Source organism: Corvus moneduloides, chromosome 2 (assembly GCF_009650955.1).
Source record: "Corvus moneduloides isolate bCorMon1 chromosome 2, bCorMon1.pri, whole genome shotgun sequence".
In the NCBI taxonomy this organism is placed as follows: domain Eukaryota; kingdom Metazoa; phylum Chordata; class Aves; order Passeriformes; family Corvidae; genus Corvus; species Corvus moneduloides.
In genome coordinates, this window is record NC_045477.1 from 15,706,741 (window position 1) to 15,850,049 (window position 143,309).

Genomic DNA, 143,309 nt, shown 5'->3' on the forward strand with positions numbered 1-143,309 from the left:
ATCTCTCAACCTGTGAGCCTTCCACTATATTTTCTCTTCCCCGTCCAGTTGAGGAGAGGAGTGATAGAAGTGGTTTTGGGGAGCACTTGGTGTCCAGCCAAGGCCAACCCCTCACACCTCCCAACTGTCCTTCCTCCCCAAAAGATTGAACCCAAGCAGAAACTAGCTGCTGCCCATGTAGGAAAACCATGGTTCACATTAAAACTTAATAAATTTGTGAAATAAATCATTTTGATGCTTTACAATTTAGCTGATGATGGTCTTCATTGCAATCCTCACTTGGAAATGGTGTAACAGTGGCCATCATGAGGCCAATGTCAGACAGTTACACTGAATTAGTGCCATTAAGAGCTAAAGCATGTAACTAAACTCAGCATCAAAAAAATAAAAGGCATGGAATTTTCACTGTGGAAACACATCAGTGGAGCAGTGGGACAGCTGGGTCCCCTTGGTTTGGTACCTGGCACTGACTTCCCTGTTCACCTGGGCTCTCATCCAGAAAACTAGGGGTGTGAGTATGGTAGCTCTTGGTGCCTTTCATTACATTATTTGATAAGTTAAGAATTTCAGCAAGTCAATCATCCTGCTTCCTCATTTTTAAAATGAGTTAAATACAAGTTACTTAGAATGATGCTGCTAATATTTGTGTAATTACAGTTCAACTACACCATTTCTCCTATTAACTCAAGGAATCATATGCAGTCACTGATCACATGACATAATTAGTTTGGTTTAAATGCTTGAAAAACATAAGCAAAACAACGTTACTAGTGTAGGGTATAAAACAACACTTTCATTCTATAAGTAAATAAATGCAGAATGTTCAGAGAATGAGAGACAGAAACAAACCCTGTTCTGTCACTCTGAGGGAGTATTGAATGACAGGAGTAAAATCCTATTTAATACACTTTATTATATCTATCTGTTTTAAACTGGCACTTCCTAGTCTCTAAACCTTCTTTTGTACAAGTATTTGCAACTTTTTATTCAGCTGAATCTTCAGAAAAAATGATGGTAGGATATCTGCTCCCTCCTTTTACTTGTTTGGTGTGACTCTGGAAGCACAATGTAGATTAAAAAAAATCTGGGATTTGTAACACACTGAAGACTACTGGAGGAGCAAGGTCATCTGCCCTTTGGTTATCCTCTGCCAACAGAATGACAGTGCAAAGCTGTACCCCTCAAAGAAAATCAAAATACATCCAAAGGTGCTGGAAATTCCACACAGGGTTCATTGAGAGCTGTTGCAATTATTAAAGGATCAGGGGCATGGATCATTGATAGAATTATGGGATCAATAGAAGGACTGTACAAGCAATAGGCCTAGAAGCAAAAGGCCTGTGTGTGAGAAAAAACTCTCCATGGGAAAGTCCCTGTGTGTGAAGAAAACAAGCAGGGCTGGGAATAAAGAGGGAGTTTTGAAACGATGCAGCTGTCCTGGTAAGATGTACTGACCAGGAAGCTTGCCAATGTAAGTCCAATTATGTAGAAGTAGAAATGTGCTTTGATAAGCTTTAAGCCACTTAGGAGTTAACAAGCTGGTATACTATATAAGTGCCTTTGGATTGCTAATAAATGGAGTTTTGTGCTTATCAACCACATTGGTTTTGGACTGCATTCCTCCCCCCTGCTGGGATCCCCGGGCTCTCGTCCTTTTACAATTCCAACAGAGAGCAGCTTTGTAGAGAAGGACTTGGGGGTGATGGTTGATGAAAAACTGAACATGAGCTGGCAGTGAGTGCTCATAGCCCAGAAAGCCAAATGTGTCCTGGGCTGCATCCAAAGGAGTGTGGGCAGCCCAGCTGTTGATCCCTCAATGCCCAAAGAAAAATGCCTTCCAACTGACAAGTACTCTGGGAAGGGTTTTACTGAAGTCCAGTGGCTTTTGACATGTCACAACACTGAGCACAGAGAAGAGATGGGCAGCAGAACTGTCCAAGAATAATTACAACCTACCGGTCTTCATAAAGCCCTTTTAATTTTCAGGAAAAGCATGTCTATTATTTTATAATGGTCAGAAAATACGAGGTTGCCCTCTGAAGCAACAGGAACCCTGTAATTGCTCTTACGCCATGGTATGTGACCCAACAGGAGTGTGTAAGCATCAAACAGTGACCATTTATCACCCTCCTGGTCCCAAAGCCAGCTCTGAGCTCACTTACAGATTGCTTCAAAAGTAAAACTGGCTTAAAAATTCCTGTGCCTCCCTTTGATATTCTTGGCTGTTTCTCACTGCTCATCCTCTAGGTAAACAACTATAGCAGCATTGTACAAGGAACTGAACACAAGGCCGCTGAAGTGATACAAATTACAGGATCAGTGTCGCAGTGACCGCTACTGACCACAGCCCAAGCTAGCTCCAGCGGTGTGTGGCAGGAGTGGTGAGCAGCCGAAGGCGCGCGGCTTTAAAGCTGCTTCTCTGGGGTTCAGCTCTGCCCCGGGGAGCTGAAGCCCCAGGTGCTGTGGCCGTCAGCAGCCCCGACTAGGGAGAAGATACGAAGTTGCGAGGAGGCTTGTCTGTGGACACAGTTTCAAGTTTATTGGCCAAAAGGAGTCCAAGGAGCACAAGCATCGACCAGATCTGTGCAACAACTTAAAAAGGGAGGTGTTACAAGGGGGATGGCCCAACAGGGGACCAATAGGGGTCTTTGGGGGAGGGATATGAACAGGGATAGACATTCACGTGGATCAATAGTCTTAAGGGGTGGAGGGAAAGGGATTACATGCCCCAATGGGACATCGAGGTTTCGGGGATTTCCAGAGGGGAGGTATCAGAAGGGGCAGGATCTCAGGGGATTGACAAGGACCGTATAAGGATAAACAGGGAGGGCTTAGGTGATGGACACCGAACTTTCGGAAATAACAGGAGGAGTCTGGGTGATTGATGGGGAACAAGGGGAGGAGAACAACTATGTAGGGAGCACTGTAGGACCGGCTAGGATTTGGGGTATACCAACTGGGAATAGAGGTCAGGGGAGGGATAGGGATAAACCATGTGGGGTACAGAGAGCATACAAAAACATAATAAAACCTTACACCACTACAGATCAGTACTGCTGAAAGATGTTTTATTCACGATTCATATTATTTCTTATATTAATTTCCATGCACAAGCGAAGTGAGAACAGTAATCCATGGCCAGAAGCAACAATAAGACAATGTGCAGTGTAACAGCATCTTAAGAGGTATATTCTTCATAACACCATAGAATTACAGAATCATGGAATCATTAAAGTTAGAAAAGTCCTCCAAGACCATCAAGTCCAAACTTTAACTGAATCCCACCACATCCACTAAACCATATCACAAAGTACCACATCTACTCATTTTCTGAACACTTCCACCACTTCCCTGTGCAGCCTGTTCCAATGCTTTACAACCCTTTCTGTGAAGAAATTTTTCCTAGTATCCAACTTGAATCTCCCCTGGCACAACTCTGGCTACACCCTCCTGTCAAGTAGTTGTAGAGAATGATAAGATCTCCCCTGAACCTTCTTTTCTCCAGGCCAAACAACTCCAGCTCCCTCAGCCACACCTCATCAGATTTGAGCTCCAGACTCTTTTCCAGCTTCATTGCCCTTCTCTGGACACATTCCAGCACCTCAATGTCTTTCCTGAATTAAGGGGCCCAAAACTGAACACAAGATTCAAGGTGTGGCCTCACCAGTGCTGAGTGCAGGGGACAGTCACTGCCCTGGTCCTGCTGGCTACACCATTTCTGACCCAAGTCATGTGCCATTGGCCTTCTTGGCTACCTGGGCATGTACTGGCTCACGTTCAGCTGCTGTAGCCAGCACTCTCAGGTCGTTTTCCAGCTTTCCAGCCACTCTGTCCCAGCCTGTAGCACTGCAGGGGGTTATTGTGACCTACAGGCAGGACCCAGTAATTTGCCTTGTTGAACCTCAAAACACTGGCCTCAGCCCACTGATCTAGCCTGTCCTGATCCCTTTGCAGAGCCTTCCTACCCTCCAGCAGATTGACATTCCCACCCAACTTGGTGTCATCTGCAACTGACTTGGGATGCACTTGATCCCCTCATCCACATTATTACAAAGATATGAAACAGGATCGTCCCCAATATTGAGCCCTGGGGATGCCACTTGTGACCAGTTGCAAACTGGATTTAACACCACTCGTGAGAACTCTCTGGGCTCTGCCATCCAGGCATATTTTTACCTAGTGAGCAGTAAAGCATTATAAACACTGTGGCAAAATAATTCTGAATTCTCCACCAGCAGTATTGTGGCTAATGCATTGTCCACTGTTGCTTAGGTTGAATTGTGTCCCACAATGCCATCCTATGTGATGGATCTTTTTTAGAAATGTACCTTTGATTGTTACTGAGCTGCCTACTCAGTGGCAGTAATCTTGCAAGTTCAGTTGAAAAAAAAATAAGAAAAAGGCATTGATTCTGTATTTTGCAAGTCAGAGATAAAATCATACAAGACATTCCAGAAAATGAAGGTGGGGTGTAGAGGGTTTTGCTGAAATAAGCTACTGAGAGCAAGTAATTTGTATTGCTCTTTACTTGTTCGGCCTTCATGTTTTGTGGCCTTCCTGGTTCAAGTTTGGCAGACCCATTAGATATGAAATACTTTAACAGTCTAATAGAGATACAGTGTTCTATCACTGCACTCTAGTCCATTGCATTATAGCCAGGCAACTAATCCATGACATGCTATGTCTTTAAATGACATCAGTGACAGCTGGGAGAAAAAAACCCCATATCTGAAAATGGATTTTTGCTTCTTTTTTCAAAACTATTCTTGCTCACAGTTTTTAGTTTCAAAGTACAAAACAAGCAGATAATCTGTCAGATAAATCCGACTTTTTTCCCCAGATGTGAGTTAAAACAATTCACATGAAGCAGCTAGAAAAAATTATAAAATGCCACAGAAGTCAAAAGCAGACAAGGCCTTCTGTCTCCAACCAGGGAGTGGACAGCCATCAAAGCAATACCCCAGGTTATTGTAAAAAACCAGGTGTGGTGATAATTAAAATTGCAAAAGAAAAAAAGTATCCCTTAAATTGGAAATATCAGCCTGTCTACACACTTACAAATGGCTGCTGATTATTCTTTACACTAAAGGCAAGGCTTTCAAGCTGATAGATTCAATGCACTGCAGGCTGGCTGTCAAAGCAGCACAAAAATACAGAGCACATCATCAATGGGTTTTAGAAAAAAGATTCGTGACACGGATTATAAAATATGCATATTGGCAATTAAACTAAATTAAATGGAATCTCTTTTAGCAATTTTATGAAATTGTTTTCCATCAACTTGTCCCATAGCTGTGCCCGGAATCACATCAGAATGGTCACTTTACAGCTGTGTGCCCTTGTATTCAGCACTTATTAGAGCAAATATATGTGACAACAATTTAGTGTGCTTAGAAAAAAGATGTGTACAGAGATTTAATGCATGGGCTATGGCACCAAATCTCAAATGGCATCCCTGACCACCTCAAACATAACATTTCTCTTTTTTTAAATATGAAAAAACCTGTTTCTTCTTTTTTAAATATGGAAAAATATTCAAAGGTGTCTTCTTGATCAAAGCCTGAACCATGTAAATGCCAATAACAGAAGCTCTCAACTGTCCATATAAAGAATTATATATGCATGCTTATGCACAGGAATGCTTTTTTCCTGTGTCTTTTATTTTCTCCCTGTCTTGGCTTGAAAGACAGGTGTCTGCTAAGGAAGGCAGAAGCCTCCCTTGGAATGGCAGATGCAACCCCCTTCCCTCCAAGTTATTATAATTTTGAAATCAAGGGGGCTTTTAGGCAAAGATGTGGGAAATAGGAATAACAGTTCTTTACTATTATATATATAACCAGTCAAACAAACAACAATAACTATGGCAGTAACAGGAAACAATCACAAACCCAGTCCCAGCCTTCTCGGCTGTCAGGCCCTTTCCCCTCGGGTGCAGTTCCGCTCGCAGCCGGCAGGGGCGCTGGCGGCTCCCGGTGAGCAGGGCAGGTGCGATGGTTCCCCCGCGGCTGCAGGGGGCGCTCCGGAGCGAGCTCGGGGAGCACGCGGCACCAGTGCCCTGGGATCCCGGGGAGGGATGGAACAAAGGCCTCACAAACCCCTGGGCAGCTGGCCCCGGTGTCTGGCCGGACCCCTGGGAACGGCAGGCTGGAACGGCAGGCTGGAATGGCAGGCTGGAACGGCAGGGACGAGCACAAATCCCAGATGGCAGATGCGATGTATCCAAACGGGGTATCCCCCGGAGGTCCAGGCAGGCAGGTCGAGCATGGCTACGACGTAGTGAAGGCTCAAAGCAGCGGCGGGGCAGGGCGGCCATGGCCCAGCTCCAAGTGGGGCAGGGAAGGTGGGCCTGGGATCCCGGTGTTGTTTCCAGCAGAAAGAAAAGCAGCCCTAGGAAAAACAGCTTCCTCTCTCTCTGGACTCCAAGACCCAGCTGCCACCACACCCAGGTGAAACAAAAGAGTAGCCAGGCGTACCCCACCTTCAGTGGGTAGCTCTTTGTTTTCCTTAAGTACCCAGTGATTAGCAACAGTATGGGGGAAAATTCCTTTAACAGAAGAAAACCCCTAGAACTCTTAAAACCCCAACACTCTCTTGGTGGGTTCATATTCTACATCTTCCCCTCTGCTACTCTTATCATTATCAGGCACAGTTATCAGCAAACTTGCTGGGTTATCATCTGTTATAGATGAACCAGGAGACACTAAAACATTTAAAGAGCAATCATGGTAGGAAAGTACAGGAAGAAAAAGGAAAAGTAGTGCAGAACTGTAATATTTTATGTTTTCACTAGCATTTCACTCTGCAAACACAAGAACAGCTTCTCCCAGATCGTCACACATCCATACCACCTGCTTCTCAACAGGATAAAAAATATGCGCTTTCTTACATGGAATGAGGGTTGCATTATTTAATCTACTTAAATTCAATGAGTAAACTTGAGATATGTCTGAATGTGACATACTAGGGAAACATTGTCTTTCGTTAAATGTTTTTCTAAAGTTATTTTTAATGGCAGTGCAAGGATGAACATTCATTATCTCTCCCGCAACTATCTTCTAGTTTGGCATGTAAAAGCCATAACAGAGAAGGGATTATATAGAAATTAGCACTCTTCAAGGTGCTAGTTAAACAGCCAGTCCTCTTCATGTACTGCACTGCCACTGCTTTTGCCCCTATTCTATGAAGGTTTTTAAGAAGAGGAATCACAGTCATCTTCCTTGCTAATCTATCTGTTATAGGTGTTTGAGTATCTATGTTGCAACAACTTTGCAACCAAATTTAGCAGTTCTAATTTGTTATACTGATTTTTTGTTGTTGTTGTTGTTATTTTACATCAAAGCTATTCTAGAAATCAGCATGCAAATTGTAGAAGAATAAATCTAGAGAGATTTTGCTCCCCCTGCAAAATAAAACATATTTTGAGTGGAGAAATAACCAAAAGGAGGTTTTTCTTAATATAGGTTAATTTCTCTTTATTCATTTTTAGCGTCCTATAGCTAGGAAAGATAAAATGTTTTCCAGGTGAAGAGTCAGAGGCTTATGGTGTTTCACAAAATTTTTACAAATTATTTTTCAAAACTGTTTTTTCTGTTAGGTAAGAAGAACAGAACTCTTTGACAGTGTGTCAGGGACTGAAATGGTTCATGCCTTTAAACATTGTTATGAAGGAGTTTTGCTCATTATAGCAAAAACTGGAAGCTACAACCACAGAAGCCCACCCCTCCTAGAAAATGCCTGACTGGAACTTTAGACTGTGAGTTAAGCTGCCAAGATAAGATAAAGGCGAAACTATTGTTCAATCATCTCAGGTCTAGGGAGAAACAAACAAGGCTGAGGGAAAGGAATGCATCCAAAAGAAAGCCAAATGCAGCAGACAATCATCCCTGGCTGGGTTTGGGGTGCAGGAGACCACAGACCTCAGAGGCCGGGTTTGCCCAGACTCCCCCTCAACTGAGGTGGGAGGAGGAGGTTTTAAATGTGTGGCTTAACCTCTGGTCAGAGGCAGTGAACACCCATCCTCCCTTATACAAACTGGCCCAGCTGTGGAACCCCCAACCCTGGGGAGGCCACATCCATGGGACATTCATGTGGGAGGCAGCTGAGGGGGAGTCATAATCCAGCAAAGACCCCCCAAAGCACTCCCCAGAGGCCTTGCACCACAGGATTGCATGTGATGCAAAATGATTGAATCATGCCACAACCGGGCCAGGAGACACTTCAGAGACAGAGTCAGAGAAGTGGGTATTTGCTTTATTCGGCGCGCCGGGTGTGTGGGGATCGCTCCTCCAAACACACACACCTGGTGCTCTCTACAACACAGTATTAAGGGTTAAATTATGAATATTCATCACATTCCTTGGGACAGGTGTGGTTATACAAATTATTTATCAGAAGTCATTAGCATATGGGCCACGCATGCGCTGTGTGTCCTGGTGGTCGCGCTGAGGAAGACCTCTCCTCTTCCTCGGGGGTCTTTCTGGTGAAGACCAGTAGTCATCCTCCCAGTGAACTTTTCACCTTTCTCCCTGGGCATGCGTAGTCCTTTGAGGAATGATTCAGCAGTCTCTGAGATGATCCTTGTCCCCTCTATCTTGACAAGATTAGGGTGAATTCGGCTTCTCAGGCTTTGTAATTAACATCTTCTGTCTGAACTAACATTTGCTGTCTCCCAATAGTTAACTTGTGCTTACATGAGTTAGTTATTGACTGCCCCTTCTTCATGATGCAACAGATCCAGAATCTGCTGCGAGAGACTGCCCCCACTTCAGGGAAGGTACCTGGGCATTCCCACCTGGCCTGGCCTGAGCATATATTAATCCATTGGATTCTATGCTTTTCAGGGGGATCCTTCACCACCAAGAAGACCAGCTGGAGAGGATCAACAGAACATCATTGGGATCCACAGAGTGGTGATATTTTCTTTAATCTGTCACTCTCTTTCTGTCCCTCCACCTATTTTCTATTTATTTTTTTCTCTATCTCTAGCTCCTATTTACTAGTAAAGAAACCCATGCTGTTGACTTTAGCATATGGTCTCGTTTGCACCTTAGTTCAGCCAGAGGCATTTCTAGTAACTTTAAAAGTTGGACCGTAACAGAGTGATGGTGCAATAATAAAAGAGGTAAATTCTTATTATTAGAACAGATTATCATCAGCACTTCACATTTGCAATAGAAAGTTTCATTAAAAGGAGGAAGAATTCCATTGCAATGTCAGAATGTAGATTTATCTAAATTATTATCTAATAAAATGAGAGCAGTCTTTTGTTTTATTAATTCCTGAGATTGTTACAAAACATCCAAATCTTGAAATTGTGTTGCAATTCCACTCAATTCTTCAAGGCTTTTCTATACAAAGAACTTGACTAGAACAGCTATCACAAAGTAAGATAGCTATTCTTGACTGGCATTTTGTGTGCAGATGTTAATTATAGACTATTTTTATTATTCTAAAAAGGAGAGTCTATGGAAAGTTCTCCAAGAATAATTGTTAAACTGAGTATCTCCAACAAATTCTTCCATGTTGGCCTCTATGTGTTATTTAATGAAAACATTTCTACTACATTCAACTTTAAACAATTAAAAATATGGATAGCAGTCTTGTGCTCTTCTAACAAAGTACTTAACAGTATTTTTAAGAATACCATTGTTGAGCAAAGTACATAGAGAAGAAGTGTATATATTAAATGAACTATATGCATTACAACCACTTTTCCAATAATTCTGTAAATGCCTTCAAAATACTGACATTAAATTGCTGGTGTTTCCTGCAGTTGTATAAAGCAAACAGAGAAATCATGATCTAGTAATTGCTGAAATAAAAGAAGGGAATGGGAAGAAAATATGAACCATACTAGGAGAAGTCAGAGAAATGTGGGGGAAAACAATCCTGGAATTTGCTTCACTTGCAAGAGAAATGAAACAGTCAACAGAAAAAAGGAACTTTACTCTGACCTCATGCTTGTATAAAACCTTTTCATTTAAATGGATTTACTATAGTATAAGACCTGTGTTAATGAATTGCAGAATCACAGAAAGGTTTAAGTTGGAAGGGACCTCTCATTCCACTCCCTGCCATGAGCAGGGACACCTTTCACTAGACCAGGTCGCTCAGAGCCCCTCCAACCTAGCCTTGAATACTTCCAGGGATGAGGCAGCCACAGCTGCTCTGGGCAACCTGTGCCATCATGCTCCCTACATTTTCCCTCTTTCAGTTTGAACCCATTACTCCTTGTCCTGTTACTACCTTTTCTGATGAAGAGTCCCTCTCCTGCCTCCCTTCCGATACTGGAAAGCTGCTGTGAGGTCTCTGTGCAATCTCTTTTCCAGGCTGAACAACCGCAATTCTCTCAGCCCTGTTCTTCATAGGGGAGGTGCTCCAGCCCTCTGATCACCTTGGTGGTCTCCTCTGGACTCACTCCAACAGGTCCATGTCCTTCCTGTGCTGGGACCACAGATCTGGCTGCAAGCACCGAAGGTGGGGTCTCACCAGAGTGGGGCAGAGGAACAGAATCCCTTCTCTCCCTCCCATGTTGCCCACAGGGCTTTGGATGCAGCCCAGCACACAGGGGGTTTCTGGGCTTCCAGCGCACACGACCAGGGCATGTTAGTTTTTCATCAACCATCAGTATTAAAAACATCCTATCACCTGTCCTTTAATTTAATTCCATACTGCCATTTCTTAAAATTCCCCATGTTTAGACCTTTTCCACCAGGCTCCTGCCATATATTTAAATGTTATATCAAGACAACATTTCTATCATTGTCTGACTTTAAATAGTAGAGCAGTCCTACTGCAATCAATGAACCTTTGTACATGCCTAAAGCTATGATGTACTGTGACACACAAAAAACTTTTCTGTTTTCAGTGGGACAGTTTTGATTTTATTAAATGCATGTCACCATACCAATAATACATACTGGACATATATACATATATATATATGAATGAGATTTTTTAAAGAAATATTACTTGTGTTCTGTATACATTTTTTCCACATGAAAAATAAACTAAGAAGACTTTGCCATGAAGAGCACCATGGCATCCTACTTCCTTGCTCTCCATTAAAATAAGTGTTAGAGAATTTATTTATAAATTATCTTTCTTTATTTTGTTGCCCTCAAACAAAATATAGCCGGCATTGCTGTTCTGATTACCAAAAAAAAAAAACCAACAACCTTGTGATACTTTTCTTGTTATAGGACTACTTTATATCAGTGGTAATGCATTTTTAAGATGTCACTGGAAACTACTCAGATGCACTATTAACTGTCACAATGAGTAATTTTCCTTGACTCATAATTTTAAAGGGCCATTACACCACCTGTATATTTAACCAAAAACTCTCCTAGTCTGGTATAAAATAATCATCTAAAAAGTTTTGAAGGTCGCCGTGTGACTAATCTCCTGATGTAGGTGGGATTCTGTCCAGACCAGCAGTACAGACAGGCAAAAGAAATCACTGCGACTTCTTTTGCCTTAAAGCAGCGCCTCGCCCTAACATCGCTTTTTTGTTAGCCGGAATATCCCAATGTTTTTTCCGTGATTTCACCCCGTTATCCTTACTTCCAGCCTGGGTGGATTTGCCTGAGGGAAACGCACCAACAGGGACAACGCTTTTCTTCGAGAAGTTTCAGCTTTTCCTAACGAAAAGTTAATTCTGTTGCAACAAATGTCCTTGAGCTTATGAAGATATACCAGCTTAAAAATAAACAAATAAATGAACAAAACTGAGAGAAGAGCTGCTGGATACAACACAACACGGCCCCTGGGATGCGCGGGGGCATTGCGAGGGCGGTAGAGGAGAGGGATGCTCCCGGAACCGCTGCCCGCCGCGGCTCCCCGCTCTCGGGCGGGCGGGCGAGCAGCCAGGGCACATCCCCGCTTCCAGCCCTGGCTCCTGCGTTCGGAGCGGGGAGACGCCTCCTCGGACACGTTAAAAGTTTGGGGCGGCTCCGGGCTCGGAGGAGGCAGAGCACGGGCGGTGCGGCTGCTGCGTCCCGGCTATCGCAACAGCTCCGCGGGCGCTGAGCCCCCGGCCCACCGGGCACCGCCCCACGCCGCCGCCGCCGAGGGAAGATGGCGAACCGCAGCCTCCGCCTGCTGCTCTTCGCTTACGTGGGGGTCCTGAGCTGTAAGTGGCCGCGTCCCTGCCCCACGGGGCTATCGCGAACCGCCGCCTCGGGGAGCACCCCGGGCTCCCCGCCCCGCTACGGCGCTGGGTTGTGGGGGGACGGCCCCCGCGAAGTCGCTATGTGTATATTGAGGGGGAAGGCTCCTGGAGGTGTCGCTTTCCCTCCCTCATCCCGGAGAGAGAGGAGCCAAGTCGCGTCTCCAAGAGCGAAACATGAACGAGCGCGTCCCCCGCCACAGCCAGGGCGGTGTGCGCTGATTCTTTCCATGTGACTCTTCTTTTCGGGCAGATGTAACCTGTTTAAGGCCAGCCTGGTTTAAGTGCCAGTCAGCGGCCGTCTGCCACCGTGCAAACTTTAGGATGCGGGCTGCGTAGTTTGCTTTTCTGATGGCCTTTACAAGGTGAATGAGCAAAGGGCGGGACCGCGTTTTCTGCTGCCAGCACTGGGTGCTGCATTTCCAGAACAGACTTGAGTTTCCAGTATTTTTATGGTCCTAACTCCTTAAAAACAAAAGGGTAAGGTTAGAAAAAGTTGGACAAAGATTCCCCAGCCAGAAAGCACGCATAAATAATAGGAAAAAAACAGATCGTCCGGACACATACCTGCACAAAACCAGTGAATTAACAGTGTTAGTAGTGCCAGTCATGATACGGCTGTCACTTTCAGATCACATCTTACAGTGCTTCTGTTGTATGCTTCTTATGTCTTTTTGGTTTTTCGGGGAAAGAGCTGTACATGGAAATAGTGTTTTGAAAAGACTTATGTAGCAGAGTCGTGCAATGAAATGCCCACCTGGGACCAGTCCAGGATGGATTCTCAATCCGTTGTAGATGTGGAACATCCATGGTACTGATGCTGGGTATATTTTGAGGTTTACCTTTCATTCCTCCTAACAGAACATTACCTAACAGAAAGTTGTGTGTGTGTAAACTTTTTTTTGCAGAGTCCTGTAGTGGAGAGACTTGAAGTGATGCATGTCTGATAGGTCTTTTCCTCTCTTTCTGCTCCTACAAGACCTTATAGAATTGTTGGGCTGTTAGCTGAACAGCTAGTGCAGAAATCCTCTTTCACATAGTAAATAATAATAATAAATATGATTTTCTTTTTCTTTTTTTTTACTTCATTTCTTCTTAATTGCATGATATATCTGAGCAGGTGAAGCTGCTGTGGTATTTTTTGGTGACACGTTTCAGTGTGTTCAGGCTGCTCAGCCTTCTGGTTAGTTGTCTGTTGCCAGTGCTGGCTTTGACTGCTAAGGAAATGATAGAGAGTGCAATACAGTGCATCAAAGTCTGGTGCCTACATTGTTATCAGACTTGGAGGTTTCTTCTTGGTGGATGGGGTTTTTTTCCCCTTCCTGCCCCAATTCCAAAGAAATACCAGGTGGAAAGCAAGTTTACAAGCAAGGGGCTGATAAGAAGTCTTTTCATTAAGAAAGTGACTGTAGGTGAGTGGGTGTGCAAATGCTTATTGTTTGTGGGAGCCAGAGGAAAACCAGGCAGAAATCCAGGCAACCAGGAGTCTGCTGCTGCTCCTGTGGCTGGAGTGTGTTCACATTAACAGTAAGGCTGGGTAATTCTGGTGTCCAAGTCAGGCATATGGGCTGAGCAGCCTCTTATGTGGGACCCATATTCTCTGGAGATGGTGGGAAATGGGCAGAAATTACTGAGGAAAAGAAAGTAGTGGTTGATACCTTACAAGCAGCATAGGGGTCGGCCTCTTCTCCCAGGCAACCAGCAACATGGCAAGAGGATACAGCCTCAGGCTGAGTTGGGGAGGTTCAGGTTGGACATCAGGAAGAACATGGAACTTGGTTGTAAAGCACTGGAACGGGCTCTCAGGGAGGTGGTAGGGTCACCATCCCTGAAAGTGTTCAAGAAACAACTGGACATGGCACTCAGTGACCTGGTCTAGTTGTGAAGGTGGTGATTGGTCAAAGGTTGGACTCAATGGTCTTGGAGGTCTTTTCCAACCTGTGGTTATATTGTGGAGCAGGTGTAGAGAACTTTCTTGGTAGTTAAGCTGCAAAAATTAAAAGCTGTATAAATTGATCACAGGGCATCAGCATAGCCAAAGTAGATGAGGTTTGGATTGCTTTTCATTGAGAACCTGCTAAGAAATATTCATGACCTGCAGAAATTGTAGTTTCTGTGAGCTAATCTTCCCTTCCATCTTTAATTTAGGGGAAAGTAAGGGAACTGAGGGTCTTTAATGATGTTCTCTCTTGGCATGAGCTTCTGAAACTGACATCTGAAAGTTGTAAAAGGTGCCACAGCATAAGACTTGTGAGCTCTGTTGACAAGACAGAATATGTACAGAAATTATTGTTATAAACCATCATGGCTTCTTGGGAGGAGATAGTATGCACTGACCAACTGGCCTTTCTGTGAAGCATCTAGGTGTGATTTTTCTGAACATTAGTGCACATTGAAATTAGACTTCAGCTGGTGATGCTAGAAACAAATGCAGTACAATGTGTCTGTGTGAGGACAATGCAGAGGCAATAAATAGTAGTCTTACATAAATATTTGGAGCTCACTGGGGTAGTTCGAGCAATAAATAAGGTGATATTTTGTTTATTTGTTTATTTTGGCTTAAGAAAACCCCACTCCATATTCCTCAGAAATCTTTCACTCAGGTACAGAGATTCTAGACCAAAGAAGCCTTTTGTTTCTTCCCCCTCCCCCCCCCCCCCCAACAAGAAATCATAAAGCATGACTTGCATTGCTTTGAGAATTGACAGTGGAAGTGTTTAAACTATACTTTCTTGACTATGTGATACACAACTGATGTACTCAAATTTGAGACTATTATCAACCCTCAGTCTTTTGTTGAACACTCTTTGTTTGTTTGTTGATTAGCTTGGTAGGAAGTGATTTCTAAATTAGGCCATATTTAGGTGAGATGGGATTTCTTAAATTGTAAGACTGCATCCTTCTCTAGTAATATCTGTTCAACATAATGCTATAAAGCAGACTGCCTGGTTTTGGAGCGGGAGTAGGGGAAGAGGCATCAATTGAATGTTCATTCTCTTGCTGGTTTAGGTGAGAAGCAGTATTTCTTTGCTAAAGGCTGCTCAAGGTTTAGAAACATGCACAGACTCTTAGACACTCCAACATAAGTTGTAAGAGGAGAATAAGCTGCTAATACATAAACAAACAAATGAAAACTAAGTACAAAAAAGCAATGTTTGTTTCTAGTCTTCAGCCTAACATTTTTCATTTATGACTATGGTGATGCTGCACAAGATACCCAGATGCTTCTAAAACTGATACAAATTGACATGGTGGGAAGACTATTTCTGTCTTTAAAAGGGATACAAGGTTCTGTCCAGCTTATTTTATAACCTTTACAATTTTACTTTCTTGTTTAGATCCTCAGGGCCCAGAAGAAACTGGCTGTGAGTTACTGGCATGTCTCTCAGAAATCATGGTTTTGCTGCATTTTAGCAAGTCATGCAGTTTTCCTTAAACCTGGGCATGCTGCTTGGAAGGGCCTCTGTATTCCTGAGAAGGCTCCGCCAGAAGTGTTACTGTTCTGTCTCCCTCCTGTCTATCCCCAGCAGAGAGGAGGCAGAGAGAGCTCTTCCTTGGCTGGCCCCATGGTATCATTCTTCTAGGCTGCTGGCTCCACAGCCTATTATTGGATGTGCAGAAGAGAAAATGAGGGTGTCTGTCTTCCCTCACTGCACACAGGAGACAAGAAACATGCCTGGAAATGTCACATCAAGACAGTTGCAATTCCTTGTCTCTTTTTAAGGTGGATGTAGGCAAGAGGAGGACTTGCCTTTGTTATTGCTTAGCCTCCGAGGTCCTGTTTTCTCAGCTTTAATGTTGCAACATTTCTTTGTTCATGTTGTAGGATACGTATTTCTGGTAATTGTTAATATCACAGGGCATCTGGCATTAATAATCAGAGTTAAAACTACCACTGTCATTAGCAGATCTAATTGAACCTGGATGAAGTCTTCCCTCCCATTAGCTATTTAACTGAATTACACAAAGATATTTTCGTGATTATTTCCTGTATTATACCTATAATTCCTGCTGCATCCTGTTTTGGTAGCTGCCAGGTTCTGCTTCAGAAACTGGCTGATGCCAGTGCAAATGATTTGGTGAGAACACAGAAGTAATTGAATTTTGACACCATCTTTTCTTTTCAGTTGATTGATTTAACAAAACACCTGGTTTCATTTTTCATGACCTAGAGCTACCAAACTTGTCTGTGTTCACTGACTAACTCCAAATGTTATTTGGGGTATGTGCAGACCTGTTTTTAAAGTGAACTAAAAATACTACAGCAGGTACTTACCCCTCCTCCAAGGGTGCCCCAGGTGCTTTTGTTTCTTCTCAGGTGCTGGTGGTCACTAGGGAGAAGTCCTCTTGTGAAGTATGGGAGAATCTTCTTGCACATCTGATATTAAGAAAATTCAGTTTCCTCATAAATTCGCATGAGTAGTAGTAATATTTCTTCACTGAAGATAGACAGTGACATGCATGTGAACCTTCTGCAGTAGCAGTAAGCAAGCTTCCTTTGTTCAAGGGGGAGTAGATTTGTGCTGGTAGTGCTTTTAGAGAGCCATGAACAACTAGTAATTTAGTTCTGCAATTGGGATGTAAAAGTTTACATCGGGTATGATCTACTTAGAATCAATCAACACTCAAAATGTAGTCTTGGTGTTGGAGCACTTCTGAAGACACTGGCTCCCTGCACATGGTGATCCCTTTTAAGAACACTTTTCTTAAATTAAGGCTTAGAAACTCTTCCTTAGAAACACTAGAGATGACTCCAGTGCAAATGCTTATGTAAAGGAAGGGTACCCAAAATGTCCACATTGCAATATAAATATCTTGTATATTAAAGCAATTGAAGCACAAGGTAGACATTTGTATTTGCCCTTGCAGACTGTTTGCCAGGGCCATATGGAATGGCTAAACACCCTTGAAGTTCACTTGAAGTTATATAATGATATCAAACAAAACAAAATTTGCATAAAATAGTGTCCTTGTGGATGAGCTGTCTTGCTGTTTTTTCTTGGTTTGCTGGGTTTTTTTTCTCCACCATGATAACTTTGTGGCAGTATTGCATATATGTGGGGAAAAGAGATGGTTTACAAGTTCTTACTGGCTAGTTCAGTTCTAGTTCAGTACCATGGAGTGAGCACTTTAATAGAAACTGAGGGAAATGTTACGTGGAAGCTGTTTATTTTGTTTCAAGTAATTCCTTCTATTCTGGTTAGCTCACCCCCTCTCCCACCACTCCCACCCCGATTTTGTAAAGCTAACTTTGTTAAAGTTTTTCTTTCTGGCATGTCTTCTCCCATCCCCAGTACTTTTGAAAGAACCATCAGTTTTAGCAAAACATTTCCGCAGAAAAGCCTGTCACGTCTTCCTCAAAGCACTGTGATTGTGTTGTAATTCCACTTCAGGAAGCTTAAAGCAAATATTATGGTGCCCTGTAATCAAGACAAATTATTTGTTTCCTTCATGTAAAGGCTGGTGTTTTTTAGCGAATTGAATATGTATTTCAAAGAATGAGACAGCAGATGAGGCTGGAGAAGCATTTGGATGATTGCCGGTGCTTGCGCTCACCTGTATTTCCAAAATCACTTTTTTTCCTGGAGGACTTCAATGAGTTATGTCACCTCTGTGCTCACAATGAATCATCAAGCACTCAAGTGCTTACATAAAATTGCTTAAACTAGGCAGAAAGTAAGCTTGGCAGCAGAACATCTAGTCCTGTTTGCTTGTTGGTTTCTAACACAGTAGGAGGTGAAGGAGCTTTTGGAGAAAGAAGAAGGGGAAAATAGCAATTTCTGAACTAGAGCAAGTCATGTAACAGTTGTAGTTGTTGAACCACTAGTAAGTCTGTAAGCCTTTCTGGTTAATAGAAATTAAATCAGGCATCCATTTTCTCCCAAAGATTATTTGCAGGGGAAAACATGAAAAAAAATCTGGTAATAAACCTTTTTGAATGATAGCTTTTCAAAAGTGCAAAACTTAGCAGTTTCCAGTAAGAGATGGGAAGATCAAACTTGAATTGAAATAGCTAAAATTTGATTCTGATTGTTTAAAGAGGTATGAAATGGTCAGATTTGAGCTGGAAAGAACAGACCCTAAGAGTATGAAGTTTCAATACATATATTTCATAGCTCTTAGGTGGATTAACATCTTACGGATTCTACATGATTTGACCCCATCCAAAGCACTGGATCAGATTCAAAGGGAAACAAAATATATTATTGTCTGGATGGAAAAATTATAGGGTTGTTTTGATACCAGATAATTTTAACAAAACAGGCTATATTTGTTGTTCACAAACTTCTAACATATTACTTGGAGGTAATAATGGAAAATTCCTGAGAAATTACATTTGCTCAAAGTAATAGAATATAGAAACCAAAATGATTGTATCTCAGCCTGCAGAAAGTGCCCAGTATGAATTGGGAGACAATCTTGGGGGTGGTTATGCTAAGGACTTATGTATGGTAGAGTTGGACAGGTGTTTGTCCTTGACATACTTGTAAAAATATGAGGAAAATACATGCAGAAAACTAGCATTTGAATGCCTATTATCTAGTCAGACAGCAGTTTGCCACTAGAATATATAGACAGTATTTATCTCTGGAGGCCCTGGCTCATAACTGAAGCCTTCTAGCTGCTGTACTGGCAAAAATGAGTAAAAAAAATGTTGGACATTAGGATTTCTCCTTTTTTTTTTTTTTTTCTTTCTCTCAGGGAATTTTCTTCCATTTGTTGCCTAAGAGATTAGAACGACGATACTTATGAGACAAAAGATGTGGCTAGGAGGAGGAGGAGGCGGAAGGGTGCAGTTGGCTACCCTCTTAGCTGGAGGCCTTTCTCTTGGGAAGTGCAGAGATACTGCGAGATTTTGGCTGGGGACAGTCACGGAGACTGGGCTCAGCTCCTTGCTGTCTCTCATTCTCGGGACCAAAGGAGAATGGTCGGGCTGCTGCAGGGAGAATTCGCTGCCTCCGTGGAGTCCAGCCCTTCACTGCTTCTCATACCATAGGTGAGCCTTTGTTTGTAAGAGCGGCTATTGTACTGAGACCTTTTCAACACCCGATCTCACTGGAAAGGACCCTTACTATTGGTGTGACCCAGCCCACTGTGGGGCTGGGGCAGTGTGATGCCAATCAATCCCAGCCCATCCCCTGGATCGAGTTTCCCGAAGGGGCAGACTCAGAGGGTGGGTCGAGGGGAGGCTCAGAAGCCTAAGCTGCACGCCCCCGGGCAGTGCCGGGGTACAAGCCGCCTCCCCTGGTTTGGGAAAATTCTCGGTTACTCGGTTGTTCGTTGGTTCTTTGTTATAACTCCCGCCTCTTGGTTCCCCCCCCGCCCCCCAGTGGTTCTTGTTACATTGTGTCCTCCCCCTGGCTTGTAACTCATTGGTTGTTTTCACCTTTCACCGCGGTTTTCAAATTCCCTATAAAACTGAGGACAAGCCTCAGGGGGGGGGGCCTTCCCGTCTCATTCCATCCCTTCCGAGCTTGTTTGGGTTGCAAAACTTCTGACAATAAGCCTGTTAGAAGCCAGACCAGAACAGCGTCTCTCTTCCTTTGTCTCCGAGCTAACGTGAGCCAATACCATCGACTCCTGCCATGTTCCCTCTGCAATGAAGCCAGCTAGCTAGCTCAGCCAGCAGCCCTTTTCCTGATGCCGAAGTCGCTTCAGCGACGCGCAGAAGTAACGCAGCTGGACTCTCTCTGACCTGGGGCATGCCAGAGCTCGTGCCTCGAGCACCAAGACCACCTGCTTGGGTGCCTCAAGGGAAAACCCGGGACTCCGACCCCATCTGGAGGGAGTGTCTCCCAGCTGCCACTGCCCAGCTCCACTGTCTTCTGCTGCTGCTTCAGGCTTTTTGCTACACTTTAACCTGACAGCCCAGACACCCCGCAGCTCTGGAGTTTTTGCTACACTTTGTTTTGTCACCCCAGGTGTGCTCCCCTCTGCTGTTCCAGCCTGCTGCTCTGAGGTTCCTGCTACAGTCCTTTTTGCCATCCAGAGGGGCACCGGGACCCGCTGCCCTGTGTGAGTTTGCAAAGGGAGCTTCTTTTCTCTCTGTCCCACCAGCTGAGGCGCCATTAACCACGTGGAGAGGCAGCTGAGCCCACGCCACAGCGCCCCCTGCAGGCACGAGGGAACCATCGCACCTGCCCTGCCTGGCCGGGAGCCAATAGCGCCCCTGCCGGCTGTGAGTGGAACTGCACTGAAGGGGAAAGGGCCCAACAGCCGAGAGAGGCTGTGGTTGGGTCTCTGGAGGGTTTTTTCTGTTTGTTGCTGCTGTTGTTGCTTGTTTGCCTTGTATTTTATATATATATATATTCCAGTAAAGAACGGTTATGCCTTTTCCCACATCTTTGCCTGAAACCTCTGTAATTTCAAAGTTATAATAATTAGGAGGGAAGGGTATTTTCCATTCCAAGGGAAGTTCCTGCCTTCTTTGGCAGGCACCTGTCTTTCAAACCAAGACAAAAAACATCTCTAAAACAATACCTGTAGAATGCGTTGGTGTGTTTAGGTGCATGCTCTGGGTCACTTTTGTGCTCTAGTACCCTTACTGTTACGATAAAATGGCCTTAAAAGTAAATATTGATTCTTTGCTGTTCCAGTTTGGCCAAATTTAGAAATATATCCTCTGAGGGAAGACACAACCACCCCTCCCCCACCAGGTTCAGGAAAAATAAATTTTCCTCGAAGGAAAGTGAAGGAGATTAAACTATTTATTTAACAAGCACACGGGAAAAGGAAAACAATGCTAAATAATAAAATCTCTCATTGTGGAGAAAAAAACCTGGGAAAGTGTTAGAGTCCTCCCTTTGGTATCCTTGGAGCTGGGGCTTGGCCCAGGGCCAGGCCCTCTGCGCTCGGTGGAAAGTCCTCCTGATGTGTTCTAATATTGAAGCAGTCCAGCAGAAAAGGGGGAAAATCCGAAATTCCAGGGAAGGGGAAAAAAAAATTCAACTCTCAGTCTCTCTCCGGAGAAAAAGAAGCTGAACCACTGGCCAAAAGCTGACTGGAAAGCCGCAAGCCGAGTGCCTCCTCCCTCCCCTGCCGCAGCTGGAAAAAAAATGCTATCTCTGTGTGACCTTGAACAAGCTGCAAACTGCTTTGAAAAAGTTTTGCTCAGTTTTTTTCCTTCCCCCTCTCAGCTCAGTTTAGAGGCATAGAAAGGCACAAAGTTAATTTCTGGGCATAGGACAGCAACATGGGATATAAATCATAAAGTCACCCCAAGACATTTGCATTTTAGACTATTGGGCCACTTAAAGTGATTTTTCTGCCCCTTCTCCAGTCTTTGAGGAGGTCACCCACAAAGGAGAGAAATTCTCTCTTAAACTCCTGGCTTCTTGTTTGTGTCTCTTGCTTCATGTACCCATGAGCCAGACTGACTGGGATTTTGGGAAGTGTGACAAGACTTTGATTCAGCTTTGACACTGTCCAAAGTAGTGGTGCTGAGCATTTCCAAGACTGGGATTCAAGCACGCTGACCAAGTTATTTAATAACAAAAGACAATACTTACGTATTTGGGCAGTCTGATTTCCTGCCTAAATAGAGAAAAGTCTGGGTGCGGATGAGAAGTGATGGCTTTGGTGTGGCAGGACCTAGGAGCACTGCTGGCCAGGAATCCCTGCAGTTCTTCCCTATGAGGGTGGTGAGGCCCTGGCAAGGGTTGCCCAGAGAAGCTGTGGCTGCCTCATCCCTGGAAGTATCCAAGGCCAGGTTGGATGGGGCTTGGAGCAAGCTGGTCTAGTGGAAGGTGTCCCTGCCCATGGCAGAGGGGGTGAAACAAGATTTGGAAAAAGGTATATTCTTTAGTAACTTCTACCAGACAAATACATATTGTTTAATTGCTTGAAACTTAGAAGTTTCCAGTCAGGAATTTATACTGCACATAAGCAACTCCGTCTTTTTTGCAACACTTGTAGGAATGCTTAAATAGAAGAGGATTATCTCTAAACGCAAAGTATTAGAATATCAAAGGGAGACATCTCTGATATCGTCTTACCACTGTTCAGAAACAAAAATGTGTGATTAATGTTGCTGGGTTGAGTTCTTTTGTTGTGTTATTGGTTTATTGGGGGGGGGTTGTGTCTGTCCGCACCTCCTGTGCTTTTTTTTTTTCCCCTAAGAGCAAACGTGTATCACAGGGTTCCCCTTGAAAGGTAGGGAAGATCTCCCTTTTTCTTTTCCTTTTTTTTTTTTCCTTTATGCGCTAATGTCCACATAAAGCCCAATTAGAAGTCCATTAACAGCAACGTTTAGATGGTGGAAGAGTTTGTGCAAAAAAGGTCTTTATCCTGCAAGAAGCCTCAGCAGCTTTCCATCTAAATGTCAGTAAATATTTTCATGTGAAAGGTAAATGTTTTATTTTTAGTCAGTGTTTGATTATTCTTTGTATCTTGCCATGAATGCTGCTCTGGCCTTCTGTTCACCAGCATAATGGTCCTCCCTGGTGTAATGTGAGTCACTGAATCATGAGACTGTCATAATCATTTGAGAAGCTTCTATAAGGAAAATCAGTATTTCAGTATTGGAACAGAGCAATACAGCACCTGAAAATGTAAAAAAGAGGAAGCATTGGGACAGACAGGTAGTAGCAAGTGCTTGTAAGATTTTGATGATGCTTGTGGAAGGTATCTTTTCAGCTTTATACCGGCTAGCGCTTGTATTTCAATGCCTTAGAAAGCCTCGAGCAGCCTTGAGAGGTAGCAAGGGTGATCTAGCACTTTAGTAGCTCTAAAATCGGTACCTGAATCAGCTGCAGAGCAAATACCATCAGCAGAAGCAAAGAGGGAGAAATATAGCTCCCTGCTCGCTCAATTCCCTGCAGTTAGAAGCTTTCAAATGAGACAGACAACCAGAGATGTTCACAGGAAAGTTGCTGAGCTGAGAGAGAGGGCGTAGCCTCCCCTCGACCATCTTTTATTAGGAGAAGGGGAAAGGGGAGGACTGGGGGCGGACCTGGGGTGACCGGCCAATCAGACACTGCTAAAGAGTCTGAGTTACATTTGGCTTTGCCCGTGCTTGGAACAAAGGAGCTCGGAGCACATGGGCAGGAGCACGTGTCTTTGGGAGGGGGAGGGGAAGCTCAGAGCAGACAGCAACAGATGCTGTTGTACTATTGGAATGACTAGTAAAGCAAAGACATTGAGACACTCCAGATTTTCTGGTAACATCCAACCTGGTGCCTGGGAGAAGAGGTAGAGAAAAGTAGGGAGACGCATCTGTAGTGGAAGTATGCTTAGATATCAAAAAGTGGCCTTTTGGGCTGAAGTAGTTTATGGTTTTGTTACCTGCCAGTCTGTGTAAGAAGCCTTCACATAATTCCACTTGTAAGTCGATTGCGTTTTTTTTTCTCCTTTCCTAAATAAGACCTACATTCCGGACATCAGCTAGTGCTGTTTGAATCACATGATACAGAGCTTTTCTGAAATGTGTTAGGCATAAAGAGTAAATGGAATTATTCTCTATGTGTTTGATGCCATGAAGATTTTTGCCTTTTCTTTTATACCCCTGTTATACCTTTTTACAGCTTCTGTATTCCTAGTGCTTCTTGCCTACATTCTTAGACTTGTTTGTTAAGCTAAGAGACTAAACATTTTAGAAGCTTCGTAGCTAGGGATCAGTGTGCCCCAGACCCCAAGGTCCTCTCCAGAACATATTCTCTAAACCAAGATAGAACCATCCAGGGGAAGGTTCCTTGGGGAGGGGGGGCTCACTTGAACCTCTCATTGGGGAATCTTTGATAGATATGCTAATTAGTAAAGCCTATAATGTTATACCCAATGTTGGGGGGGACACACGAGAGGAGAGACACAGAGACACAGGGAAAGACTCGGTGGGGTACATCTTGATGTATATGACCTGGACGTGTACACCTAAGGATCCTTAAAAATAAATACCAAGGTAAAATCCCTTTTCCCCTTCTAACCATGTATGCCTCTTGATTTTAAGACCAGGAAAAGGCATCAGTTCAGTGAAGTGTTGTTGAAATGATGGCTCAGGGGTATTTGCAGAAGTTAATGTACTTATAGCACTTGTCTTCAGACCCTTTCAATAAATAATGTTCTGGGGGATAGAAAGTCATCTGGGGAAGCTTTGTCAGCAGGGAATCAGCAATATTTGTAGAGAGACTGACTAAAAATTTTTTTAGCTCTGCCTTTTCCCTGCCACTGAACACTGTTTTTATTTAATTTATGTTCCAGTTGTATCTTTACAACTCAAAACACGAACAATCCATGTGCAGTTACTACTTGCTTTCCAGTTGTGTTTAAATTCTTAGCCACCTTGCTGAGGGGTAAGAAAGGAAGGAAAACAGTGCTACAGAGGCTTTGCCCAGTTGCTGAAAGACAGTGGCTTTCTGACATAAGTAGCTGTTGGGAGGACTGATTTTTGTGAGACAAGAATTAAATGATGCCTCTATAAGCATTTACACATATCTAAAGTTTATTAAAAGCTTTTGAAAGCTATGTGAACAGAGAAAGAGGAGGGGGACAGCAAGTTCTTCTTGTATGTACAGACTTTCAGGTGCAGAACATATTTCCTAAGCTAACCCTGTCTCAAGGCACACTAAATACTATGTCCAGTTGTTGGGGTTTTAGGAGTTCTCCTGTTTACTTTTTCTCTTAAAGAATTTTCCCCATACATGCTGCCAGGGGGACAAATTACTGGGTGCTTAAGAAAAACAAAAGACCTGGCCACAGGGGGAGGGGTCCATCTGGCTACTTTCTTTCACCTGGGCTTGTGGGCTGTTAGTTCCTGGTGTTTGGATGGAGAGAGAGGCTGGAAGGAATTCGTCAGCACTGCAGGCTTCTGCTTTTTCGGCTGCCTTCCTTCTACTGGAGAGACCCTGGGATTCCCAAGCCTGCCTTTCCCTACCCCACTGGGAGCCGGGCTGCGGCCGCCCTGCCCCCGCCGTTGCTTCAAGCCTTCGCTACTCTGTAGCCCCGCACGCGCTGCCTGCCCAGACCTCCAGGGGTTCCCACTGCAGCTCCGGAGTTCTATACATCTCATCTGCCACCCAGGATTTGTGCTCATCCCTGCTGTTCCAGCCTGCCGTTCCCGAGGGTCCTGCCGGACACCGGGATCAGCTGCCCAGGGGGTTTGTGAAGCCTTTCTTCCATCTCTTCCCGGGATCCCCGGAGCACCGGTGCCGCGTGCTCCCTGAGCTTGCTCCGGAGCGCCCCCTGCAGCCACGGGGGAGCCATCGCACCTGCCCTGCTCACCGGGAGCCGCCAGCGCCCCTGCTGGCTGTGAGAGGAACTGCACCCAAGGGGAAAGGGCCTGACAGCTGAGAGAGGCTGGCACGGGTTTGTGGTTCTGTTTGCTGTTACTGCCATAGTTATTATTATTTGTTTGCCTTGTTGTCCACACATACATATATAATAGTAAAGAACTGTTATTTCTATTCCTCATATCTTTGCCTGAAAGCCCCTTAATTTCAAAATTGTAATAATTCGGAGGGAAGGGGGTTGCATTTTTTTTTCATTTCAAGGGAGACTCCTGCCTTCCTTGGCAGACACCTGTCTTTCAAACCAAGACACCAGTGTAGATATGTTAGTAACTTAAACACCCTCAGTTTTGGAATGGGACTAATCAGTTTTGAAAGGGGAAAAATTTTCTACTACATTGTGTTGCTCTTAAAGCTGCAATCCTGCATCTGTATGCTGTGTTTGAATCCCCCATACCTTTATGGAGCCCTGCTGAAACCTTGCATGTAAAAAACAATCTGATTATTTTAGATTGCCAGTTGTGGTGATTGAAGGGTAGACAGTTCATTCTTAAGCTGCCTCTGCCGTGGGATGGGATACATGTGCTGGGTGGACAGATAGTATCCAAGGAAGTTTTATGGCTAAATGGGACAAAAGGTTTTGCTATAAAATTAGACTGTTTAAGTAGAAGGAATGTGTAGACTTGGCTATGAAGAGTTTCATACGAAGAGTTGCATTACACATCTGTAAATTCTGAAGTGGATAATCTTTCCCATATAAGAGTAATTAATTTTTTCCTGTAAGGAACCTATTCCGTTTCTGCCCTAAAACAACACCTGGCACTCATAAGCATAAACAATAAAAACTTATGGGCTTATTTTTCAAAGGTTCTTTCAGCAAAACTATTGAACTTTGACTGAGCTGGTGATGAATTTCTCTTTGAGAAATGTTGGTAGCAATATATTATTCAACAAACCATCTTGTTCCCTTTCTTGATTTCTTGTCCCCTTTCTTGATTTCTTGTCCACTCATAGCTCTGCTGATGCTCTGTACCATCCAGGCTCATTACAACAAATTCAGCCCTGCAACAACAGTAGGAATAAATATGTAAATTTACCTAGATCCTCTTACATAAAATTGTTCTGTGAATTTAGAGCTGAACTCTGAAGACCTTATTTTGTGTTTGGGTTCCTTGTGATTACAGTGTTTATGCTGATATGCATATGCCTGAGTAAGCTGTTCGCCAGTATAGTCGTTGGACTGTTCTTCAGCCAAAGTGGTATTATTTAGTCTTAATATAATCAGGGCCAGGGCTGTCCCCCTGTGCTGGGCACTGGTGAGGTCATACCTCGAATCCTGTGTCCAGTTCTGGACCCCTCACTGCAGGAATGACATGGAGGTGCTGGAGCATGTCCAGAGAAGGGAACTGAGCTGGGGAAGGGTCTGGAGCACAAGTGATGAGGAGTGACTGAAGGAGCTGGGAATTTTCAGCTTGGAGAAAGGGAGCCTCAGGGGGCAACTTCTCACTCTCTACAACTCCCTGACAGGAGGGTGTAGCCAGGTGAGGTCGGGCTCTTCTCCCAGGGAACAAGTGACAGAACAACAGGAAATGTGTCAGGGAATGTTCAGGTTGGACATCAGGAAGAAATTCTTCTTGAGAAGGATTGTCAAGTATTGGAATGGAATGCCCAGGGAGGTGGTGGAATCCCCATCCCTGGAGGTGTAGAAGGAATTACTGGACATGGCACTCAGTACTCTGATCTGAGAGGCAAGGTGGGGATTGGTCACAGGTTGGACTTGATGGTCTTGGAGGTCTTTTCCAACCTTAATGATTCTGTGACTTCTAAAGGAAACTTTAAGCACTAATAGTGTCACACAAGTTTCTAGAGCATCAATATGTCATGAGCAGTTGGTTTTAAAGGGCATACAGGCAGAAGTAGGCAAAGTAGATGACAAAACACTAGTTTAAAGCAGCATATATGTTTATATGGCAGGCATGGCTTCATAAAATGTGTTGATCTATTGAGTCTAATAAGTATTCTAGAAATGTAACATATGGGTTTTGATATGTGTGCTGTAAAGGTATTGTAGACAGCCATTTTAACCACCAGACTTTTAAGCACTAAAGTTGTGCTGGAGATAGTAGTGACCCAGGAGGCAGAATCCTTAATTACATATGGTTTACTCTAAAATAAAAAAAACAAAACATGGCTTAAAAATTTTTTTTATTGTATTTTTACAGAATTGCAGGATTGCTGACATCTTTTTTTAATTTCATTTTTGTCTCAGTTGGAGACCATTTAAAGGAGGACATTCTGGAATGAGTTGTCTCCTCTAAAGAGTTCTAACAATCCCTTTCCAGCAATAAGAAATGAATACTAATAGAGGAAAATGAAAAAAATACACAACAGTTTATTAACAAACAGAATGCCCACAAGGCAGGAAAAAAAGTAAATAACTGCTAGATATCAAACGGTTAGACTTCACCCCCCCACCCCCCCCACACACACACTGGAACAAAGACCCAAAATGCCAGAGATTTCCTGTTCTCAATACGCAATACAAGACGGCGTCGGCTTCCCTCTCGGGAAGGCAGGAGCTTTCACAGAGCAGTTCCAGCAGCAGACGAAGATCCGGCGGCTCATCTGGCATCAACCTTCTCCCCACCGCAAGTGCAGCAGATCACGGCAGGTAAAGCAGCTGGGCTGGAGCCTCTCAGTGTGTTTTCTTCCCAGCTTGGCGTGATTTACTGCGGCTTGGGTCGGAGCGGGGCAGCTCTGCTCCTGCTGGCACAATGTCCCTGGTCTCTGACAAGCAGCTGCTCAGTTCGCCTTAAGGCAGCCCAAAGATTGCTACTGCAGCTTCTCCAAGCCAAGGAAAGGAAAAGTTTTTTGCCTGGGCCAAAAACCAAGCCAGCCCAGCAAAACCCATGCCACAGAGAACTGCAAAAAACCTGGGTGGGGAGTTTTTAAAAATGCTCGAACAAAAGCAAAACTCTTCATCCCCCTGGTCCCCCACACACCAGGTCTTGGGCTACAGGGTCTTAAAGATACAATACCCATTTTTGTGCACAGAGCAGAGGATCATGGAATACGCTATCATAATAAATCACTCCAAGACAATTTTTGTGACAGTGAAACAGCTTAGTGTAAGCACCTGCAGACAAGATCACCTAATCCCATTACATGAAGGAGCAAACCACTGAATTGTGAATATTGGCTCATGTACTGAGCTTTGCCTTCTTCTGATGCAAAGCTGCAAAGTGTTTCATCAGGGAAATACTCTCGAGGATGTGCCTTCTAAAATGTCTCTCCTGTGGAAAGCTATGATGATCACCACGTTAAAATTTATGCTTGATTTAAAAATAGATAAGGAAGGCATAGAATTTGTTTGTTCCTGTTTCCTGTGTAACTTTCCAGTGTTCTAATGTTTTCTAATCTGAATATCCATATGTTGCTTTGCTTGTGTAGCTTTTACTGTGATGAAGACTGTAGTGTTTTGTAGTTGTGTTTTTTAATTTTCTTCGTCCCCTTTAAGGAAAACTTAGCACCTCTGATTCTGTGACCTATTGTTCCTAGCTCTACCTTCCGGAGGATTTCTTCTAATCAACCTTCTCCTTTGAGTGTGAAAAACATCTTCTCTTTGTTCTAGCTTCTCTTGGCATGTGTTAGCCTTAATGGAATTAGAGTGGCTTCAGTCTTGTTCAAATGTGCCTGAAGATGTTTCTATAAAAACTGGTATTAAACAACTAAATTATCTATTAAAGATAGATTGAAGAATTAAGGTTAAAAACATATATTCATACTGTAAACTACAATGTTGATTGAAAGTACTAGTCACCAAACATCACTGTTAGTTGCTTCTGCCAGGAAGGGACTATTGAGCAACCTTGGTAATATAAAAAATCATGTGTGAATGAAAATGGGATGAGCTAATTTGGCCATTGCATTTGGATTGTTTTAACCATGAGAAGTGGTCATCATGTTTCCTGCTCATGAAGAACCTGGTCTTTAGTCTGGAAGACAAAAAGCTTAAAAACTAAGTTCAGTGCTGTTCTATCTCTCAATAAGATGCAGTCCTAAAATTCAGGGTTCAAGTGACATTTACACAAGTGAAACTACCATCCCCACCCCCAGTTACTGGAAACATCTCCTCAGAAATCCTAAATTCACAAAGCATTGCACAAGACTCTTGCTGAATATTTAAAGAGCATCCTACCAGTGTTGGAAGGACAATTTTTTTTTTTTTTTTAATGGGCATGCTAAATAAAATGAAGCCATGGTAGTGTGTCCCAAAGTCATCAAAATTTGTATGAGAAAAACCATATGTGAAGCCCTTTTTAAAGACTCACCACAAGGAGTTACACACATTGCATACAGAAGTATATTCTAGGTCAATGTTTGCTTCAGAAAGAATGGGTTTTTAAAAAAAAATTAAAGAATTTCAGATGTTCTATCTCCTTCGGGGGGGGGGGGGAGGGAAGTAGTGGAATATAAGGTGGCAATGCTGACTTGGTTTTGGTCACTATACTTTGCTCCAAATGAGACATTTTTCTGTAGTTGGCCAAATTAGCTATCCTGCCTGCCATCTGAGATCTGTTTGCTGTGCACAATTCTGGTTAGTCAGCAACTCCTATACCTTTAGAAGCCAGAACTTAATACAGTGTTGTATGTACTCATCGTCAGCAGTGGAAGTGTTTTGTAGAATTATTGAGATTAATCAAAAAAGTGTTGAGAAGATCCACTAGAGCAAAACTGCTATGAACTTGAAAGGGACTGAGGATGGCAGATGGGTTGAAACTGGATGATCTTTACGTTTTTTTCAATCCAAATAATTACATGATTCTGTGATGCACAGGAAAATTGGTTCCAGCTTAAATTAATAGGACTAACTATAGGATGAGACACCTCTTCACTATACCAACATATTTACTTGCAACAGTTTTAAATTATAGTGTCAAGGTGTTCTTCCTAAACATCTGGAAACATGCTCCAACAGTAAGGGAATTTGTTTGACTTCACTGGTTCTGAATGAGTAAGGACTCCTGTTCCATATGGTGTTTACTGGAATTGGAACTAATTAGTTAGTACCATTTGAAAGTAAACTAAATCTGTTTTCAGGATTTTTAAGATAAATAATGGGTGTATTTATAGGTTTATAAATGAGGTGACTTCATGAAAGTGTTTATTCTTTCCAAATTGTTTGGCAATTCCAGCAAAAGTCACTTAAAGGTTGTAGGAAACTTCAGAGATCTTTATCTCAAATTGTGGGCCAGAATGGTTGTGTTCATTTGGGGAGTAGTGAGGGTGTTGTTTGTTTCTTCTGGTTTCCCAACCCTCTTGTGTTTCAGAGCTGATTTTACAGTGTAAATCAGTCTTGGTACTGTTGAATTCAGAGGAACATGCCAGTTTGAACTGGGTACTGAGCTTTGTTTTGCAGATTTAGTAACGTGCAGTTTCCCTAGGTGTTTGCACAGGCAAGCATTTCTATTGGATTGTTATCCCTAGTAGCACAAAGGGAAATCTATTTGTTCGGCTCTGAACTGTGTGATACGAGGCGAGTGGGACAGCAGTGGCAAGGGGCTTCTTCACCAATGGACTATTTACATGGTCTTTTGAAACATGATGGCACTAAACACATGTCCTCAGCATCTTGATGCATATTAAAATAAGCAACAGCTGAAACAGCTGTAGGCTCTCACTGCATTTGCAGGCTGTCTTTGAGCCGCTGATGAGTTGCTGTGGAAACCACTGCTGAGAAGGGCCAGGAGATGTCTGGAAAATAGGCTTTTTTTGAGAGCCTGACTAGTTTAAACCCCCATCCCCCATTTGCAGAAGCTCCCTCTGAATTGCCACGGAGACAAGAGGAGTACTGAAATTTTGAGACTTGTAAAAGTGCGAGCTATAAATATTTATTTGGCTAACAGCATATGCTTTCTGTGATGTCTCTCTGTTGGAATAAACTCCATGGTACATTGAACCTTTGCAGGTTGTGCATTCTGTGCATTCAAATCCTTCCTCTCTTCTGTGTGAGTAGAAAAAAAGGAGGCAATATAAACTTTGAAGGTAATTAAATGTTACATTTTGATTATTAATTATAAAACATTAAATTGTATTTTTTCTTCAGTATTTCCCCGTCTCATGCAGTAATCTTTCAGTGTTGGGGACTACTGAAAGCACTTAGGAGGCTGTTGAGTTTATCTAAAATTGTTGTACTTTTGTGTTCAGTTTCTTCAGAAAGGCTGACGTAAAGAATCTCTTGCTTTCTTGACCTGTGCCACTTGTCCACTTTCTCCTCTACAAGCACTTCAAGTTTTGTGTATCCAGAGCCAGCTTAGGGCTCTGAAATGAAATGAATCATTAACATGACCTTAAATTCCTAGGAGTCCTACTGATAACTTTAGATAATTGGCTCTGAAAACTTCAGTCTTTTGCTACTTTTACTTTCAAGTTGGTTTTTGGGGTGGTTTTTTTTTTTTTTTTTGCTTCACTTGAAAGTTCAGAATAAAAGCACCATGACTGCTGTGCTGGCTTTCCAGATTTCACTAAACAGTGCCCACAAAGCTGTGGATTAAGTCATTCTTAGGTTGACATTATAAATAAAAATCTCTTGCTTGGTCTGATCCGATCTGAAGCATTTAACTTCTTTTTCCTGTGAGACTGTGTTCCTCAAATCATCCAACATCAGCTTTTACTACAGGTAGAAATCTTTTTCTTAGTCTCTTTCTGGAAATGCTTCTCTTCCCTGTTTAAATAACTCCTGGCTGAATGAAAATGCTGTTCTGCATTCTGTTTCTCATGTGATTTCCACTAAAAAGACAGTTATTGAAGCTGCTTTAAACCTGCTTTCTGTAAAGATGAGTGGGAAGGATTGGGTTTGGGTTTATGCTACATCTAAGTAAAAGAATACTTTTTGTATTAGGCTCTGGAACTCTGGATATGTAATTAGTAAATCCACATGTAGTTCCTATTCATTTTCCAGTTGCGTCCAGATTCTTAGCAGCTTTTTGTAGCGGGGAGAAGTGAGGGAAAACAGTTCAACAAAAGCTTTACCCAGTTGTCAAAGAGTGCAGTGGCTTTCTAACATAAATAACTGTTGTGAGAATGCACTGATTTTGTGAGAAAATAATAAAGTGATGTCTCTAGAAGCATTTAAATATATTTAAAGTTTGTTCAAAGCTTTTGAAAGCTATGTGAACAGAGAAAGAGGAGGGGGCAGACAGTTCTTGCATATACAGACTTTCAGGTGCAGAATATTTTTCCTAAGTTAACCCTATTTCCAGGCATGCTATTTAAAATAGTATGTCCAGTATAGATATATTAGTAACTTAAACACCTTCAGTTTTGGAATGGGACTAATAATCTGAAAACGGGAAAAATTATCTACTGCATCATGCTGCAATAGAGAAAATCTATTTGAAACTGGGCAGCCATTTAAAATCTGTAACTTTAGGTTAAGTTTTGATTGGTTGTGGCTGGGGGTTTTGGTTGTTAGTTGGTTTGCTTTGGGGTTTTGATTTCTTTTTCCTTTGAAACAACTTAGTACTTGTCAGGGAAGGAACCTCCCAAAAGTGCATTTTAGGGTGGCACCTTGCTCTCTTGCAGTAGAAGACCTGCAGGCAGGAGACCTTGAAACTTGACAGGTTTGTCTTACTTGAGTATCTGTAGATATATTTTTTAATAATTTGACTGCTTTTGTTCTTGAGGTCTTTTATTAAAGAAAGGTGAGGAGTGTCTGCTGGCTTCCCAGCAAAACATTTAATGTCTGTGTCATATACCTAACTGACCTACCATCTAGATGCTGGCCTTGTTGTCAGCCTCAAATGTGTATCTCTGCTCAGGAGAGCAGCTGGAGTGGAGGATTAGACAGGGCAGAAAGTTGGGCAGAGAGGAACCTAATGAGGTTCAAAAAAGGCAAGTGTAGAGTCCCACATACCAGTAGAGGTTGATCTGCTGGGAAGCAGCTGTGTGGAAAGGCGCTGGGGGTCCTGGTGGACAACAAGCTGTTCCTGACCCAGCAGTGCCCTTGTGGCCAACAAGGTGTTACGTTCCAGAGGACAGGAACTGCAGAGGGATTCTTTTTAACATTCTTTTTCGGATGAAATATTTCTCTGATTGTAATAAAGCGCAATCGCAGCAAATATCATATCTGAGAACTGTTTATTGAAGGATAAGTGTTCCTACCGAACAGGGATAGAAAAGAGAGCAGAGAGAAGAAATGAGAGAGGGAGAGAGAAACAGAAGGCAGTTACTAGAACCCCGGGGCGCCCTGTCGGCGGCTGCTCGACAGATGGAGCGTGTGCTGCAAGCCTCGGCGAGCCTGTGCGGCTCTTGTGACCGGCTGGGCGCGACTTCCAGCCGGCGAAGGGCGGCATGTCTCCCGCGTCGGCGAACGACGGCTGCGGGCTGGCTGCTGCTGGGTGCTGGGCAACGCGAGAAAGGCGGCGGGCAGGCTGTGAGGGGCGGGAAAACGGCGGAGCAGGCTGTCGCAGCGATGGGCTGTCTCGGGGAAGCAGCAAAGCAGGGCACACGGAGAGGTGTGGACAGGAAAAACAGGCAGGGAAGAAGCAGGACCGCAGGGAGAAAAGGCGAGCGGGGGGGGGGGGGGGGGCGCCGAATGAGCTGAACCTCCAGGTGAGCCCCCGCTCCCTTCAACAAGCCAAAACGACAAGAACGCGGTTATGGCGCAGTTAACGGCTTCTATGGGGATTTTTTCCCGGGCAGCAGGGTTCTTGCAGCCCAGTGGTGAAAGTTTTCTCTGCCGTGATTGGCTGTCAGGCGAAGTCCCCCCAGAGACAGAACTCCCCTCCATTCTCTAAAGGGGTTGTCCCTTAGAGACTGTTATGTCAGCGGTCTCCGCCCCCCCCAGGTGTCCGAGCTGCCCCCTGCACGTGGCACGTGTTGAGGCTCCCCGCACATGTACAGCCCCGACAGTAATTTTCCATCCCGTGTCAGAAAATGGATTTATAGCATACAACCTGGACAATGTTGAGGCATAAATAAAAATTAAATTGGTTCCTCACAGAAGGTCAATGGGTTCCTGGGGTGTATTAGGAAGAGCATTGCCAGCAGGTGAAGGGAGGTAATCCTGCCCCACTATTCAGCCCTGGTAAGGCACATCTGGACTGCTGTGTCCAGTTTTGGGCGTCTCAGGGCAAGAGAGACATGGAGCTCCTGGAGCGGCTTCAGTAGAAGTTACAGAGATGATGAAGGGATGGAGCAGCTCTTACGAGGAAAGGCTGAGGGAGCTGAGGCTCCCTCAAGAAGAGATGACTGAGAGGGGCCCTCATCCATGTCTGTTGCTGCTTGCAGGGAGGGGTCAGAGAATGGACCAAGCTCTTCTCAGTGGTGCCCAGCAGTAGGACAAGAAGCAAGGGGCAGAAATGGATGCACAGGAAGTTTCTCCTGAACATGAGGAAGAACTTTCCTGTGCAGTGACTACACACTGGAACAGATTGCCCAGAGAGGGTGTGTAGTCTCCCTCTCTGGAGACGTTCCAGAACTATCTGGATGCAATCCTGTGCCATGTGCTCTGAGATGACCCTGCCTGAGCAGGGAGGTGGGACCAGGTGATCCACCGTGGTCTTTTCCATCCTGACCCATTCTGGGATTCTGTGAATGCATGCAAATATACAAATATCTTTAAAGGGTATGTGTCAAGCGCATGGGACTCTTTTCAGTGGTGTTCAGAAACAAGACAAAGGACAGTGGGCACAAACTGAAAAACAGGGCGCTCCATCTGAATGAGGAAAAACTTGTTTACTGTGAAGGTGATAGAACACTAGAACAGATTGCCCAGAGAGAATGTGGTGTCTCCTTCTCTGGAGATATTCCAGACTCCGCAATCTGCTCTAGGTGACTGAGATAGCAGGGGGGTTGGACTAGATGATCTCCAGATGTCCCCAGTTGTCAGGAAAATTCCACAAATGCCAGAGATTTACATACAGAAAGGAGACAGAGGAGTCCTTCAACACTATTCTAATAAAGGGAGAGAGTCCACCAGGGCACACGCCTGCGGGATTTTCTCTCTCAAGGTTTCAGAGGGCACAGCCTCCTTTTGTCCTTTTTGTACCTCTTTTTGGTAGAGGAACTGGGAAGGCACAGCCTTCCCAAACCACTTATCCCCCCTTGAACCTGTTATTTTACCCCCAAGTTCAGAAGTTCATGCTTGTGCAGACCCACATGTCTTTCAAGAGCCAAGCTGTCTGGTCTCTGCAACCAACCTGCTGCCCAAAGTTAGTAGAGACATTAAGACCCATTGCAAAGATGTAACACCCATACCTTCACCCATCAAATTGTTTGCGAAGATATTTGCTTTCCTCTCACTTCCAATCCCAACCATTCTATGATTTACTCCATTCTGTACGGTTCTGAGCCTGGGCTAGAAGTAGGGAAAATGCTTTTGGGGAATTTCGTTTGGTTTTGCTGGGGATGGAGGAAGGTCAGTTTTGTGTGTGTCAGATACTCAGCTGTAAAGATGGAATTTTAATTTTGTAATAGCTGCTCTTCCAAAAGAGAAGCCAAAGCAAATACTGGATTTAACTGTTTGCATCATTCTGCTCCTACTCTTTCCTTCCTTCAAAAACTTAGTCCATTTCACCATGAATAAAGGAATCTGACAGGAATTAGGTGAGTGTTTGTATAAACAAAAGGGGAGGGAAAGCTAGCAAAACTTGCTGTGTTTAAGTCATACAGTTTCCAAAACATGACTGCTGACAGCTATCACATAAGTGATGGTGTGGCTGAGAAGCTCTTCAAGCTCCTTTTGTGGTTTAGACCCCTTTATCTGTCCAGCCAGAAAATGTGCCTTCTTTCTTAGGCTATCATCCTTTATGCAGTACACCATGGTTGTTAAACTCGCTCCTCACATCTGGCTTTAGATGGGCTTATTGTTCCCACCCTGCAGACCCTCCATTCAGACTCCTCCTTTATTTGTTTTCTGTGGCTGAAGATATGCAAGGGTTTTATTCGTGAATCAGGTAACCTCTAACCAAAGTAAATCTTGTTCTATTACTATTCTTTAAGATTCAAGAAATTTTGTAACTTAAGGTAACTGAGTGACTGAAATTGAGTTTCTTTTGCCTATTTTTCCCCCCAACGATGTGGGATAACTTCCTCTAGCTCTTGTTCAAAATTTGAGGTCTTCACACCGTGTTTCTGTTGTTTACTTAATCACAGAATGGGTCACAGAATGGTTTGGATTGATGCGACCTTGTTGGAGACTGAAATGTTATGTTTCATGGCTTAAACGTCTTCATGAAGGACTTTTGCCTATTATAGCAAAGGTGTATAATGACGCTGCACCACCGAAGCCCACCCTGGATGGGCCTTCTCATTGAAACCCTGAGCTGAGTTAAACCACCCAAGGAATAGAGATAAGAAAAGTGACACTATTGTTCAAAGCATCTGGAAGAGCATCCACAGCAGGGCCCAGCCCAGCACCATTGGGGTGGAAGCCACAGCCCCAGGTTTTTCTGTTGCCAGGCTCACACAGATCCCTACACCAAAGCGGGGAGGAGGAGAGGTTTTGGGTGTGTGGCATAGCCTCTGGCCAGATGCAGTGAATGCCATCATCTGCTGGGCAGACTGGCCCAGCTGTGGGGCCTCCCACCCCGGGAAGGCCACATCTATGGGACAGCAGAGGGGGTGTCATGGCCCATCAAAGGCCCCCCCCAAAGGGGTCCTCAGACTCTGCACCAGAGCACTGCACGTGATACTACATGATACAACAGATACAGAGTCTTGCGAGGGACAGTGCCAAACTTGCCCCTCCCCCTCAGGGAGGTACCTGTGTGTTCCCACCTGCCCAAATGGGTATTAATCCATTGGATTCTATACTTTTCAGCGGGAGACTCCCACCACCAAGAAGACCAGATGGAGGGAAGCAATGAGACATTGTTGGGTCCCAAGAAGTGGTTATATGTTCCTACTTAATCTCTGTCATTCTCCCTGTCCCTCCCCTCCCTACCTTCCTCCCTTATTCCCTGCCTCCCTCCCTCCCTCTCTCTCTTCCTCCCTCTTGACTATTAAATAAAATATATCACTTTTTTGGTATCATTATCTAACTTCATTTTGTTTTAATCACACTCTTTGGGTATATTCAAACCTTTCAGTGTTTGATCAGTTTTATTCACAGAGAGTTAGTTCCCTTTGCTCTTCTCTGCTTAGAGTGGATTGCAACAGACCTTAAAGCTCATCTAGTTCAAATCCCTTTGCCATGGGCAGAGACATCTTCCACTAGACTAGGTTGCTCAGAGCTTCATCCAGCCTTAAACACTTCCAGGGATGGGGCATCCAAAACTTATTTGGACAACCTGTTCCAGTGCCTCACCACCCTCACAGGGAAGAATTTCTTCCCAATATCTAATTTAAACCTGCCCTCTTTCAGTTTAGAGGCACTCCTCCTTGTCCTGTCACTCCATACCCTTGTAAAATATCCCTCTCCAGGGGTCTTGTAGCCCCTTTAGGTACTGAAAGGCTGCAATAAGGCTCTTTTCCAGGCTGAATAATCCTAATTCTCTCAGACATTCCTCATAGCAGAGGTGTTCCATCCCTCTGATCAACTTGGTGGCCTCCTCAGGACTGGCTCCAACAGAAGGTCCATCTCCTTCCCATGCTGGGGACCCCAGAGCTTAAAGCAGCTCTGCAGGTGCAGTCTCACCAGAGTACGGCAGAGGACCAGAATTCCCTCCCTCCCCTGCTGCCCACAGGACATGGTTGGCCATACTGACATGTGGCTGACTTCACACAATGAAGCTGAGTTTATTCCAGTTATTTCAGGTTATGTTTTGATGCCTAAATCGCCAGGTTTTTTGGGTAGCTCAGGAGACTCCAGCAGAGGCTGTGAATACTCCCAGTGTCTCTCCAGCATGCCTGCTGGAGGTTGGTGTTCACCAAGCAGAACTAAAGGAAGGGGAAGGCTACTTAACACGGACCCTGACAGGAGTGTGGGTGGGAAGAGTGATGAGTCTGAGCCCTGGGTGCCTGTCAACAGCTGTCAGAGTTAACATGGTCCAGCCTGCTGATGCCACTTTAAGCAGGGTTGGTAGCCTTTGGGTTGTAGCAGCCACATACATCTTGGACTACTAAGAAGAATGGGAGGTACTAGTTTTGGGTGGATTTTGGTAATTCATAACAAATCCTGTCCAAAGGTAGGCAGCTTTTCCTTCCCCTTCCCCATTTATGGACTATTAAAAAAAAAAAAATGCCCTAGGGTATATTACCGTGTCCCGCAGCCGTAGGAAGGAGGAAAGAAGATCCAGCAGGCAGAAATTGTGCAGCAAGATTTATTTAATTATTTTACAAACTCTTTGATAGACTTTTTTCTTCATAGTCTAATTGGACAAGGATCAGCCACCCCTTGGGGGTGATTGGCTAGAATCCTAAAATATCCATTATCAAAATATTTTTCTACTATACTATAAACAAGACTTTTCAAGGTTGCAGGTGTTTGGTTGTTTACATACTCTACTCCCTCTTCTGTGAGAGAGAAAAGTCTCTCACAGACTGAGAAAATAGCAAGAAAATCCTTGCTAGCAGCATTTTTATATCTACAATGGGCAATGTAGTCTGTGGACTACTTCTGCTAGGAAGTATGGCAAAAAGGGAGCCAAAACAGATGTGTTTAAATGATGTGACAGCGGCAAAACTCCAAGTATCGAGTGCCTCGTGGTAGGTAGTTCCATGGTTGAGAAGTTTGCATCAGCACCTAATCGTATCACTGAGGCTTTACCCTGAAGTGGTCACGTCTGAAGGATGCTAACACCAAACAGATGCCTAGTTTCCTATTCTCTTTAAGGGATTTCAGTAAGAGAATTGGCTTTATTCCTGAGATGTTTTACTTCCTAAACTTACAGTATCCTCAGAAACCCTTTGTTAAGCTTTGCTTTAGACCACCTGTTGTTTAGAACGTGACAAAACAAATGCAAGACTGCTTTTTCTCTTGTACTTATAACTTTGTTTTGATTCTGTTCTCATGTAATTTCCTCCAGGCACACTGTTTCCTTTGTTTTGATTTGACTAATATGTTTTTCCTTAATGATTCCTCCAGCTAGTGGTTTCAGTTTACAGCTATGAGTGTTTATCCACTGGAAAGTGTAGGGTTTTGGAGTTTAGTTCTAAACAAGTATAGTTACTGACATGTAAAAGCAGCTTTTTTTTTTTTTCCCCCTGGTCTTTAAAAAGCAGCCTGAATAAAAGGTTTACTGGTACAGTAATATGTTATCTTTTCACTATTGCTCTTTATATGGTGAATTAAAATCCAAAACTGAAGACTTGGATTCTGGATATTTGGCAGAGATCCTTCTTGAAGGACATCGAAAGGAAGATATGCTCTAGCTTTAAGGACCTTTCCTATCTTTCTGCTTGATCAGAGTATATAATGGTTTTAATTTTGTCAGCTGTCCCTGCACCACCTTATGTTACTGTTTGGACTCTACAGCTTCTTGACAAGGGTCATGTATATGTGTGGTTTGTGTGTGTGAGGAAGAGGGCTGTGTGTATGTTGAACTTCTTTCCCTTTCTCCCCCTCTTTCTCATATTTTCTACTTAATTGTATTGCATAATAGAATCTTCATGTATTCTATTAATCCCTTGATGTAAGGGTAAATATAGAGACTTCATGCAATTGCAAGCTCCCAATACAAAGCTTGCAAAGTAATTCTGTAGTGACTTTCGTAGTGAAAAGTACATACCATAGTCCTGCTCCAGAAGTCATAAAATGTGTTTTTCCTTTTGTGGTTTCATATTCTGTGAATATTTGATCATGACAGTGAGCTGCATGACATCTGTATTAATGAGAAGGAGAGAAATTTCCAGGCTCATGAAACAGTGAATGTAATACATTGGTGAATTGCATGTACTTGAGCTGTTTTGTGTCCAGGCAGAAGACGTTGATGTGCCAATAATTTATAAATGGTTTTATCTACATATTGGAGACCTAGAAAGGCTTTCTTTTGAAATGTTAACAGGTGTTAGCTGCTGTCAGTCTCAGAATAAAATGCTCCTCCCCATCATGGAGGAAGATGTTATTTCAATAGATAAATGTGATTTGATAACTATTGGCATCTAGAATATGGGGGAAGAGGGGGGAAGAGGAGTATTGTTCTAGAAACAGGGTTTGGGTAAAAGTTAGGGGTAATTTTTTTCCCATAAATCTAAATAGGACCTAATAGGTTAAAAAGAAAATTACTGACTTAAGGCTATTCTAGACCAAGCCTGAACAAAACCAAGGAGCTGGAGTCTATATGGACTTGCAGGAATTGCTTTGGGAAGGGCTGGAGAAATGGTTCCCTCCTCTCATTTCAACAGGGTATGAGGGGGGCTTATAAACAGGATTTTTTTTCTTTTTTTCTTTAAAGTTCAGTAGGAAAGTTTTCTTTCTTGGAGGGGTGGAAAAAATTTCCAAGTGCTATTTGTAGTGCAAATATTTTTTTGCTGCTTCAGTATGCTAGGAGTACCTAAATGTCATTGCTAGAATTCTTCATGTCTTATTTATTTTCATATTATAAAGTTCTGATGTATAACTCTTTTTGGGGTAACAAAGTTGATGATAAAATATATTACGGACAGGATAGTTACACATGATTTGGATCGTTTGGTAATGTGCACACATGAAAATTCACTTTATGCTGTCAGGTGTGAGGCTGTGTTCTTTTAGACACAAGAATTGTTGGACATGTATTTGGAAGGGGACGTGAGACAGCTGGAAAGCAGCATGGAGAATCCATGTTGGAACAGGCTCCTGTCAGTAACTGTGACCTATAGAGAGCAGCCCATGCTGGAGCAGGGGAGAGCATGCAGAGGAAGGAGCAGCAGAGATGAGCTCATTCCCACAACTACTGCATGTATTCTATTTTAAACCACAGTAAACTTAATTATTTTTTCCTAAATTGAGTCTGTTTTGCCTGTGATGGTAACTGCTAACTAAACTCTCTCTCTTTCTCTTGACCCATGAGCTTTTTACTTGTTTTCTCCCTGGTCATGTTGAGGAGGATGAGTGAAAGAGCAGCTGTGTGGGTGTCCAGCAGCCACCCAAGGTCAACCCACCACAGTATACAGTGAATGAATAACTGAACTCTTGCTACAGTGCCAGGGTCTCAGATAGCAATTCTGAGTGTTGCTCCATGACTCAGAGGCAGTGGTTATAGATACCAGTACAACTGCAATTCGTATTTTTAAAGGATACTGAAAAAAACCCTAGAAAATTAAGGAGGAAAAAAGCCATAGGAGCAGAATGAATAAAGAATTCCCTCTGTTGTGCCAGACTTAAACCATAAGGAATTATCTTTAATTGAGAAGAAAACTGTGATAGGGTACTATGGTGTATGGGATCAGTGTTATTTAATGTCTTCATTAATGACATTGACAAAGGGATTGAACGCACCCTCAGCAGATTTGCAGATGACACCAAGCTGAGTGGTGCTGTTGCCACCCTTGAAGGATGGGATGTCATTTAGAAGGGCCTGGACTAGCTCAAGAAGTGTCCCAGGGGAATGTCATGAGGTTTAAAAAGACTGAGTTCAAGGTGCTGCGCCTGGGTCAGGCCAGCCCCTCATACCAATCCAAGCTGGGGGATGAACAGATCCAGAGGAGCCCTGCAAGAAGGACTTGGGGATGCTGGTTGATGAGAGGCTGGACATGCCACAGCCGTGTGCTCTGGAAGCCCAGAAACCCCCTGTGTGCTGGGCTGCATCCAAAGCCCCATGGGCAGCAGGGCAGGGAGGGGATTCCGCCCCTCTGCTCCGCTCTGCTGAGGCCCCACCTGCAGTGCTGCATCCAGCTGTGGTGTCCCAGCACAGGAAGGAGAGGGACCTGTTGAAGCAAGTCCAGAGGGCCACCAAAACGATCATGGGGATGTGACACCTCTCCTATGAAAACAGTCTGAGAGAGTTGGGGTTGTTCACCCTGTGAAGAGAAGGCTCTGAGAAGACCTTATTGCAGCCTTTCAGTACTTAAAAGGGACTTACAAAAAAGATGGGGACAAACTTTTTAGGGCCTGTTGTGTATTAGGACAAGGGGTAATGGCTTAAACTAAAAGAGGATTGATTCAGAATAGATACGAAAAAGAAAGTTTTTACCGTGAGGGTGGTGAAACATGGCACACATTACCCAAAGAGATAGTGGATGTCCCATCCCTGGAAACATTCAGGGTCAGGCTGGATGGGGCTCTGAACAACCTACTCATGTTGAAGATGTTCCTGCTCATTGCAGGGAGCTTGAACTAGATGACCTTTAAAGATCCCTTCCAACACAAACCTTTCTAAGATTCTATGATGGTACCTTCAAACAAAGAAAACAGCATGTTAACTTTGATCACTGAGAACCCATAGCTGAAAGCCCAAATGGGTTAAATCAAGGCAGAAGTGAGGCACTAACTTCAACAGAAGTAATCAACTGTTAAAAGAAAGCCATATGAAGCAAGATATTGTTAATTTGTTTGTGTTTTCAGGTCAAGACTAGATATCCATCTGCTAGAGTGTGTGCAACTCTTCCCCCATTAAGCAGGGGAAAGGGAAATTATTTCTTTAGAGATGGATGAAGGAGGTTTTGTGTGGTTAAGAAAGTCTAATCTTGCTATTTACCTAGTTTCTATCAGTGAAAAGAAGATTGTTTTTAACCAAGTCAAGTTTTTAAACATTGATGCAAAGAGATTCTCAGTTCTTGTCAGTACCCCCTATAACAATTGTTCAGTTGGCTGATGCAGACGGAGGAAATGGACTGCATTAGAAGTGTCTGTACTGTCTTCAAAACTAGTCCTAAACCAAGGGAACTTGAGATGCTTTTGGGGAAAAAAAATAGTGTGTAAAGAACTGTGTAAAAAAACTGTGTAAAGAACTGTGTTCAGCTGTTGTTAAGCACTTGCTAGCCTGACGTGTAGTAATCGTAATACCTGTGACCAACTTCTGATAGCTGGGTGGGGGGTTGATGTAGATCTAGTGGTTATTTCACTTGTTCTTTCTGGAATTTCAGTGTTCCCAGTACATGAGTGTGAGGAGCCGAGGAGCCAATTTAATTTTGAGTTCTGTCTCAACATTGTTTGAAATTACCAGAGGTATGTGGGGGAGGGGCTGCACAAGTGCTACTTGCAGAAGGCAGCTAGGAGAAGATGGAAAGCCCTGTCTCTCGGGAGATTTCACCTAGCCATCTCACATCTCAGGTGTAACAGGCAGTCAGTAGGAGACCACCAATGACACTGACCTCCAGAGAGGTTCTCCAATCAGATGGCAAATGGTCTTCACCGATGGGCTGCAGCGGAATGTTGGACTGGGCCAATGGTCTATTGTCAGCATTGCAGACCTTGGGAGGAGCCAGGGGGTGTAAAAGTAACTGTGTCACAAGCTTCAGAGCTTTTTGTCATTTTGCTATGAGTAGCTGGTTCTTCTGCCCCCGTTTTTGCCTTCGCTGGCCCTTGCTAGCCCTCGCTTGCTCGCTCTCCCTCTCACTGGCTGGACACCTGCTGACCACCTCCTGTGTCATGCCCTACCACTTCATGTCCCTCACCTGCTCCAGCTGTTGCCTGTTCTGCCTCCCTGCGTTCCTGCCTGATGCCCTACCTGCTTCAGCCCTGCCTGCCTTGTTCCTGCCTGAGCCACCTGTTTCCAACCCTGCATCACTGATCTAGCCTGTCACCACGAAACCCACCATGACCCTGTCCAGGGTTCTGTACATCCTGCCCAAGTGCCCACTCACCTCGTGTCTGGCCTCCCATCGATGCAGGAACTGCACTTTTGCTCTGAGAGATGCACAGGTTCCCCCCACCAGGAAACATGCATGCACAAGCTGCCAGTTGGACGTTGACAGCACACTCTGAAATTCTGGTGGTAACTCCCATTTTTTCTTTCCGTTGCCCCCCTTTCTCTTTCTCTCCCCATTCTTTTTCCTTCTCCTTCTTCCTTTTCTGTCTTTTCCATTCTTCTTTAGTAGGGCAGCATCCTTTTCACTACCAGTTAATGGTTCTCAGATACAATACTTGCCTCGTTTTGCTTAATTCCATCCTAGATCATCTGTTTTAAAAGAACTCCCTGAAGTTCCCCCTCAGTGGAATGCGACAATGAGATATCCAAGAATGTGTGGGGATTTTTTCTCTCTTTAAGTTAAAACTAGATGAATCTTGATTAATGTTTTCTTTCCCATTTCAACAAGAATTTGAGGTAATTGCCAACTACTGTATATATCTGTTACCCTGTAGAAGCTGTAAGTGGTATTTTTCAGCAAACATGCATGCCTTGTAGTAAGAATATAATGGAAAATACACTTAGGGATTAATAGACGTCTCCCAGTTAAAAACAGACTGAAACATTATCGCAGTATAAAACATTTACTGTTTATATAGAACTTCTTACATGTAAATATCATTATGCGATTGTAAAAAAAAATTGCTTATTTTTTACAGATGCCAGAGCCTGGAGAAAAAAGATTAATTGTTCAAGGCCAGTCCTGGTCTAGCTCTTAGTTTGTACTCTTTCTAGTAGGCAATTTCTAACTTGTACAGTGTGGGAAAATCTCAAAAATACTGCTTGTAGCTGCTAAACCATGACACTGCTGAAGGACATATGAAATCACAATGTTTATTGCTGATTTTTTTTTTTTTTTTTTGCTGTCCCCTTGCAGATCCTGATGTGTCTGGAATCTCCATTGAAACAGATAACAAAAACGTAAAAGCAGAGGAGTTTAAGGGTACAGTATGGGCATTGGTGTGATAATTTTTAACATATACTCAATACATGTAAACTATGTATACAGAGGCTGTGCCAGTATTGAGGTTGTCTTCCTCTTTCCTGAGGGGTCTTGTGCCTGCTCTCTCCACTGACTCTGTGTTATCTTTGTCTTGTCCCCATTTTCTCTTACTCAAGGTGGGGTTGAACTAGGTGCTTCCCAGAGATCCTTTTCAACCTCACCTGTTCTATGGTTCTATGACTTGTTTGTCAGTTCTGTAACTTCTGCCTAGTTTCCTTCCGCACAAAATTATGGGAGCTGATGGAAAGGAGAAATACCATTATATTAAATATCTTACAAGAGAGAAAAGTGAGGGACTAGGAGAATAGTTAAAAGTTAGCTAATTACAAGTAACAATAATTTAATGTCTGTTTTTACTTGTCAGTAGCTATAATGGCTATTTACATAATTATATATGTATGTATCATATATAAAATAGCAAATTACTTCAAATAATGGGGTAGAGAACTTACAGAGGCAAAGAAAAAAACCTGTTTGACAGGTAGATGAGAAAGGGGTGTAGTGTAGTGTGAGGTTTGTGGGTTATGTGGGTTTGTTTTTTGAATTTGGTTGGAGTGGAGAGAGGTGGGAATTTGGGATTGAAAAAACTGTTCTCTGAGCTTTAAACCTTACTCAGCTTCTTGAGGTAATAATCAAATATTTTAACGGTCTCTAAAGCTGTCATCTGGACTTCTGTTAAGTATTCTTCTCTTGACAGAATACATTTAGAGCTCAAGGCAGGCAAAAGCAGAGAGAAACGCTTCAGGTAATATTAAAGCTTGATTAGGTTCTGTCTTTTTATATGGTATATGGCTTGCATTTTGTTCTTTTGTTATTTGTACATTGAATGAAATCAGTTTAGCACAGCCCAGATGCCAAGCCAAGTTCTCCATGTGTAGCAGCACTAAGGGATGGTAGGGCTGATAGACATAGTTATTCCACTGAGTGCAGCATTTTCCTTTTCCCCTCTAATTCCTGTTACTGTAGAGGAGGATGGTCAGGCACTGGGACAGGCTGCCCAGGGAAGTGGTCATGGCACCAAACCTGACAGAGCTCAAGGAGCATCTAGGTGACACTCCCAGTCATGGTTTAGTTTTAGGTAGTTCTGCAAGGAGCAGGAAGTCAGGCTCACTGATCCTTAGGGTTCCTTCCAACTTGAGATATTCTATAATTTTATCACCAATGATAGCCTCCAGATCAGATATAAATCCAAATTAAACATTGTGCAGATCTCTCCAAAATTCCAGAGGTCTTTTGCAGGCCTAGCAGTACCAGTGCTGATGCACAGCATCCTGTGGGCCTACCTTAATGCAAGTCAAGTACACCTGCTCTGGAAAATACCTCTCCCTGACTCCATTACTATAGGAAAAAGTGGGAGAGGGGAGCTATAACTAAGGAGGATTTTATTATGTTGTCTGTTCTGTGCACGCTCCCTTTCTTCCATCTATTCCTTTTCTCCGAATAAGATTAGTGGGTGGGCATCAGTGCTTGGGTTTTTTCTGAAACAAAAACACATGGCATGCAAGAAAGGGGCAGCTCATTCGAGACTTGTTCAGCTGAGAACACTTCAGCTGAGCTGTCTCTGTGTCAGCTAATAGACACCAGCTCATTAGACCAGCCAACTGTCACAAGGCCAGTAGCAAAAGCAAGCTGAGCTTGAATGATGTTCTTTCTTTGTTAGAAGGATACAAAAACAAAATGGAAAGGAAACTAGCAAATCTTAAGACTCAGGAAGCCTCCACCCATCCACTCAACCTGAAGTCAGGAACCTCAGACTTCCTGAGTGCACAGCATGTTTTTTGAAGTGGCCAGCGCATGTGTAACATGTTTCTGGCAAGGAATGCCCTCCTGCCTCTTTTTCTTCCAAGTCTGGACATTTTTTCCCCCTGTGAGATATCACCAAGGCTACCAGCCTGGCTTTTTGTTTCTTTTCAGAGCAGACCTAGGAAATCAGACTCTGAAGGGCAAGTGAGTAGATCTGTCAGTAGCTCTTAATTGCCTTCCAGCCTCATTTGCTGAGACCGTAAAGGGGGATGATGGTTGATTATGTTTTAGCAGTGCATGTTTGTGTCATGAAAGCTAGACAGGCCTTGCCAAAACTATAAAGGCTTTTGCTCTTTGATACTGTGGCCTGTATTGGAAAATTAGTAGCTTACAGGTAGCAAGGTCTATATTGTGCTTGTTTCTTTAGCCATCTTACTAGAATGTTTTCCATTCCAGTCCAATTAAGTTATACATTAAAACATAAAAACTAGTGATACTGAATTCAGAATGGTAATTCACAAAATATTGTTAATAACAGGGTCGGGGTCCCTTTTTAAGGGGTGCTCAAAAATGTTTAAACTAAAATGAGGGTAGTAATAAAGAAGGTAATTGATGAACTAGATATTCCCATGTTGGATGGGGAAAGTAATAAACCCTATCCAGAATGGGGATATCTAGTCCCCAGCATCTGAAGTTTGATCCAAAGGCCACTTAAGTATAGGAAAATTACTGGTTTCTTTTTCCCCACTGTGTTTGTGTAAATCTGGAGAAGCATCACTTTGAGAAGTAGATCTGGCCATTGCTGACTGCACAAGTTCTTTTGAAGGGGGAACATGAATTTCATGGAGCCTGAATGTGTACCAACACAATACTAAAATCTCTAATTTTGTCTTTTGTCTTTATTTTTTTTCCTCCCTCTAGAGGCTATTCTTAGTTGCAAACACAAATTTTCAAAAGGGATGAGTTTAAGAATAGAGTGGAAGAAAATCCAGTCTCAAGGAGTCTCATTTGTCTACTACAATAGTGAATTTACAGGTACAGTACTACAAGCAGATGGATGGCTTAACATGTCATTCTCTAGCGTAGCTATTGACTTTTTCTTGGGGAACAACACCAGGAAAATGACTGAAGAAGGCTCTTGACTGTTCATATAGAAGACCTATCTTTTTGAGAAGAAGAATTCTTCTCTGGGGAAAAAAAGGCATTTCTTTAGAAAATCGTCGATTATGAGTTACCTTTTTAATGAAGTTAAATATAATAAAACTCAAGACTAAGAAAAATCGCACTGCAGATTCCTTGGGATTTTTCAACAATGAAATTGCATGCAGATGTAAACTCCCCTAAACTACTGCAGGCTCTGCACTCCTACCCTAAAAAGAGGTTTCTGAAGCCTCCTGTAAAGCAGGAGGCTTAGATATGAATAATGCAGCATTTTTTATATACATAAAATATAAACTCAGCTGTATATTTTAAATTATTTGTATTCTTTTCAGAAGTAGAATTTCTCTTTGTTCTGAAAAGGACTTAGCTTTGTGTGTTAAAGAAAATATGGGTCTCTGTTACACTGTACACAATAAATGAAGGTTGAGAAGTGAAATAAAAGCACAGAAATTTTGTTAGTTTGTAGAACTTGCAGATGTGCTGACCTTGTTGATGAACTTGGTTTTTTTCTGCATACATTTAATATAGAGAAACACTGGAACTCATGGTTCTGTGTGTGCATGTAACTTGAATTTCATAATAAGCTGTAGAATAAAAAAACCCCCAAATTTATTGTAAGAAGTCTGATGGCACCTTGCTAAATCCATTAAGTTTTTCTTGCCAAGTTAAAGTGTCAAATACTCTGCTGTGGTCTCACTCACAACTTTTTCTTTAAGGTAATTAAGTTAGTGATTGCCATGTCTCCAGTGGAAAGTGATGTCTTTCAGTCACCTCACTATTGCTACACATATTTTCTTGAAATACCTGCAGAAAAGTGCATTCCATCTTCCAACTGGATAATGTATGGCAGATGGAGGTTTTTTAATTGAGGGTGATTATTTGGAGTAAATTGAAGGTTCATACTGTCTTGGGAAAGGGATTACATATTGCTATTTGCTGATAGGTAACTAACACTGAACAAATGAGCAATAGTTTAATGTACAATATGACCTAAGTAAATTAAATTTATAATAATTTAATTATTATATTAAATTATTGTATTAAATATAACATAAATAAATTGTATGTGATTTCAGAATAAGCCAACGAGCCATAGATACTTGCTTTCAGACTGAAAGGGGAAATCTAGGTTAGATTTACAGAGGAAATATACACAGGAAATTCTTCCCTGTGAGGGTGGTGAGGCACTTGCACAGGTTGCCCAGAGGAACTGTGGCTGCCCCATCCCTGGAAGTGTTCCACACTAGGTTGGATGGGGCTTGGAACAACCTGGTCTAGTGGAAAGTATCCTTGCCCATGGCAGTGGGGGTGGAATGAGATGATCTTAAGGTCCCTTCCACTCCAAACCATTCTGTCATTCTATGATTCTATAAACAAAGAGCAAAAACCTCTCTGACTGTTCTCCCTAAAGGTGATCTTCGAGGCCGAGCAGAGATGCTGAATACAGGAATCCGAATTAGGAATGTGACTAGAAGGGATTCTGGGACCTACCGCTGTGAAATCAGTGCCAAGAGTGAAGAAGGACAACGCCTGGGAGAGGCTACTATTACTCTCACAGTATTGGGTACAAGCTTTATTACTTAGGCTTCTTCAAAGAAACTGGATGATGGGGTGTTGGGGTGTTGAAGGTAGGGTTGTCCACACAGTGTGTGGCTGCTAGGCTTTTGGGTCTTCTTCGGGATGGGTTTATAAACACACTTGCACATGAACATTCTACAACGTCACAAAATAGCTTGGCAAAAGTCACGCTTGCATTAGAAAGGGACATAACTAGGGTTTTGTTACATAAAAGTAAGTTTCAGTTCTCAAAAGTGAAATTGCTCAGTGACTGAGAATCTGGATAAGACGATCACAGTGTTTGGCACTGGAAAGTCAGCATCTGTCAACACTTATCAAATATTTATAAGCAGAAGTTCATTCCAGTATGCTACAGTTTCCTCCTGGTTTTGGAAGGAGAGAGTCTTTGTGCAATGACAGCCAGACAGCTGGCAATCTGTGGACTTTATTTACAGGAGAGATGGTGGTGCCTGCTGGAGGGCAGTTGTTCTTTGTTGGTCTTTGTCTTCTTAGCCAGTTAGGGAACAGATGGAAAAGTGAATACTGAGCACATTGTTCTCACATTGGGTTAGGTATTTGTCCCACTGGATGAGTGGTAGAGGCCAATAGTTTTCCTTTTTCACTACAAGGGGCAAAAGAAAATACTTGCTTTTGTAGATTCTATATTTGTCCTATTAAAAATAATAGATCTTTTAAAATTGTGTATAAAGTCTCTTAAGTTCTTCATAAAGGATGATAAATGCATGAACTTCTGATTAACACCAACGAGGTAACCCCACTTAATCCTTTTTTCTTCTACTTTCTCAACAGCTTTCCTGTTTTAAATGTGGCTTCTCAATTTAAAGTTGAAATCTTCAGGGCCAAAGGAGAAAGGGAAATGTGTTGTTTACAAACCTTTTTGAAAGTTAATGTGAATTAGTGTTGCACGGTTTTCTTTATTTCTGCTTTTTGTCTTAAAATCAACCAAGAAAAAACTATCAATACTTGTTAAGGTGTCAGTTGTTCTTTTAATGTTCCATGGATGCCTTCACACCATTATTTGTCTTCTACATAATGTTAAGTACCAAAAAATAAAAAATTAAGTTTCTTTTCTGTTCACATATTAAAAATCAAAAAAGAGACGTTCATCTTGATAGGAGAAGGAACAAACAGTTCTCCTGCATCTCTGTGGGGGAATGTTTGTTTTTAATTTAAACTGGAATGTAGTAACCCATTGGTTTTGGTCATCAGACTGGGGTTTACAAAGTGCTTATGATGACTGCCAGTCAGTTAATCTGACAATCACTTCTCAAAAGTCGACTCCTTTTAATACAAAAACTCTTTTTCCTCTTCCTCCCTTCAGTTTTTAAATACTAGGGCAGGGAAGGAGGCAATTGCTGGACTACAGATTCCCTGAGTTATCCCATCTCTCTCTGTGAACAAGAGGTTCCATACAAGAAACAAAGTGAAACGAACTCTCTGGGGTTGGATGAAAGTGCACAGATTGGAGACAGGATGACACAGCATATGGTGGGGGGAGGCTGGCAGTAAGCACCTCTTCCATTTTTAGCAACTCATACATTTTACTGTGCTCTCAGGAGCACGATTCTGCCTTCTAACCCTTCTCCTGCACCTCATTTCTATGATGTGGTAGTTATCAAATGTGCACAAGTGCTCACCTCCTCACTATGACTGTCAGCCTGTTGTCATGTGGACAGTACATGTATATATGTAAAAGTGCATGTGTAACAAGTGCAATTTCACTGTCCAGTTGCTCCGACTACTCCAATGTGTGACGTACCCAGCTCCGCAATGACGGGAACAGTCGTGCAGCTGAGCTGTAAGGAAACGGAGGGCTCCCCTCCGTCTGAGTACCAGTGGTACAAGAATGGTGTTGCCTTGCTGGAGAAGACAGGAACAGGCAGTGCTAGAGCAGCAAACATAACTTACACCATGAATAAAAAGTCTGGCACTCTGGTAAGTATAATAACCAACTCTGTCTTAGATAGCTATCAAGGAGACCAAATTTACTGTTCAGTGCAATGATGCACAGGGGTCTTAATCCAAAAACTCACAAGGTCTTTGTTGGAGGTCAGTGTCATGCCGAAATATGTGCTGAGAAATGTAGAAGGTAGTTTCTGCCTCAAACCAGTGACAAGCCACTGACACTGAGTGATCCACACAAATTGGGTGAGGTGCAAGGCTGCAGTAGTGGTAACTGAGAATCTAGAAATACATGACAAATTTTACCTTGTCAGTTGGTAAACTAGTGCCAGGTAAGCATGAGGTCTTGGCATGGAAACGGAGCTATATGTAACAGAACCTTAAAATTTGGAATAGTACCTTCACACACTTCAGGGGGAGTGCACCACTCAGGGCAGTACAGAATCTCTGCAATCCAATGCAATTTATAAGTTCCCATCCAGGACCTGTGAAGTCAGTGGGAATGAGTTGGGACTATAAGTAAGCTTAGTAGGTTCTTTGTTTTAGTTGTAGTTTGCTTAGTGGGCTGTGGTGTTGGGTTTTTTTACTTCAGAATTGGCTGTCTCTCTCTCATTCTTCCCCCACTAGCTGATCCTTTGAAAAAACTTGATGCTACTTACAGTGCTGAGATTTTTCAGAAGCAAAGAGTTGTTCTAAGACTACCCTACTCTTGTGCAAAATCGGATGTGGAAACTGAAGTATGACTAAGCATTCAGATGTTCTGAGGATCCTTCAGCACACCATGGAAATCAGGTGGACTACTCAAACTTACTAATCATTTCTGAAAATATTGATTAATGGCATACATTAAAAAGAACAGGTAACAAGTCTAATGATTTAAAAAATAGAGACAAACACTGGAATTTACATGAGGTCAGCCTCTGTCATCTCTTTGTTATGGATCAAGTGAGAGCTTTAGACAAGCCCTGCCTTAGGCTTAGATTTTTGGCAGTAGCTCTACTTAGGTGACCTGCACTTAAATCGCTCTGGCTCACAGGTTCTTAAGAATGGACAATTAGGTCTATTATAAAATTAGTTACTTATTGAATAGACAGAAGGTAACAGACAAGAGGCCTTAGACAGTTACTTATTACACAGTATAAAACAAAAGAACTACTAGTAGATTACATAAAACAGTGCATGACATTAAGGTATCTATATTATAGCTAGAAAAGAAAGAGTACAGATTAGGAGTCAATGTAACTTAACACCAAGTTGCCAGTAGTGTACACAGAGTCCTTCCACTCAACCCCTGAGAGAGTAACCACAAAGCAGCATCCTGACTTTGGGGAGAAGACCCCATACATTTCCAGGGAATGTGCAGAGGATTTCTGCTTTGTGAAAATACAGTGTAGCTTTTATAATTTGTAAAGTGAGGTGTCTGTCAGTCAGAAATTCCAGCTTGTCTTTCCACATCTGCTTCCACAGCAAGATGTTTACTGTCAGCTGAAAGCATCAATGCCGTGGCGATGAAATAATTCACTACAAGGCAAACTGTCCTGACTGAGTTACTTCACCAAGGCTCATGTGAGGCTCATGTGAGAGCAAGATGCCTTGAGTTATTGCACCAGCTAACAAGCAACAGATAAGCTCTTCTGTGGCAGGAGGAGATGTCCTGCTACAGTCTCACTTCCTCATTTTCATTTTTACAGTAGTAGTAGTATTTGATAGTGTGGTTTAGCATTCCTCTGCTGGAAGAAGACATAAAGTGCGTTTTTGAAGGGTTGAGAACCACTCAAACAACTCTTTACTTCTGAAAAATTTCAGCCGACAATGCGTCATAAGTAGTATGTGTCAAGTTTTTTGAAGGATCAATTAATGGGGTTGTTGTTTTGATAAAATGAACTAACTGTTTGATTTCAGGTATTCTGAAATTAGAGCATATCTAAAAAAGTGGATATTATTGGAAAGTTCTGATTCACTGAAAAAGAATTTCCTTGTAGATACACTCCACTTAATTAAATGTCCATCTAAAGGAACCTCTTAGGCAACAAGCAGAAGTTGAAGGACCAGGGAATGTGACTAGAGAGCTGTTACAAGGTTGAGATGGACCAGAATTTCTTACTTGCCTTCAGGGTTTTTTTGGGTTTTATTTGTTTAAAACTACAAATTCACACACTGACATGTCAAAATTTCTATCCTACAGGATTTTTTTTCCTGTTCTGATAATGGTTTTGGACTCTTTCTTAACAGCTGTTTAATACAGTTACAAAGAATGACACTGGAGAGTATTTCTGTGAAGCCTCCAATGGGATTGGATTATCTCAGAAATGCTCAGTGAAGCGAATGCAAGTTGGTATGTGTTAAAGAAAATAAGGGTGGAAAATAGTCTTGCAGTAGGATTTATGTAATTGCATGGTGCAACTGAGAAGCTAAGACCAGATTGAATTAAATCTTTTTATTTGGCTATGGCATTTAGGGGGAGGAGAAATAATAAGTTCCTTATCACAGTAATTAGCTTTTAGATTGCCAAACACTAACTTCACAGAAAAGCATCAGCCATATGAGAACATTAATATTTCCAAATGCTTTTTTTGTGGAAGGCTTACAGGAAGAGTGTGCCAGTCCACTGGGGTGTTTCCTTTATATAAAGCCTCCCTTTTGGGATTCTTTCATGGGAGAACTTAATTGGAACAGTCTGTAATATCCCAAAATGCATGAAGGTTTTTGCAAAATACACAGCTGGTTCTTGGAGATATTATAGAAAAGCAAATGGTAACAAATCCTAATAATTACTGCAGAGAAGATCCTGTCCAAGTGTTCTGTAAAGCGGTACATGGAACTGCAAAGTTTCATATGGTGCTTTCTTGGAACTTTGCTGAAAATCAGTGTCATGGCTTTTAATGCATTCCTGGTGGATTATGAGCAATTGTTCCTCAAGCTACTGAGATAGAAGCGCTCTGTGAAAATACACACTGAGTCCTAAATTACTATCAGCCTAAATTGTACAAAAATTGATATGTTTTGGGGTAAAAATCTCAACCATATCTTAACATATGCCTAAAGTTGGAATCCAAATAAGTAATTGGAAACATAACAAAAACCTATGAAAATGTTTCTGCTTGTTGATGTTTTTGGTTTTCCTAAAATGGATGATTGTCTGAAGCTCTTAGTGATTATATGAGGATATGGGCATGGTCTTTGTCATGGTTGAACTCAAGCCATCACCTTCAAAATAAAAATGGATGTTTCAGTAGCCTGGTGTAGAGTTTAACTTCAGGGAACTCTGCTTTATTGTGTTGTATTTTAAAAGCCTTGTTATTTAAAAACTAAAAGTAATTCTGTTTTAAACAACTCATTTGAAGAGTTCTTTAGAAGCGGAACCCAACCGTCATCAGCTGTTTCAGTTGTGTTAAGCAAATTAACTATATGAAAAAACTTGCTTTAAGACTTACAAAGATTTCAAGGTATTTTCCCTCAGAGAGATATGACTTGGGTAATACTTACCTGGGGTAGATATGATGAGGAGTATGTATCCCTTGATCCTTCTTACTCTTTCCTTACTTTTGACCCAAACTAAGCAGTTGATATGTACCAAGCACTTCTGTTAAAGTGGCTGTGACGCAGTAGTGCTTTTTTACTGATTAAATACATCTAAGTATTACTAATTAACTTATGCATCTTGGGCCAAAGACCACCTATAGATACAAAAGATGTCTGTGGTAATTAGGGAAAAGTCCAGCCAGTGGAAATTTTTACAATTTAGAACATTTGACTTCTGTTTTATAATTACAGATGACCTTAACGTAAGTGGTATCATTGCGGCTGTAGTATTTGTGGCTCTGGTGATGGTACTGTGTGGCCTTGGAGTATTCTATGCCCAAAAAAAGGGCTACTTTGCAAGTAAGTAGAATAAAATCACTCCTTCCTTGTGTCAAAAACTGTCTGTGTTTAGCAGAGTTTCCATGACACACACTCTTGCCTAGAGAAGCTGTAGATGCCCCGTCCCTGGAAGTGTTCAAGGACAGGTTGGAGGGAGTCCTGAACAACCTGATCTAGTGGAAGGTGTCCCTGCTTACGCAGGGAGTTGGAACTAGATGATCTTTAAGGTCCCTTCCAACCCAAACCACTCCATAATTTTATGATTCTGATGACATGTCCTCTTTTCCATGAAGGTTCTAACTCTGTGGTACTAAAGCTGGAGAGCATTAAAATAGCAGCGTTTTGTGCAGACATTTTTATTCTGCTAACATCTACTGCAAAAGGTACTTTGAAAATGACATGGAGATGTTTGTGCAGTTGCTTAAGGCTACCAAACAACCACCTCGAGAAAGCAACGAGCCAGACCCTGGTTCCTGGAACCTTTCCACCCTAGTTTTGATAAGGAATGCCTAAGAAAGGCAACATAAAAATACGCCAGTTTTAGTCTACAACACCTGACCAGCTGAGATCTGATGAATGGGAAACTAAATTAACTGTCTTCTCCTCTGGGTCATGGAAAATGTTTGCTTTTAGGGATTACTGCAAAAAGCTTGACACCCAGCAACCCTCTCTGTAGCCTTTACATCGGTACCTGTAGGGTTGAGCACAGCAACAATGAATGCCAAACATCAGGGTCTGAAAAGGTCAGCTGCCTGAAAGTATCAGAGGCTACAGAGCTGCACGTTAGAGTTGGAGCTTCATTTACCCTTGAAAGCAACCTAATCTTTCTTCTTCTTAAACTCACTAGACCAAAAAGAGACAATTGGTTCAGAAACTCCTTCTAGAAACTGAAGAGCTGAATACTCTAGGAATAACTATTTCAAAGAACTTTAAATCAGCTAAGGAAACTGTTCTTGTACTAATTCTTTTTTCTTTCTTTTTCAGAGGAAAGCTCTTCCCAGTAAGTATCTTGATGCAAGTAGTACATAAATCACTGCAAACTTCATTTACATTTCAGATGATTTAGTAACCGTAATGATTTTTACAGCCTTTCTAACATGATTCTTGTGCAATAGCTTTCTTGACACTGAGATAAACCTGATCCTACACAACAGCTGTTTTCCTTATTAGAAACCAGTGTCCTGGTCAGAAAGTGAATCATTACATTACTGTGGTAAATATGCAGAGATGTGTCTTTTTACATAGTTACAGCTTACACTTCTAACTCAGCTATAGGTATTCATGTGTCTCCTCTTCAAACTAGACAAAAGACAATCCGAACCAAATTGAACTGCTCTCATATCCATATCTACAGGTTATTTCAGGAAGTGTTTTGTAAAAATATGACTGGTGCAAACTTTCTGACAATGCCTGGTCTACTCCTTTGATATGGATTTATTTCGCTCAAATTTCTTAGTAGCAAGTCAGAGTTCCTCAAGCTGTTTTAGTTCTGGCCATGAGCTAGACAAAAAGTGTAACTGGACGACTTGAAAAGACAAGCTAAAGAAGGTGATTGGCAGTGGTTTATAAGATAATGACTGATACCTAAAAGCATTCAATGGATTTATTATTGTAACTTTTTTCTAAGAGGTGGGGGGAAAAACACTGGAGGATTGCTGGAAATCTGGAAAAATGCATTCATATATAAGGTTCCCAAAGTGATAAACCCAACACCAGAAAAGTCACTATTTAACCTGTATTCCTTTCCTGCTTTGTTAACAGAAAGAAGACGAACTATCAATCTACAAGTGAAAAGGCAAGTCTTTTGTGTTCAGTAGTATGTTTTAAAAGCTTTAGATATCTTCAGATATCCTTAAATATCCTTAGATGTGTAATGTCTTTGCACACATACACAATTCCTCACTCCTGCCATGCTGTACCTGTCACCAGTACCTGGAGATACTTTATCTCTGTCTGCATTTACAGCTTCCTGTTGCACAGTCTCAAGTGCCACACAACTACAGCACTTTGCTCCATACTTTGCATCTTCTTGTACATATTGATTAACTAACTGAGACACAGTCCAAGACAGCAGTGAGAGAAAGATTGGCCCTAACTCTTCTAAGAATAATGTGTGTCAAAAGACTTGACTAAATATGGAAGCTGAATTTACTGCTTCCACCCCCACTTCCTTGAGTGGGCCCAAGGGCTTTAACTACACATACATTGTTCCAGCTTTTCAGATTGGTGCAAAAGGAATGGAGCTCTAAGTAAAACTTCAACTAGGACTGACTTAATATTACTCTCTACAGTTAAAGGACATTAGGAGTTTAAGTAGCGTTAGTAATACTAATGTAACCTTAAAAGATCCCTGAACACCACCCATTTCCTTAATTGAAACAAAACATACTAAATTGCATGAGCTTATTCCTTGACCTAGTATGTATATAAGAAACTTACTGAGACCAACTATCTGTTTGCTCTGAGTGAGAAGGATAAAGCTTTGAAGAGCTATGGTATCTATTTATTGGTGTTAATGAACTTAAAAATCAGATTCTGAACAGAGATGTTTGATACTTGTCTTTATGAATAGGTTACTACTTCTGTGTAGAGTGCATTTTGTAGACCTCCCATCCCAGAAAAGAATAAACATTAACTAATAGTGCATCGGACACATTTCTTGTCAATCTCGATGCCTTTGTTTCTTCTGAAATGTACACTAAATATTAACCTGATTAAAATCTTTGAATTATTATTTATGTAACCTTGTTTGTTTCATTTAGGATTTCAAGCATACCAAGTCCTTTGTTATTTAGAAGATTTCAGCCTCTGTGAGGGATATCAAATGACTACTTGTTATACAAAAGTATCAAAGTGTCCTGGTTTCAGCTGGGATAATTTTCTTCATAGTAGCTGTGTTTTGGATTTAACATGAGAATAAAGTTGATAACACACTGATGTTTTAGTTGCTGCTGAGTAGTGCTTATTCCAAGTCAAGGAATCCTCAGATTCCCATGGTCTTCTAGTGAGGAGGTGCAAAAGAAGCAGGGACGGAGCACAGCTGGGACATCTGATCTGAGCTGTTCAAACAGATATTCATAGAATCATAGAATAAGCTGAGTTGGAAGGGACCCATCAGGATCATGAAGTCCAACTCCTGGCCCTGCATAGGACACCCCAAGAATCCCACCATGTGCCTGAGAATGTTGTCTAAACCCTTCTTGAACCCAAACAGGCTTGGTGCTTGGTGACCACCTCCACACCAGAACATCATGCCCAGTATTTAAACTGGGGAAATTGGCCAGGGGAAGCCGACTGCTGCTGGGGGACAGGCTGAGCAGTGGTCAGTGGGTGGTGAGAAGCTGTTGTGCTGTTGACTTTCTTGGGCTTTACTCCTCTCTCTCCTTTTCATTACAATTAATATTAATTGTTGTTGTTATTATTATCATTAGTATTATTAGTATTCTATTTTACTTTGTTTCAATTGTTAAACTATTGTTCTCTCAACCCACCAGTTTTACTTTATTTTCCCAGTTCTCCCACTGGGGCTGAGACAGGGGCAGTGAGCAAGCAGCCACGTGGGCCTGAGCTGCTGGCTGAGGTTAAACCCCAACAGTCCTCTTTGGCACCCAACATGGGACTCAAAAGGTTGCGATAAAACCAGATCTGACTAGAGTATATTAAAAAAAATTTGTTATAAGCCTTCGTTGTATTGGTTTAATGGTTGCTGGTCACCATATTGATTCATTTGCTCTAGGCCTGTGTTGTTCTCTGTTGTACTGGCTTGTGATATGATAGAATGGCTGGTCATAAGCCTGCATGGGGTGTCCCTGCCGTCCTTTGGGAGCCACCTGGTGGAAACAATCCACAGTTACATCTACTGCCTTTTACCCTCAGAGAGCCAACCCACGGGAAAAACACCTTCCTTCCCCTCCAGGATGACTACAGCAGCATTTGAGAATTTTAAGGACTTTGCATATCTTGTCACTACCCTTGAAACCAACCTGGTCCTTTCAGTAGCAACCAGTATGTTGTTGCGTATGGTTCAGGCCTTCTTTAGATTGAAGAAATGATCTGTGGCTGCCAAAACCCCATCAACATGTACTGTGCCTACACAAACTTCAGGGACAGGCCAACAAGAGGCAACCACTCACTCCTGAGTGAGCTGAGGGATATACATAAATATTTCAGCTGCTGTCCTGATGAGCACATTACCACCTAGTTGCTCTGATGCTGGGATTAACAGGGCTAGTGGATTGGAATTAGAAGGTAGGAATCACTTTCTAGGAAAGCAGGCATTGACAAGGTGATTGCATAAGGGATGCAAGTCCTCAGCCTCTGGAAGTGACTCCTGTCAAGCATGAAGGAAAGGTATCCTTACAAGAAAGATGTTACATGTCACCATGCAAGTGGAAAGATATCCAAAGCCTGAGAGAATTAGCTGTGCTAGAGATTATTTATTTTGACCTGGACAATACACCGTTTCCCACAGATCAGACCAATTCCTCTGCACACGACCCATGTGGTGGAAGTTTGTAAAGTGTACCAAGAGCACACACCAACCCACTGGCAACATTAATCTGGAAAGACACCACACCACCATCTGTGGATGCAGTGGATTGCCATCTCCAGGTATATGAAGACAACCTCTTTTCCTCTCTCATCTCATCTGTGGAGAAACTATCAGATAAACTGTCCCAGGAGTTTCAGTGGTTCAAAGAGGGTATGTCCATCTGTATGGACCCACCTCTATGGACTCATGCTAATGACAGTAAGCATTGGCTCAAGAAAGAGGATATGGAAGGTACACACTATGGGATACCCTGGGGATTTAGCTGGGAGACCACAGAGGGGCCATGAAGAATTGGGATGGCAGACCTACCTTGACCCTAGAGACATGGGTACATGGATTGTGAGGAAAACAGTCCCAAGTGGGGGTTCTTCCAGGAGAGCTGCTACTCCCATCTCCAGTGGATGGTTTCCCAGGCAGAGTGGAAGGGCTGAATTTACTCCTGATCCTATAGAAAGAAATTCTAATCCATTTCTTCAAAAAGTAAGCTCTCTTAGATGCAGTGGGTTTTTAGAGAATGCATATTCCAAACTACAGTCTGATTGTAAGCCCTCTTTATCAAGTCACTCAGAAGAATGATTTCACATGGGGCCCTGAGCAACACCAAGCCTTTGAACAAATTAAGCTAGAAATACTTGGAAAACACTCACAGATGCTTGGGCAAAAGAACGTGGCATTAAGTGGGTATATTGTATCATGCACCAGCTGAGAAAACCAAATGATCCAATGGACTGTTAGACTACACTGAGAGCAATGGGCAGGGGGACCTTCAAACATTGGGATGCACATTGGCAAAGGCCACCTGGTGAGTCAGCACTGGAAGATCTGCCAAGTGGGCTGGCCCTGCCCAATCAAAACTTTTACTGTAGAAGGGAATAAAGTTCCTGTAGTGCACATGAAAAATGTGCTGCAGAAAACAGTTGGGATTATTCCTGCCTTGGGCAAAGGCAAACTCATCTGTAGTACTGTTTTTGCTCAAGGACCTGGGCACACTTGGTAAGGCGGGAGGATGGGCAAGTCTGCTTTGTGCGTTGAGTGGATTTGATTGAATAGCCAGTGAATTGTGTGATGTTAATTGCTGTATAATGCTGTATATTAGCACTTCTATGTCAGCTGCATCACCACCACCGTACTGGGCACCTCATGCCTGTCTCCACCCCTCCAGCTTTGGGGATCTGAACCCAACTTCCCTTAAACTGCCACGCTGAGAATGAACTTTGATGTAACCAGGCAAACAGAACAGTGATGGAATTAGAACTGGCTTCAACATGCAACAGTCCAACACCAAACACCCTCTTTCCTGCCCTGAAAGACTGTTTATGACATTCTTAAGTCATGGACTAAATGAACTCAGTAGACTTCTATAGGGATTGTCTATAGATTAAGGAACTCTGTGTGCGTCCATAAAAAGACGGGAAAAGTGGTGGTGTATTGGAAAGCGTGGGACCTGGCATGACATAAATGGTATGGAATAAGCAGCTGATCGATACTTTTCTGGTTTCAGCTGGGAGTTAATTTTCTTCCTAGTAGCTGGTACAGAGCTGTTTTTCTGAATTAGTATGAAAATAATGTAACACACTGATGTTTCAGTTGTTGTTCAGCAGTCCTTACTCTGAGTCAAAGATTTTTCAGTGTGCAATGCTCTACCAGTGAGGTGCTCAAGCCATGAGGGAACAGGGCCAGGACCCTGACCTGAACTGGCCAGAGAGATATAGAACATCATGCCCAGTATATAAACTGGGGGGAAGTTGGCTGGGGGACGGGCTGGGCATCAGTCAGCAAGTGGTGATGAGCACTTGTGCCATGCATCACTTATGCTTCTCAGGTTTTCTCTCTCTCTTTTTCCCTTATTACTACTTTTGGTTCAATTATTTAACTGCTTTATCTCAACCAGTGAGTTTTGTTTCCAATTCCTTTCCCTACAGTAGGGGGAGGAGACAGGGAGTGAGCCAGTGGCTGGCTTAGTTGCCAGCTGGGATTAAACCACAACACCAAGGGATCTTTTGACCTCTGCTCTGTAAATATTGTTTCCATGTATTACATGCTGAAACTGCCAATGTTTAGTCAACCTAGCTGTGATGGAATTTCAAAAAAAACATAAACCCCAAAAAAATTAACTTGCATATTCAATTTAGTTCTGTGTGAAGGCTTCTCATTTTGTTCATATGTACATGCAGCAATACAAAATTCACTCTTGCAGCTTGGAACAATCTATTCAAATAACTTTCATAGATGACCTCACTACTTGTGTCTCAACCATTGTCAAGAGCTCAATTTCTCCTGCAATTCTGATTTACTAGGACTTTGAAATTGTGTTAGATTTGCCAAAATCGCCTCTAAGTGTGTAGCTGTGCAGAAGTAAACTCACTATGCTGACAAAATAAATCTTCCTGTAACTAAAACTCAAGCAGTGTTTTAGTGTCTAATGTGGAAGTCCCTCTCTCTGTAGGCTGCATATGTAATTTCATTCTGAAGAAAAATCATGCCAGTACAATTCAAACGGTAGTATGTAGGCTCTTAACTGTTGATGTGTTTATGTAATTTTTCAGGTAATAATTATTACAAATAAATAGGTCCTCAGAAGCTGAAGTGTTCGTGTCAATAGTTCAGTCACAGAGATTCACACCTTACAACCTCATTAGCAGATTTCAGTTTCTTCTGGAAGATTAACACTTCATCACCTTTGTGTTCATTGATGCAGTGTAGAATTAAGGCATTTGTGCCTATGCTTTTGGCTGTGCAGCTCCATCACTACTGTAGGGCTTTGCTACAGACTTAAGGTTCATGGTGGTTTTTTTCTGCAGAAGCTTTTTGGATAAACTCAACAGAACAAGTAGTTGCTTCCTGGTGTATCATTATGAGTGTTAGAATATCTCAGCATTAAAACATAGCTCACAAAGGAGTTTTGCAGTTAACATTGAGCAGAACTACTCAGCTCCCGCTGTCATGTAAGAGTTGATGATCACAGCTAGGTATGCTCACCATGCAGTTAAGAGCTTCTTCACACCACTGAAATCAAACTGAAGCACTACATTTATTAAATTACAACTGATGCCATATTCAGCAACTCCATGGCTGTACACTGCTGTTCGGTGTACAAGCTGCAGAGATCACTTTGGAGTCTCCTCAAACTTGGGCTCTACAGGAAAAATGGGAAAAAGAGAAAATTCCTATTAGTCTCTTTTTATTCCATCCTCAAACACCACAATTAATTTGTAATTTGAAGAAAGCTAACCATTATGTTGGCAAGCTAAAGCAGTACGTTGCAGTCTACATCCCCACTTACTGATTAAATGTGGGCAGCAGTAAAGAGTAGCTATGCTGGAGGCAGGTCTTTTCCACCTTGCAAGAGTTATGTATGAAGGCTAAGCCTCAGTAACATTCTGCCACAACAGCTTTTAACAACATCTGGGATAGGGGAGAAGACAGCAGGGAAACTGAAGAAGTCAACCAGAATGCTACTGGACGAGTATTTCCAACATAGCTCTGATACAAGAACAAGTAACCAAGCTCTTCTCTCCCTTTGATTAGTGTATTCTCCATGTACATTAACAGAGAGGAGCACACAATTTCAACTCCAGTCAGCAAGATACTCTCTCAAGATACATGCAAACACTGACCAAGGAGTTCTTGATGTCAAAGGTACAGGATCACAAAGGTTAGGGTTTTGGGCACCTGGGCTACTAATGCCTGCTCTCTTTAATACAAAGTCTAAGGGGCAAGGGTCAGCTTATAGTAAGCATCACTAAGGTAAAAAAATTTAACTTCCTACCATATAATTACTCAGATTTGAAACCTTATTTAAATTAGATCAAGGACAGACAACAATGGTAAAAGAACATAGTTGTGCCTGTCTTTGTTCTGTTCCCATGGTCACACAAATCCTTTTTCCTTACAAAAACAAGTGGAATTTTAATATGCATAGTTTCACATATGACACAGAAATAAAACTGAATATAGAGAAACTACATCCCTAAAATTGTGGAAAAATAAAAAAGAAAAACCATGGATTCATAGATTCTACTTTACAGGTACTCTGTTTTATCTGCACCAGTAAAAACTTGACACCAGCTTTACCCAACTGAAATACTACCAAAACCCAAAACGTTTTCGGGTGTGTTCCTAGTCTAAATTAGAAGTCCCAGACAGTCTGGTCAGAATCACAAGTCACTGACTATGGTGGCTTGGCCTTGGATGGCTGCCAGATACCCACCAAGCCTTATGCTGTCTGCCTTTTCCCTTCCATGCAAAAACAAACTTAGACCACTTAAACAGAAGTCATACCTAAATAGCTGAAGAAAAAGGTTTAATATAATTTAGCCACAAAATATTTTTAAGTAAGAAAGTTAAGTCCTATGTTCATTTTCTGAAATCAGTGGCTTTCTGGAGGAGCCTACAAAATCAAAGAAGTCACAGTTTGGATGATGTAAGACTAACTGATATTCACATTATAGTCTGCTGATCTTTATGACAAGATGAGAAAAATACAGGCCCTAGGCTATTTCTATTTGAGCTCTTTCTTTAGGGTCTCTGAAGGACAATTAACATAGCCTGACCTGACTGCAAGTTTTGTTAATCATCAGTGTAAGGAAAACCACGTCTCTGCTAGAAAAGGCAAATAATCAAAATAGGAGGCACAGGGAATCAGATGTGAACTGTGCAAAAGCGTAAGATTCCCAGAGGGCATTTTACATTAAATTAATGGTACAAATAGAAACTAAAGGGGAATTAAGAAAACCTGTGAGTGAACATGTATCTACTTGCAATTAGAATTCAGTAAGATTGTTAACTCACCCTCAAATTTGAATTCTGGAAACTTGGTGAGATCTCCCTCACCATACGCCCGTTGGAGTCTTGCAAGGGATTCATTCATGTCTTTTTGAAAGTCGGGTCCTGCATCAACAGGCCCTCCAGCTTGCCTAGAAAACATTAAAAATTGTGATTAACAACTCACTTCTAACATTTCACATGGAAAATTCGACATTTTCAAGCCCACTTACGCATTAAAACCTTTTCAACAACGAACCAAAGGAAATAATTTAAAATATTTCCAAACTCAAGCTATGATACCTTAGGGCCTCCTTACCTTACAAATAAACAAGATTCTCAGAGTAAAGTAAAGGTTTTCTGCTATCAGCAATGAAGATCCAACTATCAGGGATGAAAATCCAAGCCTTTTGTGACAAAAGGTGGTCTTATGAAGCAATAAAACTACAGTGATGAACATGCAGGCTCTCAGGGCTTTTAGTTTTGTTTGCTCCAGGTGTGAATTCCTAACAAAATTGTGATTTGCACCTCTTCTATCTTTGAAATAGTTATCTCAGTTAGTAAAGCTTAACTGTTCTTACCAATAGAACATGTTTTGAAAGCTAAAGAAGCAAAAAACCCCCACCACAACCAGAACTTCTTGGGATACAAATATCAGATAACTAAAGTAGTAACTCTTTAGATTGCCAGCACTTAGTTGTACCAGCACATGATCCATGCTTGTAACTGGTAAAACCAGCAAATATCTGCCTCCCTACACAGATGGGTTCCTAAGTAAGGATACACATATCTTCCACCAGTAGAGCTAAGAAGTGTCTTAATTCCTTCCCAGGAATAGTTCCCAAGAATAAATTACACAGAATTAACTATAGTTCTATGTAGTTACTATATAGAACTATAGTTTTAGTTTCCTGGTCAGTAGTTCATTCAAACATTACAAGAATCTAAGATTCCAATTGAAGGAACTGTGTATTAACTGCAGATGAACCATCCTGATAATTCCATTAATTCTCGATTACTTTTGAAGGCTATTTCCATTCAGCTTCTGGAAACAAGACTACAGAGTAACTGTTTTCCCCAACAAAAAAGCCAACAAAAAAGAAAAATAGGGTTTGTTTAGCTTTTTCCCCCCATTTATGGAGCGTGTAGGTGGGTAAAAATTAACATACCAATACATTCATGCAGTGTGCAAGAGACCTTAACTGAGTGCCTTAATTGCCCAAGAAGAATGACATCATATTTTTTCTTTTTTAAGGGAAAAAAATTGGTATTTTCTATTAGATATGCTAGAACAAGCCTTCACACTAGTGAAACCATCACTAAGTGTTGCAGGAAAACGCACCTTAAATATTTAGAGACCAACCTACAAAACTATCAAATTGTCAAAAATCAAACACTCATGTTTGATACTTTTATGTCAAAATCAACAGGTTTTCCCCCTTTTGCCATCAGCTCCCTCCTTAAGACAATTTCCTTTACTTACTTGCTCTTTGTGTTATACTCTCTGATCTTGTCCAAGAAGAGCTTCTGAACCGGGTCGAGCTCTTTTGTCTTGTTGAAGACAATCGCAGAGAGCCCAATGTTCCTGCGCAGGTGAACAGACACAGCGGAGTGGAAAAGGGAGGAAAGCCGCAAGATCTGCCGCAGGATCATGATGGCACTGCTGCTTTAACCATTAAAAAAACCACCAAAACAGGAATAAAGAATTAGTCATAGGGATATAAATGCATTTTAAAAGCACGAAAAAATAGCTTGGAGCAGAAACCAGAAAAGTATTCAAAGGATATTTTCTATATTAAGACATTATTAAAATAAATGCATGAAGAAGAAAGAAAAATGTACTTTGGACTTGAACTTTAAAGCAGAAAGGTATTCAAAGGTTATTTAAAACAGCATGGGGCGATGGGGAGGAATTCCAGCAGCCACTGAACCCGAGGACACCCTGACCCCACGGGCACAGCTCCGCAACCCGTTCGGTACGGAACCGCGACCGAACAACCCAGACAAACCTGGAATTCCGCTCTCCGCGTTGTTTAAGTAGAAAAAACGTGACACTTTCAAACCAGCAAAGCTCCCCAGTCACCTTGGCCGAACCACCGCCTCCGCTCGACCCCACCCACCGTCCTCGCGGTGCACACCGGGAACCAACCCCCACCCCCGCTCACACCCGGGGTTCTCCCATCCCCATCCCCATCCCCATCCCCGCACACCGCCTGGCCCCGCTCGGCGCCCACCGGGACCTGGGGTAGCGCGGGGAGAGCACCGGGAGAGCCCAGAACGCACTGTGCCCGCACAGAGCCACTTCAAAGTAACGGGAAGGGGCTCGGGGCCTTCCGGAGCCGCGTGAGCCGCTGGGAGCTGTAGTTCCCACGCGGGGGCCGCCGGGAACTGTAGTTCCCGCGCGGGGCTCGCCGGGAGCCGTAGTTCGCGCGGGGGTGCGGCGGTGTCGCGCGTTTTCCCTGCGGTGGGCCCGCGCGCCGCCCCGATTCTGGCGCAGCTCGCTCCCGGACCCGCTCCCGAAGCCGGTCCTGGACCCGGAGCCGCGGGACTTCCCGGACGCGGACGGACGGCGGGACGTGCCGGTGCGGTGGGCGGACGAACGGACGGACGGACAGTGGCGGCGGGTGAGCGCGGCCCGGCCCGGCCCGGCCCGGCCCGGCCCGTGTTTTGTTTCCGTTTCTTCCCCGGCGGCTCCGCGATCCCATTTCCGTTTCGGGTTCAAACAACGACACGGAGGCGCCGCGGGAAGCGGGGCCCATGGGGAGGTGGCGCCTCGGCGGTCGCGGGGAAGGGCCCTCGGGCTCAAGGACCGAGTGCTCCCACCGCGGGGCTCGCGAGGCCTCCCCGGTGCCTGAAAACTTATTCCCGCTCGTAAAAACCTTGTTTTGGATGAAAATGTAACAGGATGTGGCGTCTTGTGGTTCTCCCCTTGCACTGGTGAGAAGCCCGTCGAGTGATGTGTCCAGTTCTGGGCCCCTCTCTCCGAGAAGGACATAGAGGGGCTGGAGCGAGTCGACAGAAAGGCAGCGGAGCTGCTGGGAAAGGGTCTGGAGCACAAGTCTGATGAGGAGGAGCTGGGGGACTCATCCTGGGGAAGAGGAGGCCCGGGGGGCGGGGGAGAATCCTATTGCTGTTTACAATTCCCTGATAGAAGGTTGCAGCCAGGTGAGGGTCGGCTCTGCTCCTCGACAAACCAGTAGAAAGAGTCTTAACCTGTGCCGGGGAGGTTTAGGTTGGACACTAAGAGGAATTTATGCACTGGAGGGTGATTAGACATTGGAACAAGCAGAACAGGCCGCCCAGGGAGGTGGTGGGATCACCATCCCTAGAGATGTTAAAGGAAATAGTGGATGTGGCACTTAGTACCATGGTCTAGTTGACATGGTGGTGTTCAGTCATGATGATCTCAAAAGTCTTTTCCAACCTAATTCATTCCATGATCTTGCATTGTTTCTTTCTAATGTTCAGCCAGGCACATGCTGCACAGCCACAGCTCCCAGTTTGCCTTTATTTTCTCCCTTCTGGCTGTTGATAAGGAAGTTAAACATATCAAATCTGGTGTGATTTTCCCCCACCCTGTTCAGTGCTCCACTATCTCCGTCGTAAAACTGAACTGGCTGATGAGTTGTAAAAGCTGATCTGTAAAGGACAGGCTGTTTGCTTTGTTACCTGCTTTGTAATTTGGATAATTTGGATTTGCTTTATAATTTGGATAATACGGATGGATGAGAACCATGTGCTGCACACAGCAGAGCTTCTCTGGGGCACAGATAACTCCAGTGACTGGACTTCAGCATCAGCTGATAAGGTGTATGGGTTCCAGAACTGGACCCCATTTCACAATTACCTGGTGGGATAGCAAACATAATTCTATTCAGAGAGTTTGTGCCCGTATCACGGTGGGCTCATTCCTCACTTAACTCCTTGTGTTCTAGGAAAATGATAGATCTTAAACAGAACAAAGGGACTTTTACAGTCTCCTGACTGTAAAAGATGCTGGAGTAGCACTGGGCTGTCATACAAGGGAGAAAGGCTCTGCTGACAGATGCCTTCTCATATGTTAGTGGAGGTCAGATTTCTTCTTGGCTAACAGGTAAATCTTAGGGCTTGTTAGGTTGAAGGAAAAAGTGGAAACAAGCAGAAATCAGTAGGCTGAACCTTCCAGGAATCAACCACAGTTTTATATGCTCCTTTGAACAAATGCTGCTGTTGTAGTGTTCCTGCCACATGAGCCCTCCAGGCAAGCCAGGCTATTAGAGCCTTCTTGTCTCTCAGTAGCCTTCAGGGAAGGGTCAGGCAGCTCAGTCCCATCTGAACCTATGTTCACTTTCAAACTCTGCATCATCCTGTAGCAACAAGCTGCCAGACTTCATGTGAAATGTTTAAATCGAGAGGAATCTCTTTATGCTAGCATAGGAAAGACTGAATAATTTTCCCCTTTAGGCTTCTATGAACTTTAACGAGTTTATGTGTTTCCATCATGTTGTTATTCTTTATACTCATCTCCCTTCCTTGTATCTGTGCGTAGTGGAACCATCTTTCTTCCTCTTTTTGTACCTGCTCTTTATGCCTGGGTATTACCGCAGGCCTGGTTGCTACAGTATATCACCGTGTCCCGCAGCCATAGGGAGGAGGAGGAGAGAAGATCCAGCAGGCAGGAATTGTGCAGCAAGATTGATTTATTTAATTATTTTACGAACTCTTTTATAGACTTTTTTCTTCATAGTCTAGTTGGACAAAGGACCAGCCACCCCTTGGGGGTGATTGGCTAAAATCCTAAAACATCCATTGTCAAAATATTTTTCTACTATACCATAAACAAGACTTTTCAAGGTTGCAGGTGGCTTGGTTGTTTACATTCCCTGCTACCCCTTCTATGAGAGAGAAAAGTCTCTCATGGACTTAGAAAATAGCAAGAAAATCCTCGCTAACAGCATTTTTGTACCCACACCTGGGTTCCTCTTTCCTGCCCCTCCAGGGATCCGAAAATATAGCAGAGCCTGTGAGATTCAACCATGAATTGCCTTTGAAGAGGGAGTGAACAGTTACTACTCCAGCTGCCAGTTTGGAGTCAAATCCATAGGGACTTCTAAATGCCTTACCTAATTCTGTACTGTTACTGTGGGCAGTAATATTTTCTCACTGCATCACTCTGCATTTAGCTGTATTGAATATTTTCTGCCAGAAATCTATCAAGATGGTGAGTTCTTTCTGTAAGTTTGCACTGTTTTCTCGGTAAATAACATACAGATATGTCAAGGAACAGAAATCCCGGCCTAACCCCTTTGTGACCTTACTGGTAATCTCCCTTCATCACCAAAAAAAAAGATAATTTACCTTTGTTTTGTGTTTTTAATTTGATCGCTAATACAGAAAAGACATTTGCCCCTCTTTTATCATACCAGTTTACTTCTTTGGGAGTTTTCAGTAAGAGACATTGCTCAAACCTTGGTTTTGAAATATTTTTTAATAGTCTGACAGATCACCTGTAACCATGCAGGTGTCGGTGCATTCAAATATTTAAGCCTGTCTGCGTTCTTCAGAAGTTGAGTTTCTGTCTTTCCCACTTATCTTGAGAATGATACACAAGATTAAGATAAAGGAATTGGACTCCTGGGGCCCTGTTCAGTGGACATTATGCTGGCCCTTTGGAGACTTTCACACAGCCAGATCTGTGAACGGGTTCTGGATTTGCTTCTAGAGTTGAGATATTGGTAAGTGATCTTTCACTTCCTAACCTTGGTAGCTTCTTACAGAATGAACCACATGCAGCACTTGATTTCTTCACAACTGATCTTACAAAATAGTTTTTGAAGGAGATGATGAGTCGTTTGAATTTCTTTAGACAGTTTACATAGAAGCTGTAAACCACAGTTGGTTACTATTACTTTTGAGAAGTTTTAAAGATTAATATATATCCTTATTATCTTGTCTTCAGTAGATACTCTTGCTAATAGTTGGGTTTGGGATAGAGTAGTCCTGGGGAAAGGATGATTCCAGGATGGAACTTGGTGATCTCTTCTGGTTTGGATATTTAAATAGTAGTCATGTTTTGCTTTTTCTCCAATGGTTTTTTCTTCTTCTGTACTTCTACTTCCTGCTCCTTTTGCTATGAGTTCATGGTGTTATTTATTGTAAACTGTTAATATAATTTGGCCTGGTTTTTTATTGTGTGTATTTCGTAGTTATGGTATATGTGCAGGTTAGTGAAAGATAAAAATACTAGACAAACTATGTCTTTACAGACCAAATGCTGTAGTTCTTTGTTTCCCACTTATGTTCCCAACAGACTCCAGTGTTCTACAGGGCATGAAAATCTGCAGTGTTAGTGAGAATGTCATCACAGAATAGCTTTCCCTTTCATTACTAACATCCTGCTTTAGTTTGGGACTTCACAAGATAGGTTCATTGTGCTCATGTCATCAACTGTTCACCTGTGGGAGGCATGGGTGGAAAGATGAGATAGTCAACAAACACTTTGTTGTTGACTTTACTTGCCTATGAAGAAATCACAGATCTTCTCCCTAACTTCCTCCTGCAGCATTTAATGTAAAATGCTGCTTAAATTTATAAGCATCTTTCAGCCATGCTGGGAAGGTAGTTTGAATTTTCAGATGTGCTTTGCTGTAGGTGGCCCGTAGCAACAACAAAAAAATCCATAAATTTGGGTGCCTCCAAGAGAATCAGGCTTTGGGCTCTGTGCAAATGTCTTAACAGTCCCATGTTTGCTTCTAGAACATTTGTTTGAGGACAGGCATAACAATATATTTTATGAAATCTATATTAGCTTTTGGATTTATTTTTTAGATGAATTCTTGGCTTTAAAAGGCTATTCTGGTATTTGGATTAAAAAATGTGTGATAGGACACAAAACATTGTCTAGTCTTGTTGGTCTGTGACTTACACAAAAAATTCTTTTCTGTTCATAGCTCTGTTCTTAAGTCATTGCAGCCATGACTAAGAGAGAAGCAGAAGAGCTGATAGAAATTGAAATTGATGGAACTGAGAAACAGGAATGCACTGAAGAAAGGTATGCACTTTCTTTGTTTTTTGGGATCCTTAGGCAGCAATTAACTAATTAGTTTTTCTGTTTCTTACCTAATTAAATGGTGGTCTTCTAGAAGTTGAAATGTAGCCAGTATAGGAAATCAGTATAGTGCTGTCATGTTCCTCGATCTTATTTAATTCCCAAACTGTTTTGGTTGTCCTTTCTATGTTATTAGGACTTTACTTTTCCTATTTTCATGTCTGTAGTAGTATGTCTGTGTGTGTGTCCTGCAAACCTTTCAGCGTCAGTGTATCCTTCTGTAATTGAGATGAGCCTTTCTATTTCTCCAGTCCTTTGCTTTACTGTTATACAGGATTGATACAGGACGATTTGTTTTTAACAGAGCAGAAATGATGCTCAGTATCAACTATACTGTTGTTAGGGCCATTGAAACTGTACATACTGAAGTAGAATACCCTCTGACCTAATTACCTCAACCTGGATTTTTAGTTTCCAATGCTTCCCTCCTAATTTTCACTTCTGTGTTTGGAAGCTCAGAGCGTCAGTTGATGTGCAGGGTAGTGTTGCAATCTGGTCTAAGCACAGAAGAGTAAAGAAAACTAAGTCGCTGTGAGTAAAACAGATTGAACCCAGAAAGGTACAAAATATACCCCAAAATTTGATTAAAACCAGTCGAGGTTAGATGTTGGTGCCAAAAAAAAAAATGCTATATTTTAATTAATACTAAAAGAGCTAGAAAGACAGACAGAAAGAAAAGAAATAGAAAAAGAGGTGTGGGGAGGGGGTCAGGGAGAGTGACAGAGATTAAGTAGAAGCTTATCATCCCTTCCTGGGTCCCAGCAATGTCCCATTGCTTCCCTCCATCTAGTCTTCTTGGTGGTGAGAGTCCCCCACCGAAAAGTCTACAATCCAATGGATTAATATATGTTTGGGCAGGTGGGAACCTCTCTGGGTGGGGGGCAAGTTTGGCACTGTCCCTCGCAAGACTCTGTATCTGTTGTATCATGTAGTATCACGTGCAGTGCTCTGGTGCAGAGTCTGAGGACCCCTTTGGGGGGGGCCTTTGATGGGCCATGACACCCCCTCTGCTGTCCCATAGATGTGGCCTTCCCGGGGTGGGAGGCCCCACAGCTGGGCCAGTCTGCCCAGCAGATGATGGCATTCACTGCATCTGGCCAGAGGCTATGCCACACACCCAAAACCTCTCCTCCTCCCCGCTTTGGTGTCGGGATCTGTGTGAGCCTGGCAACAGAAAAACCTGGGGCTGTGGCTTCCACCCCAATGGTGCTGGGCTGGGCCCTGCTGTGGATGCTCTTCCAGATGCTTTGAACAATAGTGTCACTTTTCTTATCTCTATTCCTTGGGTGGTTTAACTCAGCTCAGGGTTTCAATGAGAAGGCCCATCCAGGGTGGGCTTCGGTGGTGCAGCGTCATTATACACCTTTGCTATAATAGGCAAAAGTCCTTCATGAAGACGTTTAAGCCATGAAACATAACATTTCAGTCTCCGACAGGTAGAAAGAACTGAGGCTGGTTAGGTTAACTACTCTTTAAGAACCTGTTCTGGAGAACTGATTCAAAGCCACTTACTAGTTTCGTATTATTCTGAGCTCCTTGTGTATTTTTACTACTTACAGACTATATCTGTGTACATTCTGGTTTCCTTCTGTGTAAATGAAGAGAGCCCAACTCATGTTGGAGTCCTATAACAATGACATTTCCAAATGCCTGTGCCAATACTGTCATTGTTGTAGTGCAGGACAACCATGACACGCGACTCATAGTTCCTTCAAGGCTCCATGCTGCTGTAATTCCTTCTGGTTGTTCCTTGTATGTGTTAAACTTATTATTCTTGTGCTGGTGAAAAGACATGGCAAGTTGCTATGTATGAGTGTGAGCATTTTTTTGTCCTATTTTCCATGTCTGTTAAGTTTCTGTGTTTGCTTTTAACTTGAGTCTCTTGTAAATACAGTCCAGGCAAAGCAAATAAAATTAGTTTACTCTACATGCAAATTAACAATATATAATATGCTAACCATGGCTTACTCTCTCTCAAAAAGGTGATCTGAATCTTGGTATTTAACCAAGCTTTTTAGTGGTGACAGGGTGAAAGAAGAGTTACACAACCGTAAAATTAATGAGACCAAATTTAGTAATTCACTCTCTACTCAAATGAAGAGTACTCAGACTAATACTGCATGATATTAAGATTTCAGAGTCAGTATTACCTTTTATCTAGTTTACTTCTAACTTTTATTAAGCTTTCCTATACCTGCTCTGTTAACATGTAGGTTATGATTTATTATATTAATTTGCTATTTAAGCATTGTCGAGCAAACCTACACCACCGCAGAATTTGTGAGTCAGGCTATTGACATCAGTGAACCCATTGGAAATCTTAAGAAGTTGCTGGAACCCAGATTGCAGTGTTCCTTGGATGCACATGAAATTTGTCTGCAAGATATCCAGGTAAATTGAAAGGTTGTGAAAGATTTAAACCTCTTAATGGAGAAGTGTTTTACATACTTTTTCCCTTTTTTCCATTGTCTGTGGAATTCATGCTTCATGTGGAATATTAATTACAATTATGAATTTAATTTCATGGCAGGTTCATTATCATCAGACCATTTAATATATACACACTGGTTCAGTGTGAATACAATCAAAATATTTTTGGAGTTCCTGGTGCAAGGTTAAGAAACCAGCATGAAAGTGAAAGAAGAATGAGGGCAATGACCATACTATTTTTTCTTGAGGTAGCCCACATCATTTGTTGCTGCCTGAACTTCCATGAGTCCAATCTTGTTTTGAATCTAAACAAGAAGGTTTCTATATTATTCAGGTATAGAGGTAGCAAAGCATTACTCAAGAAATCCCCGCCTGTTTTTACCATTGCCACATGTTAGACAGTGTAACTGTTTTGCAGTTTGTTTAGCTACATGTTTTATTTGAAGTTACAATCAGACATCTGTGGCTTTTCCAGAAACCATGGGAGAATACTGTTATAAAGACAAGAATTTTTATGAAGGTGGTAAAAACTCAGAAAAGGAACTGCAGATAGTTTTCAGGTAGTGAAGGTACCTCCCCATATTGCATTGCTTCTTTTAGGTCAAAAAATGTTCCTATTAGCAAGAATACCTTAAACAGAACAGTGGCAAATTTCAAATACGATCAAATTTTTTCTGTTATGTACTATGTCTACACAGTACTAAAAATATTTGCACACTTCTTCAGAAAATCTGCTGCAGGCACCAAGTGTTTCTAAAATTTAAAGGAGAATAAATGTATTGTAACTGTGAAACTAATACATATTTTAATTTTTTTAATTTTTAATGATTTTATCAAGCTGGACCCAGATCGAAGCCTTTTTGATCAAGGAGTGAAAACAGATGGAACAGTGCAACTCAGTGTGCAAGTAATATCTAGGCAAGGTAAGCAGTGACATTTATCCATTGTACAAACTAATATTGCAGGATTACTAAGCTCCTCCTATTCCTAGCTTTGAAATTGAGAAAATCAATGAATGGCCACAGTGCTTCAGAATGTATTTTTCACTGTGTACTGTAGTTCTAAGTAGTAAAATTAAAATAAATGTCATGGACTAATGCTATTTGAAATGTTTTTTAAAGGAATTTTGTATCTTTTTCATAAGTAACAAAATCAAACACAAATCCAGAACCCAGACAACTCTCTGTCAAGTAGTGAGTTCCAGTATGAGGTTTTCCTCAAGGTTGAGTAGTTACTCGTACCAGACTAAATATTGAAGCAGGCAAAAGATTTTTGTGTAGGTGACAGTTTCATCCCTGTGAGATGAGTGAGCTTGTGTGCTTTAGGAACAATTACATTATGAAAGTAAATGTAGCTAACTGAAAATCCTCATCAAGGTCCAGGATCACTATTGTCTGTTTTCTCTGGATGAGAGGTCAGAATAAACCATTGTGTCAGAGGAACATTAACCAGGTGGGTACAGATTTGTTGAGGCATAGTTTTTATTTGTATTACCTGATATGATAGGATTTCCCCTTGTAAAATCCTCAGGAACTAGCAGCTTCATTGTTTTGCTTTTTGTCCTACTTTTCTGCTTTGCCCCTTCCATATGTCTTGAGTGGAAGGACAGCCACCACTCCTTAAAGGCAATGTTCATATTGGGCTGTGGGAACAGCTACAGGTGTTTATTTCCGTATTTTTAAACAGGAACAAGTTCTTCAGGAGTAGATTAGTTATCTATTTTGAATTACATCAGCAAAGCAAGTGAGCAAAATTTGGGGAGCACTTTTTGTTTACTTGTGGTTTTGTTGTAGATTAAACAGAAGAAAACTTTCTTGCCTTGTATTAACTGTTCAGCAAGACACAATTTGCATTTAATGCTGAGTGTCAGGTGACTAGTGCTAGGGTGAGTCCTCAGTTCCCCATATGTAATGGGAAGTGTACTACCTTTCTGCTTTTAAAATAGGATAGAAATATCCTTCAGGGAACTAGAATAACTGCTCTTAATTCATGCCCAGTAACTTCTAGTATTCAATGCTCAGACTTCCATTTTCAAAAGGATGTGAGTGATAAATATTTTTGCTATCATCTTCCACCTTCTTCCTGTGTTTCGTTATTTTCCCTTTAATGTAAAACTGGAGTTCATGATCGTGGAGTACAAGGAGCTTCTTGCTCCCTGCCCCCATCACGCCTTCCCTCTCTCCCTGTCCCTCCCCTTCCCATCTTAAAAGAAACACTTGAATATTAAGTACTTCTGTGTCACTTTGGAACACTCCTCAGTGTTGTTTTTCAGCCCTTGACACTTAAGTAACTCCTAAGAAATCTGTCTGTTGAAAGCATGTAAAATACGGCAGGGCAGAAATCAGAAGACAAATAGCATGCGTATAAACAAAAGGAAGATATTTGGATCACTAACAGAAAAATGGACTTGTTACTCTTGACTACAGTACCCCTTTGAGACAGAAGGGAAAAAACAGCTTCTTTAAGCCATCCTCATTTTTCACTTCCATGAATGAGGTTTTGAGAGATTCTCAGTTCACTTATGCTTATTTTTCCCTAACTTGTGTAATGTATAGAATTCAACTAGGAGTAATTGGTGATGCTAATCCTTGTGGTGGATTGGACTCTCTTATTTCTTGAAAGAAAAGCTGCTATGTCAGTTCAAATGTTCGATCAAATTTTGATCGGCTGGCTTTAAATTCAAAGACAACAGGTGAAATATAGTTCTTCTCTAGTTGAACTTGAGTGTAGTTTTTTTATAGCATTTCATTCTACGGCAGGTAAAATACCATTCCTATTTTTTCATTTTACTAGAAAGACTCTTCTGGCACTCTGCCTTGCCCTAACTCATTTCCTCTGGTTGGAGGAATGGCAGTGTGTGTGGTTTTCCTGCCATTCAGAGACCAGCAACTTTGAGTGCAGCCCTGTTCTCTACTGCTCTGAACTGGGGCCTCTTGCATGTCTGTGGAACTCTGAGTAACTGTGTTCCATTGTATGTCAAAGAATTTGAAAAAAGCTTTCATTTTGAAGGCCTACACAGGAAAATACTATGGGTTTTTTTTCTATAATAATTTCTGAAACAAGTAGGCTTTTGTTATTTTAGTATGTAAAGGAACAAATCATAAGTGTAATGACACTTATTTAGATTAAAGATGCTGTTTGAGTAATGTCCTGTCTCTGGGTGTGGTTAATACTAGACATTTCAGGGTGGGTAAAACCAAGCAGGCTGCCTGTAGGCCAGTCATCACCCCAGTATATTCTCTACCTTCAGGCAGTTGGCAGTACTGTCAACATCTGCATGTGTCTTGGTAGCTCCTGTCCTGAAGCCTTGCACTGCTTGTACCAGTTTATACTTGTGGGGTGTGTGGCATTGTGTTCCACAATTTGGGTGCTGTCCAAGGAAGACTGGTCATCTCTTAATGTGGTACGTAAAGGGAGAAGAGATGTGAGGAGAGATGCAGACAAACCCAGGGAATTAATGTTGATCTAGTGTTGCAGTAAGTTAGATGGCAGACTGTTAATTCACATTTTTACTTACAAGCTGTTTCCTCTACAGAGACTCATTGCTTTGATCTCCATGTTTGTATTGTGGATAAAGCATGAAGTTCTTTTGACATGTAATTTTATGACGCAGTGAATTATTTTGTTGAGGAATAATGAACTGTACCTCTCTAGATGCTTTTTTCTTTACTTTCTTTTTTGAAGATCAAAAATAGAATCTTAAGCCTTAGTGGCTTCCCTTAGCCATTTTCGTATGATTTTTAAAGAAGCCAGTGTTGTGCATGTTAATTTTAGATGGCCTAGATAAAACACTCTCCTAAATAAGATATTGTTTGCTTTTTCTTCATGTTTGCTCCTTCATCTAATCAACCACTTACTGGTTGTCTACATCTATTTTCATGTCCTTGATTTCACATTGCTGAGGTTTTTACTCTGTGGTCTTTGTACTGTTTGTCCCCTTTTTAATATCTTTTTCAAGCTCAATGCCTTTTAAAATCCAGATAAATACTTGTCTTAAAAATACTTTTTTTCTTACTTGTAATACAGGTACATACTCCATTTGTTTTCCCTTATAAACTATGACTGGACTGTGGATTTAGCTTTTAAGGGTGTTACCTGCAAAACCGTCTCATGTTGAGCTTTAATACAGATGAGACAGGAAGGACAAAAAGCAATATCTTTATGGTACAAGATACTGAAGTTACTCTGTCCATGTAATGTTCTGTGAATCCTACTTCATCAGCCTAACCATAGTCAAGGTTTTCCAACTCAAGATAAAATGGAATTGTAAAGATTTTTTTTTTAATGTGAAAATATGTTTGATAAAAATCTCTTAAAGTAAGTGTGGTTGTTGGTATTATAATGAAAACTGTGAGTCACAAAAATTAAAACAATCTTGAAAAATCTTCTGTACAATGTCAGAAATTTGGTGAGGCACCAGCTGGATAAAACACCTCAGAAGACAACAGAGAAAGTGTTGATACAAAGCATTAGTGAATGTGTTCTGACTTGCTGCAGAATTGATGCAGACATATCTTGTAGCTCCATGATCTAATATCTGAAATGACAGACATAAAGCCAAAACATGAATAGCTGATTAAGCTGAAAATGTGAAGAATTTTCTGATTTTCTTTTAACTTGCTGTTTAACACACTGCCTACTGCAGAGTATTGAAAGAAAATGTTAACTGCTTTATGTAGACCCCAGAGATATCGGGGAAGTATTGTAAAGCCTGAAAGAAATGCCTCATGGTTGGAGTAAAGCTGGATACTTGTCCTCTTGGAGGTTGCTTTTTCTGATTGTTTTGAGGCACTTTTTTTGGTATATTTCTTACAGACTAAAATACTTGTACTTTATGCTCACATGCTGAACATTCTGTTCAAGATCTGTGAAACAGATCACTTAAATAGAACAGGAAGCTATAATACTGGGGGATGAAAGAGGGATAGCTTTGTTATTCACCTTAATAAAGTATATGCTGTATAATAGAGTGTCATTCTAATTTCGGACACTCGCAGGACACTCTTGTGTCCTGCTTCTTTCCTGAGTTTGCTAACCCTACTAATCAGAAGCCTTTAAAACAATGTTTTTGTCATATTTGCATTACCGTCTTTAAGTTTTGTGTTGTTTCCATACTTAGGGATAGAGCCCAAGTTGAACATCCTGGAAATCGTGAAGCCTGTGGAGACCGTGGAGGTTGTGATTGATCCAGATGCTCATCATGCAGAGGCTGAAGCTCACCTTGTTGAGGAAGCTCAAGTGATAACCTTGGATGGGACAAAACATATTGCAACAATTTCAGATGAAACGTCTGAGCAAGTGACGCGATGGGCTGCAGCACTGGAAGGCTATCGGAAGGAGCAGGAGCGCCTTGGAATACCTTATGGTAATAGTGCACGGCTATGAGTGAATTCATCTGGGGGCTGGGCTCTTCTGTTCTGTGTGGGGTTGGTGCTCAAGGACCTCAGAGAAGGAAACCTGTGGTATGGGTTAGTATAATGCAAATAATCTGCATAAGGGAATTGTAGAATCATGGAATGGGTTTGGCTGGAAGGGACCTTAAACACCATCTTGTTCCAATCCCCTGCCATTGGCAGGGACACCTTCCACTAGTTCATTAGGTTGCTCCAAGCACCATCTAGCTTGGCCTTGAACACATCCAGGGATAGGGCAGCCAGAGTTCCTCTGGGCACTGTGCCTGTGCCTCACCACCCTCACAGGGAAGAATTTTTTCCTAGTACCTAATCTAAGAACCAAGGAGAAGTAAAATGAATGCTCATAATAGTTTCATTAAGTGAGTGCTTTCATGCCATAACTACCTTGTCAATGCAGTTTTTAGAAAGCACTTTTCTTCCTGCCCTCCTTAAAAATGTCTGTGTTAGTGATAAAGCTCTTCAGGTGTGTGTAGAATTGAACAGACTCAGTACTTGGTATTGGGACATTGCCTATAAAATTGCTGAAACAAATCGTTCATGGACTGGAGGATGCTGAATATTCTGTTAAATCAGATTTTGTATGAAAAGCTGTGCTGGACTTCATCATACTGGAGGAAGATGATTCAGAACTGAAAATAAATATTCTTCTAGATGATCATCTTTTTTGAGTTAATGTTGTTACTTAGCAGGTTGCTCTTTTAATGTTAGCTTAAAAAAAATCTCTGTCTGTTTAAGATTGAACTGGAACTGTGGGATTTAGACCTATATCATGTTTTGGAGTCACAAGAAGCTGAATTGCTTCTTGCGACTGGCAGAAGTGTACTGTCAAGGCATATTCAGGAAGCTGTTATATATGAGCAGACCTGTAAAACTGGAATATATTTGGCAAGGGTGATACTTGGAAGAGTTTAAGAATTTCAGTCAAGTCACAGGTCTTTGCAGTACATGTAGCTTGCCAATATTTTGAGCGTATTTTTGATAACTAAAGCAATGGCTTTTTCATGGCTTTTTAGTTTTCTCATTGGTAAGCACTTCAAAAATATTTTCATCATGTTATGTCTGTTGATAATCAGGGATTTGATGCAGAATGTTTGAAAAAAAAAAAGAGGGATTATCAGAAGCAGACTAATACTTTTCATCATACTCTCACATTAATATCAGAAGAAAATTACTTAAACCAGTGTTGTTATGTTGAATAATATTTTTAATAAACTTTAATAATGTTGACGCTTTAAGAAAACCCTATAACACACAACTGTGGCTTTAAATGTTTAATGACTTCTGGGGCATAGAAGTGCAGATTTTTCAGGAAAATCATACTAGTTCATTATGACAGAGATCTGTGGATTACGAATAATAGTGTTCTCTTGATACCAGAAAAATGTGCTAAATTACACTCCTAGAAAGAATAACATCTTAAATATTTTCTGAGTAGACATTGCAGAGACTTGGGCTGAAATAAGGTGCCCCTAGGTTCTACAGTATAATCCAAAATTATTTCCTGGATCTTTTCAGAAGACAGGGTGTGTTGATGTTAAGAGTCAAGTCCAGTCAATAAATAATCATCCAGAAAAGTAGTGGTTCGATGTCTTCATCCTTACAGGCTTCTCTGCTTTGCTGCAAAGGGAAAACCAGCTTTTAGCAGGTCTTTAAAATGTTGTGGCTTTTTCTTTAATGTTATGTTTTGGGTTGGTTTTATTAGAGATTATAAATCTTTTTCTGTTAAAAGTATTTCTGCTATTAGAATCCAAATATTTGGTACCTAGAAGGAAGGAAAATATTAATTGTTATGAGAAATAAATGCAGAAAACAGAGCAGCAGAAAGCTTGGAAAACACAGAAGTGGTTAGAGAAAGTAATAATTTATGTTTCCTTGCAGACTGTGTTCTGTCAATGAGAACGGATTAGCAGCTTTCTGATAAAAGTTGACTGCTGCTGATGTTTGGTAGATCAACTCCCTTGAGGTGTGTCTTTTGCCACAGGATTATATTGCATTGTTTTAGGTAGCATTAGTGAAAAATGATGCCATGTAACTGTCCTTTGTTAAGCAAAATGAAATTTGTAGCTCCTAGATAAATGTGTACAGACTTAGAAAACTTTAATTTTTCTTAATGCCTATTTTACATCTTAAAATAAAAACTTTTCAAGGTGACATCTGCTTGGGATATCGGAATTTAAAAATACATAATCACTCTCCTCCAGTGAAAAGTAGATATCCCTACTTTAGTTTCTAGTTCTTACCTGTTGACATATTTTAATATATTATATACAATATTAGCATCCCAAAACTTGATGCTCTGGCTGAAAAAGTCATGCAGAAGCAATCACCCACCTCCAGCAGGCCAGTGCTCAGCCAAGCCCTATGCAAGGGGCTACTTCAAAAAAACTAGTCCTTAGTTTTATTGCTCAGTATTCCCTTGTAGTGTGAAATATCCCTTTGGTCAGTTGGGGTCAGCTGTCCCTCATCAGTTTGATGTGCACCCCCAGGCTACTCAGTGGGGTGGCTGAATGAGAAACAGAGAAGGCCTTGCATTGGAGTCCAATAGTCTGACCAGGTTCTTTTAGATATTCCATGTGTGGAGGGTGTAATATTGAATATCAAATTTACTTGAAAATCATTGATATACATGGGATTTCTGGTTTAGCAGAGTGATACAAGTTACATTAAAAACACAGCACAAAGGTAAGATACACTTAGATGAATACAGCAATTGCAGAACATCGCACAATCCCAATCCCAACAGGGTTCCTGGTACAGGTGTCTATAACATACTCACCATCACAAGATTGGATGTCCCTAATAGCCAAGAAGGAGAACATGGGTTGCAGCCAGCTCAACCCCATTGTTCTCTTCGAAATTCTCTTGCTAGTTGTGTGGTTTATGTTCTCTGTGTTGGGCTGAGCCACATCTTCGTGGCCTCTGCAAGCACTGCTCAGCAGTAGCCAAAACATCTCAATGTGTTATTAACACTGGTTTGGTCACCAGCCTAAAGTACAACACAATAGGTGTTTCTGGGAAGAAAATTAATCCATCCCAGATATACCCAGTGGTGTTTTTTGTCAGCAGAAACTGAGGTTACGTGAATGAGTTTAGAATATAATATTTTGTCATAAATCACAACTTGATCAACATTTCTGAAGAAGAGTATCCTTCTGTGAGAGAGAGTACTCTTTTTTTGAAGCTAAAGACCTGTGGAAGAAGAAAAATTCTTTATTTGCGTTTGAGATATGTCAGGCATAGTTCTGATGTAAAAACTTTCTCTAAAGAAAATCCCTCTTTCGCCCTTTCATCACTCCACCAACCCATATAATTCCATCACCATTTTAAGAGCAGTCACCAACTTACGTGGCAGATTTGGTCTCAGTAACTCTGCTTCTTGATGTTATTCATTTACTCTTATGGAAGTTATTACATAATCGAGGAGGAATCTTGCAGTATATGATTTACAGTGTCATCCATCTTTTCCAGACCCAGTTCAGTGGTCGACAGACCAGGTGCTCCATTGGGTGGTATGGGTGATGAAGGAGTTCAGCATGACTGACATCGACCTCAACGCACTCAGCATTCCTGGGCGGGAGCTCTGCAACCTCAGCCAAGAAGATTTCTTCCAGCGTGTCCCACGGGGAGAAATTCTCTGGAGCCACCTGGAGCTTCTTCGAAAGTGTATGGCAGATTTTTCTGTAACTGATTTTACTTATTCCACTTCCCTGCTTCTCTCTCTCTCTTTTTTTTTTTTAAACTTTTTTTTGGAATATGAAACCAGTTATGAGCAGTCATTTTTCCTTTACTTAATATTGGGGCTAAAAATGAGGGTATCAATACAGGATAACAGGAGGTATTAGAATGTCTGCTGCCATGAAGCATGTCTGCATACTAAAGACTGCCTGTCTTTCAACCTTATAACTAGTAGAAGGTAGTGAATTATTATTCCTCCTTTGTTTTTTATAAAGCTTCATAGTTTATGCGTCTACTGAATTTGTTAGTTCTATAATTATATTGCTCAAGAGTTATTAAATGTACGTTTCTGTGTCATATAGAAGTGGAGATTATTAAGCATAGACAGTGAAATCCTTAGATGGTACACAACATATATGGCTGCTAAGCAATGCATTGTATGTGCATAAGACAGTAACATATATGTGCATTTCAGATTTACTATGCTTGGATGTAACTTGCCAGACAAATAACTATTTCCATTTTCATTTACATAACATAGCTGAAGGTTTTTGGGGATGGAGAATGCAGAAGATAGTGGAGATTTGCCATGTACACCCCTCTAAAAATTGAATGACAGATGTTAAATGTCTCCACTTCTAAGACCATGAACTGTACATGTCTCTTGCAGACTGATACCAAATTTTTATTTATTTTCCTCTATGAAATATGAAAGTTTTTGCTCTTCAGGTGACTTGAAATTTGTGGGTTAAATATAAACCTGCTGGGTTTTTTTTCCAATTTGTAGATGTGTTGGCTAGCCAAGAACACTCTGGAGAAATAGCAACTGTTACTATTGATCAGCGTAAGTACTTCTGTCAGCATTAATTCACACAATTCATTGTTTGTAGGTTTAGCACTGTACTGTGGTTCAGCACTATGATAGTACAACATTTAGAAAATCACTTGCGAGAGTATTTTTCCTTGGGGAAGGGAGGAGGACATACTTTAAACTTCAAAACATAACGTTGAGTTTCTGTATATTTTGTTATTGGGTGAAAAGTAGTGTTTGACCTGAACTACAGAAGTTTATAACTTTTGTTTTGGATGGTAGATTTTCCACTTTCTTGAAATAAGCTGTCTAGGATACATATTTGAGGTTCTTAGTTGTTTCAGGGCTTTAGGTTATATATTGCATAAATGAATGGATCTATTAAAGTACTAATTTCAAATAAAAAAGTGTTTTCAAAAACTTGAAGGGGTCTGTGGAAGAGATGACTTGCTTAGAAACTAATATTAGAAATAATACATTAAAGTAACTTTCCAGTTATTAGAAGCTCATTCTTTCAGCTAAGCAGTGTCATCAATTATTAAAATGAATCCATTTTTAGAAGACTTATAAGCATCTTATATGCTAAATAAACAGACTGTTTATTACATCCTGTGGTTGTGTCTAGTTAAAGCCAGCTTGAATGGGGCATCTGCATCCTCCTACACCATTGCAATAGAAGGTGTTTGCTGTTTGAGTATCAGGTATGGAGGTTGTGCAGTGACTGTAGAGAAAAGGGCATTAGAGTACATCGTGTGGGAACAGCATGAAGATGAAAACAAAGGCATGAGAGAGTTTGGGTTCTTTTTGTGGAAGCATGTAATACACATGATAATAAACTAAAGCTGGTGTTTTATCTGTAATGTGATACTTCTGCAATGAGTCTAAAACTAGAATTTTCATATAAGAGGTAAAAAGGTCTTTAAATTTTACTGAGTATTGTGACTTAATGCAGTGTGCCTTTTTAGCAAAAGAAAAACCAGGTTCTAGATGTTATAATACAGGTAATAAATAAAATATGTGTATTTCTGTGCCAGCAATTTATAATTGATGTTCTGCAACATTCTCTGCTCTACAGCTGTGCAGATTATACCAGCATCTGTACAGCCTGCTACCCCAACTACCATCAAAGTGATAAACAGCAGTGCAAAGGCAGCTAAAGTACAGAGAGCTCCAAGGATCTCCGGGGAAGATAGGAGTTCCCCTGGGAACAGAACAGGTATTGTCTCCATTATTTTTACATGGCAATGCACTGAACACTGACCCATTAATATGAATTACACTTTGGTGAAACACATCTTTGTAGCTCCAAATGTGAGGTTTGTAGGAGTCCATGTGGTGTGAAGGGAGCCATAGGTACAAAAATCCATGGCAAGCACAGGCAGCCCTGGCAGGTTGGTCAGCTCACACAAGCACCATGTCAACATGATGCTGCAGTTTTTCCATCCTGCAGCAAAATAAAATGGATAAATTTCCCCATCACTTAACAATCTGTCCTCTCAAACCACTGCATAGCGTTTATTCAAGCTTTTAACTTCTTTTCTATTTGCAGAAAGGGAAGAAAATAAAATCCATGTTGTAAAATGTAGCTTAGCTTCTACTTGCACTGTCTGTTGCCCTCCTCCTCTGTTCCCCCCAATCTAGTGATTTATAAAGTTTCATATTTCTTTTTTAGTTAAATGAATGCATGTGTGGAAAACTGCACACTAAATTTGCAGTTTAATTTTGGAATTACTGTTATTTGTACATACTCTTTTGATTAATTTATTTTTTCTTGCTGTCATTTTTGTTTTGCTTCTCTTTACTATTGTGAATTTTTCTGTTAAATCCTTTCTTCTCTTCCTCCTTGAGTTTTTATTTGTTTCAGACTCTGCAAAGGCCTCTAATGATGTCATTCAGAATTTTAAGGGCAAGGTTTTATTGGCTGACATTAGTGAGGAATACTCTGTGTTTCTCTCTTTAGTAATCAGGTCTGCTGTCTGGATCTCATTGAGAATTTAGGAGTTTAACTGCAGGTACTTGAGTTAGAAAGAAATCGTAATGATTGGACATGAAAGACGCTGCATTGATGTAAGCTGAAGTGTTGGGGTTTCTTTTGTGTTTCTTGTATTTCATGTTGAAAATTGGAGACCAAATTTTTTTTAAAAAAACCAGCTTCTCTTATACGTGTCTGTGTGTGAAGAGGAATAAGCAGCTCTTGCTACATCTGTTTTATTTTAAAGATAGATATGCATCTAAATGATTATGTTGGGGGAGTGGGGTTTTTTAAGTTCTAGGGAAAAATTTATGCTAAATCTTGATAATTTTTTTCCTGCATTCATCTTTTTTTAATAAATATGGGTACTGATGACTTTGAAGGGAAATGTTTGCAAAAGAATAATTAGAAGGGATTAATTAAGTGCAAGTTTTCCTTCCATCGTATATACTATGTTGGTCTGCTTTAATATGGTGGTTGAAAATTTTTAGCCACGAGGGGAACATAAAAAGGACAAGTTGAAGTGGAACTTACTGTTTCTATTTTAACAGGGAACAATGGTCAGATCCAGCTGTGGCAGTTTTTATTAGAACTTCTTACTGACAAAGATGCTCGGGACTGTATTTCTTGGGTTGGTGATGAAGGAGAGTTTAAATTGAATCAGCCTGAACTGGTTGCACAGAAATGGGGACAGCGCAAGAACAAGCCCACAATGAACTATGAGAAGCTTAGTCGGGCTTTGAGGTAAGAAACTTCAGGAATTCATCGGGTATGATTTGCTTTCATTTGGCTACCTCATTTTTAATTATCATAATGAAAAACTTGCAGCTTTTTTAGTAAAGGTATAACCAAATCTTCTGAAGCTGGTCCTTACAATGAGATATGCTAGTCTTAGGGGTGAGGTATTTGCTGGGTGTTTTGCCTTTTGTCATTTTGAAAGAAGCTAGTAGAATAACTTCGTGAAAATAGATCTTCTTTTTTCAAGATTGTTAATTTGGGTCGCTCACTTCCAGAAACATACCTCTTTTTTATTTATCTTCAATATTTATGCTTTTAGAAACATGCCAAACAATATTGATTGTTGGTGAAAGATACAGAAATATGTGAATTATTAACTTATTTTTATGTTTTACTGTCCATGTTCTTCTTGCTCTTGTTATGGAATAAAGCAGATACTTGTCTGTAATTGTTAGTGCTTTTCTGTATGTAAGAACCATTTCTAACTTCAAATATTCATTGATCCATTTAATTGTTCTTATTGTGTGGATCTTAAATTGAAAAATACAGTTTACAGCTAAGTTTCAACAGTTGCAATTCCAGCATCACAGTGATCTGAAGAAATGGAAGTGTTTCAGTGTCTTTATTTGACTCTGATTTTGTCGTTTGACATTAGTAAAAGGGACTTGTATTACCGAATCGCTGTGGGTGAGGTACTTGAGGAGGGGGGAAGAATGCCAGTGCCTGAATTTTAGACTACTTTTCCCTGATTATTTTAGTCTCTGGAATAATTTGAAAATTCACCCATGTTCTTTGAAATCATTGAGAGTGAACTTCTGGTTTTTAATTCTGATATTGTTAAATATATTTCTCTTGATTTGTTTTCAAGAAAGATGTTTTTTGCCTACTCCTGCAAATTATTTGAGCAGGTTTAGAAATTCTTTTTGTATGAGCGAAGTTGCATTTTGATTGAGGTCTGTGTTTTACTTACTAGCATTTTCACTTTTGGCTACATGTTGTTTGGTTGGGTTTTTTTTAAAGTAAACTCCTCTAGCATTGTTTAAAAATATCAACTTCTATTTGAAAATACCTCTGTAAGAAATGGTGGTAAAATATCATATTCTGGCTTTCTTTGCCCTTTTAGGAAGGATTTAATTAGCATTTGACAGGCACAAGATACACAGCTTAACTATATCCTTTTGTTTGTCTTGTAAATTCTTTAGGCACAGTATTGTGCCAGAATTATTTTATCCTTGACAGACAAGTGGAAAAATAAATATTTTGAATGATATTAGGTATTGAAAGATGCAACTTCTAAGAGGTCCTGAGCCTCAGGTCATTAAAAGCAAGGAAGAGCATTGGTAGATGCTTACTCTCATGCTTTTCCTTAGGTATTATGTTTCAGTCTGTTCCTGTTCTAGATGCATCTTTAGTCTGGTCTGGTATGGTTTTTCTTGCATTATTTATATATTAAATTAGAATGTTAATTTTTTTCATAGAATCACAGACACTCTTGAGTTGGAGGGGCTGCAGGAGATTTCTGGTCGAACATCCTGCCCAAAGCAGGACCTTTCCAGTACAGCTCTTCCCTAGCCTGTATTGTTCCAGTACTATTCCCATGTTTCCAACCTGTGTATCTGTGAGTCTGTGTACTAAAGGCATATGTGAAAACCTTCTGAAACACAAAAATTATGTAAGCCATGCTAATGTTTCCATGTTTTGTCAACAAATTTCACAGAAGATATCAAAGGCACCTGAAGAACTTTGGAATAGTGTTATCAGTGGGATATTAAAGAGCATGAATCACTATTAGAAAAGTTTTGCATTTATATTTTAGTCACAGAATTACAGAAATCACATTCCTCAAAGTGGTGTCATTTTGGCAGCTGCATCAGCAACATTGACATGTTTTCTAACAATTTAATGTCTGAAGGGGTATTTAATGCCTCTTGCTACTCCTGTGATAAGCACTGTTGCCAAGCGAAAGTTTAATAAATGATGACGTGTCTTGTTTACTAATGTGTTGGAATCACTGTGTCAATTATTCATTAATACAGGAAATTATGTTGGTATTATGGAGAAATATACTGGCTCTTCTGCCCAGCTATAAGAAAAGCAGGCAGAGGGGCAGAAAGGGAATAAGAGCTTTTTTTTGTTATGCATATCTTGGTAAATGTTCTAAAAATCCAGATCTGTTTAGTTATCCAGTAGGGAGGTGAGACTTAAAGAAAAATAATTCATCTCCTGTATTCTTTTGAAAAAAAGTTTCCATGTGTCTTGGAATGTTCTGGTTACTTTTTGAACTTGCATGGATATTAATTATATTTATTTTTAGCTTTCTATATTTTTGAATAGGCAAATACTGTAATCAGAAATGCATTCAATGTAATATTGAAAATATCCTCTTGCCACATTGACTGATTTTAACTTGAGTGTTTTGAGCATGAGATGTGGGAATCTAGCATGTTTTGGGCCTTCGCATAAACATGATCTAGTTTCTTGTGGTCCTTTTCCTTTCTGATCGTGTCAGTAATGTGCACTAAATAATTCAAAGTATATTCAGTTTTTTAAAGCATTTTTCTACAGCATTTTTTGAGACAGGAATGATTATATGGGATTGTACAATAAATTAAAGGCTTGTACAGAGTTAAGTAACTTAAAAAAATGATGACCACTGCCACTTGACATTTTCCATGGCCACATTTACAAATGTTGTTTTTCTGCGGGTGCTTCATATTGCCCCAAGTGAGCAGAGCTCAGTTTTTCTATGTCCTCTACCCTATTTAACGTGAGAGTCTGCCCAGTGTTCCCACACACTATTTCACATACAAGGGACACACCAGATTATTGCTCATCCTCCCCTAATTCTGCCCAGTACTGTAAGACTCTACTTCAAAGCTGAATATAAATTATCATCCCACCCTCATGGTTCATCCAACCCACCGCAACTAAATCTCAGTAAGAGACTGAAAGTGCTGGACACAATTCCACAACAGTTCCTTAGCTGGTGCTGAGATGTTTTGGAGGACAGGGCTGGCATGGAGAATTGCTGGGTGGAAGCTGTTGTGGCAGCCAACAAGTGTAGAGATGCAGAGAAGGAAACAGAGGAGTTGAGGGAGGCAGGTGGTAGTTTGAGAGGTAGAGTGAGGAGAAGGACTGAAAAGGAAGCTTTTTTATAACTGTATGTCATTTAGGAGGAAGCTGAAGGAGAACTTTAGCAAACAAACCACACTGTCTTTACCCACAGAGCAGTAATAAGCTACTCTGACGCTTCCTGTACTCCATGACAGACCTCTGTGGCTTCTCACGTGATCTCAGTAACCAACAGGTTTACCAACATTGTTTTCTGCATAGCTTGTCTCTCATCTGTCTTTGGTCCTGCTGCTTAGGCCCTTGCCCTCAAAAGTAAGAAATTAAAAGGCTTTTTTTTCCTAGAACTTGAGACGTCTGAAGAATTTGCTTGGATTCTTAGTAACTTACCTCTTTTCCACTAGAGCTGCAAGTCAGAAGTTCATCTTTTAATTGACTTAATTTTGCTAGTGAACAAGAATCATCTTTGCTTTATGAACATGTCACTCAGGATAGAGTTTTAGACAGTCAAGAAATCTGTGTTCATTTGTGCTACATTTGGGTGATGGTTTTGAGGAAATTTTGTGTGATTTGTGTTGGTTGAGTTTTTACTATTTTCCAAATTTATCACAAACTCGTTAAGCTCATCAAATCCAAGTTACATCCCAGTCACTTAAGTTTGCTTAATGAGAAATGTGACGCACATTCTATTAAAGCTTGCAGTGAGAGAAGAACAGCAACAAAACTGCAAAATTCTAACTTTTGTTTTATTGGTGTGACCTAAGGTTTTGTAACTGTCTCTGGAGTGGCAGGGTCATGTAGACCTTGTTGTCTCACTACATTTCTGCCCAATCTGATAATTCTTTCGTCACACAATATAAAAGGTATTTATATTTCGAGAACTCACTTTTAGTTGTAAATAAAGGCAAAGACGTAGTTTTGACAGCATATGAACTATAACAAGAAAAAAAAAGCCCAACAAAAACAAACAAACCAAACCAAACCAAACTGACAAAACCCCACAAATCTAACCCATGCCTTTATAGTTTTATTTCCATCTTTGAAGACAGTGTGGAGAGAATAGCCGTTTTCATATCACAGAAACTGCTTGGTAATTTTCAACCTGTTCCCAGCATTAATTTTTTTCTTCAGAAAGGCAAAGCAAGGGACAATAGTAAGGGGAAAGACAATATTTTCTTATTAAGGCAAATCACTATATATAAGACATCTTCCCTGCCAAGCTGATTTTAAACTGCTCTAAAACTTATTCCTGAACTGGTGCTTCCAATGGCCTGTAAAATAATTACTGTGTTTTCTTTCTCCTTGATATACCAAGGTACAGAGATAATTTTCAACATTTCCCTTTTCTTGTATAACAAAATGCCTAAACAGTATCTTGGTATACGAAATTATGAGAAGCTCAATGAGAAAAAGAGTAATATTTTACCATCTGGTGACCTTAAGTAAGTAATGGATGCATATGAAAATTACAGATGCTACAATTGTCCATTGCTGATTTCTTTTCCATTTTGCAGGTATTACTATGATGGAGACATGATCTGCAAAGTGCAAGGCAAGAGGTTTGTGTACAAATTTGTGTGTGACCTGAAGACTCTGATTGGGTACAGCGCAGCGGAGCTGAACCGCTTGGTCACAGAGTGCGAGCAGAAGAAACTGGCCAAGATGCAGCTCCATGGCATTGCACAGCCAGTTACAGCAGTGGCACTGGCTACAGCATCCCTGCAAGCAGAGAAAGATAATTAAGCACTAGGACCTGTAAGTGGGAACCTGAGGCCTTTCCTCTATTACCACAGCAGTTGGTGCTCTTTCTTTTATCAGAATTGGAAAATTCTTTTGTTTCTTGACCGTACAATATAGAGCATGAATTTCTATAAAGAACTCAGACTTGCATAAATTTGGATCTTTTAACAGCATATATGTTAATGTAAGTTAAGGGATCACCCCAACTTCTGCAGCTAGTGAGAGGTGGAACCACTCCGTGCTGTGACCATGGCTGTGCAAAGTCATTTCTGCAACAAAATTTTAACAAAAATGAAGTCCCTATAGTCCACAGGCAGTTGTGTGAATGCAGCCTTCTCCAGTCTCTTGTTCTCTGCTGAACTACCAAATGGCGTTTGATGCTTTCAAAGTTTAAAATATGTTCATTATTCTGTTAATCAAGTGGAGCTGAAAGACATGTTAAATGTTACAAAGCATCAAGTTCTTAAAATAACTTCTCTGTTTAAAAGCAAAGGAAACTAAGACTAGACTTAACTGGAGATCAGTGCTGAAAGAGATCCAGGTTTAGATTATGGCTTAGGTGAAAAGCCAATTATGAGTGTTTCATTGTAATATACACATAATATGCATATATGAGGGCAAATAACCTGTTTTTAAATACGTACTTGACGTTAACCATTTCACAGAAAGCAAGGATGAACTTCTTCCCCCACTGCCATCCCCTATCAGGTAATTAAAAAACTTGAACAAACAGCCCTCACCCAAAGAGTAGATTGTATTGGTGGGGAGTATTAATGCTGTGTTTTGCAAGATGCTTATACCTGCATGGTAGTCAGCCTTAGTACCCGAAGACTTAAGTTAATCACAGTCAGTAGTCCCTGGTTAGGAACAAAAAGCAAACTGAAAATAGTTTTACAGAGAACTGAAGTTTAATTTCCCAATCATTGTACAGTCTAATGTATATTAACCAGAAAGAGGTATTTTTAATTTAAAATTAAATTCTCTTTGAACTTCAAGTGATATTTTTGAAGCTTCTTAAGCCAAATGCATGGTCCAGAGTTGGGTGCAATTTGAAGTCTGATGAGTCAGAAATAGTTGGGATGTATCCTGAATTCTGAGCTACTCAAGAGTGCTTCTTGCAAATTTACATATGCAGTAAAAAGTAGGCTTCAGCTTTTGAGTTTCCATACTTTTGCTTGTTAGACTGCTTCTTTTGATATCTGAGAACGGTGTGATTTGGGGGTGGCTTTTGCCCTTTATGTTAATAAACAGCATAATTATTATGTGACCATTGATGTTCACCAACTTTTTATAAATTAAACCCCCTCTGATAACACTTAAAGAAAAGGGAAGACCTTTAATTCTGTAAGGGATCGAGTTACTCTTAAACCTTAAACCAAAAGTCCTTGAACAGTGAGGTTCCGAACATAACGTGTTTGTGCTCAGCAGTGAGAGCACTGGGTTGCTGCTCTTGAGCAGAGCAGGAATGGTTACACTTGCAAGCAGAAGGCAGAGAATGTAGACTTGTGTGTATCCTAAAGATGTGTTGAGGACAAGGCTTTTTGTAGGTGGATGCTCATCTGCAGATAGTTTTTGCTTGACTAGAAGTCTTGCATATAGTTCTGACTTCGTGTTTTTTCATCATTGACATGATTAAAAATCAAAGGTTTTTTGCTGGATTCTTTTGGTAATTCTTACTGTTGTTTTCATCCTTGAGCTCTTACAGCACTCCATCGGCTGAGCATGCTGGTGCCATTTTGCTTTTAAAAAAAATTTTAAGCCCTGAGGAAAAAATGTAAATGTTACCTGTCACGAAAGGTCAGCATCACTCCTTTTCTTGCTGTTAGAGTTGATGTCACTGATTGGCAAGTTTTGGAGATAACTTGTGCAGGAGATGCAAGTTAGCTTACCAAGAATTATGTGAAGTTGGTATTTGAGGGCAGCAGCTCTGCATGTAACAACACTCCATGACTAAACACAAGTCCAGTACGAGTCACTAGTTCTAGTTAGCAGAGTTCTTGAGAGGCCTTTTTAGTTAAAATACAGTATAAAAAGAAAAGAAGCTTAAAATACCAGCCTTCTAGATCAAACCAGACTGTGGGAGGATAAACACACAGCAAAATTGAAAAGTAGCATCAATACTTCATTCCCCTGCCTCTTCTTGTTACATGATAAGCCCTATGGTGGAAACTTCTGCTCCCGCTCTTTGTTTGTAATTACATCCTGTTGTTGCTTTCAGCCTTTCAGTAGAAGTACTGGTCCTTGGGGTTCTTTGTTGTGGCTCCATCTGCTTTTCCACCATGTTCTAATTAGTAAGGAAAGAACCTTTCAAGTGGTATAAAATTATTATCAGACTCTCTGTAGCTGAGGAAGAAATCTGTGACTAACTTGATGTCTTCAGTAAAACAAAAGATGTAGAATATATTGTCAAAGGATTTTCTTTCCTTCTTTCCAGAAGGAAAACATAGAATATTCCCAATTTTTGTAAAACAGAAGGGTTTTTGCATACTTTTTACTCTTTAAATAAAGACACTTATACTCTGCTAATAATTACGTATTTCTTTTGTGTTTTGCTTTTTTTTTTTGTAATTTTACATAAACCAATTATTTTCTATTTTTACTCTGATAAAGTATTTGTGCATAAAATGTCAATATATAGTAAAATAGGTATTATATGGCTAATTTGCCTTCTTAATTTTTCAGACATTTGTAATGTCTTTCAGGGACAAGCAGTCCAAAGATTAATACCTGCCCTTTATTCTGTTTTCTCTTAAAGTCTGAAGTTCAGTACAGAAAGAAGGCAATCTCTGCTTATACTCTGAAGATGCATCTTCTTTGACTCAGTATTTGGCTACGTGTTTCTACTTTTAAACTGTAACTCAGTGTCCTTTATTTCTGTAGCAGCTTTCTTTAATATCTTAATTGTAAATCTCAGAATGGTGCTTTGATTAAACAAATGATGAAAACTCAATAGTAGGACAGAATGGAGCCCTGTGAAATGATTCAGTTTATGCTTTTAGCAGTGTTTAAATCAGAAAGATTCATGTTGACCTGTAAACTTGGGGGTTTTTTATTCCTGCAGATGGCCCTATTTACTTCATGTGTCCCTGCTAACAAAACTGTTAGTACTGTCCATGTTAGAAACAAGATAAAATTCTGATTATACTGCTCTTACCTTGTTTCTACTGAGACACAATTTAAAAATACTCTCATTATACCTCTGAACTCCTCCATCTGGACTGCCAAATTCAAGACTGAAGTATTTTGTCATCTTTAAACCTACCACATCACTTGATTTCAAAATGTTTATATTTAGCTTAGCAGCAACAACATGAAATGGACTGAAAATACTGGTTTTCACACCTTTCAGTAACATGTTGGACTTGATGATCTTAGAAGTCTTTTCCAACCTAAATTAAGGTACAATTTTAAAGTTCACTTACAAGTGTTCCGATATCATATTAATGGAGGACCTTTTATCTGGGTTTATAGCTAATAGTATATTTATCCAGTGTAAATTTCTTTTGGGATTCCTATAATACAAAAATTGTTATTGAAACAGTGTAGGGAATTAAAACTAACAGCCTGCAATTTCCTTCTTAATCAAAACAAGCTGCTGTGGGACTCTACTGCCTGATCAAGAAACTGTTATAAGGTCCATTAACACAAGTTTGTGGGGAATATTTTTACTGACTGGACTGGGGTGTTTTGTTCTTCAAGATCATACATATTCTTAAAGGTTGTGGGTTTAATATTGCTATATCAGGGCTGCTAAAATACATTTGGGTTGATACTGTTCAATTTTTTTCCTTTGGAAAAGTAATTCTTAATATGAATGATGCCAAACAAGAAATTAATTAAAGGAAAGGAATTAATGATTGATTCTTGCTGACTTCGGCGAGGGAAGACATGCAGACAATCAGTGTGATTGATAAAGCAAGCTTCGTTTATTGGCAATACAGAGGCACTTATCTAGTATGAGTATACATGCTTGTCAGTTCTTGATTGGTTTAAACTTATGAAAGCGCATTCTTGTTTCTATATAATTGGGTTAGATAAAAGACTACATTGGCAAGCTTCTACTATTTATGTTTTAACTTGGGAAATCAAAGTTCTTCCTCCCCTCTCATGGTCAGTACATCTTATCAGCACGGCACTGTACCTCCTTAAAACTCCCTTTTGGTTCTCAGGCTTGTGTCTCACGCAGGCATTTTCTCATGCAGGCATTTGCTTGTACAGCTCTTTTATTGATCTGTACCCTACAGCTCTATCAATGATCCATGTCCCTGATCCTCTAACCATTCTTCAACAATTGACTGGTTTTGAGGGTTGTAATGTGGAACCCCATGTGTTAGATACATTATTACTCCATTACATTTTGCATCATTATTTCAGGATTGGAGCCCACAAAATCTAATCACGCACCAAACTGCAATTTTACCATCTTGTAATTTTAGAGTATTGACATCTTACCCATTAGTAACTTGAAGGTTAAAAAATGATGAGGAGGGAGAAACAAATATTGAGGGTCTGATATTAATTAAAATTGTCTTTTACTTGTAAAACTGGGCTTCTGAAAACCAAAATGAAATGGTGCTAGTGGCAGTTGTATCAGAAGATGGGTCTGGAAGCCACAGAACAGTTTGCATGTACTTTGAAAAGACAGAGGAACCAGTTGTTGTGTTTGTGGTTTGTGGCACACAATGTCCATGTGGCTTCTTTTTGTAGGTGGTGTCACTGTAACCTGTAGCTGTGATGGGAAAGAAAGAATCCAAAGAAGTAATTGATCATAGTTTTAAGCTACTTACTTGTGCAGCTACTTAATAAAAATGAAGTCAGTTTAAAAGAGAAGACAACTATCAAGAAACAGTTGGAATCCTCATGTAAATAGTACTTACCAGAAAAAGCTTAAAACTCCCTGCAGAGCATTAGTTTTTCGTAGTCCAGCAGTTCTTGACTTATAAAATGTAATGCTAGACAGCAGCAAGGAGTCCCCAGGCAGGTGCAAAGGAGGACTTTTATTTACAAAAACCCGGCCTTTTAATGCCCTTAGTCGGTTGTTAGCTTACATAGTTTTAAGGCACAACAAACCAAATTTAACAAACCACCATACACCACGGTGCGGGCACGAGGCATTCACACAGCAAGCCTCACTTTGTCTATTCTCCCACAGTCCTCTTCTACTTAGGCTAAGTAACAGGCTGGAGCTGTGATTTTACCAGGCCTTCCCTTTACAAAGCTTTACCTATCGGTCACAATAAAACAACTACTGGACATCAGATAGAAAAAGAAATCAGTTTGTAGTAATTTTCATGTTGCAGGAGTTGAAGTAGTTGTTCAGAAAGAGCAGAGAAAATGCTTGTTTAGTTTAGCACAGCTCTGAGGAGTGTGAAAACTTGTAGCAGTGTTTCATTTTGTATATTGAATTGCTTTAAGTACTTGTTACTAATGATCTAAATGAGCTGGTAGTAAAAAGCCCACACTGTCCATCCATAATAGATCTGAAATCTTAAGACACTTTTTTTTTCTTACCTCTTCAAACTGCCTTTTAACCTAAATGTGTGAAATTAGCATTTAGGAGCCATCTTTCTAGTCCTATGGGACCTACCTCTTAGAATTCACTAATCAAGGTAGGATACCCCCATCTCAGTAGACAAAATGAAAATTATATTAATTATATATGAGTATAATCAATTTCTGATTATAATGGAAGCAAACATGGATGGCACTAAAAACCTGTTTCTTAGAAGGTTTGTTGTTTATTTGAAATTCCTCCCAGTTAGGGAAAAGTAATTTAGGATGAAATAATGTGAGTTAGCCGCTTCCCCCTTCATCCTGGTGAGCTTTGGTTTTTCAATATTCTCATTTTCAAGGACTCTGCAGGAGCTGCTTCATAGGAACTGGTTTGCATAAACCTTCAGCTACATAAGGCAATGAGAAACCAGTGTGTTTTATACAAATCTTTTCAGGGTGAAAGCTGGAAACTGCATGGAAAAAATGAGTCTGGACGAATGAGAATGCAAGAGCTGAGACTTAATGAGATTAACCACACATTAATTAGACACCTGCAGGGTGCAGTTCTTTAAACTTCAGGGTTAGGATAGAAAATATACTAATTTTTTTCCTCCATGAAAGCAGTGTTTTAGTCCGGAATCTCAAAGCTGTGTTATTCCCACATCCTACATGCGGCATGCCAGCCTGTTGGGCTTCACAGAAAGTGCCCCATGTCAAAATCTGTAATACCCACTTTGATGTCCCCACTGGGAGCAGTGAGGGGAGGTTAGGGACAGTCAGGATGCAAAACTCACTGTGAAACTCGAGTCGTTCCTGGCCCTTGTCCTGTGAAAAGAGCTGAGGAAGGCAGAACCAATGGAAAGCAGTTTGGCTAACAACCATAAATTAGTAAGATGACCTGAACTGTACCCAAAAAGGAACTAGAAGCTGTAACAGGAGCTTGAACTTGTCCTCAGGCATAATTCACCAAGCCTAAAGTGAGATTTGTACAAATGAAAAGAAAAAAATTACCTGGGGGATAGCTACAGAGTAGATGAGTTTTTATGGAGAAATTTGTGTCTTTCTTGCTCAGCCAATGGGTCAGTTACCTCTAAAGAGTTATGAGCACTTAACACAAGTTTTGTGAAACTGAAGAGCTGGGCCAGTGCAACCATGCCCAAATTAGTGTGGCCAGCTAGGAAAACGAAGCATAATTCAACGTTTTTGCAGTGCACAGCATGACTGTGCTCAGATGCAGAAGCAAGAAAAAAACAAGGAGCTGTTATTCCTGGGCCTGCTTGGGTCAGGATGGAAAAGCCTCAATTATTTTAGAAAACAGGTTTCAACAATTAGTTTAATGGTTACTCCTCTAATATTTTCTCAAAAGGAGGGTAGTTCTTCAAGGAGAGGCAGTAACCAGCCAGAGCACAGTACTGTACCCATAGCTGGTTTAGGATACTAAACCGGCATTAAACCAGAAACAGCGATATGAATTCATTTTATAAAAACCAGACAGGTGGCAATAGAGTTTTGCCTCAGACCAGAAGGCAAACTAGACCATATTGGTAGGTACAAAGAGGATAGATGACCTTTGCCTGAGCGTTCTGCCAAGGTAATCAAGGGACTTTGTCCAAGACTGGTTTGTGTTGAAGGACTGAACATGTCCCAACAGAAAAATGCTGTTGTAAGTTTATAAGTATACATAAATACATATATATACAGGGCAAGGGGTGTCCCTCCAAGTTTTCTTGGTCAGATAGTATTGTGTGCTTTGGACTTCACCATGCAGTAGAGAAAGCTGAAATGGGTGAATGCTTTAATTTTTTATTTATTCTTAAGACAGACCTGGCTGAAGAGAGCAAATGGAGGGAAAAAATAAAAACTGCAAGATGCAAAGCTACTCAGAAATGTCACCTGTCAGGGCTGGAGGAGTTATTAAATAGACCGCATATAAATGCAGGTAGAGCACTGACATTGGCTGAACGTGCAGGCAAGCCAGAGGGAATGGAAACAGAGCCATCACTGAGAACAAAAATGCAGGGAAGCAAAGAATCTCCTGACTCAGCCAAAGTAGCTCTGAGAAAAGCTCAGTGAGAGCTGGAGCTGCAGGTTGGGAGCAGCCTGGTGTGCCAAGGGACTGTGTCCTCTTGGCTCCCTCTCTCCCAGAGCCTCTCTAAACTAAACCAGATGGTGTCAGGGTAGTTCTTGGTTTTATCCTCACCAGCTGCTGACTGAAGCAACTGGCATTGATTATCCCCTTGGGCCGGGAAGTAAATAGATAAGTTTTTCCTCTTATAATTTTCAACAGTGCACACCTAGAAACACGTTATCTCTTATTTTCTGGGTTTCAGTGAAGGGTTCTGAAAAACCTACCCTGTTTAAACTTTGGGCATCCTATGCAGAATTGTTTCAGCTATCAGCTGAATATCAGCTAACAGGTACGTCTTGTGAGCAGTGATCCTGGGGACCAGCTTCCAATAGGCTGTTGTATTACAGTGTTATTCAGTGAAGCATTTTAAATGACCCATTTAAGGATTTTGATCTTGAAACCTCTGCCTGTGGGGGAATCTTGTATTTCATTCTTTTAACTGTATTTGGCCTCGTGATGACATAGGAGCTCTCACTAGAAATGTATACTGTAATGCTCTACAATTTTCCGTTGCTTGAGCTACTGATGACAATTTTATTTCAAACAGAAACAAAATAAAAGTTTGTTCACTGCAGAGAAACTCACATACCAGCTCAATATGACTTTCACTAATAATTTGGGAATTACTGGAGCTATTTACTCCAGTAAGCACTTTGTTCCTTCCCTTTACTTATATCACCTTTGAAAGTCTTCAATGAAGTGGAAGTACTGCAGGCAAAAGTGTTCCTTTTTCCTGACAGTGGTCCCAGGGAGTGTGCTAGCTCAGCACCTGCCTTTTTGCCAAAGGGCACTGGTGCCAAAGTAAGTCCAGGAGTCACTTTCTCCTGGGAAGCTTGGCTTTTTCCTTTCTTCCAAAAGACATGCTGTGTGTGCAGACTGGTTTTCAGGGGATATTTTAATCATCTTTTAAATTAGCTTGTGTCTTGAAAATGCATTTTTTCCCTATGACCTTCAGGACAATCAGTTTTCTGTATGGAAAAGAGGCAACTTCCCTTTGCAAGGCTTAACTTAGACAATGAAAAAATGCCTGTCACTTGCTGTAACTGCAAATCTTTAGTCATTAAACAAAATCTTAATTGAAACCCTGCTTGTAGTGGTTCAGCAAACCAGTAATAGGTGTAAGGGAAGCAAACATAGGTATTACCAAGTAAGATCTCATACAGCTTCTTTCCCAAAGCTGTACCTATAGAGATCTTTGGCTAAAAAAACTTAACAAATAGTCTCCTGCCCCAAGAAACCTTTTTTCACTGCTGCTATGAGTCTCTGACAATTTATTTTCCTATCTTCCTCTTTGAGAAGGATTTCTCCACCCACACCTATCACACATTCAGAAATACAATATGCATTCTTTCTTATAAAAAAAGAAATCTTGATATATTTCCTGCTCATCTGTGTATTCTAGAATTGTCCATGGTGCTCTACAGCAATTCTTGATATATTTCAGAAAGAAATACAATTGTGCTTTATGCCTTGATCATATGAAACACATTAGGTTTTTGCGTAGTAATACATGTTGGCAGCCTGTGACAACAATTATTATAAACATGTATTGACTCAGTGTTGTGTTGCAACTGCTTTGCCTTTTAATGAGGAGCCTCAATAGTAGTAATAGTAAATTAAAATACAGTTACTATCACCAGAAGGACTAGGAAAAAAACATTCCCAGCAGCCAGCCCTTCAATATGACAGTTTTCACCTCCAGCCCCCACAAGAGCTAATGCTGAAGCTTCATTTCTGTATGACTAAAAGAGAAAACTCCACTGTGCTGAGCTCTGTCCCTCAGCTGCACTGCTGTGGTCCACTTCACTGTTGCTCATTTCATCTATGAAGAATTTACAGTGACAAGAAATAACTAAAATACAACTTCATTGGGTATTAATCTCAGTCATGCTCTTGAAGAGGGAGGTTTGTTGGGGAGGATGAAAGTTTGGTAAGGAAGTTTCACAGATATGTAGGCTTGGCACAAAGATCTCTGAATGTAGAAACTGAGGATGAGATAGAAATGAAAGCAAGTTTTGATATAGAGTAAAAGATGTTTTGCTGAAACACTGATCACTGAATAACTGAAAAGGCAAAGGTTGGAGATGAGTTGGAAGGAGATTTTTATGATTAGGACAAGGGTATGTGACTACAAATGAAGACATGTTTTTCACCAAGTAAATAAGTCTCAAGAAGAGCAGACGTAAATAGAAAACATGTTTTTACCAAAAAGAGAGATATGGCAGGCAAACAAGAAATGTCGATGTAGGAAGAAGAAGAGAGATCTGAGAATTTTCCATTGTAAGCTTAAATTGTAACTTACTTACTTTTGTGATTGGATAATAATGACTATAATATGGTAATGGTAGTTATGATAGGCTATAGGCAAATGTAAAGGTATTGTGTATGATGCTTATTGGTTGTTATGTATTAAGATACTCTGCAAAGAAAAGTATATAATGCTTTGTAACTTGAACAGAAAGGGGCTTCGGGTACGCCTACAAGCTGTAGCTGACAGCTGTAGGGCTGGCTCTGGATACCCACTCCCTGAAATGCTGTAACTTTGCCTATGCAATAAACAGCTTTCAAAAGAGCCGCCTGAAGTCCAGACATCCCTCGTGAAACTTTCTCCTAGAGAGGTCATTGCTTGCTTTCAGATTATGGAAAGTTTTAATTTTCTTAGGATTTTTAGATTTCAGAAGAACTGAGGTGATTTTCTATGCACCGTAGGGGGCACTTACTTTTGGGTGGAAAGAAGCTTCTTAAAAATAAGTCCTGTTCCACTACTAGCATTTCCCAGCAGATGTCACTTTGACAATAGATTCAAGCACACCAGAGATCACCAGCACTCTATAAAATCCAGTGATGCTCCTGAACAGAGACAAGGTCTCAGGGTTGCAGGAGGGAGATGCATTAACATACACAGCAGAGCTGAAGGCTGAGCATAGGCACCACTGGGCAGATGAGCCCCCCCTGGGAGGGGGCAGAACTGGTGTGGGGAGGGGGCTGGTGCAAGGACATATGCCAACAGCCTGACAGCCCAGCCTTTCTGCAAGAAACAGGAGGCCTGGGGTTGCCGTGGGGATTTGGCACCTCTGTAGGGGAAGCTTCTTGTTGTCCAGTTCTCAGTAGAACCACCAGGCATTTGCATCCCAAGTATATTACTGCCAGCCAAGAAACACATGAATATAATGCTGTAAAGGGTGTGGAGGAAATTAAGTCCAGAATAGAGGTAATTGTGAATATGCTCCAAGGTTTTGCATGTAACTTGGTTGTTTTCCACACCAGAACAAGGCCCAGAAAAATCTAAGATAACATGCAAATGCACAAAGAACCATTAAAAAAAACTGACAAGGAAGTGAAAAGTATTTATAAAGTCAAAAGAAAAGAAGCAATTAAGAATGGGTAGGCTTAGCATGTGAGGGATGCGTAACAGAAGACTGCCAAGTAATGACTAGTCTCAAGATACTAAAAAACGGGAAAATCCTCTTCATAGTCTGTAACTCTTGTCAAAACTCCCTCTTATGTTACCAAAATGAGACCATGCCACATGGCAAAGTTCCCTGTTGAAGAAAGGCCCCTTGGGTTTTTTTCCTGTGAGAAAGATATGTGTTGGTTAACTGCTTAACTGGGTGCCTACAAAGTGACAAGGAGCTGGGGACCACAGTGACAAAGCGCTCTCAGGACCCCCAGTCTGAATTTGCAGGGAGTCTGGCACAACTGTGCTGAGAAATATCAATAGCTCATTTGTTTTTACTGGATTTTTTTTAGTACCACTTCACACTGTTTTGTCCCAAAGCCCAGCACAGAACTTCCCATTTGCTACTGCTACACCTTCACTCCTCCAAAGCTGCCTGGTTGGGTTACACCTTTCTGGGCAGATGAACATCTCTCCTCCTCCTTTCCATCGCCTCCAGCTGCTGGCTTTGAGCACAGAGCTTTTGTCTTCCTTGCTGCAGGCAAGATGTGTCTCATTACCTGTGCAGCAGGTAGTGAATTCAATTCACCAGTTGAAAATGGTTATTTTCAACCCAAGATTTTTCCAAGTATATGAAAATTACTCCTGTCCTTCCCAAACAAGCCACTTTGGTTGCCTGCTATGACACACTCTGGAAATGGTTTGTCATGGTTTCTGAGCTTTGAGCTGAATTAGAGTAAGATGGTCATCTGAAGTAAGACTAAAATTATCACTCTCCTCTTTTCCTTTGGGGAAAAGTGTCAGGCTGTAGCATTCTGTCATGGTTTGACATTGGTTGAAAGGCACCCACAAAAATAGTTCACTCACTCTCCTTTGCTCTAGTTGGGCAGAGGAGGGGACAAAAAACGAAGGGCTCATGAGTTGAGATAAGGACTGGGAGAAAACACTTGAAGAGCAAAACAGGTTCAAATTTAAAGGTATAAAGTAAATTTATTAATAACAGAGTCAGACTAGGATAATGAGGAGTAAAATAAACCTTTAAAACACCTTTTTACCCTCAGCCCTTCCCTCCTTCCCACTGACAGTGCAGGGAGACAGGGCGTGGGTATTTTGGTCAGTTTGTTACCCAAGATCTTCTTCAGTTCATTCAGGGAGAGGTGTCTTTTCTCTGCTATGCCGTGAGTCCCTCCCACGGGCAAAACAATTTTCCTAGAACTGCTGTGGCATGGGTCCTTCATTCACGAGGTACAGTTTTTTAAGAATAGGCTGCTCTAGTTTGGAAGCAAGGGTTCTCCATCTCTGGAAGCAGGGGCCTTCTCTCTCTTTTCAGATCTCTCACTCGATTACAGCTTTTTCTGGCCTCCACTCATTCTGGCGTGGGCACTTTTCCCACCAGCTGCAAGTGGATTTCTGCACTCCCCGTGGACTTCATGGATTACAGGGAGATAGTTTGTTTCACCATAGTCCTCATCAAGGCTTGCAGAGGAATTTCGATTCCGATGTTTGGAGCACCTCCTCCTCCTCTTTCTTTTCACTGACCTTGGTGGGGCCATATTGCCTTTCTCCACATGTTCTCACTTCCTCTTCTTTCTCCAACTAGAAGAAAAATTGCTGTTCGTAGGTATTGTCAACAAGTTTCACTAATTCAAAGATTCTTGTAGCATCTTGCAGCGCTGAGAGGTTGATCTTGTCTAGGTTCCATGTCAGGGAATTGCTCACCATGTTTCTGCTGCTGGCCACGTGGCCCCCGCCTCCATTGCACCGGTGGTCCTGGCTGCCGCGCCGGCGCCATTCAATGCCTGTCTTCATGCGGGGCGCTGAGAAGGGGAAGCTGCCACTGCTGCTCCTGCCTTTCCGTCTGCAGCATGGCTGTCTAGGGGTGGCCAGACAGGCAAAGCTCACCATGAGCCACGCTGCAATGGCAGCAGCCATGGCGGCCACATCGCCACGCATGGTGCCAGGATGCCTCCCGGCGGTGGCGCCTCACCACCCCTGGGAAAAAACTTCCCTCATGCTGTTTTGATTTCCTTCTTAAATGTGTCATCATAGAGGCGTTACCAACCTCTTTAATTGGGCCAGCAGCGTGTCCATCTTCAGAGCTGCCAGAGATTGGCTCTGCCAGACATGGTGGAAGCTTCCAGCAGCTTCTCTCCCCCCTACTAAAATCTGCCCGAATCGGCTACATTCGTAGCAGCAAAACCTCAGCAGACAGGACTGCTCTCCCTGGCTTCCCATATGATACAGCAGTGCATCAACAGCACCCTCCTCTCCATGATACTGATTTGTTCTCTGGCATTTTCAGTGGTGTGACTGAAGCACTTCCACTGAATTAATGTGGGGGGAAAGGGGAGGCGGGGGGGGGGAAGCTATGAAGCTATAGGGGCTGTGTGCCTCCTGTGTCACAGAACTCTGTTCCCATGTATTTGCTGGAGAAGTACTCAGAATTCCCTGTCACTGTGGGTGTTTCTGCAGCTTTCTCTCTACCAACTTTGGGCTCTGTCAGTCTCTTGCTGGTAAAACCCTGGGTGCATGTGCCTGACAAGATAGATGAAGGGTATATGTTCCCTTAAGTGCATATACAAGTAAGAGGGAAATTAATGGAAGATTGCAGTATCAATAATTTGAATGAAAAATTGGAACATCATCTTTAAAATTCCTACTCGTGCATAATTCCAGCTAATGAGCTATGTCTAAAGATTTATGATCTTTTTACCTCCTCAAAAGTGGGACATTTTTATTAAAAAACCCATTCCCGTTATGTTATAGGACAACTTGATGTTTTAGTGAATGGGGGGAGCGGGGGAACCCCTTGGGCTGCAGCTCCCACAGCAGCAGAGATGTCCTGGCCTGGCTGGGCTGCAGCTCCACTGGGGCTGCAGCTTCTCCTGAGCGAGGCCAGATACCTGCCAAGGGAACAACCCTGCTACCTTCAGTGGTTCTGTTTTGGGGAGGCTGAGAAGGAACCACTTCCTGCTTTGCCCCTCTGCCTGCAGCCACGGAGCTGAGCAGGAGCACAAGCACCACCGGGTTTCACAGGGAGTATCCCCACACCCTGTGCATCCCCATCACCAGGTCCCACACCAGCCAGCAGCACTGACTCAAATGCTGACACCATTCTCAACACCGGGGTTTTGTGCTTGCCTAGGAAGAGAAATTATGTATCCTGGCTAGTGGGCTGTGCACTTGTGAGGCAGCAGGACCCAGCCTGGAGTCCCAGGAGGAAAACAGTGCCAGAGGACAATCAGAACTAGCAACAGTACATCACAGAGTCTTTGGAAAATATGAGTGTGTTAAATATGCTGTGTTTCACAGGAATGTTAGCCATGGCAATAAACTCATCTGGGTTATAAATGACAAGTTTTGATGTTGGGGCAGATATAGCAAAAAAATAAAGATTTCCATTTAGGAAAACATGCATAGCAATTATATATATAAACATAATATATGATTACATTTTTTTAATATTTGCCTAGAATAGATTAATTGTTTAAAACAATCCTCACAGTATGTTTTGATATGTTTATTTTCAGGATCAATTCAGTGTTGTGTCCCCATGAACTGCTTTACAAACTCAGCAGAGAAGATTGCATGGGGACAGAAATATGCATCTGCATGTGACAAACCCTTCTCAGCTTGGGTTTGCCACCAGCAGCAATGTCCCTGGGATCAGTGCCTGAGAGGTGGCTCAGGGCTGCAGCCTTGTGGCACTCTTAGCTCTGATCCCTAAAACTTTCTCAGTTTACTGGAAGTGCAATTTATAAGGAAAAATGAAGGATCAGCCAACACCACTGAGTGTCATTAGTATGTCACCACTGCCCACATCTCTGGAATGCCAGCAGCTTCTACAATTATACTTGAACTCCAGCAACTGGACCAGTGGTGCTGCTTGACAGCTGGAGGAAAGCCTTCTCACCTCCAGTTTCATGAGAAGTGGTAGGTGGCTTGTCCCAGTGTGCTGGCACCAAGTCCTGCTCTCACACTGCATTGGAGTGTGCCATGCTGTCACATGTACAGTAATTGGAAGGAAAAAACATCCTTCTCTCCTCAGATGCTTTCTCCAGTGTGAGCAGTAGCCCACATAGCCGAGGAGAAAGTGTCAATAGACACATACACATATTTCAGCCAACCAAATTCTGGGATGTGAGTTACATCCGTTTGCCAAATCTGCAAGGCTTTTAGCCCTCTGGGGTTTACCCCCGCTGGCAAAGGCGCAGCGAGTCCATGACAGTCAGCACAAGCGCTGACAATGTCGCGCGCCTCGGTTGGTGTTAAATGAAACTGCTTCTGCAGGGTATGTGCACTTTGATGGAAGAAACCGTGCAATGCCTTGCCTTGTGCAATTTTGTGAGGCTGAGGCCCTACCCACGCAGGGTTGGCCAGCATGTCAGCCCTGGCACTGCCTTCTGTTAGAAACCCTGGTAAATTGGTGTGGCTTCGAATGTGCAGAATGTAATATGGATGCACTCGAGCCAGAATTGCAGACCACGAGGTTTGCAACAGCGAAAACAGAGCCACATTGTTCACCTCCTTCAGAAGTGAACAATGTAAGCGTTGGGTGATATCTTCTACATAGCAGAGTCAGTAACCAAATTCAAAGGTTCCTGTGAGAATCGCTGAAAAGCCATGGTAACAGCCCTTAATTCAACTAACTGAGCAGAGTCTGACTCGGATTGGTGTGTTAATCAGCCACTGCAAAGGCAGTGTAGGATACTGTGCGCCCTTACACACAGTGACCCCTGCTAAAAATTTGTCCCAATCTGTACGCCCCAAGCTGCCAACACATCCCGTCCCCAAAGGTTACGGGAAGTGGTAGCAACATAAGGCCTAATCGTAGCTGAGTGCCCCTCTGAATCCTTCACCACCACAAGCTGTTCGCTCAAATAGCTCTGTGTGGTTCCTCCTAATCCTGCGATGGCCGATCCCACCGGGGCTAAAGGCCATGCGGGAGGCCATGCAAAGAAGGAGATGATGGTTACATCCGCACCCATATCAATCAAACCTCAAAGCTGAATCCGGGGTGGTTGGGTGTTCGGCAGGACCAGAGTACATATCATCTGTGGCCAGAGATGTCTGCAGTCCAGAAGACCTGCGGAAGTCCCGTAGATCCACTGCCGTTATCTTTGTGAGTTTGTCGTTCTATCCTGGGAACACAAGACTTAAAAGGCACTATTTTAGCAAGGCAGGTCTTTTCAGGAATAGTTACAGGGGGTTTTTGCGTGGAGACCATAGCGCAAATCTGACCTTTAAAGTCAGCATCAATAACTCCTGAGTGCACTAAGATTCCCTGATGGGCAACATCAGGTTTTCCCACCAGCATTGCACTGGATCCCTGGGCTAAGGGTCCATATGCATCCAAGGGAACCTTATAAATACCGCTAGAGTCTAAGACGACTGCGGCTGCAGTGTGGAAGGCAAAACTGTCTGATCCCTGGGTGCCGTCTGATCCCTGGGTGCCGTCTCTAGGGTGGCTGGGTAGGCCTGTGCCTGTACCTGTGCCACTCTCTGGGGGAGCGGCTGCATCGGAGAGCAATTCCCCCTCCTTGCACCCCGGCAGAAGTTTCCCAGCAACGGCCGACCATTGGCATGAGTCTGGGATCTACAGTAGTCCGAGCAATGCCCTGGCCTGCCACACCTCTTGCACTGGGGGATCGGTGTGTTCTCTTTTTGGTTTGGCTTAGGCCGCTTCCGTTTCTTCACCTGTTTTGCTTGCTTTGGTTCACGACCAGAGGATGCGTGAACAGGCTGCAGGAACGCAGCCAAAGCAGACCTTTTCTGGTTCCCAGATCCCACCTTAGCACAGGCTTCGACCATGTCTGTTACCTCAGGATCCCCTGGTAAGGCATCTATGATTTTTCTGCACTCCTCGTTTACGTTATCTCTCACTAACTGCCGTAACAACAACTGTCTTAACCCGTCATCCTCAACCTGCTTCTCGAGAGAAGCAGAGACTTTCTCTACAAAAGAGAGGAATGACTCTGATTTCCCTTGAACTATTTCAGTATATCGCTTTCTGGGTGCTGACAACTCTATGGTTTTCAACAGTGCAGCCATGCCGACATGTTGTGCTTGCTGCAGGACGCTAGAGGACAAAGCACCCTGTAGACTGGGATCAGAGAAGGGACCAGTCCCCATCAAAGCATCCATTCCTGCTGTCTGTCTAGGATCAGCAGCAGGGAGCTGCATATTACATAATGCAGCCTTGTTGGCCAGCTTTCTCCAGGTTTTCTCAGAAACTGTAAATTGTACAGGTTGAAATAGAATTTGACCTAAGTGTCTGATATCAAATGGAGAAAGCAAATCTGTATTTATCACCTGTATTATCTGCATAACCTCAGCAGAACCCAGCCCATATTGTGCAACCTTGGATTGGAGGACCTGGGCAACTTTCCAAGCAATTACCTCATGCTTATCATGCTTGCCTGAATTTGGGAGAGCCTTATACACTGGGAAAGCTTGGATCTCTCCTTTTGGGGAATCATTACTCATCCTGAACTACTGGCACAGCCTGTGGATGAAGTGTAACAGCTCCCCAGTTACCTCCAGAATCCTCAGATCTATTTGGCATTCCAAGTGTTTCCAATAACCCCCAGTCACCCTCCTCCAATGCTCGCATCTTAACTGACTCTAAGAAGCGACTGTAGTGGGTTGGACGCAGTGTTACCATGCAGTCCTGAAAGGTCCAGGGGTGAGACCGGCGCAGCCATTTTCTTCGCCGCGCAGCTACAGCCGCCTGACGACCTGGGGCCAGAACCTCATCTGCCTCACTGCCTGACGATGAGTCATCAGGCAAAGGCAACTCAGAGATGCTGGGAGTGAACAGAAATGGACGGGGAGGAGGGGCAGTTTGGCTAAGTTCGCCAGAGCCAGAACAGACAGGACAGACTGCAGCTGGCTGCGCTGCAGTTTGAACAGCAGCTTCTTTACGAGATGCCGTCTCGGCCAGTCCCGATCGAACCGGTACTGGAGCTGCTGCCGCAATCTCTGGGGCTACAGTCACGCTCGGTGCCGTGCCCATCTCTTGCTCCGCGGCCGCGTTCGGCGCGGTCGCTGGCCCTTGCTCCACGGCCGCGTTCAGCGTGGTTGCTGCTGAAACCGCTGCTGTTTCTTGCTCCCCGGCTGCCGCCCTTGGCCGCCGCTCCGCAGCCGCTGCCGCTTCCAGGTTTTCCCGCAGCAGCGCTACTTCCGGGTTCGCTGCCAGCTGCGCTGCTTCCTGGTTCAGAGCCGCAGCTCCTGCGGGCGGCACGGGCGGTGCTGGCGGCGTGGGCTCGGTGCGCCCTGCATGGCAGGGTGGCTCTGGCATCAGTAGCAGCCACTCTAGCAAGCTGAAGAGGTCCTCCAACCTTCGGGATAGGTTCAGTAACTCTGTCAGCAAAGGCAGATGCTGTATTAAAAGATCGATGGCTCGGTTCTGCGACTGCGCAGAAGAGTCCAGCGCCAAGGAGGGCAGCAGACCACACCCAGGCAGTCTCGGTGCACTCACGCCCGGCACTACGCCGGCTAAGAAGTTAGATCCAGGTGCATACGCAACCGGGCTAGGAGCCACTCTGGAGGTCCAATTCGCTAAGCCGCTGATTTGCAGCCCTGGATAAGCCGTGGCCGCCGCTGAGCTGAGTGGTAAGGCAGGCTGTGCGCCCTCCCGCTGCCCCGACCCCTCTACCTCTGCCGGCGCGGAGTCCCTGGGGGCCGTGGAGTCCTGTGATTGCACAGGGTGAGGCGGCGCAGGCTCTGCCTGTGGAGCCAGGGGGGTTTTTCCGAATCCACCATCATTTGTCCCGGAAGCCCAGTCAGCGGGGTCCCCCCCGGACATTCCTCCATCACTCATCAGTGAAATAGGCGATCCAGCACTGCTGCTACAGTCAAGGTCTGTCAGCAGAAAAAATAACGCCAGGTTTTGTATAATTCTAACGCTGCTGGGTCCCCAGACGGGAGCTCGTGTCGGACAGCACAGCCGAGTTCCTGCCATAAGGCAAAGTCCAGGGCAGTATCTCAGTCCATGGAAATCTCTTTTAAGGTAGCCCAGTCTAATAATTCCCGAACTGAGTTTTCAGGAATGGAGGTGTGCATTATACTAAACACACCTTTCCAGACCAGTACCACAGTGTCGGTTTGTGAGCCACTGTTTGCCATTTCTCAGTCCTGTCGAACTTCCCGATCCCGGGGGGAACGGGGGACAGCGTACCTCTAGAGAAATTCGGCTTGGCTCGCAACAGCAGGACACGTCAGAGAGTCCAGATCACGTCGGGCAGCACCAAATATTACCGCAGGCCTGGGCCCTAGGGTATATCACCGTGTCCCGCAGCCATAGGGAGGAGGAGGAGAGAAGATCCAGCAGGCAGGAATTGTGCAGCAAGATTGATTTATTTAATTATTTTACGAACTCTTTTATAGACTTTTTTCTTCACAGTCTAATTGGACAAAGGATCAGCCACCCCTTGGGGGTGATTGGCTAAAATCCTAAAACATCCATTGTCAAAATATTTTTCTACTATACCATAAACAAGACTTTTCAAGGTTGCAGGTGGCTTGGTTGTTTATATTCCCTGCTACCTCTTCTGTGAGAGAGGAAAATCTCTCACGGACTTAGAAAATAACAAGAAAATTCTTGCTAGCAGCATTTTTGTATCTACACTTTGTGTGGTATTAGACTGGGCTGTCCTACATGGCGTCTCCCTGAATGCAGACACCGCCCTGGATTTTGGGCTGTGGCAGGACATAGGCTGTCCTATACGACGCGAGCTCCCATATGGGGATCCGGCAGTGCTAGAATTATTACGCACTTGGCGGTCTATGTTCATTCTGCTGATAGACCTTGACTGTAGCAGTAAAGCTGGCTAACCTGCCTCAGTGGAATGTGAAGGAGAGAGATCCGAAAAACCCCCCCGGCTCCACAGGCGGGGGATGCCATGGAGCCTGCATCAGGTCATCCTGCGCAGTCACAGGACTCCGCGCCCCCCAAGGACCCCATGCTGGCAGAGAAACTGGCGGGGGTGTCGGAGCAGCGGGAGGGCACGCAGCCTGCCTTGTCGTTTGGCTCAGCAGTGGCCACTGCTTTTTCAGGGCCAAGGTTCGGGGGTCTCGTGTCCTGGACCCCCATGGCGGCTCCTAGCCTGTTCGCGCAGGCACCTGCCACGCCAAGAATGCCCAGATGGACCTTTTTGGCCAGCATAGCTCAGGACAGTGCTGCGCATGGGCCTGCCGCACTGAGAATGCCTGGGTGCGGCTTGCCCCCCTCTGCAGCACCGGACGGTGCTGTGGAAAAGCAGATTCAAGGAATCGACCTTCTAATACAGCATCTGCCTTTGCTGACAGAGCTGGCGAACATATCGCAGCAGCTATCGGAACTGCTCAGCTTGCAAAAGCAGCTGTTGCAGTGGCCAGAGGTGCCCCTCCACACAGGGTGCGCAGCACCTGTGCCTTCCGCACCGCCCGCGCCCCCCACGACAGAAGCGGCGAACCAGGAAATGGCGCGGCCAGCAGCTCCAAACCCGGAACCCACGGCAGTGGTGGCAGCACTCTTGGCATTATCCGCTGGCACAGCGCCAGTGCTCCAACTGTCAGCGAAGCCGAGACCAGTGACAGAAGCGGCGGATGTGGTGGCTGCACCTTGGCTGGTGGCAGCACCGGGCGCTGCCGCAGCACAGAAGACGGCCGCAGCTCTGGGCACGGCTGCAGCACCAGAGATGGCCACAACAGCTTCAGTGCCAGATCGGTTGAAACCGGCCAAGGTCGCGTCCCGGAAAGAGGCTGCAGTTCAAACCACAGCACAGCCAACTGCAGCTTGTGCTGTCAGTTTCTCTTCTGGTCAGTCCAATCCTCCTCGCTCACCTTTGTTGGTTCATGGCACCTCAAAGTTGCTCATAACCGATGATTCATCACCGGGCAGTGAGGCAGAGGAGGCTTTGGCCCCAGGTCATAAAGTGGCTGTAGCCAGGAGGCAAAAGAAAAGGCTGCTCCAGTCTCGCCCCTGGACCTTCCCAGACTGCACTGTGACACTGCATCTGAGACACTACAACCGTTTCTGGGAGTCACTTAAGATGCGGGCTCTGGAGGACGGTGATTGGGATTTATTGGAAACACTGAGGATGCCAAGCAGAGTTGAGGATCCTGAGAGTACTCGGGAAGCTGTTACACTTCATCCACAGGCTGTGCCAGTAGTTCAGGATGGTAATGACTCCCTCAAAGGGGAGATCCAAGCTTTCCCAGTGTATAAGGCTCTCCCAAATTCAGGCAAGCATGATAAGCATGAGGTAATTGCTTGGAAGGTTGCACAGGATTTACAATCCAAGGTTGCACAATATGGGCTAGGTTCTGCTGAGTTTATGCAAATAATAAGGGTGATAACTACAGATTTGCTTTCTCCATTTGATATCAAACACTTAGGTCAAATCATATTTCAACCCGTACAGTGTGCACTTTTCAAGAATACCTGGAGAAAGCTGGCTGACAAGGCTGCATTAGGGAATATGCAGCTCCCTGCTGACGATCCTAGACTTGCAGTGGGAACGGATGCTCTTACGGGGACTGGTCCCTTCTCTGATCCCAGTATCTAGGGTACCTTTCCCTCTAGCATCCTGCAGCAAGCTCAACAGGTCGGCATGGCTGCCCTGTTGAAAACCATAGAGCTGTCTGCTCCTAGAAAGCAATATACTGAAATAATTCAAGGGAGATCAGAGTCATTCCTTTCTTTTGTAGAGAAAGTCACTGCTTCTCTCAAGAAGCAGGTTGACAATAACGGATTAAGGCTCTTGTTGTTAAGGCAGTTAGTGAGAGATAACGCGAACGAGGAGTGCAGAAAAATCATAGATGCTTTGCCAGGAGAACCTGAGGCAACAGACATGGTCGAGGCCTGCTCTAAGGTGGGATCTGGGAACCAGAAAAGGTCTGCTTTGGCTGCATTTCTGCAGCCTGTTCGTGCATCTTCTGGCTGTGAACCAAAGCAACCAAAACAGGTGAAGAAACAGAAACAGCCTAAGCCGAGACAAAAAGAGAACACACCAATCCCCCAGTGCAAGAGGTGTGGCAGACCAGGGCACTGCTCGGACTATTGTAGATGTCTGACTCATGCCGATGGTTGGCCTTTGTCAGGAAATTTCCACCGGGGTGCAAGGAGGGGGAATTGCTCTCTGAGCAGTCGCTCCCCCAGAGAGTGGCACAGGTACAGGCACAGGTCTACTCAGCCACCCTAGAGAAGGCAATGCCAGGGCTGACAGGCTGGCCAACCCTGCAAGGGTAGGGCCTCAGCCTGACAAAATTGCACAAGTCAAGGCATCACACGGTTTCTTCCATCAAAGTGCACATACCCTGCAGAAGCAGTTTCATTTAACGCCAACCGAAGCACATGACATTGTCAGCGCTTGTGCTGACTGTCATGGACTCGCTGCGCCTTTGCCACCAGGGGTAAACCCCAGAGGGCTAAAAGCCTTGCAGATTTGGCAAAGAGATATAACACACATCCCTGAATTTGGTCAGCTTAAATATGTGCGTGTGTCTATTGACACTTTCTCCTCAGCTGTGTGGGCTTCTGCTCACACTGGAGAGAAGGGCCATGATGTCATTGCCCATTGGAAATTGGCTTTCTCGGTCCTGGGCATGCCAGCTATTGTGAAGACCGTTAATGGTCCTGCCTACGCCTCGGAGAAGATACGGCAGTTCTTGCACCTCTGGGGTGTAGACCATACCTTTGGTATCCCACATTATCCTACTGGCCAAGCCATTGTGGAACATGTTCATGGTACTTTGAAGCGTGTTTTGGAAAAACAAAAAGGGGGAATGCACGGAGCTTCATATACAATCAATCACCTTACAGTACCACAAAATTCAAATAATCTTGCTATTCTGAATCATTTTCTCTCATTGCAGTCCTCAGGTGAGACACAACTGCCCCAGGCAAAAGTCTGGGTATGGAATTTACTTACTAACCAGTGGGAAGGCTCGCATGAGCTTATCGTTTGGGGTCGTGGGTATGCTTGCATTTCCACACCCACTGGGGTAGGATGGCTACCTGCAAAATGTATTCGCCCTGACCTGCACCAGAGGTAGAACAGGCAACCTCCAAATGATGACCAGAACGCCAACCACCCAAATGGCGACCAGAATGTAGATCATCAGCCTAATGATTCTTCTGATGATGACCAGGATGTCAACCATCAGGCAGATGGTCCTTCCACAAGCAGAGACTGAACTGTAAATTTCTTGTTATGGAGTCAGATAGTTAAAGCCTTAAGGACATATTTAGAATGAATAACTGATGTAAATTTCTATTTAGGATTAATAGTAGAATTGTTATCTTATAAAACAAAAAGGGGGAATTGTGAATACAATATTGCTGCTAGCAAGAATTTTTCTTGCTTCTTTCTAAGCCCGTGAGATGCTTTTCTCTCTCACAAAGAGATTAGCAGAGTTCTATGAACTATGAACACCTGCAAACTTGCAGAGCTTTGTTTATGGTACAGTAGAAAAATATTTTGACAATGGATGTTTTAGGATTCTAGACAATCACCCCACGGGGGTGGCTGATCCTTTGTCCAATTAGACTATGAAGAAAAAAGTCTATAAAAGAGTTTGTAAAATAATGAAATCAATCAATCTTGCTGCACAATTCCTGCCTGCTGGATCTTCTCTCCTCTCCTCCCTACGGCTGTGGGATATAGTAATAAATGAGAGGCTTGAATGACACGCCGCCCCCCCCCCCCCCCTCCCCCCCCCCCCCCCCGGAACCTTCCCCTGGATGGTTCTATCTTAGTTTACAGAACGTGTTCTGGAGAGGACCTTGTGGTCTGGGGCACACTAACCCCTACCTACAAAGCTTCTAAAATGTTTAGTTTCTTAGCTGGACAAACAAGTCTAAGAATGTAGGCAAGAAGCACTAAGAATACAGAAGTTGTAAAAAGGTATAACAGGGGTGTAAAAGAAAAGGCAAAAAATCATTATGGCATCAGTACAAGGCAAAATTGTGGATCATCAGTTAGCTGGGACGTCTTGGGAACTGCAAATCAGCCTCAGTGTTTTCTTCTACACTTCTGTCATTCTCTACAAAGCTGCAGTCAGGGCTCCCTGGGAGGGAGAACGACCTTTCCTGGCATTTCCAGCAGCACACTGATAGTCAGCTTGAAACCTCAGATTTTGGTTTAATTGCCTTAATTGCCTCCTGCCTTAACATTTGATACTTTTACACCATCTTGCAGCTATTCTGCCAGTACTTCTTTTTCTGCATTTCTAAAATACAGCTGCTACTTAGTAACAAAGGAGTTAGTTCAGAGTGACCCAGAGCCTGTGGTGCACTGTACTTTCAGAGACTTTTTCTGCTTGGGAAAGGTTTGCATCCAATATCCTCTGTGGCACAGAACCCTGACTGGGACACACACACATTGGAGCCTGTCTTCCCTGACTCAGCCTGGAAAAGCTGTCTCCTTGCCCATGGAGCAAGCATAAGACAGCCAGCCTGCTGACTCACACCCCAAACCTTGTGTATACCAGCTCCCCTCCCATGTGATGAGTACCATCCACACACCAGCTGTCTAATTAATTGCTTGTAGGCATAGAGGTGAAGGTGGTGTCTTACAGCCAGAATGGGAAAGAGGCAAACCCTGCAGCTTTGCACCAATAAATGTCTATTGCTGAGTGAAGAAGCTTTCTGAGGTAGCCATTGAAAGCTTTAAAAATGTCCTCACTGTCCAACTATTTTGAGCAAAAGGTTTAAACTGGTGCCTGTAGGAATTCTTGATGTTTTTTACCCGTGAACTGGGCTTCTCTGATTTACAAAGCCTCTAAATTTTTGTTAGCTACATGCTCTGATTTGGCGCTCTTGCTCCCAGTTTTCAACCAGAGTCCTTGTTGTAGAGCTAGCAGCCTCTTCAGCTGGATCCTTTGTTGCTCCACTGTGTCTTGCCTCACTGTAATTCTCTATCATGTAGCATGCAATTCCTGTGAAAAAATGAATAAATTTTGGGTTGGATGACTCATTTTAGATGACTGTAATGCACAGTCTAAAAGCATAGAAGCATTCACAAACTGCATGGCCTGGACTCACATGACCAGGATAGTAACAAAACCTAATGCAGCTTTTGCTTTCTTGTAGTGTATCTGGTGAATTAAGAGGTTGGTCCTGTACCCTCATTAGATGGAGAAAGTAGATGGAGAAAGTTATCATGAGCAAACTCAGGGCAGTCCAAAGGGTAAAAAAAAAAAAAATCTCTAATTATTTGTCAGGCAAAAGCAAGTCTATGTTCCTGATGAGTCAGCTTAGGTTCAATTACTTTTAGCTTGTAGATTCAAGATGGGAACTACTGGAAAATCACTTGGCATTTTTAGGGTAGTGCTAACATTTCTTACTGAATGGGGAGGAGGGATGGAACAAGAGGAAAGAAGGACAGGAAAGACTGATTGTGTTTCACACCTGAAAAAGAGACACTGTTGACTCTTAATGGTTTGGTTAGTATCTGTGGGGCGGGGGGGGGGGGGGGAGGGGGAGGTGGAGCCTCCATGTCCTCTATTGACATATTTGTTTCTCAGAGGGATTTTGGTGTATGTAAGATAGATCCCTTTCGGAGGACAAGAACCTGCAAGGTCTATTTCAAAGGTGCATAGGTGCCTGATGGAGATGTAAGAGCCCAAACCACCAAGCGCCAGGGGAGCAGTAACCCAAGTAACTGCTTGCTCCAAGCTTGTAGATTGAGTATTACTCAGGAGTAAGAGAGGAGAGTAGGCAAATCTTAGAGGAGGGTGTAGGAAGTCCTCTGAGGAAAGGGAGAAGAGAAAGATGACAGAAAGAAGCATTTGCATTTTTTTGTATTGACAGTACATTTACTACAATTACAAAAGCATCAGTCGCTAACCGATGCAGTCCACTCCTGGTGACCAGTGTGTTTGTGGCCCTCATCAATGACAGCCATGCGCTCCATATGCCAGATGCCAGCGGAAGACTGGCTCCACTTCCAGCTAGAAACATCCATTTGACTTCCACCATGAACGTGGTGAGGACTTGAAAAGAAATATAACTGACAAAGATATGGAATCCAAGGCTGGGACCAGATGCCCTGAGTGACAAAAGTTCCTCTGCAGAGATGTTCATAACTATAATACGAGGGTCCACGAAAGCCCATAAATGGCTGGGCAGCTTTGGCAGTCAGTGCAGTCAGAGACTTCCTGAACTAAGCTTGGGATGGGAAGGTGAGCACAGCCAGCAGCTCCAATAAAGGAAGAGAGCCTGGAGGACTATCTGACAAACTCTGGGCACCACCTTACTCTGTCAGTCTTGCCCACCCCGAACTGGGTAATGGTTGGCTGGCAGGACTGGCATGGTGAGTTGCCCCAGGCAATAGCCTCAGGGCACCAGATCTTCTTATCCCAGAGATAAGCTCCCAAAAATTGACATGGAGCACCAGAGCCTACTCACAGCTGATGGCCTTGACTGTGGCCACTCACACTGAGAAGCTGTATGATTGCCAGGCACACCGGGGGGACGAGGCTGCACATGTCCCTGAGGCCCTGGTCACTCTCACACAAGGCATGGTGACCACTCAGGAAGAAATCCTGCCATCCTCATCTGTAGATGCTAAAAAGCAGGAGCAGAGGAACTTTCCAGCTGCTGAAGCATTTGTGAAGTTTTCCTTTCTCATGCTTTAGCTGTGAAACAGTGAAAGACGGTTTTGTAAACTAAGTCTCTATCTTGCACCTACACAGTCTTGTTTTGGTTTACTGAAGAAAATATTTTGAAATAAGCATCTTAGCATTCAGCCAATCACTCTGGGAGGTGTATGTTCAAGCAGCCAATAATGCCATTTCTCTATTGCGAACCAAGTTATATAAATGAGGTGATAATTAATTAAATAATCCCATTTTATCCTGGGCTTGAATTCCGTGTGGTGATTATCGCCGTCCCTCGGGACAACAGCGACATCTGGTGACCACACGATGTGTATTGCAACCTCTAAGAAGGTACGTGCCAGACCGCGACCGGCCCCCTCTGGGGCCACGCAGAACTATAGACTGGGACATGGAGCATAAATCCTCCAAAGAAAGCAAGGTATTTTCTGCCTTCAAGTCTGTGATACAGACCGCAGGAACTAATATAAGTGATGGAGATTTTTTGGCTCAGGGGAGGAGGCAGCAGTGGCCATGCTTCCTGATATCAGACTCTCAGGGAACAGATCTTGGCAGTTTTGCATAAGATACTGCAACGGCTCGATGTGCAGCAGGAAGTGTTGCAACAGTTTGTAGCGGCTGGATCCCAGCCAGAGCCGAGACCAGTCGAGTCGCTGGTGCCGGGCTCGTCTGTGGAGCTACGGGCAGCACCGGCCATTCTGGCCGCACATCAGACTGCAGAGCCAGGCACAGGGCTGGCGGCTTCGGAGCCCATGCGAAATTCTGCGCCCACCTGAAATCCGGCGCCAATGCGACCCGCCACATTTCAGGTGCCGGGTGCGGCAGCAGCCGCCGCCTCAGCCCCCACAGTTTCACCCACTGCTGCCCGGGCCGCCGCTTCAGCTCCAGCGACCCTGCCCCCGAGGCCCTGGTTGCCACTGTTCCAGCTTCCACTGCTCCACCCTCCGCGGCCTTAGCTGCCGTTCCAGCCTCCGCTGCTCCACCCTCTGCAGCCCCAGCCGCCAATGTCACTGCTCCACCCGCTGGCTCAGAGTCGGTACACCAGTCTCCTGGGAGATCATCCAGCGCACCCTTGGATGATGATGGAAGTAGCGTGACCATGGAAACGCCTGCTCCGCGGCGGGAATCCGGGGCGGCGCTCAGGCACAAGCGGTGTTTAACATGCTGAGTTTGCAATTGTCCTTGGACCCTCCCAGACTGTAAAGTAACTGTCCATCCTAGAGATCTGAAATGGTTCTGGGAACAGGTTAAAAAGTGTGCATTGCAGGAGGGACACTGGGAGTTGCTAGAAAGAACTGGGATGCCTGGTGGGCAAAAGGCATCTGAGCAACCTGCTACCTTGTCCCAGAGTAGTGTGCAGGCAGATCAAAGTGATGTAACAATGCAGCAAAGTAGTGATGATACAGATGGAATTTTCCAGGCTTTTCCGGTGCAGAAAGCTCTGCCTAACTCTGGTCAGACTGACAAACACGAGTGTTTCGCTTGGAAGGTGATTCAGGATTTGCAAACTAAGGTTGCTCAGTATGGATTAAGTTCTCCTGAGGTCATTAGAGTGCTGAATACTGATCTGCTCTCTCCATATGATATTAAGCATTTAGGTCAGTCGTTATTTCAACCTGTACAATATTCAGTTTTTGAAGCTAATTGGAGAAGGATGGCTGAGAAGGCTGTAGCTGGGAATATGGAATTGCCTCAAACTGGCATCTAGTTCCTGTGGATGCTTTTATGGGACTCAATAATTATTGAGGCCCTGATGTTCAGGCTACCTGGCATCCTCAAATCCTGGAACAGATTGAAAAGGTTGGCATGGCAGCTCTTATAAAGAGCTTAGACACAGCTGCTCCTAAAACAAGATATGTAAAAGTATCTCAGGGGCAGAAAGATAACTTTTTATCTTTTGTGGAAAAGATTGCTGTAGCCTTGGAAAAGCAGGTTGAAGATGAGACCGTGAGGCAGCTGTTATGCAGACAGCTAGCAAGAGATAATGCTAATGATGAGTGCAGAAGGATCATAGATGCTTTGCCTGAAGAACCCACAATAACACAAATGGTTGATGCCTGTGCTAAGGTGGGATCTGGAGAGCATAAATCTGCTTTAGCAGCAGTTCTAAGAACTCTTCAATTAAATTCTGGTAGATCAAAAAAGAGACCTAAGCTTGAGAGCATGCAGAAATAGCTTAAACGAAGGAAGAGAAACAAGGAGAATAGGCGAGTTGTTCAATGCAAAAGATGTGGTAGGCCAGGTCATTCTTCAGACTACTGCCAGTCTATCTATCGTGCCGATGGTCGACCTCTGATACATTTAGGGAACTTGACCAGGAATGCAAAGGGGAGTCAAATATTTCCTCAGGGCATAGCTCCTCTGAGACAAGCCTACTCAGCCAGCTTAGAGCCGGCACCCAGGGATCGGCCAGTGTGGATGTGCATGCTGTAGCAACAGTCAACTTAGAACATTGAAAAAGAAAAAGGAGGGAAGAATCTGAATGGCAGGTGCTGGAAGGCCATGAGGCAAGCTCAGCCCAGCTGGTTGAACTAAGGGCTGTTGCCATGGCTTTTCAGCAGTTTTCTCAGGTTCCTTTGGTCACTAATTCTGCCTACGTAGCAGACATAACTCAGTGCTTAGATTGTTCACTTTGAAGGAAGTGAATAATGCGGCTTTGTTTTCACTATTGAAAGCCTTGTGGTGTGCAATTCAAGCTCGAGTGCATCCATATTACATTTTGGATATTCAAAGCCACACTAATTTGCCAGATTTCATGATAGAAGGCAATGCTAGGGCCAACAGGCTAGCTAACCCTGTGTGGGTAGCGCCTCAGCCTGACAAAATTGCACAAGCTAAAGCATCACACAATTTCTTTCATCAAAGTGCGCATACCCTGCAGAAGCAGTTTCATTTGACGCCAGCTGGGGCTCAGGACATTGTCAGTGCTTGTGCTGACTGTCACGGATTCGCTGCACCTTTGCCATCAGGGGTAAACCCTAAAGGCCTACAGGCCTTGCAGCTTTGGCAGATGGATATAACACACATTCCTGAATCTGGCAGATATGAGTATGTGCATGTGTCTATTGACACGTTCTCCTCAGCTATGTGGGCGTTTGCTCATACTGGGGAGAAAGGCTGTGATGTCATCGCCCATTGGAAATTGGCTTTCACCATTTTGGGCGTACCTTCTGTGAAAACTGATAATGGTCCTGCCTATGTCTCTCAGAAGATGCGGCAGTTTCTGCACCTATGGGGTGTAGCTCATACTGCATTCTCCTACTGGCCAAGCCATTGTTGAACGCACTCATGGTACTTTGAAGTGTGTTCTGGAGAAACAAAAAGGGGGAATGCATGGAGAAACCCCACAGAGCTGACTAGAAAAAGCTTTATATACAATTAATCATCTTACAGTGCCACCAAATTCAAACAATCCTGTTATTTTGAATCATTTTCTCTCATTGCAGTCTTCAGGCGAGACGCACCTGCCTCGAGTGAAAGTCTGGGTACAGGACCTCCTCACTAAGAAGTGGGAAGGCCCTCATGAGCTCCTTGCTTGGGGTCGTGGGTGTGCTTGCGTTTCCACAGATACTGGGGTAGGATGGCTACCTGCGAGATGCGTTTGCCCTGACCTGCAGTACCAGAAGCAGAACAGGCAACCTCCAAGGCAACCTTCAAATGATGACCAGAATGCAGATCATTCATTGAATTATCCCTCTGATGATGACCAAGATGTTCACCATCAGCCTGGTCCTTCTACAAGCAGAGACTGAATTTCAGAGACTGAATTTCAAGTTTCTTATGTTATGGAGTCAGAATGTTATGCCGAATATTAGAGCTACTAAAGCTATTCAGAATTAGTAACTGATGTAGAGCCCTTAAGGCTATTCAGAATTAATGACTGGATGTATAGCTGGATTCGCTAGATGTATCTCCCATGGTATTGCTGGAGAATCTCTCTGCCTGCTTTAAATTGGTGTCTGATTTAGATTCCGTTTGGTAACTGGCCACTACCAAACAGACCCCTTTTGCTGTGTTTGTTCTCCTTGCTGCAAGGGATCCCACAGAAGATTACAAACACGACCTTTTTGGTCTCAAACAAAAAGGGGGAATTGTGGGTGCTAAAAAGCAGGAGCAGAGGAATTTTCCAGCTGCTGAAGCATTTTGTGAAGTTTTCCTTTCTCATGCTTTAGCTGAGAAACAGTGAAAGACGGTTTTGTAAACTAAGTCTCTATCTTGCACCTGCACAGTCTTGTTTTGGTTTACTGAAGAAAATATTTTGAAATAGGCATCTTAGCATTCAGCCAATCACTCTGGGAGGTGTATGGTCAAGCAGCCAATAATGCCATTTCTCTATTGCGAACCAAGTTATATAAATGAGGTGATAATTAATTAAATAATCCCATTTTATTCTGGGCTTGAATTCCGTGTGGTGATTATTGCCATCCCTCGGGACAACAGTGACACTCATCCTCTTAGAAAAGACAGCCTAGGACAACAGATATCAGGTATCTTCCCACCTTCAGGATTCATCTCCCACCCCGGGCCCACAGCCCCTTGGAGTTCACTCTGTCCACACATGAACATGGTGAATGGATAAGCCAGATTTGTGGACCCCCTCAGGAGCCGCACCAGGAAAAACAAAAATAGATATTTTTCTGGCATTAAGCCTTAAAAGGAATGATGATGTGTGTATGAACTGATGTGAGCAGCAACACCGTGACAGAGACAGAGGAAAAGACACTGCAATACTTTCTAGAAGGGGTTATGTGTGAGTGAGACAGGGTTTGATGGGGTCACTTGGCTCATGAAAGTGCCAGACCGTATGTGCAGTCGAATTGTTTAGCCCTGAAGCCTGGATTAAAGGTACTCTGAAGTAAACACGTTGAGTTTCGGTTGTAATGAGGACGTGAGATGCCTCAGGACCAAGTGCTTTTATCAGCAGATCCACACTTATTACATTGCATTAATTGCTAAGATAGGCTGAGCCAGATGTCACACCAGGCTTCTCTTCATCAAAAGTAGCAGCAGCATGAAGTTTCCAATGCATCTCAGCACTCATTCCCATGCAGAACAGCTTTTATATTTTATGGTTTCCCTGCTCCCCTGCTCTCTTTTCCAGCTGATTGAAGAGCTCTGTCTAATTCAGTCTGGAAAGAACTTGCTTTTTTTTTCAAAATTGAAACCCATGCATTTCCCAATTTCATGAAGTCCTGAGCTGGAAGCAAAACAAAATGAAAAACTAAAAAAAAAGTCTGATTTCAAACTAATGAAGACCTTTGCTCACAGGTAAGAAAAGGCTACCAATGCTTATTGAGGTCTAATTATTTATTGTTGGAGAAGATCTGATTTTGGACCAGAGCTTCCTTCAGCTAAGTGCCATCACAGTAGATTAAAAAAAAAGCTGCTTTGGAAGAGTTTGCAGTTGACATGGTCTGCAGCCAGGCTGGAGGAACATAACCACAGCAGACTTATTAAAAAATGCATGGGTTTGTGTTAATGAAGCCAGAGTTTGTTCTTGAGTTGTGTAGTAGTCTGCAACACTATAAAACTGAATGAAACATTCATTACACACTAGCAAAATGTTGAGGACTTTATTGTGTACATTACAAAATAGTTTAGTCAAAAACATATGGAGCCATTTAAAATGCCATTTGGCTAACACTGACTTACCTATACTGTGCATATATTTAGTGTCTATTATAATTTTAGAGTGAGACACTTTTTTTATGAGGTTGGCTGTGAGATACAGGCTTATTTTTATTATGGCCTTTGACTTCCAACATTTCTTGAGTTGTGTAATTAAATTTGCATTTTAAATATGAAAGTTCAAATTAATCAGAATTTTGTGTATTTTGTAAAGCTCTGTGGAGCTGAAGACCTCAAAGAGCTCCTAATTATTTCAAAATAGAAATAATAGCATTTTCCATCTTTCTTCACAAAAAGCAAGAGAAAATTGTTTGATTAGGTATTAGCTGTGTTTGCGTTTTTACATACTGTGGGGCTAAGAAAGGGAATTTACTGAGGAAAAAGTTAATCTCTGATGGTTTCTGAGTCTAAAACCCTGACTCCTGTTGTCTTATCTGCCCACAGACGCTGAATTTTGAACAAGTATGTATTTTAGGTATGCTAACATGGTAAGGTTTGCTGACACAGAAACAAGTGTGCTATGAAAGTGGCTTGGGATTTTTAAAGTGCAATTTTATAATCAGAAAAGGGCAATATGATCTTTTGCTCTGTGTCAGCCACAGCAACATTAGGGATTTCATTTGTGCTGCTGATAGACTGGACTAATCTGACCAGTGCCTGCCTGACCACAGAATCACAAGCAGGCTTTATCCATGTGACTGAAGCTGAGCACATGAAAGTGAGATGTGAGTGGACTTTCAAGGTCTTGAAATAGAGGCAGATAAGAACGCATAATATATTAAAGTCTCAGGATCTTGCATTGCTCAAGCACGTATTTTGAATGCATAGGAGTGTGAAAGCCAAAGAATGCTCCTTCTTTCAGCTAAACTTGCTACAGCTCTCACACAGAGCTATCAAGGCCGTGTGCCAAGGCTCACAATTTTAGGCAGATCAATGGAAGACTGATGTACATTAAAGCTGTGGATTGGGTTTGTTTTTAATATGTTTGCCTCCCAAGCCTCAGATGGGGTCTTACAGTCAGGATAATGATTGGAAAGTCCTTTAGAACAAACCAGTAAGAAAAACAGAGGACGTGAGTGTTTATTCCATATCCTCAGGGCTTCAGAGCTCTGTCTCTGCTTCCTCAGAGTAGGGCAATAAATCCTTTCCAGAAAGTAAGATTGTATGTCTCCTCCTTCCAAAAAATGTGCAAAGTTTACTTTTCTGCTCATAAAATACAGTTAAGGTTTTTGCACATTGTTTATGACTACCTTAAAGGAAGCCCTCATGACTAGCTTACAAAAACCCTCTTAGGATCTTTCTTCCTCCCAGGCTCGGTTAACTTTAGGCCATGAGATGGCACAAGCTGAGCAGAAACCACCCCCCCCCGCTTCCCCGTGCTGAAGAGTCATCTCTCTGTATAGGCACCTCTCCTGTTCCCTTCTGGAATAAATCCTGGCAGGTCAGCGTGTGATCTCACATGCATGACATAGAATGGTTGCTTTCAGTGGGAGATCAGCTGAATCAATTTTGAAAGCAAGTTATGAATTTTTGGGTTTGCAACCTCCTTTAGTATGGCTCTTTCTGCCCTGGAAACTACACCTGCTACATAGGCCGAATCAGTTATCAAACTAAATGGTTCACTGACCCGCTCAAATGCTCTGACCACGGCTGCAAGTTCTGCCATTTGTGGGGATCCTTCAACTACCTGCACATCAGACTCCCAGTTTTGAGTGCGGGGATCCTTCCATATGATGACAGACTTGCGGGAACTTCTGGAGCCATCTGAAAAGATAGTCAAGGCATTTAATGGTTTTCTGCTTTGAATTTCTTTTGGAATCAGTTTGAAGACTGAAGTAAACAGTCTGTGTTTTGGGTGGTGTATAGAAATTTGGCCTGTGTAGCTGTCCAGGGCGAATTGGAGGTGCACGTTGTTTTGAAGGAGATTATCAAGTGTATCGGTTGCCAATGGTAGGTAGATGCATGTAAAGTCAGACCCTGCAAGGGAGGTGGGATCTAGCCTTCATCACCATCTGAGCCATGAGCTCCTGTGGCGTTGTGATACTTTTGGACGGCTGGTGTGAGAGGAAAACCCACTCGATGATTAACAGGGGATCACTCCGCACCTCGTCCCATTGAAGTATCAGCCCGTGAAGGTATGGCATTTCCCTAACACAGTAAATTGAAAAGGCAGAGCTGGGGCGCAGCAGTGTGCCTGCCAGGACAACAGCGCTTCCCGTACCTTACAGATGGACTGTCTCGCCTCCTCTGTTAGATGCCTAGGTGATGTGAGGTCATCTTTCCCTTGCAGGAGGTTGAACAGAGGAGCGAGATCTTCTGTCGTCAGCCTTAGGAGTGGCCTCACCCAATTTATGGACCTGCAGAGCTGATGGAGTTCCTGCAAGGTCTTAGGGTTATCATTAATTTAGACTTGTTGAGGAACCACAGTCTGCTCATGGATTTTCAGTCCAAGGTATTTAAATGGAGAGGTTTTCTGGACCTTTCAGCCTGGATTTCAAATCCATTTGCCTCTAAGGCCTCTATTACCTTCCCTAATGTCCAGTCTAAATAGGATTGGTTACGAGCACACACCAAAACATCGTCTATATAGTGGAGCACTATTGCCTTTGCTGCCAACTTTCTGATAGGGGACAGAATGCGAGCCACATACCACTGGCAGATGGTGGGTGAGCTTTTCATGCTTGCGGCAGAACTCGCCACTGGTAGCACTGCATGGGAGCCTCTCGGATGATGGAAGGTACCGAGAAAGCAAACCTGGGAGCATCGTCTGAGTGCAGTGGGATCTGAAAGAAGCAGTCTTTAGTATCAATGACTGCTACCTTCCGCTGCCTGGGGAGCATGGAGGGTGAAGGCATTCTGGACTGCAGGGGTCCCATGTCCTCAATGACTGCATTTATTTTCCGCAGGTCCTGTAGGAGGTGCTACTTATCTTTCCCTGGCTTTCTTTATTGCAAATACCGGGGAATTCCAAGGGCTATTTGAGGGTTCGATATTTCCTTTTATCAATTGCTCCTCCACAAGTGCGGTGAGCGCCTTTGTCTTTTTTTAAAGGCCACTGATCCATCCAGATATGTTTGTCAGAGATCCAATTTAATTTCTGGAAGGGGCACACCACAGTGGCCTTTGTTGAAAATTCTGGGGTTGGGATGGAATTTCAACTCGAGCCCCCCACTGGGACATGAGATCTCTGCCCCACAATGTAAATCCAGAGTCAATTACAAAAGGACAGACTGATGCTATCTGCCCCTCTGGACCCTCAATTTAGACAACTGCCTTGCTTCTCTGGGCAGATATAGATCCCTCCACACCCGTCACAATACCTTCTGCCAGCTGCAGCTCCCAGTGTGACAGCCAATTGTGGGAAGAAATGACTGTCACATCTGCTCCCGTGTCCATCATTCCTGCCAGGCTGATGTCCGAGCCTTGGCAAGACAGTTTGCAGTTAAGCATGGGTTTGTTGTTCCCAACTACCTCAGCCCAGAAGACAGAGGGGTTGTAGTCCTGTCACGGACTACTGGGCACAAGAATAGCCTGGGAAACAACCTGGTTAGCAGCTAGAAAATAGGGAGGGTTAACACACTGAATATTGACAGTAAAGAACCCTTGTGGTTCCACTTGAACAATTTCTGGTGTAACACAAATATCAGCTGGTGAATGTACATCTTTTAACACAAACAATATGCAGTCGCTCAGATTCTTGCAACTCACGATGATTCTCTGGGGTGTCACAGAGTCCATTTGAGTTGCAGTGGTCGTGGTAACCATTTTTCTGGTGGCAGTTTCTTGATTCATTCCCCCATGTGGCCCTGCCAATTGACATGGTCTTGTCAGTTTTTTGGCTGCATCCCATCGGCTGCATCCCATTGGCGATTACATTTGCCCTGGGGAGACAGCTCAGGAACCCTGATTAATTGGAGCCGGAGCTCTGCAGTTTCGGGCCAAGTGCCCTGGTTTGCCACACCTGTGACAGACCCAATTAGCATTTCTTTTGTCCTGGGATGCTGTTGCATCAGCAGCGGCTGCAGTTCCTATTAAATTCCCCCCCGTTTTTAAATTTGGCTGATTAATAGGCACTAAAGTCGTGCAAGCACGATTCATTTGACTTAGGGTCGGTGGAGGTTCGAATGGAAGACCCAAAATCACTCTTTTACAAGCATCATTGGCATTAGTCTTTGCAATTTGCGTTATGATATGCTCTCTTGTTTTCGGATCTTCCACTTGTCTTTCCACTACAAGCCTCAGTTTATCCACAAAATCAATAAATGGCTCATTTTGCAGTTGCTGAATCTCAGTATAATTCGATTGAGGTAGTAATTTAGGGGGCATCATTAAGAACGCTTGCTGTGCTGCTTGCTTTACAGCATTCAGGACCGGCTCTGATGTATTTTGAGCCTGCTTCTGGAGCTTGGCTAATAACCCCTCACCGGTAAGGTGATCCATAGAAATTCCCACATTGTTTGGATCCTGCAGTAAAATAGGGAGGACCTCTCCCAGTTGCTTTCTCCAACCTTCTTCCCACATTTGAAACTCGGATGGGGAAAGCAAGCAGGAGAAAATGCTTTTGAGGTCACGTGGCTCAAGAACTGTACTGGTGAGAGTTATCCTAAGAAGGTTCTTAAAATACTGACTCTCCCTCCCAAATACTTTCTGGGCTTTGCAAAGCTCTTTCAGCCCTGCAGAATCAAAAGGTTTCCATGTGGGATTATTGCCAGTTCGATCATATGTTACAGGAGCAGCAAAGGGATAGGATGGGGCTGAGGGGACTGCCGGACCCGATTTCAAGATGGCGTCGGCTCCGGTTTCTGCCTCATAGGAACTGGAAGAGGGGACGTCGGAACCAGGAAGTCTTCCACAGGGGGCGGGGTTGGAGGACCAAGAGGCATGGTCACAGGATGGGCAGGGATTCCCAATGCAGGGGGCAGTACCCGACGTGTGGGAGGAACCTGGTAATGTCACATCTGGGGGAGGGGATAGGAAAGGGCTGGGAGCAGGAGGGTGAAAGGGACTGTGGGAAGAAGAAGCGGAGGGAGGGGTGAACTGTGCCATGTGGTCAGCGCCATTGTTCAGACATGTGGAGTGGGGGGGGATAATGGCGAACAGCATTTAGAAGAGTTTTCTGGGCCTACAACTGGGGAAGAGGGCAAGGCATCCGGAGTTTGGGAAGGAGTTGAGGCAGCCTGGCCAGGGCTACCCCGACAGGGTGGCTGAAAAGACTGAGAGGGGTCAGAGAGAAGGTAGCAACTCTGTGCTTCTGGGCATATCACCCCATTTGGTTTTTCCAACAAAGAGGAAGTGGGATGAGGAGCAGGAGGGGAGGAAGGACGGATACAGGAAGAACGGTGAGGGGATTTGTGCTTTTCTTTTACTTTCTGATCCATTTTATGCAAGTCCCGAAGGACTAGAACTAGAGGAAAGAAATTTTTCTCCGGAGGAGTCCCCTTTTCGCTTTAAATCAGTAATCTTATCCCCCACAGCCTGCCAGAAGGCAGGAGATTTTAAATTTGCAGGAGACACTTGAGGAAGGTAAAAGAAATCCAGCGAACAAACTGTTTTAACAGACCCTTTGAAAATTTAAACTCATTAACTGAAAGGAATTTCACAACTTGGAGAAAAACCTCTCTTTGGGGCTGAGAGAGATTTGATCCCATCTCTCTCTCAGCACTTCTTCCACCCGCCACTCGCAAAATGAAAAAAGAAACAAAATATCAGGGACCGGGGATACTCATATAAGTTTCAGAAATCAGTTAAAAGGTGTTCGGTCCCGAACTAAAAAGCACAGGTGGGGTTCTCCGAGGCCCGACTACTCTCCAAAGTCAGTTCAGTGCAAAATCAGTGGGAGTTAGCAGCCTTCTGTCAGGGCACCACTCCTAAAACAGAGCGTACTGCACCAAGGGGCGTTGGTAAGTCCAAAGTCGCTTCTTCTCGCTGTCCACCGACAGCCACGACGTCGCAGGGATCCACTTGCGTGAGCCCCATGCTTGGTGCACCAACCTGGCAGTTCTTGTGCTCGAGGCACAAGCTCTGGCGTGCCCCAGGTCAGAGAGAGTCCAACTGCCTTCTTCTGTGCATCGCTGAAGTGACTTCACCGTCAGGAAAAGGTGCTGCTGGCTGAGCTAACTAGGTGGCTTCATTGCAGAGAGAACACAGCAGGAACAATGGTATCGGCTCATGTTAGCTTGGAGATAAAGGAAGAGAGAGGCTGTTCTGGTCTGGCTTCTAACATATTGTTAGAAGTTTTGCAACCTGAACAAGCTGGGAAGGGATGGAATGCGATGGGAAGTTCCCCCGAGGCTTGTCCTCAGTTTTATAGGGAATTTGAAAACTGCAGTGAAAGGGGAAAACAACCTATGTCGCAATAACCGCTACTGACCACTGTCCAGGCTAGCTCCAGCGGTGTGCAGCAGGAGTGGGGAGCAGCCGAAGGCTCTCAGCTTTAAAGCTGCTCCTCAGGAGCTCAGCTCTGTGCAGGGGAGCTGAAGCTCCAGGCACAGTAACAGTCAGCAGTCCGGATGAGGGAGAGGATAAAAAGTAGCAAGGAGGCTTGCCACAGAAGGTAATCCAAGTTTATTGGATGAAACTCACAGGGGACAAGCCTCGAACAGCTCCAGGGAACCTCTTATAAAAGGAGGTGTTACAATGGGGATGGCTTAACAGGGGACCAATAGAAATCCCTAGGGGAGAGATAGGGACAAGGATAGACATTTACTTAGGCCAATAGCCTCAAGGGGAGGAGGGAAAGGGATCACATGCCTCAATTGGGCATTGAGGTTTAGGGGATTTCCAAAGGGGGAGGTATCTAGAGGGGTAGGGTCTCGGGGGATTGACAAGGACCATATAAGGTTAAACTGGGAGGTTTCAGGTGATGGACACTGAACCTTCGGGAGCAACAGGAGGGGTTTGGGTGATAGGGAAAGAGCTAGAACAAGAGGAGGGGAACAACCATGTAGGGACCACTAGGGGAGCGGCTTGGGTCTGGGGCAAGCCAACTGGGAATAGGAGTGGGGAAGGTAGGGATGAACCCTTGGGGTACAGATAACATAAGAATATACAATAAAAAATCTTGCATCACCACAAACCTATGAGTTACAAGCCAGGGGGAGGATACAATTTAACAAGAGGCGGGAGTTATAACAAAGAACCAATGAAAACCGAGAAATTTCCTGAACCGGGGAGGCAGCTTGTACCCGGGCGCCACCTGGGGGGGTGCAGCTTAGGCTTCTGAGCCGCCCCTCGACCCACCCTCTGAGTCTGCCTCTTCGGGAAACTCGATCCAGGGGATGGCTGGGATTGATGGGCATCTCGCTGCCCCAGCCCCGCACTGGGATGGGTCACAGCAACACCAGCTAACATACACTCAGTCACAGAAACACAGAATTGCTGAGGTTGGAAAACACTTCTGAGATCACTGAGTCCAACTGTGCCCCTCAGCACTGTCTAACCCATGTTCCCAGCTGCCACATCTCTACAGCTGTTAAATCCCTCTAGGGATGGGTGTGGGAGTGTGTTGGTTCAGTCCGGGTCTCCCCTTTGGGTTTCGTGTTACTGTACCATCCCAGTTTATACCCTCCTGGTTTCGTGTTCATAACCCTGCTTTCTTTATTTGTCTCCTCCCAGACCCCTGCCAATCACTCCGGCACCCCTCCCAAGCTTCTAGAAAGTTCTGGCAGGGGTGTTGAGTGATTGGTCTTGGGGGGAGGATCCCTCCCTTCCTTTCCCAAGATAGGTTCCCTTGTGTGTCCTTCATCCCGCAGACCCGTCCTTCTCCTTCCCTGATTCGATGCCGTTGTCATCCTTCCCCTGTCGCCACCCCCCCATAAAACCCCTGGCAGGCGCGTTCAGGGTTGCTCATTGCTGGACACCCCCGGGGGGTGAGGTCCCCTGTTCGGAGACACAATAAACCTTCTGGACTTCATCCACAATTGAGCCTGCCTCCTTCTTCCACCACCTGCCTCTATTGCCGCAGTCCTGTGGAAGGACCCACGAGCCAGACCTCTGGTCTTCCGGATTCCGGAGGCTGGCCCCACAGCCTGCTGTGTCCAGAGCTGACCGGGCAAAGTGGGAACTGCTCCAAAAAGGACGCAGAGGCAGATGGGGATTCCACCACTGCCCTGGGGAGCCTGTGCCACGTCTTGGCAACCCTTCCAGTGAAGAAATTTTTCCTAAATTCAATCTAAATGTCCCATGGTACAACTTGAGGCAATTTCCTCTTGTTGCTTGGGAAAAGAGACCAACTCCTCACTACATTCTTAGGCAGAAACCTCTTACACCCTTCCCCAGCTTTCCATTTTTGGTCACCATGGGAAGCAGGATGCTGGGCTTAGGTGAATCTTTGCTTTGACAGTCTATATCCATCTGCTATTCCATGTTTCTTTAGGTTGGTCATGCCAGTACTATGCAGAAATGCACTGTCAATCAGAATTTTCTCTTTACTTTGCAACTCTGTGGTGATGCGATACCTTTATTGTATTTTTAGATAAGTTTTTTGTACCCCAATGGTTCATCCCTACCTTCCCCACTCCTATTCCCAGTTGGTTTGCCCCAGACCCAAGCCGCTCCCCTAGTGGTCCCTACATGGTTGTTCTCCTCCTCTTGTTCTAGCTCTTTCCCTATCAATCACCCAAACCCCTCCTGTTGTTCCCGAAGGTTCAGTGTCCATCACCTGAAACCTCCCAGTTTACCCTTATATGGTCCTTGTCAATCCCCCGAGACCCTACCCCTCTAGATACCTCCCCCTTTGGAAATCCCCTAAACCTTGATGCCCCATTGGGGCATGTGATCCCTTTCCCTCCTCCCCTTGAGGCTATTGGCCCAAGGAAATGTCTATCCTCGTCCATATCCCTCCCTTAGAGATTTCTATTGGTCCCCTGTTAAGCCATCCCCATTGTAACACCTCCCTTTATAAGAGGTTCCCTGGAGCTGTTCGAGGCTTGTCTCCTGTGAGTTTCATCCAATAAACTTGGATTATCCCGTGTGGCAAGCCTCCTTGCAACTTTCTATCCTCTCCCTCATCCGGACTGCTGACTGTTACTGTGCCTGGAGCTTCAGCTCCCCTGGGCAGAGCTGAGCCCCTGAGGAGCAGCTTTAAAGCCAAGAGCCTCCAGCTGCTCCCCACTCCTGTCGCATACCACAGGAGCTAGCCTGCGCAGTGGTCGGTGGCGGTCATTGCGACACAACTCCACTGGTGTGTCCTACACCCTTTGGAAGCTGTCCTCTGCTTATGGGACTGAATATGAATTGGAAAGGGTCACACTGGGAATGTGGTTGTTTCTGTATAAACTGCAGAATTTGCAGTAGTAGAATTTGCATCATGGATAAAATCTTTTTGTTGCTCCAGGTCCTTCCTTCTCTCAGAAGAGGCTGTGAGTTGCTCCACTCTATGTGAGCACATGAAAATTCAGTGTGCCCCAATGTCAACACACCTTGATAGAGGATGTCCTGACACCTTCTCTGGACCAGGCCAGAACTGCGGCATTAGGGTTATTCTGGGCAAGCAGCAGAGAGGCTTGGCCAGTCCCTGGGGGAGAGCAAGCTCTTCTTTGGGGCCTGTCATCAGCTTGCTCCTCCTGACTTCCCCTTCATTTATAGGGGTTTTTAAAGATAACACCTATCCCAGGACATTGAATAGAGAATCTCATTCTCTATATCTAGTTTCTATATCTCTTCTTTTACATCAATCATGTAAAATGTAGGCTTTGCAAAATGCAGGCTGTTGACTGCAATACTCTTTTGGCTGCTGAATTTTGGTAGCCTACAGACTTTCACAGCAGATTTCTAGCAACTCTATTGTCAGAACCAGCCAAGTGCCTTTGGTTTTTTTCTGTGCCAGGGAAACAAAAGAAAACTGTACTACAACACTTTGTATAGGTAATAGGGTATAAATGATATTTTCAAAAAAGACTTGGCTACTTGCAGCTCAGTCTTTTGTTGCTCATTTTTTATGTCACTTCTGGGGAGTCTTTATGCTATTGCAAATAAGGGGTTTCTAATCACCTGCAAGGCAGGGAATGATCATCTTTTGCAGCACTGTCAAGACTGCCCTGGCAACAGACCAGGGGCTTCATCCTGACTCCCCAGGTGCTAAATCCACATGCTAAATCAACTTCCCAGATCCATCCCTCCAGTGCCAATAAGCACAGTTTCCCAGGTAGGTCAATGGGCAGCCCGAGTGTCAAGCATGGAGTAGGATTCCAGCCCTCACTGCTGCTGATGTGATTCTACAATACCAAACTTGTCAGGAGTGGGCTGGATCCTGGCTAACATAAATTGGTGCACCCTGAGTAGCCTGAACATTACAGAAACATCCTTGGCTGTGCCCTGGGTCAGGAACACTCTGTGAAGGAGCAGAGAGTTCAATGTGGTTGGCATGGCCACACAGCGGGGCCAGATGCAGGGCTTGGAATGTTCCCTCCAGGCAGCCCCAAATTAATGCCCTGGGCCTGCAGTTTCATCCCAGCTGGGTATGGGGGCAGAGCCTCCAGCTCTTCCCCAAGAAGCAGCTAGTTCACACACACAAAATTAAAAGTTGACTGCTCTCTTTTTTTTCATAAAGCAGGTTGAGAGACAAGGCTTTTGAAAGGAAAATAAACCCCACTTCCCCAGTATTTATTTGTTTTATGTTTGCTTTTTTTCTTCTCAAGGGACTCTAAAAATCAAATTAAGACTCCAGAGCTCAGTTGCCTTCCTGGCAGGGACTGCTGCTGGCCATAGCTTGGGTTTGCTCTCATCTCTGTGCAGTGGCTGGAGGGATGCAAACATTTCTCCATAAACCCTTCTTAGAGAAGTAACATATGGGGTAAATAGGATTTTGCCTGTTTCTTCCAAGCCATCTCATCCTAATTAGACAGAAAAAAGATCCTGTGCTTGAAACACACCCCAGAGCTATAGCCTGAAGAAGTGCTTAGGCACAATTAGATGGACTTGGCGTGGGACTCAAAATAATCATAATTACCAAAACCTGTTTTGGACCAGCAGCAGTGTCACAGCTATTGCAAGTATCTGCTATCACTGCCCGGCACCACTCTCTCTTGCCAGGGGCCACCCTCACCAGCTCTGGTCATGAACCTGCAGTCTCTAACCATGTTCTGTTGAAATGGCACAGACTAGAAACAGACAGGGATGTTTTTATTTTATTTATTCCCCCACCCCTCCAAGAGTAATTTCTTCAGGGCTGGGGAATAGAGTTTTGTTTCCAGCCCACAGCTGCATGCAGTGGCCCTGCCCGGTTTATTGCTGAAGACAGTGATACCCAATCAATCCCACACTTAGAAGCAAGGCACTCTGGTACTGTCTTCTATCTGCTTTTCTGCTTTATGAGCCTGTCAAACTGTTTTTATTCATACCTAATATATTTCCACAATGTCAGGAAAATTAATTCATAAACGCCAGAGGTTTATGTCCAAAAAGGAGACAGAGGAGTCCAGTAACTTTCCTGACAAAACGGGCACTCGTCCAGGATATTTCCACCGTCCGGGGGTGGTGGGCAGCAAGCGGAGCTGAAGGCATGCCTCACCCCATTTTGGTGATCAGCTCCCTTTGGTGCTGGCCGGCACTGGGTGATTGGTTGGGTTCCCGAGACTGTCCAGGAGAGAGACAAGTGGTGGACCAGGGGGTCTGTGAAGAGTCCACAGGGAAGGACCACTGAAAATTTCACCAGTGAGTACAATGGGATCTTCAGGGAGAAAACCTGGGAGGGCACCCATGGAGGGTAGTGTTGCAATTATTAAAGGATCAGGGGCATGGATCATTGATAGAATTATGGGATCAATAGAAGGACTGTACAAGCAATAGGCCTAGAAGCAAAAGGCCTGTGTGTGAGAAAAAACTCTCCATGGGAAAGTCTCTGTGTGAAGAAAACAAGCAGGGCTGGGAATAAAGAGGGAGTTTTGAAACGATGCAGTTGTCCTGGTAAAATGTGCTAACCAGGGAAAAAGGGGGTGAACACTGAATTCTTTTAATCATAGCATGACTGTGGAAGCTTGCCAATGTAAGTCCAATTATGTAGAAGTAGAAATGTGCTTTGATAAGCTTTAAGCCACTTAGGAGTTAACAAGCTGGTATACTATGTAAGTGCCTTTGGATTGCTAATAAACGGAGTTTTGCACTTATCAACCATATTGGCTTGGACTGCATCTCTCCCCCCGCTGGGATCCCCGGGCTCTCGTCCTTTTACAATTCCATCATCTGGCGCCCGAACTCGGAGCTCAGAACTCGACCTCGGACTCGTTCCTCTCGACCCGGCGGGAGCCGACTGCGGTGCCGGAGCAGCACCGGCGGGCGTAAGGATCGGCGGCTTGCCTGATCCCAACCTGGACCGACCTGGCATCAGGGGTCCGCCGTTTGGCTGACAAAGGCTAAACCTGAAGGCTGCACGACCCTGACAGCAGGGACAGGCGCGGTAGGACGCGGCTTTGTGGGTAGATGCAGTTTGTGGTAAGACACAGTTTGTGGTAAGACACAGTTTGCGGTTGGGACGCAGTTTGCGGTAGGACACGGTTATGGAAACTGAGGTGGCCTTTGGTTTACTTTTACGCTTTTTAGAAAAGCAGGGAATTAAGGAGATAAACCTTAATAAGGAATTGGTGCAGTTAGTCGAGTTTGGAATGGCAAGAGGCTATTTTAAAGAGTCAGGATCGCTGTTTCATGAGCAGCAGTGGAAAGAATATGGTGACTGTTCGTGGAATTTGGTTATAGACTACAGTAAGGAAGCTAAGAAGTTAATGAAGCTGTGGAGAGCAGTTCTTAATTGCTTGAAACACTATCGGGTAGAGAAGCAGGTAGCAGCAGTTGCTACAGCTCATTTAGGCAGCAATGATCCTCCACCAGGTATAATGACACTTGGGAGCCATGTTCCCACGCCACCAATAGGGTGTTCCGTACCTGTGAAACCCCCTACAGATCCGACACCGGGTGCCATACCTACTGCACCCCCGGTGAGAACGCAGGCTGAGTTATCGGATGGTGACAACAAACAGTTAGGCCAAGAAGCCGCTAGATGTCGCCATGAGCCTGCTGGAACTGACATTCGCAGAGCATGTAACACCCCTAAGTTACAATGTAGTCAGGTTGATTGGAGAAATATCGTAAAAACAGCCCTTGAAAATGAAGATTACGACCTCCCCGAGGCAATCAGAGATCCGGTTGCCTTCCCGGTAATATATCAAGCAGCTGGGGATGATGTAGTAGGAGAATATAGTCCGGTAAACTGGAAGTTGTTAACTCAGCTGCGGGGCACAGTCAATGAGTCCGGCCTGCACAGTGATGATGCTAAACTACGTATGGGGCTGTGGGATTCTTTGCCCAGAGGATATTAAAACTATTATGAGAATGATTATGACCCCTTCACAGGTTATGCTGTGGCAGGCGCACTGGCAACGCCTTTGTGACGCCTCTGCTAATACCCACCGTGACGCACAGGACCCCTTACATGGGGTTACGGTGGAGCAGCTTATGGGCGTTGGGCAGTTTGCCAGAGTGGAAATGCAAGTGCAAGTGGGACCAGAAAGATTATTGGAGGCTATGAGACTTGCCTGGCAGGCAATGTCCTTTGTAAAAACAGCACCCCCTGAGCCTTCCTATCTGTCAATCAAACAAGGAAGGGATTAATCCTTTTCAAGTTTTGTTGATAGGGTTACTAATGCTATACATAATTCAGATGTACAGGATTTTATGAAGACAGTTAAGACATTGTTAAGACAGTGTGTCATGGAGAATTGCAATCCGTACACCCGGTCCATAATAGTTACCTTGCCAGCTGACGCACCGGTAGAGCTGATGCTAGAAAGAATGAGCTATGTGCCAGTAGGGCCACAGGCAATGTTAGTGGAAGCTGTTAAGGAGATAGGGAAAGATCTCGTGCAAGCCCAGACTCAAGCCTTTGCAGCCCTTGCCCCCTTGAAAGGGGCGGAAGCACCAAGAGACAGGTGCTATATTACCTCTAATGACGTCAAGAGCTACTGATGCGGCTGAAGAGGGCACGTGAAACGGCAGTGTCAGGTCCAGCGAGTATGGTGCCATAACTGCAATCTCCATACTCACTCCACGGAAGCCTGCCAGAGGAGGCTGGGAAACGGGAGATCGAGCGCGAAGGGTCACGGCGCGCAGACACCAACAGTGGCCCCAGCAGTAGCGATGCCAGTCTCCACAGCTCCCTGCAACCTGCTGGCTGCCTTCGGCCAGCAACCCGAGGAAGCCTCGGCTTGGACCTGGCAACAGCAATAGATGTGACTCTGATCGACGGCCGGCCCCAGAGGATTCCAACTGGCATTAAAGGGCCCCTGGTTATCAACGGACAGTGCTATGGAGCTTTGCTGTTAGGCCGCTCTTCTAGTAGCCTGAGAGGACTTTTTATATTGCCCGGCCTAATTGATAAGGACTATGAAGGAGAAATTTGCATTATGGCTCAAACTCATTTTCCACCTGTGCACATCCCAGCACACAGCAAGATCGCTCAATTAATTCCTCTGCCCCACCTGGCTGCAGCTATGGCCGAGGGAACGCTGGAGCGGGGAACGGGAAATTTTGGTTCAACTGGGAGTCTCGCTCTTCTCACCCTCCCACTAGCTCAGCGGCCAGTTGCTACTGCCGTGTTCACTCGTGGCAGTGATTCTATAACTTTGTCTGCGCTTTTGGACTCTGGAGCAGACCTGACAATCGTGGCCAATTCATGCTGGCCTCTGCATTGGCCCCTTCAACAGGCAGCAGGAGGGGTCGAAGGTGTCGGAGGCACTGCTTCAGTGCAACGCAGCCAGGATTGAATTCAAATCATACTAGACGGACACACTGCATCTGTTGTAGTTACAGTGATGCCTCTGCCTGAGAAAGTTAACGCTTTAATAGGGAGAGACGTGCTCGACCAGCTGGGTTTTGTGCTGACCACTGACATGCCTTTTCAGTAGCGGCCGCTGCATTGACTTTCCCGATAGCCTTGCAATGGATTACAAATGCCTCAGTGTGGATCAAGCAGTGGCCGCTCAAAGAGGAAAGTCTGCAGCAAGCTCATGCACTAGTGCATGAACAGTTAAATCAAGGACATTTGCGACCATCTACGAGTCCATGGAATACACCCATCTTTGTAATCAAGAAGAAATCTGGGAAATATCGGCTGTTGCATGATTTGCGTGCTATTAATGCTCAGATGCAAGCTATGGGGACCCTGCAACCTGGTCTTCCCAATCCTGCAGTTGTACCTGAGAACTGGCATTTATTAATAGTGGACTTAAAGGACTGGTTTTTTTACTATACCATTGCATCCTGATATGCATCGTTTTGCTTTTACTCTCCCTGCCATAAACAGGGCAGGGCCTGCTTCTCGATACGAGTGGACAGTACTTCCACAGGGGATGAAGAACAGTCCCACCTTGTACCAGATGTATGTTGATGCTGCACTGAAACCGGTTCGAGTGCAGTGGCTGAAAGCCATCATTTATCATTATATAGACGATATACTGATCGCTCAGCCAGACCCAATCACCCCCCAACAGGAGCTCCTGCTCACCAATCAGTTGAACCGGTATGGCTTGATTGTTGCGCCCGAAAAGGTTCAACGTACACCTGTTTGGAAGTACCTGGGGTGGAATATCGCTGAGGTACAAATCAGGCCACAGAAGGTGACAATTCAAACCAATCTCAAAACCCTGAAAGATGCACAAAAACTCTTGGGTGACCTGCAGTGGTTGCGGCCAGTTGTTGGCATCAGTAATGAGGATCTGGAGGTGCTGCGGCCCCTGCTGGAAGGGACCGATCCTTCCTCGCCTGTTCAGCCCACACCAGAGCAGGTGGATACTATCCAGCGTATCAGTACCGTTATTGCAGACAGAGCAGTTGATCGAATGGACGCTGATGTTCCAGTCGACTTTACTGTCCTCCACGGAGAGAGTCAACTTATTGGTGCACTGACTCAGTGCAAAAAGAAAAAGGGGGAGCAAGTTAAGGTCCTAGAATGGATGTTTACAAGCCTACAGCCTAAAACAACATTGCAACAGAAAATCGATAATGTGGCAGAATTGATACAGAAAGGCCGCACCCACATAATACAAGTTACTGGGCAAGAGCCAGGAACGATCTACTTGCCAATAAAAAGAACTGAGCTCGAGTGGTATCTACAAAATTCTCAAGCTTTGCAAATTAGTTTGCTAAGCAATGCCCAGCAAATTGAAATACAACCACTCAAGGCCCCAATACTGAAATGGATGACACAGCATACATGGATTCAGATTCCCAAAAGGAGCAAGCACCCACTACAAGAAGCAGTAACAGTGTTCACCGATGCTGGAAAGAAGTCCCGACGAGCAGCTGCGACGTGGCAGGTTCAAGGATAATGGTGCCATCAGATACTAGAGGCTGAACCTGGAGACTCTTTGCAGACCCTTGAATTAGCTGCAGTGGTCTGGGCATTCAAGCGATGGTTGTCTGTTAAGCTCAATGTAGTAACAGACATTATATGTTGCTGGCATCGTGGAACGGATAGAGGATGCTAGGATCAAAGACATAAACAACAGACACCTGTTTGAACTGCGCCAGCTCCAAGCAGCTATTGGTCAGAGATCGTGTGCCTATGCTATAATACATGTCAGGAGTCATCTATGGACGGAGGGCTTGGGCGAAGGGAATGCCTATGCAGATCAGTTAGTCTCTGTGATAGTGCCATTGAATGAATTTGCAAAGGCACGGGAAGCCCATAACACATTCCATCAGAATGCCAGAGGTCTTCATAGGCAATTTGACATCACCATGGAAGAAGCCAAAGGAATAGTACGGGCATGTCCTACATGCAGTCATCATGGCCCGGGTCTCGGTGTCGGGGTTAATCCCCGAAGCTTAGGCCCGAATGAACTATGGCAAATGGATGTGACCCATGTTCCTGAGTTTGGCAGACTGAAATATGTGCATGTCACTATAGACACTTGCAGCAAATTTATATGGGCATCAGCGCAGACAGGTGAAAAGGCCCTTCATGTAATACGACACCTGACCAGCTGTTTTGCCATGATGGGTGTACCAGAGCAGATCAAGACAGACAACGGTCCTGCCTACATTAGCGAGCGGCTGCGAAAGTTTTGTCAGCAGTGGAGTATGCGGCACGTCACTGGAATCCCTTATGTACCCACAGGGCAGGCTATTGTGGAGCGTGCTAATCAGACACTGAAGTTATATTTAGCTAAGTTCAAGGACATTTCAGATGTGCAAGAAAAATTAGCAAAAGCCTTGTATCTATTAAATTACTTGTGTTTATTTGGGGATAGTGACACTGCACCTGCCTATCTTCACAGTGGTATTGCAGAAGCAAAAAGGAAAGTAACAAAGCCTTTTTATGTGATGTATAGGCACCCAGCTACAGGGATCTGGCAGGGGCCCGCTGAGGTTCGATATTCAGGCAGGGGGTACATGTGTGTGCTTACCCCAGCAGGACCTCTGTGGGTACCCAGCCGCTGGACTCGTGCTGCGACAGAGCCTGCAGTGAACAGCACCGACCCTGTATCCAGAAGTGCATCCACGTGAGGAGGAAAGGCTGAAAAGGGCTGTTGTGCCCTCTGTATATAGACTGCAAACCTGACTTGGAATAAGGGCTCACCTTATGTCAAGAACTGCTTTAACTGTGGTTTTGTGAACTGTAGAACTTGGGTTAAAATACTTTGTGATTGTTGTAATAAGAGAATTTGGGTATAACACCAAACATAGAAGTAAGGTGAAAAAATTGTTATTTGACTGTCTCGAAACAAAAGCATTAGCAGGCATTTTCAATCAGCTGTCTGCCCATTTAGATCAAGTGAAAGCAGTCAATTTAACTAGCATTTATGTTTTTACCTAGTATTTTAGCAGCCAGGGCTTACGCTATGTTGCTTAAACTTGCTTGCTGGGAGAGGGATAAGTTTAATATGACTTTGCAAATGCTCAATAAGTTAAGTGTGTATGTTATTAGTGTTAGACATATAATATTATAAGATTAAGCAGCCATTGATTTTCTACCATTAGCTCACAGCCACGGCTGTGAAAGGTTCCAAGGTATGTGCTGTATGAATCATTCTAACCACCTTTTCCTACTTCACAAGCAGATAAGTGAGTTACTTCAATTAACTGTGCAATTACAGAAAAAAGAAGACGGTCTCAACTTAGAGGGATGGTTAAAGTTATTACATTTAAAATCATGGCTAGTTTTATTTGTGTAGCATTTGATTACTGTAGGACTAGTAATATTATTAATAATCGTGTGTTCACCTTGCCTTCCAATGCTTGCAAAGGATAATATACAAAGTCACTACATCTGTGACCAATCAAGTATTGCTTGTACAAAAAGAAAAAGGGGGAATTGTTGCAATTATTAAAGGATCAGGGGCATGGATCATTGATAGAATTATGGGATCAATAGAAGGACTGTACAAGCAATAGGCCTAGAAGCAAAAGGCCTGTGTGTGAGAAAAAACTCTCCATGGGAAAGTCTCTGTGTGAAGAAAACAAGCAGGGCTGGGAATAAAGAGGGAGTTTTGAAACGATGCAGCTGTCCTGATAAGATTTGCTAACCAGGGAAAAAGAGGGGTTGTAGGTACAAAAATGCTGTTAGTGAGGATTTTCTTGTTATTTTTCTAAGTCCGTGAGAGACTTTTCTCTCTCACAGAAGAGGTAGCAGGGAATGTAAACAACTATGCCACCTGCAACCTTGAAAAGTCTTGTTTATGGTATAGTAGAAAGTATTTTGATAATGGATGTTTTAGGATTTTGGCCAATCACCCCCAAGGGGTGGCTGGTCCTTTGTCCAATTAGACTGTGAAGAAAAAAGTCTATAAAAGAGCTTGTAAAATAATGAAATCAATCAATCTTGCTGCACAATTCCTGCCTGCTGGATCTTCTCCTCCTCCTCCTCCTTATGGCTGCAGGACACGGTGATATACCGTAGGAACCAGGCCTGCGGTAATAGGGGGTGAACACTGAATTCTTTTAATCATAACATGACTGTGGAAGCTTGCCAATGTAAGTCCAATTATGTAGAAGTAGAAATGTGCTTTGATAAGCTTTAAGCCACTTAGGAATTAACAAGCTGGTATACTATATAAGTGCCTTTGGATTGCTAATAAATGGAGTTTTGCACTTATCAACCATATTGGCTTGGACTGCATCTCTCCCCCCGCTGGGATTCCTGGGCTCTCGTCCTTTTACAATTCCAACAGGGTAGCACAGGTAAACCAGGGCACCCATGGAGGGTAACAAAGGTAAAGCCGAGAAAGGGTCTCAGCAAAAGGGATGATGATCCTGAAATACCCCTGGAGAGTCCCTTGAGGAGAATGTTGAGGTTTTGGGATTATTTATGCATTTCTCCAGGGGTAACTAAGGAGATAATGGTAAAATATTGTTATTTTGTGCAGCTAGATTTGCCAAGGGGACTTAAATGGCCACCTTATAGAATAGCTAGACCTTGTTTGTGTCTGAGTATGTGGGTGTTGAAAAGGAATGTGGAAAAACATGGTT

General features: G+C 43.1%; 3 protein-coding genes and 2 long non-coding RNA genes across 16 annotated transcripts; 4 read left to right on the top strand and 1 right to left on the bottom strand.

Annotated features, from left to right (window-relative positions):
* The first annotated feature begins 11,842 nt into the window (after positions 1–11,842).
* Positions 11,843–62,488, top strand: JAM2 (junctional adhesion molecule 2). Of its 6 annotated transcripts, XM_032097579.1 has the most exons (10): positions 44,907–45,045; positions 47,770–47,883; positions 49,421–49,573; positions 51,317–51,522; positions 53,722–53,824; positions 55,264–55,371; positions 55,644–55,733; positions 56,335–56,350; positions 57,112–57,145; positions 58,113–62,488. In XM_032097579.1, the coding sequence occupies exons 1-10, from the start codon at positions 44,922–44,924 to the stop codon at positions 58,143–58,145; spliced, it is 981 nt and encodes a 326-aa protein (XP_031953470.1). In that variant the 5' UTR covers positions 44,907–44,921; the 3' UTR covers positions 58,146–62,488. The 6 variants fall into 6 exon arrangements, 5 of the variants coding, with proteins under 5 accessions (XP_031953448.1, XP_031953470.1, XP_031953461.1 ...); XM_032097557.1 differs by lacking the exons at positions 55,644–55,733; positions 58,113–62,488 and adding an exon at positions 11,843–12,133 and having other exon boundaries at positions 44,980–45,045; positions 57,112–58,084; XM_032097570.1 differs by lacking the exon at positions 55,644–55,733.
* Positions 12,144–20,509, top strand: LOC116438629. Its single transcript, XR_004237855.1, has 2 exons — positions 12,144–19,166; positions 20,092–20,509. It is a non-coding gene; the product is annotated as an uncharacterized LOC116438629 (long non-coding RNA).
* Positions 27,110–43,270, top strand: LOC116438624. The gene is made up of 3 exons (XR_004237851.1): positions 27,110–27,120; positions 34,438–34,440; positions 42,032–43,270. It is a non-coding gene; the product is annotated as an uncharacterized LOC116438624 (long non-coding RNA).
* Positions 62,489–62,909: 421 nt separating the features above from the next.
* Positions 62,910–67,059, bottom strand: ATP5PF (ATP synthase peripheral stalk subunit F6). 5 transcript variants are annotated; one of them, XM_032097591.1, is made up of 4 exons: positions 66,901–67,059; positions 66,150–66,329; positions 64,694–64,818; positions 62,910–63,038 (listed from the first exon to the last, which is right to left on the bottom strand). In XM_032097591.1, the coding sequence occupies exons 2-4, from the start codon at positions 66,317–66,319 to the stop codon at positions 63,010–63,012; spliced, it is 324 nt and encodes a 107-aa protein (XP_031953482.1). In that variant the 5' UTR covers positions 66,320–66,329; positions 66,901–67,059; the 3' UTR covers positions 62,910–63,009. The 5 variants fall into 5 exon arrangements, with proteins under 5 accessions (XP_031953482.1, XP_031953489.1, XP_031953516.1 ...); XM_032097598.1 differs by having other exon boundaries at positions 66,907–67,011; XM_032097625.1 differs by having other exon boundaries at positions 66,950–66,969.
* Positions 67,060–67,089: 30 nt separating this feature from the next.
* GABPA (GA binding protein transcription factor subunit alpha) lies at positions 67,090–95,889 on the top strand. Of its 3 annotated transcripts, XM_032097532.1 has the most exons (11): positions 67,091–67,290; positions 71,596–71,696; positions 74,000–74,144; positions 75,022–75,106; positions 79,303–79,548; positions 83,066–83,260; positions 84,060–84,116; positions 85,159–85,299; positions 86,607–86,799; positions 91,377–91,617; positions 94,358–95,889. In XM_032097532.1, the coding sequence occupies exons 2-10, from the start codon at positions 71,620–71,622 to the stop codon at positions 91,603–91,605; spliced, it is 1,368 nt and encodes a 455-aa protein (XP_031953423.1). In that variant the 5' UTR covers positions 67,091–67,290; positions 71,596–71,619; the 3' UTR covers positions 91,606–91,617; positions 94,358–95,889. The 3 variants fall into 3 exon arrangements, with proteins under 3 accessions (XP_031953434.1, XP_031953423.1, XP_031953416.1); XM_032097543.1 differs by lacking the exons at positions 91,377–91,617; positions 94,358–95,889 and adding an exon at positions 88,272–91,274 and having other exon boundaries at positions 67,090–67,290; XM_032097525.1 differs by having other exon boundaries at positions 91,377–94,562.
* The last annotated feature ends 47,420 nt before the right edge of the window (positions 95,890–143,309 follow it).

Excerpts from the sequence above, each read along its gene's own strand:
- ATP5PF (XM_032097591.1), bottom strand. The coding sequence starts at position 66,319 with ATGATCCTGCGGCAGATCTTGCGGCTTTCCTCCCTTTTCCACTCCGCT. Across the intron at positions 64,819-66,149 it reads GAGTATAACACAAAGAGCAA|GCAAGCTGGAGGGCCTGTTG; the intron begins GTAAGTAAAGGA and ends AATGTTTTCTAG. Across the intron at positions 63,039-64,693 it reads TCCAGAATTCAAATTTGAGG|AGCCCAAGTTTGAGGAGACT; the intron begins GTGAGTTAACAA and ends TTTTTCCTGTAG.
- JAM2 (XM_032097552.1), top strand. The coding sequence starts at position 44,922 with ATGAAATCACAATGTTTATTGCTGATTTTTTTTTTTTTTTTTTGCTGT. Across the intron at positions 47,884-49,420 it reads CTACAATAGTGAATTTACAG|GTGATCTTCGAGGCCGAGCA; the intron begins GTACAGTACTAC and ends TTCTCCCTAAAG. Across the intron at positions 53,825-55,263 it reads AGTGAAGCGAATGCAAGTTG|ATGACCTTAACGTAAGTGGT; the intron begins GTATGTGTTAAA and ends TTATAATTACAG.
- GABPA (XM_032097532.1), top strand. The coding sequence starts at position 71,620 with ATGACTAAGAGAGAAGCAGAAGAGCTGATAGAAATTGAAATTGATGGA. Across the intron at positions 79,549-83,065 it reads GCGCCTTGGAATACCTTATG|ACCCAGTTCAGTGGTCGACA; the intron begins GTAATAGTGCAC and ends CATCTTTTCCAG. Across the intron at positions 83,261-84,059 it reads CCTGGAGCTTCTTCGAAAGT|ATGTGTTGGCTAGCCAAGAA; the intron begins GTATGGCAGATT and ends TCCAATTTGTAG.